This window comes from Dromiciops gliroides, chromosome 4 (assembly GCF_019393635.1).
Source record: "Dromiciops gliroides isolate mDroGli1 chromosome 4, mDroGli1.pri, whole genome shotgun sequence".
In the NCBI taxonomy this organism is placed as follows: Eukaryota; Metazoa; Chordata; class Mammalia; order Microbiotheria; family Microbiotheriidae; genus Dromiciops; species Dromiciops gliroides.
The window spans coordinates 331,654,391-331,798,569 of NC_057864.1; the positions used below are offsets into that span (position 1 = coordinate 331,654,391).

The 144,179-nt window shown below is 34.4% G+C and overlaps 2 pseudogenes; both read right to left on the minus strand.

The window, feature by feature from the left end:
- Positions 1-13,364: 13,364 nt before the first annotated feature.
- On the minus strand, positions 13,365-75,564 carry LOC122755098 (annotated as a pseudogene).
- A 66,242-nt stretch (positions 75,565-141,806) lies between these two features.
- LOC122755348 overlaps positions 141,807-144,179 on the minus strand; it is a 3,502-nt pseudogene continuing 1,129 nt past the window's right edge.

Genomic DNA, 144,179 nt, shown 5'->3' on the forward strand with positions numbered 1-144,179 from the left:
TGTCTTCCAGGTTCAAGAGAAAAGGAAGTTGGCTATCCCAACCTCCTTTAGAGTTCCTGAAAGGGGAGAAAAGCTGTGAGAATCAGCCAACATAAGAGAAGCTGACAGTTTTTATCATGTTCTTAGTTATCCCTAGCTTGCTGTACTAGAAACTTCAGAAATTTCCCACTTGGTGAAATTTGGCACTGTCTCTTCTTTTAATGGAGTTATCTTACTTTGAAATAGAGAGGTCATTCAGTCTATATTCTCTAGCATATGTTCATGTTTTCTTTGATTTCTGTTTTTCTATCAAATTGGATAAATGTGTTTCTTTGCTATTTTCTCTGCAGATTTATTGTGAAATTAGCATTTGGTAGGAAAGAGTCAAACCTTGGATATAAAGTTTGGGGTCCTTCTTTCCCATTAAGAAAGAGGGCTTAAGAGTTGTAATTTGATACATAATGGAACTCAGCAATATATTTAATAATCCCCCAAACACATTACCTAGGAGAGACCTCCGTATTCGGTAAAAAATGTTGGGGAAGTTGAAAAACATTGTGGCAAAAATAAAGCAAAAGTCTTATACTGTATTTCATAAATTCAAAACGTATCAATGAGCTAAATATTTAACATCATAGAAGGAAGAGCAGTCAGTACATGTTTCATAGCAATGACCCAGAGTTTGATTCTTTTTTACGTTTGTTTGTTTTTGTGGGGTTTTTTGTGTGTTTGTATGTTTGTTTTTTGTTTTGTTTTTTTGTGGGGCAATGGGGGTTAAGTGACTTGCCCGGGTCACACAGCTAGTAAGTGTCAAGTGTCTGAGTCCAGATTTGAACTCAGGTACTCCTGAATCCAGGGCCAATGCTCTAACTACTGTGCCACCTAGCTGCCCCCCAGAGTTTGATTCTTAACTAAATAAGGAATAAATATAAGTATTTACATTGACTGATTTTGTTTATATGAGTTTCCAAAAAGCTTTTGCACAAATAAAATTATCTGTAGGACAAGAGAGGAAAATAGCTGAGGTGAAATCTTTGTATCAATTGTCCCTTGATAAGTGTTTGATATTCAAAACATAAACAATTATCAAACATAAAGTAAAATCAATGTCCCCAATGGTTGTCAAAGGATATAAACAGGTATTTTTTTCGGGGGGAGATAATATTAGCAGCCATAGGAAAGAATATCCTAAATCAGTAATAAAGGAAATATAAGTTTTTAAAAAAAAAAGTTGCCGTTTGAGCCTAAAATTCACATCCTCTATACTAATAATATTTAAGGGAGAAGAAAGATATCATTTCAGACCAGTGCCTCTCTTTTCCTGAGGACTCTAGTGGTGCCTGCCTCCAACCCCAAGCTCCTGTTTCTTTACCTGGCAGGAATCAATTTCCCTTGTAAAAGGACAGTGGAGGATATACTGTAGATATGTATTTTTGCCTTTCTGCATGTCATTTCTCAGAAAGATAGGCATTACAAATGTTTGGTTTTGTTAAGATTACATTGAATCAGGATTGGTAAGAAAGTTGTCCTGAAGCTAAGGAGATGGAATTCAATGAGGCTTTGGTAGCATTTTACACTTAAGTTCAAAAAAGCAGCTATACAATCATACGTTGTAGTTGACCAGACTTAACAGCTGTTCATTAGACAGAGGTGTAGGTCTTACTTGACTGCAAATTCAATGAGCCAACAGTATTATATGACTATGAAAAAGGTTAATAAAAACTTAATAGGTATTTTATAGGAAACATTCCCTTGATTGAGCAATGTGTATTCTTACTTTTACTTTGCATTTCTCAGACAATAATTTCAGGACTATATGAAGTTTTAGGATTCTCCATTTTAAGAACACTGTCAAATGAAAATAGGTAAATGAGAAAGGTAAGGATCTGAAACTGTTGTTATGAAGAAATGAGTGAATAATGAAAAATGAGTTATTAAATATTTACTATGGACTAAGGACTGTGCTCAATACTGAGGATATTAATAGCAAATATATTACCTGCCTTCAAGAAGAATATATTCTAATAGGGATAGATAAATCATATCACATCTAGTCCAAAACATTTCATTTTTCAGATGAGGTTATTGATACCTGGAGAGGATAAAAATTTTGCCAAGGTCACACAGGTAGTAAATTGGAGAGTCAGTATTTCAATGCTGGGTACTTTGCTCCAATTTCTGAGAAAGATGTGACCCTTTTCCTTACCAGTGATAACATCTATACTTTTGTTTTTGATCAATTTTGTTTTTGATCAATTTTGATCCTGGACTTACCTCATAGATTATCCCCTGTCTGTCTTACCATCACCTAATTTATATCAACTGAGGGGTAGATTAAATTATCTGTGTCATATAAATACATAAATGATATAATAATATTTATTATTGTTATCAGCATCATTACTTTTACTATCCACCAGTTTTCCATGTGAATGTACCAGGTGCTACTTTGTCCATACATAACAATACATACACATATATGTGTATATATGTATATGCAAATATGTATGTATATATGTATGTATATCTGCCTTTTAATGTTAATTTTTTAAAAATTGTTTTTTACTAGATTCCTCTGTTTTCTCACTACTTCTTTTTTCATAACTTTGCTCCTATCACTACTACTTTACACAAAATAATATCCAAAATTTTACTTATGACATAATAACTCCAATATTCAAAGATTTTTCCCATTTTTTTCATATTCTGTGAATTTACTACATTTTTACACAAATAACCAGCTACTCATTTTCAAAATGATCTTTTCATTCTTTTGTCGTGAGTGAAACCTGCATGAAATAAGGAAACAAAAGTTCAAGATTATGAGCATATTGATTTATTAATAAGCCATGCAGGGGGCAGCTAGGTAGTGCAGGGGGCAGCTAGGTAGTGCAGTGGATAGAGCACCGGACCTGGATTCAGGAGGACCTGAGTTCAAATCCGGCCTCAGACACTTTACATACTTACTAGCTGTGTGACCCTGGACAAGTCACTTAACCCCAATTGCCTCACCAAAAAATAAAAAATAAAAAAATAAGCCATGCAGTTGCATGCCCCCTCAGAAATTAACCCTAAGGAAAGGGGGAGACAGATTTTTATGAATCAAAAGAAAACGATGAACAAGAAATATACCAGGGTATAAGATAAAACGATCTGATTTCTAATTGGAGGATATATTAGCAACTTTCCAAGTTGAGATGGGAATGAACAAGTTTTGGGAATTAGGATCAGGGAAAAGAAGCAGGTGGATTTTTCCAGATACAAAACAGGGTGTTGCTCAATTTCCATGAGTAACAAGCAGGTGGAATTTACAGGAAAATGAAACAAGCATCAAAATTTAGTCAGTTTCATAAGATTAAGTTTATTTGGTTCATGGCATTTTCATGGTCCTCTCACTTCGCCACCACAATCCTGAATTTTCCTATTTCTCTTCCTTCTTTTGTGACCACATCTGTTAATTTTTTTCTATTATGGTATCATTATCCAAATCCAAATCCAAAAGCATAAGCGTGAATGAACCTCTCCAGAATGTATTATTTTGTGTTTTTTCTATTCTGAATGCACATGTGTGCACATCTGTGTGCATGTGTCCATATAAGTATATATACAGTTAAATACACATATATGTAGATAATCTGTGGTTTCAATTATCAAGTTAAACAGGTTAATAACAGAACTAGTCATCCCCCCAAGCACTCCTCTACTTCCAAACATCCCTATTTTATTGAGGCGGTGTTTTCCTTGGTTTCTGCTTTTCCTAACTCAAACATTACATCCCACCCTACATAGTAAGTTTCTTAAATGAACTATTTGTTTTTATCTTTATATCACATTATATAAACATAGTCCTTCGCAAATAATAGATGCAATCAATGCTTACTGAATTGCAGTACTTATAGGATTGACTCTTGCCTTGAGAAATTTAGCTAGAGAAATGCAATATATGCAGCAGTCTAGGAAAGTTGGAAAAAAATATTTGAGAGTCTAAAGCCACAAATGGCACATCATAAATTTCATCCATATATTGAGACAGGGAAATATCCTGTGAAGGCAGACATCACCTACTTTTAAGGTACAATAGTCCTAGATACATCATCTAACAATGAGTTATCATAAAGAAGTTAAAGTGATACTTTAAGACTAACAATAATCTATGATTTACCAGCCACGGGTAACTAAAATGCATTAAGACCATTTTGAAGTTGCAATTGCAGGAAAAAAAAGTTATCAGTTAATAAACATTTTAGTAATTAAAATCTCCAAAGGTAGACAACAATTTCACTAAATGTGGCTTGACATACACTTGATGTCTTCCAAATGTGTTACAAACTAACAGAATTTGTAATTATCTTGAAAAATCTGGTGTTAGACTAAATGCATATGATGCTAAGACAGGCATTTTAGGGTGTGTATGTGTGTGTGTGTGTGTGTGTGTGTGTGTGTGTGTGTGTGTGTGTGTGTGAGAGAGAGAGAGAGAGAGAGAGAGAGAGAGAGAGATGCAGCATTCAAGTATTTTAGTATTGTAGTTCTCTTTCACAGAAAACATGGCATTAGTCAAAGCAGCAGCTAGATGGTGTATTGGATAAAATGCCAGGTTTAAAATCTGGAAGACCTGAATCCAAATCTGGCCTCAGCAGACAGTAGCTGTGTAACACTGGGCAAGACACTTAACCCTGTTTGACTCAGCGTCCTCATCTGTTAAATGAGCTCAAGCGAGAAAGGGCAAATCACTCCAATATCTTTGCCATGAAAACCTCAAATGAGATCACAAATAGTTGGACATTACTGAAAACAAAAACAAAACAAAACAAAACCAAGGCCTCAAGTAATAGTTGCACTGTAGTTATTGTTAGTTTCTGATTAAAAAAAAAAGTCATAGACTTTTATACTAAGATAGGATTTTAGACATTACTGTGTCTACATCTATCAATAGATAGATAGGTGATAGATAGATAGATAGATAGATAGATAGATAGATAGATAGATAGATAGATAGATAGATAGAGATAGAGATAGATAGATAGATAGATAGATAGATAGAGATAGAGATAGATAGATAGATAGATAGATAGAGATAGAGATAGAGATAGAGATGATAGAGATAGAGATGATAGAGATAGAGATGATAGAGATAGAGATGATAGAGATAGAGATGATAGAGATAGAGATAGAGATAGAGATAGAGATAGAGATAGAGATAGAGATAGAGATGATAGAGATAGAGATAGAGATAGAGATAGAGATAGAGATAGAGATGATAGAGATAGAGATAGAGATAGAGATAGAGATAGAGATAGAGATAGAGATAGAGATAGAGATAGAGATAGAGATAGATATAGATATAGATAGAAAGCTATTAGGAAAGTAAGATGCAAAGAAATTATGGACTGTTTTTATGATTTCATTAGCATAGGATAATTTTCCCCAGAATCTAGATCAAGGCTTGCTGTTTAACTTATAGAGACTTGAAAAACATAATATCATCAGTACACAACAGAGACAGAACTGGAATCAAGATTTTCATGACTCTCTTTATTGTCTACCCACCATATCATAATGTCTCTCAGGAGAGTGATAGAACACTGACAAATTGGATGAGCTTAGGCGATATCTAGCTATCCTGTCATTTTAATATTTTTTTAACTTGTGTTCAACTAATTGTCATCATCATCATCATCATCATAGCCAGCAGCAGCATTATCATTGTCATTATCACTGTTATTTAGATATTATTTTAAGGTTAGCAACATTCTATATACATTTTCATTTATTTACCAATTTATATTTATTCACCTACCTATTTACTAATGTATTCATTCATCCACATATTAATTAATTTATTTATTCATTCATTTATTTATTTAGTCATTGATTGATTGATTGCCTGAAAAGTCATTTAGCTTCCTCTTCTGAAGCCTTTTTCTTATCTAAGTACTACTTCTTATCTAAATACTAGGATTAATAGGCAGAAATTGCAGAGGCAGGTTTTTTTTTTGTACATTTCAAGGAAAGAAACATTTTCTGTCAATTATAGACACCAAAAGGAATGGACTGCCTTAGAATATAGAAGATTTCTGCACATTGGAGGCCAGCAAATGAAGGTCTCATGAAAAAATATATATATATATATATATATTGTACAGGTAATCCTGAAATAGATTCAGTTTGTTCTGTCATATAACATCCCTTGATGTTGTTTTTTTTTTGTAGTGATATTCTTACCACAGACTTACTGTATAACTATTCATATTACATGAATCCTATGTTAATTTGCAAAATGACAGTGCATAGTGTCAGAGAATCTATAGTTGCAGATAAATTTTTAAATGAAAAACAAATTGCTATCTTGTATTTTCACTGCCTATTTTACACTGTAATCTACCCCCAACCCCTACACAAGGATAGGGCCCATAAAACAAAATATAAAAATTTTAAAGAAGGAAGAAATTTATCAGTTAAATTCCTTATTATGTTGAAAAATCCTCAGGGTTAACTCTCAAAGCCTTTCCCATATATGGGTATAGCTGCAAGGCAGTGGAGATTTAAAATCAGGGTTTCCTTCCCCTAGGCGGGTTGCCTGCCAAGGCTAACGCCCCACCTGCCCAAAGCAACTGGTATTAAGGCACCAGTTACTCACCTTCGCCCCTTCTCCTGTTAGTGGAAACAATTGTGCCACGAGAAGGACAGGAGTTGGGCTTCAGTTGTCAGAGGCTATTTGAGATGCTCGCTATTGGAGCATTTTATAGAGAGTGGGAGCTTATCCCCACTCCCACCCTGGCATCACAAACCTTTGGAACCAAACAATATGGAATGCTTCAGGAATTTGCCTGTCATCCTTGTGCAGGAGTCTGAGTCCCTTAGGCAGTTGGATGTTGGACATCACATCCCTCTGGCAACTCCTGAGGCAGCACTGGTGCCAAACTGTATTGGCTCTGCCTCTCCTTTGGATCCACCCATGTCGCAGAGAGGGAAAACCTGCTGCATGGGAAACAACTTGTTTTCCAATTGATCCGCCCAGGCCAGCGCCCTGGAGAGGACACTCCAGCTACTCCTCATGGGGTAGATACAACACGGGATGCAGCAGTTACTGGTTATAAGTCACTCAGTAGCTGCAGCTCCCATATCGAACTGCACAGCCACACTGTGGCCTGTGGCTCTTCATAGTGCTGATCCATAGTCGTCTGCGACTGATGGAGGCCTACACTATTTTGAAAAATATGAAAATATATGGCATTTTCCACACCAGTAGACTTCCCATTTCTGCAAAGGAACGTATGTGTTTTTGAGTGGGAGATGTCTTTAATATGTCCTCTTTGGATCATAATAGTAATTTACTTTTTTTTAAAAGTTTTGGTGAGGCAATTCGGGTTAAGTGACTTGCCCATAGTCACACAGCTAGTAAGTGTTAAGTGTCTGAGGCTGGATTTGAACTCAGGTCCTCCTGAATCCAGGGCCGGTGCTCTATCCACAATAATAGTAATTTAATAAGCTATCCTTTTTATTGTTTTGTCAATGTAATGTTAAAATTGTAAAGTAATTTTGGAAATATTCTTATTTTTATTGTGTTTCAGCCAATACAACTTCTTAAGTTGCTATGCAGTAAATTCTCTTCTAAGCAAGCATAAATCAATTTGTAACTCTTTTAAGTAGAACAGAATATCAAAGTAAATAAGAAAGATTTTCTGCCACTTCCCCATTACTGGATCCACATCTGCATTCAAACCCAGAACTTCTTCAGAGGAAATGTCATCTTCTAACAGATCGTCTTTCCATTATGCCTAAGTCTCATCAACAACATATTAGACCTCTTTCATAGGACCACACCCAAGAAAAATATACAAATAAAATAGCCCCTCATGTTAAGATGGAATTTTTTTTTCACTCTCTACATAGTATTCTCCCCACCCCACTCCCACCCACCCTGTCCATAGGAGAAGTTTACTTGAAAAGTAGGCCAACATCAATAAATTGCAGTTATATGGCTAGTTCCAGGTCAATGCACATTATATTCAACCTTTGAAAAGCCTAAAATACAAACTTAGAAGACTTGAGGACTGGGATTAGGCTTCATTTTTACTGAAATGTCAAGGTCTCTTTTTCTTTTAAATTGATATATGCATATGCATATTTACTTTCAAAAATTAAATGTTTTATTCTGCCTGTCTCCTATAAAAACATAATAACCCATCAGAAAAAATAAAAACAGATCACTGGCATGTCTCCTACAGAACAAAACCATATCAGAGAATATAATGTCTGCTACAGAACAAAACAGATTAGAGACAGATAGGAAAACATAATACCAATTTATTTTGTCCCAATAAGGAATATAACATGATCATGTTGGAGGTTGCTTTCCAAAGGACCTCAAAGAGTCCCTCTTTCTAAAGGTTTTTTAAGGTTTCTTTGTTCACAGTTTACAGAATAACTTCATTATCATGATACAAATTAATCCAAAGCAAATACTACAAATGTAAATCAGTTAAACAATATAAGTCTTTTTTGTAGGGCAATAAGAGTTAAGTGACTTGCCCAAGGTCAAACAGCTACTAAGTGTCAAATGTCTGAGGCCAAATTTGAACTCAGGTCCTCCTGAATCCAGGGCTGATGCTTTATCCACTACACCACCTAGCTGCCCCCAATATAATTCATTTTAACAACAACTAAAAGCAGATGCTATGGTTAGATTATGTGGGAAAAGGAAGGGTATTATCAAAAACAAGGAGGTCTAGATAATTGATCAGGAGAACAATAAAATATATTTACTTTCTTGGGAAAGAAGATAAAGAAGAATTTCAAAGAGGCATTTTAGTTTGTTTATTCTCTTGGGGAAAGTAAATAGGGACTGTCTGACTTCAGTTTGATGTCTTTGAGCAAAAGGCATTTTGCTCCTATTAACCTAGGTTTTCATAAAACAGTACTTTTGGGTAATAAGGCACCTCCATCAAATCCAGGTGATCCATACATTCATATTAACTATAGATGATAGATAGAGATGGAGATAAAAATTTAGATTTAGATACAGATTATATAGATATACTTATAGTTGTTATAGTTATAATTTTATATACATATAATTATCATATATATAATTTTATATATACATATAATTATATATATATATATATATATATGATAGGTAGTCAATGTCCATGGATGAAGGTAGAGATAAATAATATTTTAAAATATTTTATCAACCATTAGGTTGATATAAAAGCTCAAGTAATAAAGTGTAGCAGTAGTGGCAGCAGCAGTACCTTTAGTAGTAGTAGCAGTAGCAGCAGCAATAGTAGAAATAGTAACAGCAGAAGCATTAATATTAGTAGTAGGAGCAATAAAAACAGTAGTAGTAGCAATAGCAGCAGAAGCATTAGTAGTAGTAGTGTCAACAGCAGCATTAGTAGTAGAAGCAGCAACAGGAGCATTAGTAGAAGTAGCAACAGAAGAATTAGTAGTAGTCGTAGCAGTAAGAGGAACATTAGTAGAAGTAACAATAGAAGCATTAGTACTACTAGTAGTAGCAGCAGCAACATTAGTAATACTAGCAAAGATGGTAGTGATTTGGCTTTTCTCCCATTTCTAAAGTATAATCTTTCTGAAGGCAGGAATTCTTCCCAATCTAAACTTTGATTCCTCCTCACCACTTGTTGCCCTTTCTACACACAATTTATGCTAAATTCACATTTATTCAAATTGATTAGACTCAGAACAATATCTTCTCTAACCTAGTATAGGAGTCCTCCTCCCTAAAACTGGATCAGAGTAGTAACTAGCAAAGTCACCAAAAGCAGCCCATGCCTAAATACCAGTGATTTCTCATAGAGAGTTAAAACATTTTTTTCTAGAATTCTGAGTTTTTTTTTTTTGTAGCTTTCAGTTTTCCCAGGAAAGTTTTCAGACAAAATTTTCATATTCCTAGTTTCCTTTCTGAGTATTTTTCTTCCCTGCCTCCCCTCTCTATACTTCATTCATTTCCTGGTTGTGTGATTGTTCCCTGTTTCTAGGTTCAAAAATCATCATTGCTATGATCAGTTATTGAGTACCCAATAAATATTGTCCAGATCACAGTAGTAAGTATGAACTGTTTCTTTTCCAGCAAAGTTGACTTCACATATGAATGCACCTTTCTCTTCTAGAGTGATACTCCACTGGGTATTGCCTAGCAATAGTCCACTGTGGAAGATCTGGCATTCTTTTAAATCTTTTTTTCATTGTGTTGGGGTAAGGGATTAAATTATTTTTAATTCAAGATTTAATAGGCAGATTATAAAATTCAAAGTTGGTGGATAGGATTCTCAAGTATTTATAAAAATAAAAAAAAGCTAAAAGAACCCCAAATGAATCTATCTCTGCAACAACAGAGGCAAAATAGATTATAATACCTATTCTTTGGATATCTGTCAGTGAATAATATAATAAGTATTCAGGTCAAACTCTTTTTAATGGGATGCCAGTTACTTTAGGAACTAATTGGACTTACTGTCTCCCTCTAGATCTTATTTATTCTTCATCTTAATTCCTATCAAACCTCCAATAGATAAATAACTATTGGTGTGGCACTATTCATTACAATAAATACACACCCACACCCACATATATATATATATATATATATATATATATATATATATATATATATATATATATATATATAAAATAAAAATATTCATTTATTTATTTATCTTGTATAAATACCAGGGATTAATGCATAATGGTTCCATTTATTAGTAATATGGAGAGGTTAATAATTTATAATACCTAAGCTTTAGCTTCTTCTTCTAGAAAATAAAAATAATAAATACAAAACAGAGGATAATTAAAGAATTATTTGAAAGTAGGTTATAAAATTCAAAAGGCTTTCTAAATATGAGCTGCTTTTATTATCATTCATGTTGTTACAATTTCTCCAAAATTTGGCCTTCCTCCTGATTTCTTTATTTTTGTTCATAATACCATCATAATCATAGTCATCTATATTTACTCATATGTAGGTATATTTTATTCCTAACATTCAGCCCATGAATAAATGTAATTTGTTCTTTGTTTTATATCACAATACTCTGTCCTTTGTTATCCACTTTTATTAATATAGTACCTTATGACAACTTCATCTATAGACTTTTCAGAAGATTTCTGACTGTACTTCAAGGTTCCAGACAATTTTCATTTACATTCATTTTGTTCATCTTGTTCAATGGATGCATTATCTTTTTTGGCATCGGGAATTCTAGAAATAGTTCAGATCATAGCTAATCTAAACATCATCTTCCTATTCAATAATGTTATATGTCTCTTTCAGAATTTCTCCAACAAATACTCTGGATGCTACATTCTAGCTCTTTTAACATTATGTGAGTATTAGGACAACACTCTGACTGCCTATCTACTGATGCTCTCTCTTGCTCTAAGAAACCATTTATCAGATGACACATTTAGTCTTACTTTTTGCTCTGAAGTTATCATAGGTTATTTACTATGGTCTATCCATCATACTTCCCTGACTTGACTATGAGGTTATTTGGTTATGGAGAAATAAAGATGTTCCATAATTTGTAGTCATGTAGCAGCACCAAAAATGTTGGAGTTGAGAATGACTAAATATTCTCTTTAAGGATACCTTTAATATGTGCTTAGACCATTTCCATAAAGACTTTATATGACATGAGAATTACGACATATGGGTTTGTAGTTATAGTATCTTCTCAATGGACATTTAAACAATTATAATGTGTCTATGTTTTTTTTTATTATTCTATATCTTTCTCTCTTTTCAAATATTCTTGTAATCAATCCTTCAATACCCTCTAAACTATTTTCTCTCTGATATAAATTCCTGCATGTATACTGGTCCAGATGTTCTTGATATGCTTATTTTCTTCAATGCCAGATACATTTGGCCATACAATTGATCAGGGATTGAATTTAAATAGTATCATTCTAAAATTAAGGAAGAAAGTAATTTAATATAGAAATGTTGACAAGTGGGAGGCAATATAATAGAGTAGAAATATACGGAATTTTGAGTTAGAAAACAGGTTGAAATCTTGATTATACTATCAACTCTTTAGGTTCAATTAAACAATTCAATTTGCCTTTCTGGCCATCAGTTTTTTCATCAGTAAATAGTGGTAGTCAGATTAGATGAGACGTAAAGGTTCCTGTAAGCTAAAAATATTTGCTTTTCATCCGCTATTTATCTTGAACGTCACTTCTAGTTATATTTTTCTAATCCTTCCTTTTTATTTTGTCACTCCAATTCAGAAACTTTCCTGATTTCATCCAAAGTAACCTTCAAAATCCTTAGACCTGAAATAGCTCATGCAACTTTTCTCTATAATGTTAATGTCTTACTTTTCCATTATATATCCTTTGCTACAACCTGAGAAGTTTACTCTCAAGCCTCTGGGTCAGAGTGACCTTTTTAATAAATAAATCAAACAACAAATCAATAAACAAGTATCAGGTCACAACTATATTTCAGACACTATACCAGAGTATGGAAACACAAACCCAGAACTTAGTCTATACCCTTGAGAAGTTTAAATTATTAGGTGATACAACATGTATATACATATATACTAAATGCAAAGTGTCTTCAGGGAAGGGGGGAGTCAATAATTGAGGGAATCAAGAAATCTATCACAAAATATAGAAAGAAAATACAGATTTCAAAAAGAAGGTGAGGAAGGGATCGTATTCCTGACATTAGGAGCATCCTAGAGATGGGAGACAGAATGACATGCAAAGTAAACTGTATGTTAGCCTGGAGATGGAACAAAGAATACCAGTGGGAAAGTTAACATGTAATTGCTGAAATATGTTAGAAGCAGATTGTATAGAACTTTAAATTTCTTTCTCCTTATTTTTTTTAGTTGTATAGTCCTTTATTAGAAAATGAAATAGAAAGTGTCTGTTGTAGAACATGAGTAGTAGTTGACTATACATGAGATTTATTCTGTTCTAATACAGATCATTCATAAATGCAATTTTCATTGTTAAAAGATTGCACCCTTTTTGTTTGTTTATAAATTTCAAAACTATTCTACAAGCTGAATATATGTGCAGAGGTTACACAAAACCCAACTTTATAATATGTTAAACAACTTACAGGTTGTATTCAAAGTACTGTCACCTTGACCATCATCATTTTTTAATATCATAAAATGGTTTGATGCCAATTTGCCTTCCCTTTATTGTCTTAAACAAGAAAGAATTTCATAATGAGTTGAAATTAAGAAAGGGCTACACCTATAAGAAAAGAAGAAAGTTTTATTTATTTTGAGGTTTTAGTATCCCCAAAGACCAGGAACTGTATTTGTAAAGGCTAGGCTAGGATTTCATGTAGAGTATGAGTAAATACAGGTGGTATCCCTGCATTCAGAGCTTCAGGAGATTGTAAGTGTCCCAGCTTCATCACTCAATGAATTGTCTTAGTAGTTTCCACACTGCCTTGAATAAGCATAATTAAAAAACAAAAAGCTCTTATTCATGCCATTCTTCTAGAGCTCTGTGACAATATGTAGTAGCATGCCAATGGGTGTCTCCCATAAATTGTGTTATGTTATTTCTTCAAGTAATTGCTAAAAGATATCAGGGTCTAGTTATATACTACTCAGGCCCATTTTGTCTTGATGTTCAATAAATCTATAAATCTCTCATGGGGATCATCATAATAACTATAACTGAAATGTATCTTTTTAGGAGGAACAGTGGGAAAATAGATTCTTTGAGACCATTTCAACTCTTAATACCAGCTTTCTAGCTTTAAGAGCCATTAACACTGCCCCCTAGAGGCAGTAAGAGCTTTGGAACTCCCCTAGGGAATATGTCAATAGTTTCTTCAGGTGCCTTCTCTCAGTTCTTTTAAAATTCAAAAGATAAAAGTAAAAATAACCCAAGGGGGAAAAATTGTAAAGCAGAAATCTTACTCTTTGATGGAAGGAAGATACCTCATTTGTGAATCCATTGCAGAACACACTTTACCAAAGGCAGAAATCAGAAGAAATGACAAAGAGATTATTAAGATACACTAGCTACTTGCTGAACTTTTCAGAATTCCTGTTCTTTTGACTTACTCAGAGCTCCAACAATAAGAGAATAATAGTAAACTCATCCTTATGGCTTTCTATGGCTTTAGCAGTAAGGGAAATGCATTTCAATACTCTGTTCATCTTTATCTGTCTGCAGAGATGTGCACTCAAACATTCCTGTCTTCTATAGCACTCCAAAAATCTTTTGATCATTACAAAGGTTATACAAAGGTTATCCATCCATCTATCTATCTATCTATAGCATCTATCTATCTAAATATCTATATCTATATATTGTTAACCTGGAAATTAAAGAAATGATCAATAAGGCCTTTAATCAGGGCAGAGGAAATATAGCTCCTGGTATTGCAAAGCTCTAAAGCTAGGAATATCCAAAGATGAGAAGAAAGGACAGGGTTTTTTATGGGGTAACAGAACAAAAAGGGAACCAAAAGATTTCTCCAAGAGTCAGGTACAACTACTTAATGCAAATGAACCTTTAACAAGAGAAATAATAGAACTGCTCCTAAATTAAGTAAAGATGCTACTAACTGTAAATAGAAACTACTTAGAGTAGATGAACTCTTTTACATAATAATCATAAAGTCTAGGGAGTAAGGTGGGGAAACTTTGGGAGGGGATAAGTTGCTTGGGGGAAGGTAGGGGAGGTCCATAAGTCCATCAAGAGTCTGGAATTGACAAAGATTGGTTAGCTCCAGGCAATTCATTTGTCTGGGAAGGGGGGACTGGATAGGGAATCAGTTCTCAGTAAATTTTGTAGTTATCAATATGTATCTATATATCGATATCTATATGTATGCCTACTGATATAGTGATATAGCAATATCAATCTATAGCTATATTTTATATCTATCAATATATCAATCCATATAGATATAGTACTCATTAATTGATTCCAGAAGGCACAAAACATGGTGAAAATGATGAGTACCAAACAATGTTTTCCCATTAGCAATGTAAGTTGGAATAATCTATTTATGAACACCAAAAAATTCACATTTTACTTGGCAATTTAAAAAATGGGTTGGGGTTGTTTTTGGTACATAAACTTAAAATTGGACAGATATAACCCCCCCAATAATTAGATACAATAAAATTTAAATTCACTTTACCAGTCTCATCACAATGTTGGGCAATAAAACCCTGAGCCTTTATATAGTCCCTATACTCACTAGCAGAGGTTTTAGCAGCTTCTTTGTTGGCAATATCTGCCTCTCCGTGCCTTACCACACTATGAATATCAGTTCTCTTTTTAAACTTATTAAAGCATCCATGACTGGCTTTAAACACTTTACTACTCTGACAACTTGTTCCTGGCTTATCTTTTAACAGATAGGCATGTAATTATTTTGCTTTCTCACAAATTATTGTCTTGGAAATAATATCACTTGCCAATTCTTTTTCATTATTCCAAATGTACAAAGATTTCTCCACTCCTTCCAACATCTGTGAACTTTGCTTGGTCACAGTCTTTTACACTTCTGGAAACACTGGCTCCTTTAATAGCTTCCTTTTTTATACTCTTGTAGAGATCACTTTTCTAGGCATTTTGTACTCACCAGTGAGATCAGACATATGGCTACCATTCTTATACTCTTTCTTTTTGTTCTGTACTATCATGATTCTCACTAATTTTCTTTTCTGCTGAGTGTTATCACAGATTTTCTTGTAACTCATGATGACTTGTAAGAACAAAAAAGTAAGCTTTATTTTTTTTAAAAAGTGCAAGAAATGATGCAGCTAAATATGTGGGGTTCTGCATTGAGATTGATCTAATGTGTTGGTCTTTGTTTCCTCTGGAGACAGAATCAGAGTAGCTTCTTGACTCATACTAGTTTAGCAAGTGTTACAAGTGCCAAGCAAGCCTCAGGTGCTTAAGTTTTTTTTTCCCCAAAATGCATTAAATAACAAATTTGGTGAGTTTTGAAGTTGACAAGTACCAAGGTATGACTACGTAAGTATCTATATTAATACATTGATAGATCTAGATAAATCTCTACATCAGAAAGCATACATGATGATGGAACACATGATAAGAAGGTCTAAGAATGACTATTCTTTTGAATTCTGAAGATGAATCTATTTATTTTTAAGCATGAGTAGTATACTACCCACAGTAAGTCTTGAGGTAAATTGCATTGGGATAAATAATGGCTCTAGCAGGTCTTAGTGTAGACTGCACTTGAGAAAGCCAACCTTCCTTCAGTTGAATACCTGAGACTGTTTACCAACTCCTGTCATGACTTGTTTCTCTTTACAGCACTAAAGAGGAGGAGAAGGAGGAGGAGCAGGAGGAACAGGACAAGGAGGGGGAGGGAGAAGGGGAGGGGCAGAGAAAGAAGAAGAGGGAGAGGGAAGCAGGGGAGAAGTAGCACAAAAACTATAAGACCAACAAAGAAAATCAGAAACACACGCAAACATATTCACTATTTTTTCTTCTGACCAGCACTAAAAGTCCTCTCTACTGGTAACAATGTTATTTGCTCATAATTCCTAGGACAAAAATTCTTTTCACCTTCAAAGGAACCAGATACACCATTTGAGAGAGAAATTCCACTCCTAATTGCATTTCCAAAAGGTTCTAGGTTCTTCCTATTTAATTTCCTTCTTTTTTATGCTCTATGTTCAAACATTCTGAGACAGGTTAGGATTCCCTTCTTTTTCTTTATATTACAGTTTTATTTTTGTCTTTTTCTGTATTAAAGATTTTGTCCCTCCTGCAACCTTCATTGTCCCTGAGTACTTTGAAAGTAGATACCTCTTCCTCAAGCCTTTTTGTATCCTCTCCTTGTAGGAAGGCCAACTTGTTTGTACTCATGTATCTGACACTTGGTTCAAATTTAAATACACATAGGCTGTTCCCTATAAATCATTAAAAAATTCCCCTTTTCATGTCTGCTACTAAGATTGCTAGTACTCTATTGTACTGGTGGCTAGCTTGAATGATTGATTCCATTACTTCCCTGACAGTTTGTTGTATATCTGCCTATTTATTGAATTGGGCTCATGATTTCCAGAGATTCTTTTTTTTTTTTTTTTAGTAAGGCAATTGGGGTTAAGTGACTTGCCCAGGGTCACACAGCTAGTGTTAAATGTCTGAGGCCGGATTTGAACTCAGGTACTCGTGACTCCAGGGCCAGTGCTCTATCCACTGCGCCATCTAGCTGACCCGAGATTCTTTATATATCTTTCTTTTTATACCTGGCTTTTCTGATTTTTTTCTTTTTTATTCTTTCTTTTGGGGACTTTGCTATATTTTCTCAAGATTCAAGGTATGCATTGCTTTGTTTAGATACCATATAACTGAATCAGTGCCTCTAAGTCAATCCATTCATGCAACTTAAGTAATCATTACATACTATTTGAGAGCTTCTCTACAGACTTTAAAATCCCATACATTTTTAGGTCTTCCTCTGTCTGTCTTTTTCCTATCAACTCTCCACTTTTGCTTTTCCTCTTCAACAGGTGAATATCATATGTAATAATACCTTTTGTGAAGTGCCCTTCACAGAGATCTTTCCTGTTTTGCTCAATATTAAGAATGACAGAAATTGGAACTGTGATCTCATTGGTACAGAGAATCCTCTCTCCTTAAGCAGACCAGCAGTTTCTTTGAAACTTCTAGTCTTAGTGAGTTCCCTAGGGCACTAAGAGAATGTTTAATGTATTATGATTCATGAAAACAGGATGTGGCAAAAGACTAGCACCCATTAATTCATGTGCCATCCCACTGTTAATTATTTAAATTTTATTCTGTTTCTTTTTTTTTTGTACAGTTATTTGTTTGTTGTTTCTTCCATTAGATGGTGAACTCCCTGAAAGAAGGCAATATCTCTTACCATCTTTTTTTTTGGTATCCGCAGTACATAGTACAGTTTGGTTTATAGAAGGCACTTAATAAATATTTACTTACTTACTAATTGATTACTTGATTACACAGTAGCTCTATTATATCACATTGACACTCTTCCACTTATCACTATCACCACCACTACTACCGCCATCATTGTTGTTGTTGTAATTATCATTATTATAACATATTTGCAAACTGCAATATTTTAAGGTTTTGGCATTCTAACACCAACTAATTGAAGAAGCCCAAGTAGGATCCCTGTTTTACAGATGAGGCAATTGATGCTCTCAGAATTTAGATGACATATTTGATCACATAGCTAGTAGAAGTCTCAGAAATGTTAATCAAATTCAGATGTCTTTCCTTCAACTGTAGCCTTCTATTATGCTATACTTTTTTTCTTTGTTTTTTTATAAATGACTTTGATAAGTAGATAATTGATAAGTAGGCATTTGTTCTATTTGTAGAAGATACAATGCCAAAGGGTATAGTTAAAACATTGGATGATGATGTCAGGATTCACAATGTTCTTGAAAAACTAGGATGACTGGCTGAAAATAATAAGATAAAAAGCTAATGCAAATTTCTATGTAAGAGTTAAACCTTAGAGGTTTAACAGGTATAATGGGTGTGAGGAAAAGTTTTAGTAAACTCTAAATCAATACTATTACTTGGTAGTTTGTAGACCACTAAAGTTTTCTGACTACATTCATAATTGAAGAAAATACTGAACTATAGTTTATTTTTAATGTAAAGAATTAATTGTTATTTGAGGGTTTTATGCCTCAGCGCACACTGGCTCCGCAAACCGCATGGTGCTCCACCCACTGGTTGTAGCCGTAGTCAGGGCTCTGGCATCTCATGTAATCACCACTGGCCTAAGCCTACATGGGCCTGGCAAAATTATAATGATTGGAAACCTAATGAGGGCAGTCATGGGACTGTCAGAGCGGCCATCCCATTGGCTGGGGCTGTGTGGGGTGTTTCTAGGTTTGGGGGAGGAGAATTGGGCATTCTAGGTGGAAGCTGGAAAGTGACAGGTGTTCTGCTGCGTATTTTCAGCTGATTCCTGAGAGGTGGTATTTTTTCAGGTATTGTAATTTCCCTTTCCCCATTTTATTTCCTTTCTCTTGATCCTACTGATCCTGTTTGTTTTTTTTTTTTTTTTTAAGTTCGTTCTTGTTAAAATAAATCTTGTTCTATTTTGAGGGAGGCTGCCGGTCTCCTTCCTTGCCCCAATATTGCGGCAAGCCGCTTAGCTAGCACTCCCCAATTAAAAATTGGTCCCCACATTAATTAATAAAATTATATATATTTCCCTGCAAACAAGTTTATTGAGCCCCTGAAAGTTATTCAATGACCTTTTGATAGTCTTTTGAAGGACTGTTGTAAGGAACCCTGCTTTGGTCTCTGGTCAAGGCTTTCTGCCCCCTCCCTCCAAAAAAGGGGGAATCACTAAAAGCTATGGAATGAATAAACATAGATAAAGGAATGAAATTGGATAGATTCCTTTTACATAGAAAAGAGAAACAAGCAGTAAAGGATCAGAAAATGATGAGAAAATAATCCAGTAACTTCTTAATACTAGTAAAATCAATTGGCAGGCTAATATTCAGACCTTTTGGAGCATAAAAGAGTTATAAATAAACTAATTAGTCAATTTATATATCACTTTCACTGAAAGTCTTTTCAAACAACAAATATTTTCTTTCTGATAGCCTTTCCTTGTCAAATGCCAAATATTCGCTTGGTGGCAGCCCATTGCTTGGACCTTCCCCCTTCCCCATCTGTGGATACCTCCCATAATCTTTGTCTTCAATCACTGAAACTCTAAGGAACAATACTGTCACAACCTTGGCAGTAAGACAAGCTGCTATTGTGATAGCAGAATTCCCTATCTCCCCAAGTTATTTATAGGTTCTGTGCCAAAGGAAAGACAAAAGTGGGGAGCTATCTCAAGTACAAAGTTTATCTAGTCTCAAGGAAATATATTCCTACTCAACTTTCAATTTAGAGATTCATCCTCAGACTTAAAAGTTAGAACGAAGAGGAATCCTGAGAGGTGGGTTCTGTCTCAGCACCGAATTCCAGGGATTCAACCCAACAATAAGTCATATATCGACATGTTTCTCTCCTGCTTTCCCTGCTGTTCAATTTCCATGGGCAGACAAAAGGTATAGGTCTATGTTCCAAAAGGGATGGCAAGAGGAAAGGACTACTTGGCCTTAAAAGAGATGACCTAGGAACAACAGGTAGAATTTGAAAACAGGCAAATTTAGACTCAATGTAGTCCAATATCTCCAAAGAAATTCAATTATCCTGAAGTAGAATAGGACTAATTAATGTTTAATAATCACTAATCTCTCTAATTCATCTGTAGGGCCATAAATGCCTCCATTTAAGGAGAACTGACAAGTCAGATATCTTAAACATCTCATTTCCCACCCAGCTACTCTCATTTTGGACTTCTTTGCTTTCTCCAGCTGAACTCATTTTGAACTTCTCTAGCTTTTCCAACATTCTCTGAGTAAACTCATCATTTGAAAATCTCATTATCTTACAAAATCCATGAGCCTGGTTTCTTACATATTACCAGTAACCTATTTCCCTCTATTAGAGAGTAAAGCCATGAAATCCTCTAAGGAGAGTAGACAGGATAGTCATCCCCTTCTTTCTTACCTGGCTGTACTCATTTTGAACTGCTTTGACTACTCAGGCAGCATCATGGACTCCTCCATAACTACCCCTTCCTCTTTGCTTTACAACCTTCTTTTGTATGTTGTCTTCCTCCATTTGATTGTAAGCTCCTTGAGTTCAGTGATTATTTTTTTTTCTTTCAGTATTGTAGCCCCAGAGCTTAATAAGTGTCTAGAACAGGCCTTCTCAAACTTTTTCCACTTGACACACCTTTTGCCAAAGAAATTTTATGTGACACTAGTCATATAGGTATATAAAATAGGTATACATAATCTTTTACTGTAGCCATTTATTGCAACTCCCACATTCAGTAATGCAATCCCATACGGCGTTGTGACCTGCAGTTTTAGAAGTTAGGGTCTAGAACATGGTAGGTACTTAATAAGTATTTATTAAATATTAACTGCTGAAGGGCTCATTACACAGACAAAATTGATTAAAGGAACTATTTTCTCAGGCTGAAGAAAAGAAGACTTGATAGTTTCTTTGGATTGTTTTATAAACTAAAATAGAAGTATTAAAATTGTTCTAATTGGCCCTAAAAGGTATGACATAGGAGAAATAGATGGAAATTGCAATAGGCCAAATTCATATTTATTTTAATATGCTTAATTGACTTTTTGAGTCTATATTTTGGTTTGATTTTTGAATTTAAAATCATACCGAGAAAGTATCTATAGGTCACCACACTGCCAAAGGGGTCCATGACACCACAAAGGTTAAGAACCCTTTCTTTAATACAACTGACAATCACTGTAAAAAGAAGGGACAAGAGGTCCAGAAAAGGAAAATTACTTTTTCGAAAAGTAAATCTGGATGCCAGTTCTTATGACTCCCATTCTACTACACTTTCAGTACCCAGTACTATTCACTGACCTGATAATTTCTGAAATGGTATTTTTGTATGGTAAGAAGTATTGAAGGTATGATTAGTTTTATTTCTGTTAGATATTTTAACTTTGCTCATTTAGAGAATCATATCTAGAGGCAGCATAAATAAGTGGCTAAAGAGCTGCCCTCAAAACCAAAAATAATGAAGGCAGTTTAATTACTGGCTGCCAAATACTGCCTGTGTGACCCTGGGTAGGTCACAGAAAACCTCACTGCACTAAAGATATCCTAAGTCACTAAACACAAAAGCAAGTACAGATTTGCACTGGTAGAAAGATTTCCTCACCAGGACTTTCTGGTATAAAGCAAAACAAAACACCCTGTAGGTGACATAGCCAAGCAATATCAACAAAATGCTCTGAAGTAAATGAGAAAATGCTTGAACCCTTTTAGCTTGTGGCATTATTTATCCTTTTTGTTGTCAAAGCTTCACTTTTAGTGGATACACTAGAAAATTTGCTATTCAGAATCTAGGTTAAAAGCCCAGAAATCCATAAACTTGCAAATGAGGACAATGCCAGCATGTGAATTAATGGAGAAAAAAATGAACAGACTATTTCTAATTATCACCTCTGTAGTCTAATCTTCTTTTACTGATTCATTTTAATCACTAGCTATATATAATACCCCCCTTTGATCAAATAGGCAATGTTTGTGCCCTCTGATTATTTTCTTTTTTCTTCTTTATTTGCATGTAACCTGACCATTTCAAAACCTAATCCTACTGCTTTTTATTCATGTATTTCCTCTAGTCTTTTTTCCCTTTGTTAAGGGTTAAAATTCTAGCTAAACTGTCTAAACTATTTAATGAGTGGTCGCCAATAAATTATAAGCTTTAGCAAGAGTTAGGCTTTTAAGCATTTATTAAGGAGAATAAGAATTTGGTAAAGAGAAAGAAAGAGGCCTAGATTCCTATCTATTAAAGGGAGAGCACATTTCTAGCTCCGCTCTCCACCAGAGTCCAAAAGGAAGAGCCTGAGACTGAGCGCCAGTCTCTTCCTTCCTCCTCCCACTAGTCCGCGTCACTTCCTGACTCCTGAAGAAAAGACTCCTGGTCTTGCCCTCAAAGACCTTCCCTTCATGGGCAGAACTCTTCTACAGTAAGTATCCAGCAGGTGGCGTTATTCCAATCGTTACAGTCCCCCCTGTTGTTCCTCAAGAAACAAAATGTTTCCTTGACGGAACAGTAAAAAGAATATAATAACTATTGCTAACTAATAATATGTGAACAACAATATAGAAAAGGAAGAGAGGAAAGTTTTGTTCAGAGGGGCGATTTTTTTTTTTTTTGTCCTCATGAACCGACGCTTTGACATTAGTCTTGCAAAGGGAGGGCCTCTGCAGAGAATACATGTTACAGATGGTGTATATTATAACAGAAAGAGAAAAACAACAACAAAAACAACAAATCAAAACTGTTCATTTAAAGTCTCTGAAAGTCTTTTCTCAGATGTCCTCTAGGTGTAGTCGTGGAATGGAAGTCTTTTCAGGGGTTGAGGTATGGATGCTGGTAATCAGCCAGGAAAATTTCCTACAAAATTGAGCTTAACACAACTTTAAAATAGCTTTATCAATAATCAAATCAAACAATGAAAGTTCTCAAAAACATGTCTAAGGGAATTCAGAATCTTAGTTGTTACACATGAAACATATAATAAAACAAAAATTGAACCATTCTTTAAAATTATAATATTACTATAGTCCCCCCCTTATGGAGGGTAATTGAGAAGACAATTGCTGCGATATTAATTATTAAAAATAATTTTTTATCTTTGTTTCATCACTTTTTGCATCATCTGCCTAATTATCCTCATGCCATTATGAGAAATTAAAAAATCTAATATAATTGGTAACAGGTGTCAAGGCCAAATTCAACACTGTATTTATCATGACACCTGAGATAATTATGGGGGTTACCATAAAAGAACAGAGAAATGATGGGATATGAGCATTCCCACACTTGAGCAATATGTACTGCCCATACAGTATGCCAGGCTTAAAATAGGTGGATGGAATATACGTCCATGCCACTGAACATATTGGAGGAAACTGAGTCAGACTTAATCAGATCCATGGGATTAAGATGTCCATGGCATCAGGCATATAGGAGGGAGCATAGAAGCCAGGTGTAGAAGTGAGATGGGTGGGATGAATACTTCCAGCCATCTGTACAATATTGTGGGGAAAAATAAAATAAATATTAAACCAAGAGAATCCAACCTCAACATTTGTCAAAAGCCGTTCCCTCGGCCATACCTTAACTTCGTGCATGTCTCCCCTCATGTAACAGTTCAATGTCTGCTCTTTGCATGTATTCCTCTTGTGATTGGATGGCATCTTGGCCAACTGGCATCTGATAACTCAGAATAAAGGCAATTAATGTCTTAAATGATAAGTTCCCATAATCCAAGTCTCATATGGATTTAAAAATTGAGGATAATAAATGATTGCAAAAAAATGTGAATACATCTTGACTCAGAACACAATATATAATTATGCAACAATTTCAAATAATACCCCTTTTTTTTTTACTTAGTATACAATTACTTTTGTGAAAAATCAGAACATACTTAAATACAAGTTAAAGCACAACAGAATCTCAAAGAACTTTTTTTTTTTGAAAATAGAAAACTTTTACAAATGTTCCCCCTTTTTTTTTTTGAATATGCTTATCAAAAATAATACTTCTAGAATCAATTTACACTTGCCATGGCAACCAATTTGCCAGGGAAATGCTTTGAAGAGTTTGATCAAATAATCAGTTGAGAAAAAATAACAAAAACAAACAACTCAGAACATGGGAGCACAATACTCCTAGAATTAACATTGTATTACGAAATCAAAACCATCTTGCAATTTTTTAAAATTAGATAAATGTATAGAAGAAAATACACATGGAACAATAAAAGACAGTGAAATTCAAACTAAGGAAATCTAAATGAGCATGAACTTAATATTAATGAGTATTATGAAATATAAACTTGATCACATGACTATAAAAAACTTTTACAAATATTCTCCTTGTTTTAGAAACTAAGTATAAGACACAATCTCAAAAGCATGAAAATCTCTATGAAAATAAACCCATACCATTAATTTCAAAATGTATATATAATAGCACAGAAATCCTATGTAACCTCTGAACTGATACTATTACTCTGAGTGAATTCAGAACACTTTTGATTCCGATATCTAAAATCCCCAATACTCATATCAATACCTTGCTGCTTACTTCTACATTTCTGTAAAATATATACCCTTCCATGGCAAAAGAAGCAGAGTCTTGAACTATGTTGATTGTCATTCTTATTCAGCTTAAGTTTTTCTTCTTTAACCCCTCTATATTGTCTGTCGGGCTTTTCACCATACAAATGCTTTATAAGATTACTAATTAAAGACAAAAGCAGGTTAGCAAAATTATGAACAAAACGAGCATATCTGGAATTTAAAGAGTTTTCTAAGATTGTCTCAAAAGCACAGCCAGGCCTGGGAAGGGCTGAGCCTGAAGCTGCAAATGCAGGTAGAAAAAGTTGAGCATGCGCATCAGATCTCTGGACTTCCCAGGCAGGGGAAGCTATGGGCTTGGCCATGGGAGGAGTAGAGGGTGGAGTCTGGAGAGGAGGGGAGGGACCAGAGCAATTTGAATCAGACTTGATTTTGAACTCAGGCCTGGATTCCTCTTCCCCCACTTTGCCTCCAGGAGCTAGGGGATTAAAAGCTTCTAGAGGGTGGGTCATTGCCTCCAGGCATGCAAAATTAAAGCAACAATTACTGTTAGAACTGGGAAAAGCTGCGGGAATCTCTTCAGGTTTCTCTGAAAAAGCATGGTTGGGAGAGGGAGAGATATTTCCTTGTGTGAGTAAGTTGCTGGCTCTTTTAACAAAAATAAAAAGAAAAATAGAAAATCCACAAAAACAAAGCATTAACATGATCTTATCTCCCATTTGTCTGGTTAAACAGACTAAAATCAAAAATAGGGTAATTAGGGAGTTTAAAAGGTCCATTCGAAAAAATTTAAAGGGAAAACACAGCCAGTACGCCAGTACTTGGCAGTTAAAGGGAGAGGGTAGAGAAAATGCCTTACCCAACCAGAAGATCAGAAGACAGGTTTAGCTTTCCTCTTCGTGGTCAGCCATCTGTTAAGGGTTAAAATTCTAGCTAAACTGTCTAAACTATTTAATGAGTGGTCGCCAATAAATTATAAGCTTTAGCAAGAGTTAGGCTTTTAAGCATTTATTAAGGAGAATAAGAATTTGGTAAAGAGAAAGAAAGAGGCCTAGATTCCTATCTATTAAAGGGAGAGCACATTTCTAGCTCTGCTCTCCACCAGAGTCCAAAAGGAAGAGCCTGAGACTGAGCGCCAGTCTCTTCCTTCCTCCTCCCACTAGTCCGCGTCACTTCCTGACTCCTGAAGAAAAGACTCCTGGTCTTGCCCTCAAAGACCTTCCCTTCATGGGCAGAACTCTTCTACAGTAAGTATCCAGCAGGTGGCGTTATTCCAATCGTTACACCTTTCATCTTTATCTGTGTTGGCTTTCAATGACTCATCTATACTGCTAACCTTCTTATAATTCTCCTGTCGCCCAAGGCAAGCCTCATAGTCAAAATGTCAACTCTAATCAGGGTTTCCATCACTGGCTTTTATTTGATAAGCTTTCTAACTTTTATTTTGTAGTCTGCATACTTATGCAGCACAAGTTTTGTTTTGGTTTACATTTCAATAACTTTCAATTTGAGTATAGCTGGGTTTTGTTAACACTATGAAGGGTTGTGAACAATCTCATAATGATATTAAATACATTTGAATTTTCCTCTAGTTAAAATGAACTCTGCATGATGTTTAAATGTTTCATCTACTCACAAAATATCATGGCCTTTTGTAGAAAATCAAGATCATCCACAAATTTAGTGCAGGTAGGAACTTAGAGTTCAAATAGTCCAAATCCATTATTTTATAGAGGGGGAAGCTGAGGCTGAGAGAGGTTAAGTATTTGAGAAGTGACTGAGGCAGCATTAGAGTATTTGGATATAAGCTCATTTTTGTAGACTTACTGAAAGTATTCTCTGTAGATTTCCTGTAGGGAGTAAGATTCTGAGAATGGTAAGTACCTTTTCCTTCCCCCAGGAATTGTGGATCTTAGATTAGAATCTAGATCAAAGATTTAAAGTTGGAAGGGACTCCGAGTGTCATCTAATCTAACCTCATTTTGTAGATGAAAAAACTGACATCCAGAGAGGCTCAGTGCTTTGCTCAAAGTGTCACAGGTAGTAAATGCAAGAAATTTATATATATATATATATATATACACACACCCCTATATATGTATCTATACACATATACATACATATACATATATACATATATACATACACACATATATGTGTATGTGTATGTGTATGTGTATGTGTATGTGTATGTGTATGTGTATGTGTAGCATGATACCATCAGTTCCTACAGGCCCAAGTCCCTGCCTGCATAAATGAAATATATTTCTCTATAGTTCATATTGTTTTGCTAGCTTCTGAATTTCTTTCTGTAAGAGATGAAATCTCGTTTTGTGATCATTTCCACTGATTTCTTTTCAAAAGGAAATCTTTGCTAACCTTGTTAAGTAATACCATTTTAATGAATGTTTATTGTGAGAAATCCTATTTAAAAATTTCTGGGACTCAGGGTTAGAGGAGTATCCAAGGTCTTTATTTATATTCTCAAGAGAAAGGGCCATTCCCTAATGGAATGGCAGTGAAACATGGAACGCTGAGCCCTTTTATCCTTTAATGTGGCTGGCCCCGCCCTTCTTCTCTAGTTACAATCTGTGAACCAAGACAATGGTGCCACAAACTAGCCAATCAGAATGCAGTGTAGCTAATGGGGGGAGGAAACACAGAGACCAGCCCTCCAAACTCCTCCCCTATGTGACCAGCCTTGGTTCTCCCTCATCACGTGATTCCATTCAATGGAGAGGGGGAAGGGAGGCAACCCTTTCTTAGACTGGGAGGAGTCAGCCCCCCCCCCCCTTTGTAGACATTAGCATTTTCAACTTTTGAGGATTGGCGGTGCATTTTCCCACATTTATGAAATGCCAAGGACAAAGAAATGACTAAATGCCACTTTGAGTAAGCAATAAGGCAGAGAAGATATGGAGGCAGCCTCCAGATTCATACTTCGGTGGTCTTTAGATTTCATAAGTGTGAGTTCTCCCTCTAGAGACAAAAACAAACAAATCAAAAAGTAAATGAATGAAGTAAAAAATAAAAACAAAGTCCCCTCTCACACAGTAGATGTTGTTTAAAAGTTGGTGAAGCTACCACATAGTGTAGGTAAGCTAATGATGAACTTGTGTTCATTTAGCAATCCTGGTTGTCAGAAAATTAACAGATTCACCACCATTAATTCTCAAAATATTCTAGTTTATGAGGACTGACCAGAGTTTGTATTGCAGTAAATTAGCAGCTCAAATATATTCCTGGAGTGGATAATTTAATATGTATAAAGAACTAAGTTTTAACTAAAAATTATCCTTATCAGTGATTTGTGTAAATTATTCTTTAAAAAAATTCTTTCATTTGTTTTGTTGATTCTTTATTCATTTACCTAAACTAACCCCAGGTTCCTTTATCTTTAACTAGAGGAAGCTAGATAAGATAACTACAAATTATCTCCCAATTCTTAATTCTATCACTGGATTCCATCTTTGGATTTCATTTCATATTCAAAAGGAAAGCCTGGTAAGGAATTTTTCTTTATTCATTCCTTACTTTCCCTTTAAGTGTCTTTCCTTATATGAAGTCCTGGAATTGGAGTCAAGGAGACCTGGGTTAAAATTTTCCTTCAAATGTTCACTATCTGTTTTAACACACCTTTTCAGCCTCTTTTTTCCTCATCTGTAAAATGGAGACAATAATAATCTTTGCCTCACATTTTTTTTATATCAAATAGAATAGTATATTTAAAATGTTTTGCACATCTATTGCAGTACTATTGCAAACCTAGCTATTGTTATGAAAAATCAGGCTAATAGCATCTACCTCACAAGATTGTTGTGGGGATTAAGTGATCTCAGGTATATAATACACTTTGTAAATCTTAAAGCACTTTCTATAGAATTTTTTTTATTACTTCTACTAACTTTCAGATAAAATAATCATGGGCGGTGTGATAAGGGATAGTTTTGTATAGGTGGGCATGGGGTATTGGACTTAGCTTCAAGAAGACTTAATTTCAAATATCATCTTTCATATATGACTCATTATTCTAGGAAAAATGACCAGATCACTATCCCTCATCACTTCAGTTTCTTTACTAGTAAATTAGGGATAATAATACCTGTAGACACTACCTTATAGGGGCTTTGTGAAAATCAAATGAAATAAAGTATGTTGCCCATATTTCATGATTTACATAATGTTTGGAAAATTTTGAAGTATAATAAAATGCTTTAGTATCTTGTGAGTAAAATCTAAACTTCCTGAATCGACCTTTTTAAAGACCTTTCAAGATTTGGTGCCAAACTCAATTATCCAAAATTATTTTCCAGGACTATTCTTTATATATCTTATCCTCTGGTCAAACTGTATTATTTTATCCTATAAATATCTCTGCTTCATGATTCTATATCTTTTCTAAAGCTATTCCTTTGTCCAGGAAAACTCACTCACCTGCTTGTACCCACTACATTCTTAGGGCTGGGTGTAAAATTACTGGTCATGATTTTAGGCCTTGATAACTATTGTACCTTTGAAGTTTTCTTTCTTCATTTTAGCTTCATGTAACCTACAACCACCAACTCTCCACCTCTCTCTCTTACCTTGGAACAACTGAAGTAATGTGTTCCTATGTTTATTGAAATTTGAGATTTAGACATGACAGTTTTAGAGCTAGAAGGTACCTTAAATATCATGAACATTTTAAATGACTTATGATCCTATGACAATAATGTAAAGGAATAGCAGAAGACATGTAGCCCAGACCTTTCAAATATGCCACCTCAGGAAATAAATTTGGTGGGGTGAATGCTTTTGTGGCTTTAATTTTTAGTTCACTGTGCCCAGGGACCAATGTGTAAAAGGAAGAATACTCATAGTTCTGTACTTTGTTTCATGCTACATCTTTTCAGTAAGTATCCTCACATAAAAGCAAATTAATGCTAATTGTTTATCAATGTTATTGGGATCTATAATACCAAGCATGATTAAATTGATGGTCATACAATAATCACTCTTATTAATGTTGCTGAGATAGTAACTGGCACTAATGTTGATTTTGGGGTAATACAAGGAAAAAGGTAAAAGTTGAGATCACTAGAAAGATGTTTCAACCTGTCAGTGATAGCCTTAGAACCCCAAGAAAACCTGTAGCTCTTCTCTGAGAAACTGACCATCCAAAGTAAGAAGAAATTTGGGTACTGGTCCCCAATAGAGTCTATTAAAGCTACAAAGATAAGGAAACTGTGGACCAAAATGTTCATATTCCTTATCTAAGGTCACTAGTGGTAGAACTAGGATCACTAAACCTGTATCTGGATCCAAATCAAATATTCTTTATAACATGCCAGTCATTTGTATATGTACACACACACACACACACACACACACACACACACAAAATCTTTACTTTATTATTACAAAACAAAACAAAAACCCTCTCATTTTTCTGTGTATTTCCCACAAAAGCTGAAAATCATTGATTGAATGAGGTGTCAGGTCTTGGCTTTAGCCTCAGCTTACAACAAGTTTATTTTCCAATCCTCATACCCACCACTTGATTGGAGGAAGATGTCATAAAAATTGGACGTCTAAAGTACTTCCTATCTTCTTACCAGCAGCCCAGCAGAATTTCTTGATCAAATGACAGCAGCTCTAGAAAGATCCCAGCATAAAAAAAACAAACAAACAAACAAAAAAAAAAACAAAACTACACCATACCTAAAGGGAATATCTTGAGGACTCCAGTTAAAATATACTCAAGAGAAGTAAGGTACTGTTACTTTCCTATATGCATTATGTAAGCATGAGCTTACTTTTTCATGTAGCCTATTTGTGGAAGATTTTGCTATATAAGTTTGGGAAATGTTTTGTACCAACTAATCTCATTAAACTAATTTCAAAAATATTCCTTTCTAGAAACTAAATTAAGTCTGTTAACCTGGTAACTCTAGATTATCATGATAGGAAACACACATAAACAGATATTCCCATAATCGCAATGCTAATCCTACTAGCCATGTTCTGGGAATTGAGATTGCCCCAAGAATAGCTTAAGAGACTATGTACTTATGATGATGCATATCATGTGTTTTTTTCTTTAATATGTATGCACAAATATTCATTTTATAATCAGTCTTTGAAATTCAGTAGTCAAATAGCTTTTGCTAAGTGTATAGGAATGACCACATTATTCCCCTACTCAACAAACTTTAGTGATTATCATCTCTAAAATCATATACAAATGTTTTCTTTAACATTTTTAAATCTCTTAATAACCTGACCCCAACCTACATGTCTAGCCTATCACATTTTACATATTACTCTTGTTTTTATAATCTATCATTCATCCAAATTAATCTCCTTATTATTACTTTTTTTTTTTAAGTGAGGCAATTGGGGTTAAGTGACTTGCCCAGGGTCACACAGCTAGTAAATTAGTAAGTGTTAAGTGTCTGAGGCCGGATTTGAACTCAGGTCCTCCTGAATCCAGGGCTGATGCTCTATCCACTGCACCACCTAGTTGCCCCTCCTTATTATTCCTAACATAGAACTCTCAGTCTCTTGTTTCAATGCTTTTGTACTGGCTTTTTGCTGTGATTGTAATGGAAGCCTTCCTTACCTCTGCTTCTTGGATTCCTCTATGGTTCTTCAAGACATAGTTCAAATGCTATCATCTACATGAAGCCTTTTCTTTTCTTTTCTTTTTTTTTTTTTTAGGCAATGGGGGTTAAGTGACTTGCCCACGGTCACATAGCTAGTAAGTGCCAAGTGTCTGAAGCCGGATTTGAACTCGGGTATTCCTGAATCCAGGGCCGGTGCTTTAACCACTGCGCCATCTAGCTGCCCCCTACATGAAGCCTTTTCTGATCACACAGTTACAGCTGCTATTACTATCTCCCCCAATCATGTTGTATGTATTTTGTATATACATATCTTCTCATGCCCTCTTTCTTTCCAGTATGCAAATGTCTTGGTGGTGGGATTGATTTTTACTTCCATCTTAGTATCCTCAGGGACCAGAACATACTATTTGCTTCAAATCAGATAGTTAGGTTGTGAGGTAGATAGAGTGCCAGGCCTGGGATCAGGAAGATCTGAGTTCAAATCTAGCCTCAGACACTTCCTAACTATAATCCTGGGCAAGTCACTTAACCCTGTATCCCTCCATTTCCTCATCTGTAAAATAATCTGGAGAAGTAAATGGCAAACCACTATCATATCTTTGCCACAAAAACCTCAAATGGGGTCACAGGAGTCAGACATGATTGGGAAAAATGACTGAATGTGTACTTTAAATATCCTTATTGATTGATTAATGATAGATTGGAAATTAGGTTGTTATAGAATGGATGTGATCCTTGAGATTTCAAAGGGTATTCCAATTTTGGTAGCAGCCAATCCTAACAAAACTTACAAGCTCAGGGATGATTTGGATGTAGCTGTTTGTGTGTTACCCTCACTCAATTTAAGAGAGCACAAAATTATTTTGCTACTATGTGACAGCAAATTATGAAATATATACTAAAATATAATGTCAGTAACTATGTCAGTTGTATGAATAAGATCACCCCACTCAAAGAAAAACCAATAAACATTTTGAAGTAATTAGTTCATTAATCTGGAAGTCTAGCACCACTGTGTAATATGAGTATATATTGAGAGAGGTATCAAGGTAAAACTACTTCCTAAGCACAACTAAGCAGTACAGGACCACTGTGATATTGTGATATTCATTTATGATTCCAATGACCACAAGACATTAAAAAGAAAATGATAGAAAATGGCATAGGAAAGGCAGTGAGCTCCCAAACTCATGACACAATCACTCCAAAAACCATCCAATTAAGGTCATAGGAAAATGCCCGGAGCAGCAATACTCACAGAAGAATGTGCTGAAATCATCTTCTAAACAAGAAAGGCTTGGAAGGTCAGAAGGATGGAGCTGCTGTGCTGATAGAGGAGTTGGGCCCAACCCCACAGTCACCCTGACTCAGATCCAGTTTCAGGAAGTACTCACCAGAGAAGGAGGCCCCCAGAGCCTCTGAAGCAGCTGAAGCACCAGTGTCGTCTAGAACTTAGCTCACGGTCTGGTGAGTGGGCTGAGCCCTAGGCAGGGGAGAGACTACAGGGGTCTATGCTGGTGCTAAGGCAGAACTTTGATTTTATACCCCTACTGAGAACCAGGTGGTAGGGAGAAGTGGCCCAGGTTGGGGAGGGGCACAGGCTTCTCAAAGCTAACAACCACAACACACAAAGCTGGTTGATTAGCAGTTGGTCTGGGGTCATCTAGGACCAGGAAACAGGCCAGGTGAGGGAAGAACTTGATTCTCCTTAAATCATACCACCTGGGACTTATTTACCTTCAGATACTGCAGCCTGGAAACAGTGCCCCACTTTAAGGAGCTAAAAGTCTAGATAAAAGAAAGGCAAAATGAGCCAACAGAGAAAGGTGAGGACCATAGAAAGTTTCTTCAGTAACAAAGAAGAAGAAGGGGCACCCTCAGAGGAAGATGTCAACATCAGGGCCCCTATATCTAAAGCTTCCAAGAAAAATATGAATTGGTCTCAGGCCATAGAGGTGCTCAGAAAGGAATTTGAAGATAAAATTAGAGAGGTAGAGGAAAAAATGGAAAGAGAAATGAGGGTGATGCAGGAAAGACATGAGAAAAAAGTCAACAGCTCGAAAAGTCAAATGGAAAAAGAGGTACAAAAGCTCTCTGATGAAAATAATTGCCTAAGAATTAGGATTAAACAAATGGAAGCCAGTGACTTTATGAGAAATCAAGACACAGTAAAGGAAATCCAAATGAATAAAAAAATAGAGGGCAATGTGAAATATCTTCTGGGAAAAACTGCCAACCTGGAAAATAGGAGAGATAATTTGAAAATTATTGGTCTACCTGAAGACCATGATCAAGGAAAGAGCTTACTCACCATCTTCCAAGATATTCTCAGGGAAAATTGCCCTGAAATTCTAGAAGAAGAAGCTAAAATAGAAATTGAAAGAATCCACCGATCACCCCCAGAAAGAGATCCCAAAAAGAAAACTCTTAGGAATATTATAGCCAAATTCCAGAGCTCTCAGGTCAAGGAGAAAATACTGCAAGCTGCCAAAAAGAAAGAATTCAAGTACTGTGGAGCCCCAGTCAGGATAGCACAAGATCTAGCAGCTTCTAAATTAGAGGACTAGAGAGCATGAAATATGATATTCCAAAGTGCAAAGGAAATGGGATTACAACCAAGAATCACCTACCCAGAAAAACTCTGCATTATCTTTCAGAGGAAAAAAATGGGACTTTAATGAAAAAGAAGACTTTCAGATATTTGTGATGAAAAGACCTGAACTGAATGGCAAATTTGACTTTCAAATACAAGACCCTAGGGAACCATAAAAAAAAAAAAAATTGGAGCTGGGAGACAAACCTGGGGTCGTACAGTGGGTGACTGTCTTGTGTCTGAGGCCAGGTTTTGGCTGGGATTCCCCTGGGTCCAGGGGTTATCATTTGTCCACTGAGTCACTTAGCTAGGTGATAACATCTTTAGGGTTAAATTGAGGGGTGACAGGAATTCATTGGGGGAGGGGGAAGGGCAGAAGTGAAATCCTACATGAAAGTAACAGGAAAGGCTTATGGAGTGGGGGAAGAGAGGAGCAGGGCAGTAAATAAATTTTACACTCATCAGAAAAGGCTCAAAGATCTTAAACTCATCAGAGCTGCCTCAAGGAGGGATTAATAGAGACACCCAACTGGGTGGAGTAATCTATTTAATCTGGACAGTAAATTAGCCTAACACTCATCAAAATTGGCTCAAAGACCTCAATCTCATTAGAATTGGCTCAAGGAGGGAATAATGTACACACTCAATTGGGTGGAGTAATCTCTATAACCCTGCAGGAAAATAGAAGGGGAAAGGGATAAAGAGAGAGGGGCAAAAGAAGGAAGGGCAGAGTGGGGGAGGGGACAGACAGAAGCAAATCCCTTTTGAAGAGTGATAGGATGAAAGAAGATGGATAATAGAATAAATATCATGGGTAAGGGAATAGGATGGAAGGGAAACAGTTGACAATAGTAATCACGAAAAAGAGAAAAGGGGAGAAATTGTACAAAAAATATTTATAGCAACTCTTGGTGGAGGCTAAGAATTGAGAATCAAGGGAATGTCCATCAATTGAGGAATGATGGAAAAAGCTGTGCTATATGATTGTAGTGGAATGGACTTGTGCTACAGGAAATGACAAACAGGATGATCCCTGAAAAACCTGGAAAGATTAACGAACATCGATGTATAGTGAAATGAGCAGAGCTGAGAGGACATTGTGCATAGTGACAGCAATATTATTCAATGAGCAATTGTGAATGACTTACTCTCAGCAGTTCAATGATCCAAGATAATCCCAAGGAACTAATGAGGAAGCTTACTATGGACCCCTATAGAAAGAACTGATAGAAAGAACACTTGTGGATTATACATATATAACCTGATTGTGATCTTGTGGAGGGGGAAGGAAAGGGAGGGAGGGAGGGAGAAAAATTTAGAACTCTAAATCTTATGAAAATGAATGTTGAAAACTACCCTTACATGTAAGTGGAAAATAAAGTAAATGTTTGTTAAAGCTAAAAAAAAAGAAAAAGAAAAGGATATTCATGAATGTGGAACCATTAGCTACAATATCATGGAGAAAAATGCTTCATACTATATTGTTTCACTCCAAACAAAGGACCACAGAATGTCATATAGGTATCCTTTCAGTATAACTTTTTTCTTTATGAAGAAAAAGCAAAAATGTCACATGAAATGGAAAATTAATACTGATACAAGAGGTAGATTTGAAGATAGGGGAATCTTTCTAATGCTATGTGATATGAGTTTTTAATAAATAGGTTCAATGTCAAATCCATAATCTAACACAATACTATGAACATGTAGTATGATGGAGAAATAATTCTTGGCCTAGTAGGAGCAAAAAAAGTACAGGTCTTACATAAAGTTACCTTATAATCAAGAGACAGAAAAATCCACTCATTTGTGTGTCTGATGAAAATTTGTAAATTGTTTTCTTTGAAGTCCTCTCTCTATTAGAGACTTTCAACCTTAATAGGTTGAAAGTATAACATAATCATAAAAGTATAACTTGATAACTGCAAAAACACATCTTGGAGACTAGTTTTTGTTTTTGTTTTTTCTGAGATCTAATAGATGCATTTATAAAAAACAAAATTCTGTTTCATCTCAAAACATGTTGTGTTTGCCTGGTCCTTATCTTGGCTTTACCTTAGACCTTTTCTGGACTTGTCTTAGAAAGCTCAAAGATTCATTTGAACAATTATAACTACGATTTATATGGCACTTATGTTTTGAAAACTAATTTAAAAACACTCTCTCATTTTGTACTAACAATACATTGGGATGCAAGTGCTATTATTATCCACATTTTACAGATGAGGAAACTGAGATTGATATTAGTTAGTTGACTTGCAAAGATTCACATAGTATGAATCTGAAGACAGATTCAAAAACAATTCTTCCCTCTTCCAGGCTCAGACCTCTATCTACTATACCAACTATCCGTGAAACTATACAAGAAAACTAAATGCTTTCTTATCTTTAGTAGAGTTATTAGCCAATAAGATTTATAACACTCAGGGCAGCTAGGTGGCACAATGGATAAAAGCACTGGCCCTGGATTTAAGAGGACCTAAGTTCAAATCTGGCCTCAGACACTTGACAATTACTAGCTGCGTGACCTTGGGAAAGTCACTTAACCCTCATTGCCCTGCAAAAAAAGCAAAACAAAAGAAAACAAACAAAACAAAAACAAGATTTATAGCACTCATAGGCTTGAGCCCTGAGTGACACCTAGGAAACAATGGTCCAAGTTGACAATGAAAATGGCATCCTCTATTACCGGTGAAATCAGATCATGAGCATATATGCCAGTACAGAAGACTTTCATGGAGATATGAAAGAGAAATGTGTAATTGAAAAAATATGTGTAATACTGTATAAATATTAAATGAATGGAAGCAATGAGCATAGTCTTCCCTGATACTGTTAGAAGGAGAGACAATATTTGAATAGACTGTAAGATCCTTGATGTCATGGACATTTTGGTTTGTCTGTTATTTTTTTTTCTAGAACTTGGTACAATGCTATAAATATGTATTTGCAATCTATTCCCTAGCATTGTTTCTGGCTTAGAATAGATATTTAATCAGTTTTTTGTTCATTATTCATTCATTCATTCAGAGTAAGAAGAATGGGAAATTTCAATTGTTATGTTAGATTATTTTTTTTTCATTTTTCCTCCCCTAAAATAACAAATAAACAACAATGAAAAAGAATACTCATGAACAAAAAGAAAAATTGATCTATAAAACCCTTTGGTACTATTACTCAAACAGTTGCACTTGAATATTAAGTTACTTGCCTTTAAAAAGCAATTATATTACTGTGCTATATTCAATGATATTTTAAGTGCAAATCTTCTAAAATTTAACAGTCTGCTTCAAAGGATTTATGAAATTGGGTTCAATCAAAAGAAATTGTCGATCAAGATATATTCCTGTTGCTTTGCTTGTTTTTGAAAAGTATTTTGCTATTGCTGTTGCTGTTGGAAGAAGACTAATGTTTTAATCATGAAGAAATACTCCATCTATAATGCATTTTTTTCTGAGCATTGTTATTTTGCTATATTTTCATCAAGCATAGAGATAATGATAGGCCAAATTGTTAAAAATAATAATAAATTAAATGTAGATGAATAAAGGGAATTCTCACAAGTTCACCTTTTTTTTTTTCTAATTTGACATATCATACATTCATATTAGGTTTGGACAGAATATAATGTGGCAAGTTTTTTCTTTTCTGTGTTCAGGAAGAAATCATTGATTCAGATGAGATCTGATTAATTTGAAGTATTTTCTTAAAAGCAATTTGGGGGAAAAAAGCTTACTTATACCTCTTTCCCACTACTCTTCGGCAGAAACTAGAAATTGACATCCTTTCTAGATTCTGATTAAAGTGCTTTCCTTATTCTTTGTCCCTTCCCTTCATTAACCTTGATGGATTTAACAAAAATGCCTGAGTAATACCTTTGGTTCATTTGGTGTGAAATAGAAGGAATAATGCTAGAAAATTCTGCAAATTCAACAAATCAAATTATATATTAACTTATGTGTAGTCATATGCCAGGGTGAGGTATAGAAACTGTTTAACAGTCTATGGCGGTCAAAAACAGCACTCGAGGAAAGAACAAACAAACCAAAGACACAGAGGAATGGATTTAGCTCCTATTTGTTGAATATTATGGACAAAGAGCTAATCCTTGCAAGGGTGAAGAGAGGGGAATTTATGATTTATTTGTAAAAGAAAAAAACAATTCCAAAGCATGTTCTCATAGCAGAGAGAGGCACTAGTAACCCCACCCCCACCCCCATAGCATTAAAGTTTAAACAAAAAGAACAGGCAAAAAAGGATTCTGAGCAAAAATTTCCTATATATGTCTCTTGTGACATTTTAAGCCATTTAGTGAGGAGAAAAATTTCATTTATGTCGAAACGTAGAAAAACAATGTTGGAAGAAAACCAAATTTACTTAGAGGAGAAATTGTATCTTAAATAATTGAGTCATACCTTAGTATTTGTACCTAGATTATTCTATTTTGGTTCCAAGTATCACAGAATTTCAGATTTAAAAAACACCTAAGGAATTATTTAATCGATTCCATGTTAGTCAAAAAGGAACTGTCACTGCAAAAAACCCTACAAGTGGTCATCTATTTTTTTTTCTTGAAGATTTCCAGTGAAAGGGATTCTCTCTCAAGGCAATCCTTTATAGTCTCAGGTCATTCTTGCTGTTACAAATATGTTGTTTTTGTTTTATTTTCTTATATATAAAATTTAAATCTGCCTCTATGCAATTTCTACCCCTTGCTCATCATTCTTCATTCTGAGAACAAACAACATGAAAATCTCCAGGACAAGTATCAAAAACTACTGATGCTGCCACTGGGGTGAAAATCCAGTTACAGAAAAGATCACTCAAAAGAAACTGAATGACTCTCAGGGCCAGTCTGCAAGTTATGGTCTAGACTGAGATAGTTTCAAGTAAGCTGGGGATGAAAAAGTAAATTCTAAATTTTACACAGATTACAAAAATATAGCCCCCAAACTAATCCATGTCCTGTAAAAGTAGATCTTATCATTGGTTGACTACACTGATCTAATCCTAAAATAGAGTCATGGAGTTGGACTGGAATGTTGCTACATTCGGGGGAAAGACAGTAGGTCACTTTCAGACTCAGTTTTTAATATTATTTATGATGTACACTATTTTAGCCCTTTAGAACAACTGTTCTGAATGAACAGAATCTCCCCATTGCTAATTTGGGAGCATTTAGTTTTGCTAAGCTCTATTACAGCCTTGGAAATTAGTAGTTGTTTGGGTTTTTTTTTCATAAAGATTTTTTTAATGGAAACATTTATTTTTAAACAAAAAGTATTAAATGAATATTTGAGATAAAAAGTTGTATGTTGGGCAGCTAGTTGGCACAGAGTATTGAGCCTGGTATCAGGGAGATTCATCTTCCTGAGTTTAAATCTGGCCTCTGAGACTAGCTATGTGATACTGGGCAAGTCACAAATCCCAATTTGCCTTAGTTTTCTCATCTTTAGTGTCAGGCAGGGCTGAAAATACCCAAACAACAAGAACATAGATGATATGAAATTCTTAAATTTATCTCCTATAAACTAAATAATATGTCTATGGATGTGTATGTATATGAATACACACTTATATACATAAACATACAGAATTATAAAATCAACCAATAACATAAGTAAATAGATTAGTTTTCTTAAGTATATATGCTTGTATATTTGGATAGATATATGTAATATACATATACTTTTGTACATATATAAATTTTATGTGCTCATTACATACATACATTTATGTGTATGTGTGAATGCATATGTTTTTTCTTTAGCAGAAATTTCTGATTCAGGTTCTCCAGAAGAACAGCTTTTGCATAATAGCCTGTAATTCTATCTCTTTGCCATTTTATAGCTAAAACATTTAGCTTTAGCTCAGCATTTTTGGTAACATTATGATTATGAAGTATTTTGATAAGCAAGTACTTTTTCTCCTTATGTATGTTTCAGTAACTCCAATGAAACATATTTGCTTTAATCAAGAGTTGTTTTAAGGAAATCCTTTCTAGTAAATTGACTTTTCCAGTCACTAATAAAATTAGCAATCGTGATCTTCTTTCTGTTGTTTTTTTTTTTTTGCATGTGTGTGTGTGTGTGAACTTTTAATTTGTATCATTTGTGGTTTAAAATTAGAAAAATAGTCATTTATATAGGTTTAGATCGAGATTAAAGATTATTTAAATATAATATATAATAATAAATAAGTAAAATTTATTTCTTGTTGCCCTTTATGTATAAGAAAGGAAATTATTATCTCACATATAACTTTTGCAATATAACAAAGGGTGAAAATTTTTGAAATGTATGCTTATGATATATGATTATCAGTGGTATAATAATTTATCCTATGAAACAATTCATCTATATTAAAGCACTGCACTATGCAAAAAAAAAATAGGAACTGAAAATGATGACAAATAAAGAAGAAGTTTTTAAAATATGTCCAAGAAAATTTTAAATGATATTTAAGGTTGGAGTCAAGATGGTGGTGTAAACAAAGTAATTTGTCTGAGCTCTTCCAAATTTCTTTCCAAAATTTTTTTAAATCATGCCTCAAAATGAATTGAAGAGTGGAAGAATTTATAAAAGGATGGAGTGAAAAAAATTTTCAGCACAACACATCTTAAAAGGTCAGAAGAGAAGAACACAGTCCAATGAAGGTCATTATCTGGTAGCCCAGAAGTAGACTTCAGGGGTGATTAGATCTGTAGTGGCAGCTTCTGAAGCTCTGAGTCCATAGACTTATGGTAAGGGAATCTGATAACTAATCAGATGGAGATTACAGCGGACCCTTTACTACCACTGTTCAGGATTTTTTGCATTGCCCATGCTTAGCTTTGTGTCACAGTTCCATGGGAAGAAGGAACACTACCACACTAGAGTATGAGGTTGTAGGGGAACCAGGAGCCTGATCACAATTTCTGAATGGTAAACAGTGTTTTCAATCATTCACAGACATGAACACAAGACAGGGCAGGAGACCAATGACCACACCTCTCCTTGGATCACACCAACTTAAAAGAACTGAAAAATTACAGACCCTCAGAAATAACCCAGGAAACAGCAGCATGAAAAGCTTGAAGGTTGGGAAACTTCCCTGTACACTCAAGGAGCACAGTCCAACTTTAACATAAAGTCACAAGTCAAAAAATAGACTATACAATGAGCAAACCACAGCCCCTGCCACCCCAAACAAGAAAAAATCTGACTATAGAAAGGTTCTATGGTGACAGGGAAGATCAAAACACAAACTCAGGAGAAAACAGCAAAGTTTTATTAGGTGCATCTAAAGTTTCAAAAGAAAAACAATATCATTGTCGGGAAAATTTTTAAGTCCGATGGAAGAACCAAAACAACAAAGTTTCCAGGCTGAAGCAAATAGGTTTATTGAGAGAGGATTAGTCCCCCAACAAAGCCAATAGGTTTATTGAGAGGGTTTTAGCCTCCCAATAAATCTGGTCATCCAGGCATTGGGCCTGAAAGACCCAGAATTACACAATCCATGGGTTTATATACCCTTCCAAAGTTACACTTGTACAGTATTATATCATTAGTTGTACTTCTAAAATTAAAACATATTCTTAGGAAATATGAGGAACTACCTAAATGACCATAAATGCCAGCATTATGATGACAATAGGGTGTGTCATTGTCAGGCCACTGGTCAGTAGCATGAACTCTTTATAGAAAAGTATGTCACTCGTGATTATTAAAATATAGCATTGTTGACTGCTTAGATCTTGTGATATTACCTAATGCTTGACATTGGAAAATTAGGAAATATGAATTTTGACCTTATGTAATCTATATTAAATAGAATAAATCACAATTTTTGGTTAATATATTATTATCTTAATCCAATCCCTTATAACTATGGTAAATCTCTTATTATTATTATTATTTTTTTTTGCAGGGCAATGAGGGTTAAGTGACTTGCCCAAGGTCACACAGCTAGCAAGTGTCAAGTGTCTGAGGCCGGACCTGAACTCAGGTACTCCTGAATCCAGGGCCGGTGCTTTACCACTGCGCCATCTAGCTGCCCCCTGGTGAATCTCTTATAACTAAGGGATGGGGAAAATCTCACTCACATCATGAATTGTTCTCAAAGCTGCCAAAAATTTTCTGGAAGAGCTCAAGAAGTATTTTAAAAATCAAACAGGAGAAATAAAGGGAAAGTCAGAAAATAGGAGTAATTCAAGAAAATCACAGGAAAAAAATGTCAAAAACTTCATAGAGAAGGAGAAGCTAGGTGGCATAAAGGATAAAGCACCGGCCCTGGATTCAGGTGGACCTGAGTTCAAATCCAGCCTCAGAAACTTGACACTTACTAGCTATGTGACCCTGGGCAAATCATTTAAACCTAATTGCTCCACAAAAAACAAAAACAAAAACAAAAACAAAAACTTGGTAGAGAAGGCACAAAAATACTGAAGAATATAACACCTTAAAAACAGAATAGGTTAAATGGTAAAAGAGGCACAGATATCTACTAAAGGGAAGTCCTTAAAAGGCAGAAGTGGTCAAATGGAAAAACGAGTACAAAATTTCACTGAAAAGAACTCTTTAAAAAGTAAAATTAGCCAAATGGAAAAGAAGGCACAAAAGCTCACTGAAAAAAATCATTAAAAATTAGAGTTGTGCAAGTGGAAGCTTATGACTCTATGAGACACTGAGAAACAATAAAATAAGATCAAAACAAAAAAAGATAGAAAAAAGTGAAATATCTCATTTAAAAAACTGATCTTGAAAATAAATCAAGGAGAGATAATTTTAAAAGTATTTGAGTGCCTGAAACCCATGAATGAAAAAAAAAGCCTAGATATAATATTTCAAGAATATATGAAGGAAAACTTCCCTGATATCTTAGATGCAGAGGCTAAAATAGAAATGGAAAGAATCGACTTGTTACCTCCTGAAAGAGATACTAAAATGAAAACTCTCAGGACCAAATTACAGAGCTCCTATATAAAGTACAAAATATTATAAGCAGCCAGAAAGAAACGATTCAAATATTGTGGAGCCACAGTAAGGATAACACAAGATATAGCAGCTTCTGCATTAAATGATTATAGGGCTTAGAATATAATATTCTAAAAGGCAAAAGAGCTAGAATTACAATCAAGAATCAAATACGTAGCAAAACTGAGTATAATTCTTCAGGGTAAAGTGTATATTAAATGAAATAGAGGAATTTCAAGCATTTCTGAACTTTATAGAAAATTTGATTGTCAAATACAAGATAAAGCATTGAAAGGTCCTGCAGGAGACAAAAACCAACATCTGGATGGCTTTGTTTTTCAGATTTTCTGGCATATTATTTGGGAGAAAGTCTGATGACTTTTATTTTTTAGGGTTTTGTTGTTGTTGTTGTTGTGTGTGTGTGTGTGTGAATTCATCTTGTTCTTTATTATCCTGATGATTTAATTTCTATCATTTTGATTAGATGTTAATAATTTATATCTTTTACTATTTTAATGAGTCAGTTATATTATTTATTTTACCACCTCAATATTACCTTAAACAAAACACTTAATCTCTCTGAATGTTATTTTCCAAATGTGTAAATCGAGGATGATAAAATTAAATAGCATAATCTATAGAGTTAAAGAAATGTAAGGGATAATTACATTCATATTGTTATTTGGCACAGTGGAGATATCTCTGGGTCTGTAGTCAGAAAGACCTAAGTTCAAATTTGCCCTAAGATACTTACTGCTTTTATGACCTCTAGTAAGTCACTTAAACACTTTGCCTCAATTTCCTCATCTATAAAATGAGCTAGAGAAAGCAATGGCAAAGCACTTCACCATCTTTGCAAGAAAATCCCAAAGTCACAAAGATTTGGATATAACTGAAAATGACTCAACAACAAATAATAATTACACACAACATTTATTCATATGTACAATTAAAGGTGATTTCTAAAGTGAATTCTTTTCTAAGTACTATGATTTATGTATTTTGTTAGCTCAACTTCCCCCAAAAGGTTTTCTAAATGATAAAATAGTAAAATGTTAATATAGAATTAAAGTGACACAGTATCATTATAATGATTGTTCAACAATGACACAATATGATTAAAGTGTCTGTTCACTGAGAACAAATAGAATACAAACTCAGAAGCATGGTACTTTTCTGGCTCAAAGTGTTATTGTCATTGTCATAATGGAAGGAAGAAAATTTCAGTGTCATAATAGATTTAAAGTTGAAAGGAACTTTTAAGATGATTACATCTAACCCCATCCTTTTATAAATGAACAATTTGTCCTGATCACACATAGTAAGCGGACCTAGGATTTGAATCAAGGTCCTGAGAAATTCCATTTAGTCCTCTTTTGACTTTACAACAATATTGCTTGTAGCCTTGTTTTTGTGACTATCTGATCTAGAAGTTGATTGGAAATATACTCATCCTCTGGAAAAATATTGATAATGAACTTTACATTTTCAATAGCTTGCATTTACTGATTCAATGATGAGTGACAAGTATTCTTTGTACTGCTCAAACAGAAGAAGGCTTTACATTCTATAGCATGTGAAGAAATGATCTGTTTTAAATACACTTACATTTTCAAGAAATAATGGAACATAGGAAATGGTTAAATATGTTTCAGTCTAGGTCAGGGGTTATTATCCTGGGATTTCTTAATTGTTGTGCTTTAGTTATATTTTGATAACTATTTCCACATAATTGATATCTTTGGAATATGATATAACTCATTTTATACATTTAGTAATACTATTCTAAAAAAAATCTAGAGGTTTTGCCAGCCTGCAAAAGGGGACTACCACATACAAAGTACCTAAAATAATAATTAATAAAATAATAATATCTGATCTAAGCAGAATGTCACTTTCTAGATATCTGGGAAAATTTTAACAACAATAATCTCAGATTTCTCTCAAATATATCCCAATAGTTCTGGCTTTTGGCATGCATTTGGCTCTCCCTCTTTGGAGAGCATAAATCTGGTAGTTCTGAATTCTCTTGGGTCTCCTTGAGGCCATGTGATGTCTCTCTGGGAGACATCATGGGTCTTTTGTAGCTTTTCTCCTGCTCTCATTATCCACCATGCTGAAGTTCTCTCCCTGCTTTCTCTACCAAGTAGTCAATACTTTACTTTTGCTTTTGCTTTTTATTTTTTACAAATAAATAATAATATGTTTGTGGCCAAAAACTGGTAACAATAGCAACTAATTTAAACAATACAGTTTTAGCCTCATTATTTTTAAAAAATGCCAAGATAAGGTCAAAATTATTACATGACCTGGATATAGAGATATTAAAAGAAAATTTGAAGAATATGGATCATACTACCTATTAGACTTATGGATAGTCAATTTATGGATAAACAAGAGATAGAGATCAGTGTGAGGTATAAAATGAATAATTTCAATTACATTATTTTTTTTTAATTATACAAATAAAGGAAAGGTAGCCAAGATAAGAAAGAAAGCAGAAAATTGGGGAATTTTTTTTATAGATTTCTCAGATAAAGGCCTCATATCTCAAATACATAAAGAGCTTTATCAATTCTATAAGAATATGTGCCATTCTCCAATTGATAGTCAAATGATATTAATAGGCACTTTTCCAATGAAGAAATAAAAAAAAAATAAGTCACATAAAAATGTGCTAAAGCATTATTGATTAGAAAAATACAAATTAAAATGAAATTGAGATATTATTTTATACCTATTAGATTGGCTTAAATGATTGAAGGGGAAACAACAAATGTTGGAAAGAATGTGGAAAAAATTTTGACACTAATTCAATGTTGGTGGAATTGTGAACTTATCAAACCATTTTGGATGCCCCTCAACAGGACTTCTTAACCTGAGGTACCCATAATCTTAAGGTTCCCATGGATAGATATCAGGGAGTACATATACTTGATTGGGGAATAGATAGATAGATAGAGATATAAATATAGATATAGATATATTTCAATATAAATGATTTCCCTTGAAATCCAATTCTTATTAGATATGTTTTATTTACTTATTTGTTTGTTTGTTCATTCAATTATTTATTTAGTTAGTTTGGAGAAGGAGGCCCTTTAGTTTTCACTGCATTAACGAACTGGGTCCATGGCAAAAACGTACTTTTGCCTAATGCTCTAATTAGTCATATTGTCAGTGAGATTGTAACTCTTGCGCCTGTAAAGGTCTCAAAGAATAATCCAAAGGAAGAAAATAATTAGGAGAAACTGGAAAAGGAAGTTCAGGTTCCTAATCAGACTAAGAAGCCATGTCTGAAGGAAATTTCAAATCTGTCCCTTTCTAGTAAAGAGGGGAACCTGTAGAGACCCCTCTTCTTTAGACTGTTATGGTCTATGATGCATTTTATTATTTTATTTTATTTTATTATTTATTTACTTTTTTTAGGCAATGGGGGTTAAGTGACTTGCCCATGGTCACACAGCTAGTAAGTGTCAAGTGTCTGAGGCCGGATTTGAACTCAGGTACTCCTGAATCCAGGGCTGGTGCTTTAACCACTGTACCATATAGCTTCCCCTATGATGCATTTTAATCTTCTTATCCTAACAAGTTTGTAGAGTTCAAATAAGATAATCTTTCTAACATTATCATTTTTTCCCTCACATTTGTCCCACAATTTTCTGGATTTTATGTCCTTAGACAGATACTGCTCTCAAGTAGAATGATTCCTATTCCATATCTTGGATCCCAATCTGGTAATCCACAAGATATAATATTATATGTTCTAAAATTCCTGGGCCATGATGGTGCATGCATGATATTTATGTACATTTCTCTCTATGATCTCTCTTTCTACTCCTTTTTCTGTCAGTGATAATTTATGCAATTTGCATTGCCAGTTCTGCAAGTGGGATGAGACACAAAATAAATGGATGTCTACTACAAGGATGTCAGAATGAAGCAATCTCTCTCTCTCTCTCTCTCTCTCTCTCTCTCTCTCTCTCTCTCTCTCTCTCTCTCTCTCTCTCTCTCTTTCTCTCTCTTTCTCTCCCTTAAAAGACATCTTAACCATTTACCTTTTGTAGAAGTTTATCCTTGATCTGATTACAAGGTAGCAACAGTGATCTCAGATTTCAGTAAATGAAGGGAGAGAATAAAAAAAAAATCAATGACTAAGCTTTAAGAATGACTGCAATACCCCTTGGGCCTAAATAAAATTGATCCTTTCCTACATATCTGATCCAAGGTCTTTATTGGAACAATCTAATTCACTATTAGTGATGAGACTGATCGATTTCTTGACCAACATCTGCAAACTCTGTCAGAATAAAGTTGTTAAATGGCAATCAAGACAGATGTTCTATGTCTATAAATCATGTGATGTAGTACTGTGAAGCAATTAATTGTATACTTCTTTTTGAGTCTGTGGTTTCCTAATAGAATTGATGTTTTATACAGAGAAGGAAGAAGAAAGAAAGTGAAGATTATCTGAATGCTTATTTAGAGTGTTATTTAAAATAGTATAGAAGGGTGAGGGCCTCCTTTGAGCTCCTCTGTATACCAGCATGCCACCTGCAGTCAAGGCTTAATCAGTCATTCTCTCATTAACATAGTGACTGCAAGTCAATCACTCCTGCCACAAATCTCTTAAATCCATGCAGTTACCATCTAAAAATAGTTTGATTCACATTTCTGGAATAAAGGGCAATGAAAGAGAGTATTCTCATTGATGGACACAAATTATTATAAGAGTTTGGAAAAGACAAGTTTAATAAGTCATAAATGTTTTCCCCCCTTAGGCAATAGTTTATTTTATGTGGCAGAGAGTGAGAAAAGGAAATCAAAAAATTTCTGATTTTACATATGTACTTTGAAATTTTACACATGCTGCTAGCCTCCTTGTTATAATAAGGAGGAAACTTTGAAAAGAAAGCATTTGGATAAGTATTCAAGCCTAGCTTTCACCCTTTTAACAGTAACACACACATACCTAAACAAAGAAATTCAAGTGAAATAATTATATTAACCCTCAGAGCATTTTCAGTCAGAGATAATCTTTAATCTTTAGATTTTATTAGATTAAAAAACCTTTCCATCATTTAGCATTAATTCTAAAAGTTCTTATTTTCAAATTTCTTTCTGTTACACTAATTCACAGTCAGTAAGTATGAAATTAGTTTGAGAAATATACCATTAAACATTTAAGTTTCCATAGGTTTATATCTAATATCAAGTTGATGTTGTAAAAATTCTTAATTATAAGAAATGTGATAATTATATTGCCTTCCAAAATTTAGAAGTTTCAGATCATACTTATAAGAAAAAGTATACCTGGCTAAAGAAAAGAAGAATATAGTTTGGATAAAGGAATCATGGGATTGAAATGATTGCCAAAATGTAACTTTATTTTTCCAGGTGAACAGACTAAAATGAAACAGTTGATGTCTGCCCAGCCAAACGTTTGTGAAAGATTATGTGGCACACTAGGTTTTTCAGAAGTGTGTTAGAGATTTGTTATAATGAGCAAGTAGACTAAGGCTTCAGTTATTTTTGAGATACTAGTTTATATATATATATATATATATATATATATATATATATATATATATATATATATATGTGTGTGTGTGTGTGTGTGTGTGTGTGTTGTTTGAATTAATCACTTCTGAATCTTGCTCTGTACCCTGCCCCCTGTATTTGATGTCCAATTCCCATTATCATCTTTGCACTAAAGTGGTATTGTTTTTAGTGGAATCAAGAAATACACCTTAATACAAACATCATAAATATTTATATACCATAGTTAGAAATTATTAGTTTTTTGTATTGTGCCTCATATAAGGAAATACATGTTAAAACAAAAATGATTTAATTGTAATTTATATAAATTATATCTTTTTTAGCCCAGATAAATAATAACAATTGGAATGATGGTGATGGTGGTAGTGCTAGTGGTGGTACTGCTATGACTGCTGCTATTTTTGACAATGAAAAGGAGAGGGATGATTATGATGATGATGACAAAGACCAACTCATAAACTGTGCAGTGAAGAGGTGGGGACTGCCAAAAGCAAAACAAAGACATGCCAACCAGAGTGACATAGAATGGAAGTTTTGATTCCCTTGAGGATGTTAGCATACCTGAAAAGACCTATCTATGATTATCCCATAAGCAATGGTGTATTGGGCTTAATATTTCATAATTACTTAAAAAGCAGCAAGTTTTATGAAAATGATTTTGAGTCAAAGAAATAGATTCAGTGTCAACATTAGAGGTTGATTCTACAGAAAGCTGTCAAAATGATAATTATGAATCAGACATCAGATCAAGTGATCTTTTTAAATTAATAAACATCTTGATTTATAATTTGTGGATGCAGGGATCAGAGCCATGATAGAAGACAAAAGGCATTTAATGCTCAGACCTCCTGACACAATTATTCAAAAAAACTCCAAACACAGTGATAAGACAACTCCTGGAGCAGAAGAACCCACAAAAAGAAAGGCGAGATTATTTTCCTTCTAAGGACAGCTTAATAGTTCAGCAGGAGGGACAGCTAGGTGGTGCAGTGGATAAAGCACTGGTCTTGGATTCAGGAGGACCTGAGTTCAAATCCGGATTCAGACACTTGACACTTACTAGCTGTGTGACTTTGGGCAAGTCACTTGACCCTCATTGTCCCCCCGCCCCCCCCAAAAAAAAGTTCTACAGGAAGGGGCACCTGTACTAGTCTGGGAGTAGAGTCCAACACACAGTTGTGCTGACACAGATTCAGCCCCAGGCAGGCAGAGAAATTTACCCCTGAGCTTCTGAATCAGCTTCAGTGCTGTTGTCTTCTGGAACTAAGCTCACAGTCTGGTGAGAGGGCCAAACAGCTGGCCAGGGTGGGGAAATACAGGGTTGTTTGGGAACTGAGGAAGAATTCAGCTATCCTAACCCAGTGGGGAACCAGGAAGAAATCTTGAGCTGTGGAGGCCCAGGTCGGGGAGGGTGCAGGCTTGCCAGAGCTAACAACCACAGCAAATACAATTGTGTTGCCTGGTTAATTAGCAAGTTGGCCTGAGGTTATTTATGGAACAGAGCATAGGACAGGCAAGTGAAGAATATGCTCTTCCTCAAACTGAAACACCTGGGACCCTCTGAAGCTTGGGGCAGTATAGACAGGAAGCAGGGCCCCACATTGTGAAAGAGTCGGGAGGCAAGTAAAAGATGGGCAAGATGAGGAAGCAGAGAAAGTTGTGAACCATAGAAAGTTTCTTTGGCAACAGGGAGGATGGAGGTGCATGTTCATGGTAGGATGGCAACATCCAGGCTCCTACGTCCAAGGCTTCCAAGAAAAATATGAATTAATCTCAGGCCATAGAGGTGCTCAAAAAGAACTTTGAGTACAAAGTAAGAGAGGTAGAAGGAAAAATGAAAAGAGAAATAAGAATGATGCAGGAAAGTCATGAGAAAAAAGTCAACAGCTTGAAAAGCCAAATGGAAAAGGAGATACAAAAGCTCTCTGAAGAAAATAATTGCTTAAGAATTAGGATTGAACAAATGGAAGCTAGTGACTTTATGAGAAACCAAGAGACAACAAAGCAAATCCAAATGAAGAAAAAAATAAAGGGCAATGCAAAATATCTTCTTGGAAATACTGCTGATCTGGGAAAATAGATCAAGGAGAGATAATTTGAAAATTATTGGACTACCTGAAAACCATAATCAAAATAACAGCTTGGACATAATCTTCCAAGAAATTTTCAGGGAAAATTGCCCTGATATTCTAGAAACAGAAGATAAAATAGAAATTGAAAGAATCCACCAATCACCTCCTAAAAGAGATCCCCAAAAGAAAACTCCTAGCAATATTTTAGCCTTGTGATGAAAAGACCTGAACTGAATAGACAATTTGACTTTCAAATGCAAGACATGTGAGTGAGATTTTCCCCATCCTTTAGTTATAAGATTTTTACCATAGTTATAAGTGATTTAATTAAGATAATAATCAATATATTAACTGAAAAAATGTCCTTTATTATATTTAGATACTATTTTGTTATAATGATATAAGGTCAAGCATTAAGTAATATCACAAGATACAGTAGTCAGCAATACTATATTTTGGAGACCACAAGTGACATGCTTGACCCAAGGAATTCACACAACTCACCAGTGGCATGCTTGAATAATAGGAGGGCGTCATGCAACATCACGATGACCCATCCTGTTGTCATCATAATACTGATAACAGTATTGGAAATTGCTGACATTTATGGTCACATGTGCAGTTTCCCATATTTCCTAAGAATAAGATTAATATTATGTTATATAAGTGTAACTTTTGGAAGGGTATATAAACCAATGTATTTTGTAATTCTGGGTCTTTCAGGGACACCCACTGGATGACCAGCTTTATTGGGGGACTAAACCTCTTTCAATAAACCTGTTGGCTTTATTGTGGGACTAAAATTCTCTCAATAAACCTATTTGCTTTAGCCTGGTAACTTTGTTGTTTCTGTTCCTCCACTGGACTTAGAAATTTCCCCAACAGAACTTAGAAATTGGGTGGAGTAATCTATCCAACCCTGTAGGAATGTAGGAGGTGAAAGAGATAAGGAGGGAAGGGTGAAAGAAGGGAGGGCAGAGAGGGCGCAGGGGCAGTCAGAAGCATAATCCTTTTGAGGAGGGATAGGGTAAAAGAAGATAGAAAACAGAGTGTATACCATGAGAAGGGTATATGATGAATGAAAACATTTAACAATAGTAATTGTGAAAAAAATTTTGAAGCACAGGCAAGAGTAATGTAAGTTGATGATTGATGGCCATGATGATGATGATGGATTGATTGATGGATGGATTGATGATTACTGGAGGAAGATGAGCATTGATTGATGATGAGGACTGATAGATGAGGAGGATTGAATGAAGAAGATGAGGATTGATTGACACTGATGAGGATTGACTGCTGATGATGAGGAATGATGATTGATGATTGATTATGATAATGGCAAAACATATTGTACTTACTTTGCTGGGTTACTGTGAAGAAAATTCTTAAGTTTAAGGTACTTTATAAAAGTTATCTATTACTGTTGCAATAATCAACCTCATGAGTTCATTGTAAGGAAATCTCTCTTTAAAGTACTATATAAATGTTGTTTTCTATGAAACAAAATGATGAGCAGGACTGTATCAGAAAGACCTGGAGGGATGTGCGTGAGCTGATGTAAAGTGAAATTTACTGTATACAAAATAATTTATATTGTGAGATGATCTGCTGTGAATAACTCAGTTATTTTCAGCAATGCAATGATGCATAACAACTCCAAAGGTCTTATGAAAAATGCAATCCATCTACAGGGAGTGAACTGATGGTATTTGAATACAGATTGAAACATAATATTTTTGATAGTTACTTTATAGAAAACAAAACAAAACAAAAAAATGGTAATCAGGATGCTATCAAAAAAGCTTGGGAAGACCCACATAAACTGGTGCAGAGTAGAATGTATTGTATACAAAAGAACAGCAATAGTATAAGATGATCTGCTGTGAATGACGGTTATTTTTAGCGATGCAATGATCTAAGATAACTCTCAAAGACTTAGGAAAATTGCAATCCATCTACAGAGAAATAACTGATGGTATCTGAAAACAATTTGAAGCATAATTTTGTGATAGTTCCTTAATCTGAAGGGCTTTTTTGTCTTTTTTTTCACAACTGGCTAATGTGGAGATGTTTTACATGACTACTCATGAATAACTTATATTGAATTACTTGTGTTATTGGTGGGTTGGGGAGGGAGTTAGAGAAGTTGGAACACAAATTTTTAAAAAATTATGTCAACATTTGTTTTTGCATGCAATTTCAAAAATATAATTCTAAATAAACAAAAAATATAAATTAATAAATATAATTTGTGGATCCTATTTCTATCTCTCCTTGCTTCCCTTCCCGCCACCCTCCCCAAATCAGCAAGCAATCAGATATGCATTATACATGTGAGATTATGCAAAACAAAATTTTATTAGTAATTTTGTACAAAAAATTGAATAAAAGGAAAAAATGAAAGAAACTGTAAAATATCATACTTCAATCTGTGTTCAATCAATATCAGTTCTTTCTTTGGAGGTGGGTTCTGTTTCATCACTAGTCTTTTGGAATTGTCAGTTCATTATATTGCTGAGATTAGTTAAGTCATTCACAGTTCTTCATCAAGCAATATTTCTATCACTGTTCACAATGTTCTTCTCTTGATTCTAATCACTTCACTATACATCAGCTCATAAAAGTCTTTCCATGCTTTTCTGAAATCATCCTGCCTGTCATTTCTTATAGCCCAATAATATTCCATCATCATCATATACCACAGTCTGTTTAGCCATTCCCCAATTGATGGGCATTCCTTTGATTTCCAATTTTTAGCCACTGCAAAAAGAACTGCTATATATATTTTTGTACAAATAGGTCTTTTTCTCTTTTTTGAGAATGACTTTGGGATATAAACCTAGCAGTGGTATTGCTGGATCAAAGTGTATGCACAGTTCTATAGCGCTTTGGGGATAGTTCCAAATTTATCTCTAGAATGGCTGGATATTTTCACAACTCTACCAACAGTGGATTAGCATCTCAGCTTTCCAACATTCTGCACAACATCTGATATTATCTGTTTTTGTTATATTTGCTATTCTCATAGATGTGAGGTGACATCTTAGAATTATTTAATTTGCATTTATCTGGTAAATAGTAATATAGATATTTTTTTCATATGATTATAGATAGCTTTGATTTCTTTGTCTGAGAACTCCCTGTTCATATCTTTTGACCATTCATCAATTGGGGAATAACTTGTATTTTTATAAATTTGACTTATTTCTCTATATATTGGAGAAATGAGGCCTTTATCAGTGATATTTGTTTCAAAAATCTTTCTCAGTTTTCTCCTTCCCTTGTAATCTTGGTTAAATTAGTTTTGTTTGTGCCAAAACTTTTTAATTTTATAAAATCAAAATGACCTATTTCACATTTTGTTTTATTCTCTATATCTTCTTTGGTCCTAACTTACTCCTCTGCCCATAAATATGACTAATAAATGATTAAAAACTCTCTTAATTTACTTATGGTATCATCCTTTATTTGTAAATCATGTATCTATTTTGATCTTATTTTAGTATACAGTGTGAAATATTGGTCTATACATAGTTTCTGCCATACTGCTTTCCAGTTTTCCCAGGTGTTTTTGCCAAATAATGAGTTTTTGTTCCAAAAGCTTTTATCTTTGGCTTTATCAAATAATAGATTACTTATAGTCATTTACTGTAGTGTAATTTATACCTATTCAATTCCACTGATCCTCTTCTCTATTTCTTAGTACCAGATTTTTTGATGATTTCCACTTTGTAATACAGTTTGAGTTCTGGTACTGCTAGACCACTGTCCTTTGTGTTTTCTTTTGTTTGTTTGTTTGTTTGTTTGTTTGTTTTTGCAGGGCAATGGGGGTTAAGTGACTTGCCCAGGGTCACACAGCCAGTAAGTGTCAAGTGTCTGAGGCTGGATTTGAACTCAGGAACTCCTGAATCCAGGGCCGGTGCTTTATCCACTGCGCCACCTAGCTGGCCCCTTGTGTTTTCTTTTTAACTGAATCCAATGATATCCTTGAAATTTTGTTTTTCTAGATGAACTTTGTTATTATTTTTTCTAGATCTATAAAATATATTTTGACAGCATGATTGATATAGCACTAAATAAATTAAGTAACTTAGGTAGAATTATCATTTTTATTCTATTGGCTCATCTTGTACATAAGCAATTAATATTTTCCCAATTATTTAGATCCATATTTAATTGTGTGAAAAGTGTTTTGAAGTTCTGGTCATGGACTTCTTGTGTTTGTCTAGGCAGGTAAACTCTCAGGGATTTTATATAGGTCATAGTTATTATTATTATTTATTTTATTTTAAATGGAATTTCTTATTCTATGTGTTGTTGCTGGACTTGGTTGTTAATATATGGAAAAGCTGATGATTTATGTGGGTTTATTTTGTATCCTGCAAATTTGCTAAACTCGTTAATAATTACAAGTAGCTTTTTAGTTGATTCCGTAAGATTTTCTAAGTATACTATCATATCATCTGCAGAGTAATAGTTTTGTTTTCTTATTAGCTATTCTAATTCCTTTCATTTCTTTTTCTTCCCTTATTTCTATAGCTAACATTTCTAGTACAATATTAAATAATAGAGGTTATAAAGGAAATCATGGATTTACCTGTGATTGTACTGGAAAGGCTTCTAGCTTTTCCCCATTACAAATAATGCTGCTTATGGTAAATAGTACTTATAAATTTATGGTAAGCTACGTTAATTCCTAGGCTCTCTGGTGTTGTTTTTTTTTCTTTTCTTTTTTATTATATTTTTATTTTCTTAAATATTTACTAATTACTTATTTATTTAGTTGGTTTATTCCTTTGTTTGTCTATTCACTCATCTATTTAATTATTTATCTTTGCATCCACTTATGTATTTACTTATTTTTTTTGTTTATGTATGTTTATTAGAATTTTCCCCAAGTTTCATGTAAAATAAACTTTCATATCTACTTTTAAAAATTTATGTTGCGAATTTTCTTTCCCTCTCCCTCTCAACCACCCCTTAAGAACACAAGCAATTCTATATAAGTTATACATGTGCATACATGCAAAACATTTTGACATTAGTATGATTGTGAAAGAAAACAGATATTAAAAACATTAGAAAGAGGAACTAAAAAAAATACTACAATTTGTATTCAGATACCAACAGTTGTTTTGCTGTTGCTGGATTATATTTTTCATAAGTTGTTCTGATAGCATCCTGCTCATAATTTCTTATAGCACAATAGTGTTTCATCCCAATACCATCACACAATTTGTTCAGACATCCCCCAATTTATGGGCATCACTCCAATTTCCAATTCAATTTTTTAAAAATCTCTTTTATGATACCAACCTAGTAGTGGTATTTCTAGGTCAAAGAGTATGCATTGTTTTATAGCCCTTTGGCCATAATTACAAATTGCTCAACAAAATGTTTGAATCAGTTTACAACTTTACCAAGAGTATATTACCATATAATTTTCTGCATGTCCCTCACAACATTTGTCATTTTCTTCTGCTGTCCTATTATGCAATCCAATAGGTATTAGGTTGTATCCAAAATTGTTTTGAACTGAATCTCTCCAATAAATAGTGAGCTACAGCATTGTTTTTTCAGGTGGCTTTGATTATTTCATCTGAAAACTTCATGTCTTTTGATCTTCTATCAACTGAGGAATGTCTCTCATTTTAACAAATTTGAATCAGTTCTCTGTGTTTGAGAATTGAAGCCTATCAGACAAACTTGGTTCAAATTTTTCTCACAGTTACTAAAGGTAACTATTTTACCTTCCATCCTATTCCCTCCCTTTGGTGTTTTTTCTATTTTCTATCTTCTTTCACTGTATTGTTCCTCAAGAGTGTTTTGCTTCTGACTGCCCCCTCCCCCAATCTGCCCTCCCTTCCTTCACCCTTCCACATTATCACTTAGCCCTCCCACTTTCCCATAGGGCAAGATATATTACTATGCCTGATTGAATGTGTATGTTATTCTTTCTTTGAGCTAATTCTTGTGAGAGAAAGGCTCACTCACTCCCTCATATCTCCACCATATTCCCCTCTACTTCATAAGCATTTTTTTTGCTTCTTTGATGTAATAAACTTTACCCCATTCTCCCAGTTCATTCCTCACTTGTTATTTTTATTTTTTAAAAGATATTATCATGGGGCAGCTAGTTGGTTCAGTGGACAAAGCACCGGCCCTGGATTCAGAAGGACCCAAGCCCAAATCTGACCTCAGACACTTGACACTCACCAGCTGCATGACCTTGGGCAAACCACCCAATCCTGACTATGCCCCAATACACACACACACACACACACACACACACACACACACAAACACACACACACACACAAACACACACACACAAATAATAACAAATAAATGCTTTAAAGTTATCATCCCTTCATATTCAACTCACACCTGGCCGCCCCTCTTTCTAAATATACTCCATTTACCTGCCATAATGATGAGAAAGTTCTATGAATTACCAGTATCATCCTGTTTAGGAATGTAAACAGTTTAACCTTTTAATATTGTTCAGGATTAATTTTTTCTGTTTACCTTTTTGTGTTTCTCTAGGTTCTTATATTTGAAAGTCAAATTTTCTATTCAGTTCAGGCCTTTTCATCATGAATGCCTGAAAGTCTTCTCTTTCATTGAATTCCCATTTTTTCCCCTGAAAGAATATAATCAGTTTTGCTGGATAGGTTGTAATCCTAGTTCCTTTGCTCTCCAGAATATCATATTTCATGCCTTCCAATACTTTAATGTAGAAGGTCCTAGATCTTGTGTTATCCTCACTGTGGCTGCACAGTACTTGAATTGTTTCTTTCTGGCTGCTTGCAATATTTTCTCCTTGACCTGGGAATTCAGGAATTTGGCTATAATATTCCTGGGAATTTTCATTTTGGAATCTCTTTCAGTAGATTATCAATGGATTCTTTCAATTTCTATGTTACATTCTTCTTCTAGAGTATCAGCAAAATTATCCCTGACTATTTCTTGGAGGATGATGTCTAAGCAATTTTTTTGATCTTGGTTTTCAGGTAGTCCAATAATTTTTAAATGATCTCTCCTGGATGTACTTTCCAGGCCAGATATTTTTTCAAGGAGCTATTTCACATTGCCTTTTTTTGATTTTTTATTTGGTTTTGCTTTATTGTGTCTTTATTTCTCATAAAATCATTAGCTTCCATTTGTTTAATCATAATTTTTAGGCAATTAATTTTTTTTCTTTTTCTTAAAAGTTTACTTATAATTTCCCCTAAGTTATATGTATAAAGAAATTTTCACATTTATTTTAAAACTTGGTGTTCCAAATTCTCTTCTTCCCTCCCTCCCCACCACCCCTAAAGAACTCAAGCAATTCAATATAAGATATACATGTGCATTCATGCAAAAACAAGTAGTGAAAGAAAAAAAAAACTTTATAAAGAACTAACAAAAAAATATACTTCAATCTATATTCAGTTACCATAAGTTATTTCTCTGTAAATGGATTGCTTTTTTCATAAGTTGTTCTGATAACATTTGGCTCATCATTTCTTACATCACCATAGTGTTCCATCCTAATCTCATCCCCCAATTTGTTTAGCCTTTCCCCAAGTGATGGGCATCACCCCTATTTCCAATTCAACTTTTTAAAATCTTTTTTAGGATACCAACCTAGATGTGGTATTGCTAGGTGAAAGAGTATGGATGGTTTTATAGCCCTTTGGCCATAGTTGCAAATTACTCTACATAACATTTGAATCAGTTTACAACTTTACCAAGAGTGTATTAATGTCTCATTTTCTGCATATCCTCCACAACATATGTCATTTTCCTCTGCTGTCCTATTATCCAATCCAATAGGTATGTGGTAGTACCCTGAATTGTTTTGACCTGAATCTCTCTAATCAGTGAGTTAGAGCATTTTTTTTTCATATGGCTATAGGTGGCTTTGATTATCTCATCTGAAAATGTCATGTATCAATCAATTGGGGAATGGCTCTCATTTTAACAAATATGGGTTTGAGAACTGAGGCCTATGAGACAAACCTGAAAGTCTTCTCTTTATTTTAATAGCCATTTGTCTCCCTGAGAAATATACACATTTTTGCTGGTAGGTGATTCTTGGTTGTAATCTCAGTTCCTTTGCCTTCTAGAATATCATATTCTGAGACTTCCAATACTTTAATGTAGAAGGTGCTAGACCTTGGATTATCCTGACTGTGTTTCCACAGTTCTTGAATTATTTCTTTGTGGATGTTGGCAATATTTTCTCCTTGACCTGAGAGCTCTGGAATTTGGCTTTAATATTCCTGGGAGTTTTCATTTTGAGATCTCTTTCAGTAGGTGATCAGTGAATACTTTCAATTTTTTTTTTACCTTCTGCTGCTAGAGTATCAGGGCAATTCCCCCAAACAATGTCTTGTAAGATGATATCTAGGATCTTTTTTTGATCATGTTTTTAAGGTAGTCCAATAATTTTCAGATTATCTCTCCTGGATCTATTTTCCAAGTTATTTGTTTTTCCAGTTTTTCTCATTGCCTTATATTTTTCCATTCTTTTTGTTTTTTTTAATTGTTTCTTGATTTCTCATAAAGTCATTAGCTTCCATTTGCTTATTCCTAACTTTAAAAAAGTTATTTTCTAAATGAAAAGCAAACACAGGCATTCTACACAGATTTTCCATCAGGCCCAGATGGCTGAGATGTATTAATGGATTGGCTCACAGCATATACATATTGCCATTATATTCAGAATAAGCATATGGACCTGTTGTATTAACATCAAATGTCTGAATTTTTTGAAACGAACAGAAACACAACCTCTTCTGCTAAAGATTCTCTTGGCTGATCATGTGAATTCCTACATTAGTAAAAGTTAATTTTCTCTATAGTAAAAAAATTTCTTCAGAGAGTTTTAATACCTCATTTTCCATTTGGACAATTTGACTTTTTAAATTATTCTTTTCTTCATTGGCTTTTTGGTCTTCTTTTACCATTTGGTGTAGTCTTTTTTTTTTTTTAAAGAAGTTATTTTCTTCAGTATTTTTTGTGTCACTTTTACCAAGCTGTTCAATTTTATTTTCATGATTTTCTTGCATCACTTTCCTTTTGTTTTTCATTTTTCTCTTTACCTCTCTTATTTTATTTTCAAGGTCCTTTTTTTAGCACTTTTATGGCCTGAGACCAATTCATATTTTTCTTGTAAGCTTTGGATATAGGAGCTTTTACCTTGTTATCTTCTTCTGCATGTATATTTGATCTTCTTTGTCAACATAGAAACTTTCTAGAGTCCAGCATTTTTTTTTCTGTATGTTCATTTTCCCAACCTATTTCTTGAATTTTCACTCTTTGTTACATTGGAGGACTTATTCCAGGGTGGAGGGTGCACCATTCCATGATTCAGGGGTTTTGTGCAACTGTTTTCAGAAATGCTTCTAGGAATTTGTAAGTTTTTAGTTCTTCCAAAGTTGTATGATTTAGGTAGAGGTGTGTTTACTAATCTCCTGGACTGTGCTCTGGTCTGCAACCAACAATAAGCCTGCTTTTCTGCCCTGGAAGTATGAACAGAGTTCTGCTCTATTGTGGCTACAAGCTCTGGTGTATTGCAAGATATGCAGGAAATTTATTGGAGAATGGAGAAACTTAAGGCAGGTAAACCAATCAGGATGTCATAATAGTCCAAGCAAAAGATAATAAGTGTATCTATTGATTTTTCTTTGATTCCTTATTAACTTATCCATATCAGCTGTCCCAAACCTTTTCCTCTATCCTCACTGATTTAATGCTGCCTCATTTTTATCTTTAAAACATATGCCTAACACTCCAGAGAAGAATAAACAACTGAACATGCTTATGGTTAGTTGGGAAGCCTGTGCCTAATGAACATTTCTTTGCTCTCAATTTAAATGTTATTATCTTTACCCCATATAAGCTCTGATTTTATTTCTTTTATCTTAGCTCTTTTTGTCTCTGTTGGTAATTTCTCCTCCATATTTTGTTTTCTGTCTTTGCTTTCTACTTCCTCTTTCCCTGACAATTACAAGCATGCTTGGGTCTTCCATATCCTAATGAAAACTTCCATTAAGCCAACAATATTTCAAACTAGTTTCCTTTATCTCTCTTCTGTTCACTGCTAAACATATGTGTGTGTGTGTGTGTGTGTGTGTGTATATGTAACATATTTTAAAAACATAAACCTTCACCACCTTGCTTCTATCTTTACCATTCCCCTGAAACTTCTCATTCTTTACAGCTACTAGTGATGCCTTAATTGAAAAATCAATTGGTCTTTTCTCAATTTTCACACTACTTGATATGTCTGTATCATTTAGCCAAAGTATTATTCAAATTACTTCAGCTATCATTAAATATGGTACATTTACTCTTTCTTTGAACCATCCTGTGTAATCATTTAAAATGATGTGATACTCTCTTGACCCCACAGAGTCATAGAAGTCAAGGGGTTCAAATATCCAGGTTCACCTCAAGAATAATACAAAACAGCCCAAACTATCAAGGACATGCATATTCTAAATGCTACCTAATATTTGAAAGATGTCACATTGAACAAACAATGTGTTTCCTTCCATCAATATGATATTCAAGTTGGGAGGTGTGCCTAGACTAAGCAATGGGGTTGGTCACAGGGTCGTGGGCCAAAAAGAGTACTGAGTTCTTGCTCCTTATGCTCAAAATGTCTTAAGTAATGCTGAACTGAAGGGTTTGGATGTGGATTCTCTTGTCATTGAGGATATCAAGGTTAACAAAACCCCCAAAATATGACAGCATACTTAAAGGCCTCATGGTCAAATCAACCCATACATGAGTTTCCTCTGCCATATTGAGATGATACTGACTGAAAAGGAACAAATTATTCCTAAACTAGAAGAGGAGGCAGCTCAAAAGAAAAAGATACCACAAAAGAAACCCGAAAATACAGTAGCTTAAGGCATGGGAGTAAATATGACATTAGCATGCATATAAAAGTGAAATGAAAACAATAAAAACAGTGATACATTTAACTTGGAGATCAACCATAAAACTATAAGTGATTGCATATCTATACATATGCATGTATAGAAAAACATACACATATGTATATATACAAAAACATGTTACATATATCTGCATATATATGTATATGAAATTGTCATAATGATAGAATAGCTACTATTACAATTCAGACTATTTTCTGAGCAGTCATGGAGAGTTTGTCATCTGAATCAGTGTAGTATTTGCATCCATGAAATAATAAATCCCTCAAATGTTGTATTATAATAGTCGTAAAGCCTAAAATTCTAGCTGTTATTTTATTTTTCTCTTTTTAGTGAGACAATTGGGGTTAAGTGACTTGCCCAGGGTCACACAGCTAGTAAGTGTTAAGTGTCTGAGGCCGGATTTGAACTCAGGTACTCCTGATTCCAGGGCCAGTGCTGTATCCACTGCGCCATCTACCTGCCCCTAGCTGTTATATTTAAAATCTAATGTGTGGTTGCCTGACCTGACCCCAGTATGGGGGAGAAATTAACTAAGATTTACTGATCAATTCAGAAAGAGTTTAGGCTTTTAAGTATTTAGTAAAGTGTATTAGAAGTTAGTTAAGAGAGAGAGATAGAGAATAGATTCCTTATAGCATGGGAAATCCTAGCTTAGCTCTGTTTTCTGTAGCCAGAGAGAAAAACGTTCCTTTCCTAGCAGCCCATATGAAGTCCTGCCATCATGCCAAAGTCCGGATGAAAAGACCATGATCTTCCACTGCTTCTCCCAGAAGTCCTCTGTGAAACAGGAAGCAGGGCCATCTACACACACACAGCTCCAAGCTAATTGGCTGGTAGCTTTGATTGACATGACCCACAGGCAGCAGGCACAACTTCCAATCTCCAATTCAACCTTCAAAACCCCAGAAAGGTCATCTCATGCTTTCTCCTCAGGGCAGAGCTTCTCTGCAATGTCTTTTTCAGCAGGTCAGTGACGCTCCAATTCTCACGTAGGGGATATGCATACATCATTTAAGGTACTTTTTTATTACAACTGCTCTGTGAAGTAGGTAGCCTATATATTATTATTCACATTCTAAATAGGAAGAAAAAAGAATCAAGTAGGTTAAGCGAGTTGGTGAGGTCCCATGTATAGTTAGTTATATCAGTTAGGACTCCCATTCAGGTCAACTGATACTTTCTACCACACTATACCACCTTAATTTATAATTAATGATAGGTTGATAGACATGCAAATAGTCACCTTAGAAATATAGTTACTTATTACTTTGAAATACTTAAATAATATTTCATAAGAATATCTTATTATCACCACCATCCAATGTTTTTGAACACCCACTGTGTTTATAGCAGGGTATAGTAAAGAACCCATGTTTATATAATACTGAATTAATTAATATGTCAGTTTTAGAAAATTAAAATAACTATTCATAGGACTGAATTGATGATTATAAGTATTTCATATAATTTTGTTGAGTTTTAATGTGTTCGTTAGTTATAAATAAAATGTGGAGGGGGTTAACAATGGTACATTTCTCTCCAGATAGATGGTATTTTTTTATATAAATAGTCAATTTCTATATTATTTCAGGCAATCTATTCTGAATAAACTATGACACTGTTGTAGGCCACCATATAAAGATTTAATTGAATTTTATTTTATCTTTTAGTAGTTTTTTTGAAATTTTATTATTTGCACTGGATTATACTAACTTGTCAAGCTAAAGAGACACTGAGAAATTGGATAGTGAGAAGTATGTGATGAATTATCTTGGTGCCTGGTACAATAATCTTGGTAAGGGGGTCAGTAGCTAAGCTTGTTCACATATAGGTATGTATGTAGATAGCAAGAAAAGGCAATTCATGCCTCTGATATTGAATTGCTCAGATATGATTTTTCTGTTGAACTTGGTCTCCATGTCTATACCAAATTCTGCTGCTCTTAATCCAAGCCCATAATTTCCACTGGAGTTGTCTTATGCTCTTCCACTATATTCTGATCTAACATATTTTGCTTTACTGCTTGACTGTAGTCACCACCACCTCCAGTTTCTGTTCTGCCAACCTCCTTGTCTGTAATGAACTTAAGAACGATCTGCAGCCCACACTCTAAGACTGTCAGGATTATCAGGTCTAAGACCTTCCATCTCCTGAATCAGATGCTAATTCTAAGTGTCAGACTCTTAACTCTTCACTGACTCTACATAACTATAAACTATGCTCTGTTCCACTGAATGCTATCTTTTGTTTATGTTGAAATGTAGCTCTGTATTCTCTAATTCATACCAGGGACAAAGTGAAGAGAAATTAAAGAGTTAGATTCTTCCTTCAAAGCTTGATTTTTACTCGCATTTTTCAGCAAAATATCAATATCTATTTACACACTAATACTTGGGAAGGTATGAGACAGAATCTGAAGCTTCTAGTGAATTTTATTCTCCATGGACCACATCTTTAGTCAGATGATTAATTGAAGACAGCAAAGAAAACCAGATCCCTCTGTGTGTATTATTTGTTAATTAATGGGAAATAGAGATTAAAATATTTTCCTGTATAATTTGCTGGGTTGGTTTGAGTAGAAAACATGATAGATGTGAAAGTACACTGAACAGTTAAAAGCACTGTTCAAATTTTAGTGTAGCAATAGTTTTTTATCTTCATCATTTTGTTATTTTTCTTACAATTAATCTTCTTGCTACTGCTGCTACTTCAGTCCTGTGGCATGAAATATTAATAATAATAACTAATATGTATCTCCTGCTATGTGCCTGGCATTTTGCTAAGTGCTTTATAATTATCATCTCATTTAATCCTCACAACAACCCTGAGAGGTTGATGCTTGTCTGTGTAGAAGTCTGGATTTGAACTCAGGTCTTTCTAATTTCTGGTCTAGCACTCCAACTGCTGAGTCACTTATCTGCCAAAACATAAAGCCATCAGAGCAATGAAACCACACAGAAAACAGAAATAGACCAATTATAGTAAGAATTAATAAACCTCCAGTTCATCAGAGAAGGCAATACATGAATATTTATTACAGCTGCATAGCAACATTTAACCAAATGGTGGATAAAGTTAGGTGATCAAGACAAACAATGGTGAAACACATGGTCTATACTGGCTACTTTATTTTAGTAAATAAAGATTCATGTATAATAATATGTTTTTATCCTAATAGAATTCTAACTATATTATATTTAATTAACATTTTAGGAAATATAAGGCAAAGCCCATGCAACAGCCCTGTCTGGTAGATAGTCTAGTATTACTGTTCTCATTCACAGATATTGATCCCAGAATTCAGAATGGTAAATAAGAAGCTCATGGTCACAAAGTAAATAATTTCTGAAACTAGGATTAGAACCTGGATAATCTTATGCTATCAGAAATGCTAGATCAAGTAATCCCTTGGTCTGGGAGAGGCAAAGTTGAATTCTGATGCAAAATGACCATGATAACTCAGGGGTACAGAACAATGAGCAAAGCCAGATTTCATTTAAGTAGATAATTTTCTATCTTTGTTGTATAGAATTGTAACTGATCCCTTTATTCCCTCAAATGCTGCTGATCTACTAGCTGAGAAAAAGGCTACTGTTCTTTCTTAAGTTACTATGATTCGTTTCCACATAAGTCCATTTTGTTTGCTAATAGATAAAAATTATTGTGCATTTCTCAGCATTTAAATCATCTGTTCACAATTTTTGTGACTATACTGAAATATTTACTTTGATTTTTGAAATAAGTTAAAATGTAATTTCATAAACCTCTATTCCAATTAATGAGCTTAAAGGTGAGACAAAGAGAAATGTTGTTATATACTGGGTTGTCCCATGAAAGCCCCCTTTTTTCATTTTATGTGGCTTTATATCTTGGGGAGAGTTTGTACCTCTTAGTATTGTTATTCTAAAATTGTATGTTTCTTGGGTCTCAGAAAAAAAATATATATATGAGTGTGTGTGTATGTGTATGTTTACGTATATGTAAATTATATTATACAATTTAGCTATTATATATGTATGCATGCATATATACATAAAAATACAAAATTTTGCTTTTGTATGTGTATATGTATAGATGTACTATATATGTATAAATATATAATAGCTAAATTTCATAATGTACTTTAAAATGTACAAAGCATATATTAATATATTCACATATATTATCCAATTTTATCCTCTGAGAAAACCTTGCAGAGTAGGTCTTATTACTATATCCATTTTACAGACAATTGAGGATGATATAGGTTAAGTAATTTGCCTAGGGTCAAAGCTAGTATGAATTTGAGGTTGACAAACTCAGTTCTTTGTGCAACACTTCATTCACTAAGCAACTAGGTGGTGCAGTGAGTAGAGCACTGGCCCTGGAATCAGGAGGACCTGAGTTCAAATCTTGCCTCATTTACTTACTATCTATGTAACATTGCACAAGTCACTTAAAACCAATTGCCTTAAAACATCCTGGAGCAATACTACTGCTAGGTTTATATCCCAAAGACATCCCCCAAAAGAGAAAAAGACCTATTTGTATAAAAAATATTTATAGCAGCTCTTTTTATGATTGCTAAGAATAGTAAATCAAAGGCATGCTCATCAATTTGGTAATGGCTAAAAAAACTGTGGTATATATTGGTGATGGAATATTATTGTGCTATAAGTAACAACAAGCAGTTTGACTTCAGAAAGGCCTGTAAAGACATGTATGAACTAATGTATAGTGAAGTGAACACAACCAAGAAAACATTGTACACAGAGATAGCAATATAGTTTGATGAAGAACTGTGAAAGATGACTATTCTCAACAATACAATGATCCAAGACAATCCCAAAGGACTACTGATGAAACATACAATCCACCCCAAAGAAAGAACTGACATTGATGGAACAGACTGAATTACTCACTTTCTTTCATTTTTTTTTTTAATCAAGTTTTCTTATAGAAAATGACAAATATGATAATGTTTTACATAATCATACATATATACCCAATATCTGATTGTTTGCCACCTCAGGTAGGAGAGAGGAGAGGAAGGGAAAGAGGGATTGAAAAATTAGAACTCCAAATTATAAATTAAAAATGTAAAAATGTTTATTATTTTAAAAAATCATCCATGGCCATTTCCAATCATCCTGATGTATATCTTGCCACTGGACCTAGATGGATCTGGAGGAAGGAGTGAAGTTTTTTGACCTTGCACAGCCCTCCCTCACTTAAATCCAATTCAGTGCAAGTTATGCCTTCATTCTGATGTCATGGGAATCTTTGAGAATGAAGGACAGATAACAACATTCACCATGCTGCTTTCTTGCCCTAACTAGGGCCAGACAATCTCCACTTCCTGTCAGGGTACTAACATTCATGAGAGTAATTTTCTGCCCTCAAATGTCTAGAGACAAGAGTCATAGGCACTAAATTTTAATAAGTTTATGGGCCTAGAATTTTGAGATCAACACACATTCTCACCAATTGACTCAATCCTGGATCAATGAAAGAAGCAAACTTGGAAAGAGAAATTGAAGAGTTATCCTTTTACCAGTGGAGAAACAGCCTAGCTCACTTTGTTTGCAACGCAAATGGGAAGCTCTGAGAATATGGAACATTTCCATTTCAGCCTCTCCTTAAAACTGGGAAGTATTCTTTAAACAAAAATAGTAAGTTATAGTATCTAGTAATTAATCTTTCCTTCCTAGTAAAAATTGAGAGGAAGATGATAGAAAGAAGAATGGAATTAATCACTTGATCTAACCATCACTTCAAGATAATGGCACAAAGAAAAATATATGAAGAATGTTGTGCTCACCTACAATATCAAATATAATAATTACTGTAAGTTATGCAGTCAATGAAACTATAGAGACAGATTGGCCAACCTTGGCAACTATGAGGTACATGGAAGTCAAATTTGTATAAAAATATGGAAAGAAACCAAATTATAGATTATTCTAAGGTGAATAGGCAGGAATTAGAGAGGAATATGTTTGACCACAATCAGGAAATGAAATAACACAGTAATTCTAGAGGTTTTTGTTGTGGTTGTTTTTGTTTTGGGTTTTTTGTTTGTTTGTTTGTTTGTTTTTTTTTATATTGCCATGTTTGTCTTCCACTATATTACATGTCATCTCGGGATAGGGTCTTATATGGTGACTTTTACAACAAGCTCTCAGAGGTCTAAAGCTATAGCATACAGCAAAAGAGCTTGAATGGTATATGGTGTAATGAGAATATCACAAGGGAAGTGGCATGTGATAGACTCTAACAATGGTGGCACTGTTAAGATAGAAACAGAAGTTAGATAGAAAAGTAAGTTCCATTCAATTTCTTACTCTCTTCTTAAACTCTGTCCTCTTTTAAAAGTAGTGCTTCATGCTTTTAAATATATGCAGTCACTGAAACTAGGCTAATAAATTGTTGCCACATAGAGGTCCTATAGTGCCTGCTTTCATGAATATATAAAATGGTTTTAATTAACACATCATTATACGTAAATGCATAAATGTCTTGAGAGACATTTGTTCTAAGTAGGTTAAGCATATTTCTTGCATCTTGTTTACAATGTTAATTTGCTTAACAAGCATTTCCTCCCCTCCACAAGTAGAATAGAGTTAAGATTTAGTATAGCCCTGATTTAAAATATGACCAATTCCAATGGAATGGATCTTGAATTAATAAGATTTTACTAGACCTGGGGATTCTTCTTGAAATATGTGGTAGAGTTCATGTCTTCTGAGGTTCTCTACTTGTACTTCTGTGAGTCTCTGAGGCTTTCCTCCTGGTAACATCAGGAAAGTACCACAAGTGATTACAAAAACAAAACCAAAAAACTCACAGAGGCATAGAAGAGATAGTTTTCTTATTTTGTATAGGTTTTAAAAGACAAGATCATTCATATCCTTACAGGTATAGTTCCCTGTTTTCCATTTTGCATGGTTTCCATGGGCACCATGCATTCAGTGGAGTTCTAGAACTTGGTGATATTTATAGAACATCCCAATTCCTTTAGGGTTCCTAGTAATAAATTCAGGGTCTACTTTATCATTTCAAAGCTAGAGGTCAGCAACACAATGTCATTGTGATGAAAGAGATGAACCCTTCTTATGCTCAGTGGTCCAATTCTCATAATCCTAAAATAAAACAAGAAAGGTAGGAAATTAGGCTTGACTATCAAGTTGAATACCAAAGAAACTACTGGCCCAATTAGTGATCACATATCAGTTTTCATGCACCAGTGTGTTTTGCTTAAGCATCATTACCCCATGCATCATCTGATTTGACTCATATGGTATAAAAAAGGTCTATTTAAGTTCTCTGATTCTCAATATCATCATCTCATAAATGGGAGTAATTATAATTGTAGCTTTACCTGACAGAGTTATTATGAATATCAAAGGAGATTTTATACACGCAAATACATAAAAAACAAAATATATTATAATGATAATAATACATTAAGAAATATATAACTTGTAAGATATATAACATATTATTTATTTATTGAACTTACTGATATTAGTATTGAATTTATTAAAACATTTACAAATATCTTTATTGTTCTTTATAAACATTAAAGTAATGAGCACAGGCTATGTGACAGGCAATGTACTAAGTTCTGGGGAGTCAAAGAAAAGTAAAATATTGTCCTTGCTTTTAAGGAGCTCATAGGCTAAGAGGAGAGATAACATGAAAACAAACTTGTACAGATAAGTTACGTACAGGATAAATTGAAGAAAATTAGTAGAAGGAAGGGATGAGGACTCAGGGAGATTAGGAAAGGCTTTTCATAGAAAATGGATTTTAGCAGCTAAGTGGTGCAGTTGCTAGAGGGCTAGGTCAGGAATCAGAAAGATATGAGTTCTACTATGGCCTCAAACACTTATTTTTTTGTGCAAATCATTTAATATCAGCTTGCTTTAGTTTTCCCAACTATAAAATGGGGATAAACATAGTATCTACCTTGCTAGGTTGTTGTGGGGACCGCAAGTGAGATAATATTTTCATGGCACTTAGTCCATTGCCTGATACAGGGTAAGCATTTCATAAATGTTAGTTATTATTATTGCTGTTGTTATTGCTATTGTTATTATTTCAAGGAAACCAGGGAAACTAGTAATCATATATAAGGAGTGAAAGCATTCCATGCTTGGGGATATCAGTGAAAATGTGAAGATAGAGTGTCTTATTTGAAGAACAACAATGAGGCCAATGTCACTGGCCCACAGTGTATATGGGGGGAAGTTAGGAGCCTGAACCCTGGAAAGGTAGGAGGCAGTTAGGTTTGTGAAGTACTTCATATGGCAAGGTATTTTATATTTACTGATAGATGTGAAAAGGAGGCACTGAACTTTATTTATCTGTGCTTTAAGAAGATTCATTTGACAGGTAACTGGAGGATGGATTGAAGTGGAAAAAAACTTGAGTCAGGGAAACCAGACAACAGGATATTGCAATGTTCCAGGTTTCTATGCTCACATTTATTAGACTTAAAAAAAACATGGGGTGGGGGCAGCTAGGTGGCGCAGAGGATAAAGCACAGGCCCTAGATTCAGGAAAACCTGAGTTCAAATGCAGCCTCATACACTTGACACTTGCTAGTTGTGTGACCTTGGGCAAGTCACTTAACCCTCATTGACCTGCCCCACCCCCACCCCCCACCCCCCGCAAAAAAAAAAAAAAAAAACATGAGGAAAGTGACATAACCTCTCTGAGACTCATTTTCTTTGTTTGCACAATACCTTTTCTTCTACCTAATAGGGCTGTTCTGAATGAAGATCAGTGATATAATGCATACAAAATTATATCTAAACCTGAAAGAACTAAATGGATGCCTGTCAGTGTTATTATAATTAAATTATTATTGACACCAACACCATTCTTCTCATGGCTCATCCTTTTGTAGAAATTATGATATTGTCTTGGGCAAGCCATTATTCTGAATAATTCTTTTATATTTAATGTTTTTGGGGGAGGGCAGGGCAATTGGGGTTAAAAGACTTGCCCAGGGTCACACAGCTAGTAAGTGTTAAGTGTCTGAGGCTGGATTTGAACTCAGGTACTCCTGAATCCAGGGCCGGTGTTCTATCCACTGCACCACCTAGCTGTCCCTATATTTAATGTTTTAAGAAATATTGTACAGGTGAATAAAATATTGCTCTTTATAATCAAATAAAACTTTTGGGATATAAATTTATCTTATGTAGTCTAAATGGTATTATCTTTAGGACAACCAGAATAGCATAAAGGGTAGGGAGCCTGACATATACTTCACTTTATTCAATCATGGTTATGACTTTTTCTGCTACATGTTTTATGCTGAGAGAGCACTGGACTCAAAGCCAGGAAAAGGTATACATTCAAGGCTTACACATTTGCTATGTTATCATGAGTAAATTATTTTACTTCTCAGTCTTCTAGGAAACTATCTAAATGTATGAATTGCATAGAAGGCATCAAATTGCATGGCTAATGAGAGTTTCTTTAACTGAAAGTTCTTTATTCAAGTGAAATCACAGGTCTAATATCTTTTCCTTCATCTTATTGGAAAATTGGAAATTATGTATATTTAATAAGATCACATCTATTAAAGTATTAAGCTTTTATGAATCAATGTTATGGTTGGCTTGTTATATGCAATTTTTCAGTTTGTGAAAATATATTGGCTCCAGTAAGATTTATCCTCTCAATTATCAATGATTTTTGAGTTCTTTATTTATCAAAAAGGTAATGTGACTTAGTGGATAAAGAGTTGGCCTCAGAACCAGGACAATTTGTGTTCAAGTATTGCTTATGGAACATAATAGCTGTGTGACCCTGACCAATTCATTTTTTAGTTTTATTTTAAATAAAACATTTTTTTTCTGACCAATTAAATTCAACCCCTAGTGCCCTAGATGACTCTCTCTTTTTTTTTTTTTTTAGTGAGGCAATTGGGGCTAAGTGACTTGCCCAGGGTCACACAGCCAGTAAGTGTCAAGTGTCTGAGGCCAGATCTGAACTCAGGTCCCCCTGACTCCAGGGCCAGTGCTTTATCCACTCCCCCACCCAGCTGCCCCCCTAGATGACTCTTTAAACCATTGCTATGCTAGGTAATAGTTTTATTTCCATAATCTTTACCATCAAAATCATCATTGTCATATGAATAATCATCATTATCCTCATCATTTTCATCACCATCATTTTCTAGGTGCCATATACTCTCTATACTGAGAATAGACAGCCACTATTGTCCTGTCCCCAATATCACTGGAAAATTTCTAATGGTTCTGTGATTTTCTGGATATCATTTAGTAGTACCATTTTATCCAAACTAAGGAGTTCAGATGGTGGCCGTTATCCAAAACCCAATGTGATTGATGAAATCTATTGGGACAGAGTTAGAGACAAGATGGTGTAGAGAAGCCAGGAAGTTGTCTGAGCTCTCCTCTGTCTCCCTAACAAATGATGTTAAATCAAGACAATAAAAGAATTATGGAGTAACAGAATCCACAAAAAGATGTAACTGTGAAGGACTGTAGGAAAAGTCTATCTCACTTGAAAAAAATGGGGCAGATTATAACACAGGTGGTATCAGAGCAAGTCAGTGAGAGAATCTTAGTCACAACATAGATCAGCAACTGAAGCTCTATGGTCTTGGTTCAGCAGGCCAGTGGCACAGCAGGTCAGCTATGAGGGCTCCAACCCCAGTTCAAAAGGCAAACTCCCATCCCAGGAACCCAGGGTGAAATAAGCATGACTAGACAAAGCCAGCCTAGTGCAGTGGCCAAGCCACTAGCTCTAGAAGCCTCATCACAAAAAGCCAGTGGTAAAAAACCTGTCCCCCAGTGCAAGGAGCTTGGGACAGTGTCTCTTCCACCCCAGGAACAGAGCTCAACTTAAAAAATGAGCAAAAAAGAGCCCTTACCATAAAAAGCTATCATGGTAACAGGGAAGCTCAAACACAAATTCAGAAGAGGACACCAATAGCAGAACGCTTACATGCAAAGTCTCAAAGAGGCATGAATTGGTCTCAGCCCCAAAAGTCTTCTTGAAAGAGCTCAAAGAAGATTTTTAAAATCAGGTATGAGAGGCAAAAGAAAAATTGGTAAAAATAAATGAGAGTGATGCAAGAATAATGAAAAAAAAGGTCAACAGCTTGGGAAAGGAAGCACAAAAATCGACAGAAAAAAACAACTTCCTAAAAGTAGACTTGGTCAAAAAAGAAATAAAGAGTAGAGAGAATTCTGGAACCCATAAACCATGAAAAACAGAAAATAATACCAATGGTACTTAGCCTATAGAAGGGCTAGGTGCTGCAGTGGACAGAGAGCTGGGCCTGGAGTTAGGGAGATTCATCTTCTTGAATTCAAATCTGGCATTAGACATTTATCTGTTATGTTACTTAACCCTGTTTGCCTCGGTTTCCTCACAACTGTAAAATCAACTGGAGGAGGAAATGGCAAATCCCTCCAATATCTCTGCCTAGAAAACTCAAATGTGGTCATGTAGCCAGAAAAACAACTGAAAAGTCTAAATAAAACAATTAGAATTCATAGGATATTTCTTTCAATGACCTGAAGTGTTTCCATGTAGATGGAAGGAAGATGATCTATTCTGTGTTGTATATGGTCCATGTTTCAAAGTTCAAAAACTTTTTTTTTAATGTAAGGAGACATAATATCTATATGCATGTATGTATGTGCACATGTGTGTATATATATGCATATATGTGAATACATATCTATATATGTGTATAATTTTTGCCTGTTCAATGATAAAATAAGAAGTGTAAGCTTTTTGTCATTGCAGATATTTAAACAGAATCTGGATAATTATATGCTAGGGTTAAAGAATCAATTCCTTCATTGAACTGGAAATTGGATTTGCTGACATTTGAATACCGTAGGATATTAAAAAGAATGTTTAATTTAATGTTCAATGCAATTATTGCATGCTTCTATTTAGTCAGTTAAAATTTTGCTAAAAATATAAAAATAGTCTAAATATAATTTGTCTAGAGATAAACAAAAAGTTGTATTCAAAATTGGGAGACGCCCATCAATTGGGGAATGGCTGAACAAATTGTGGGATCAGCTTGGGATGGCACAATATTGTGCTGTGGGAAATGATGAGCAGGATGCTATCAGAAATGCCTAGAGGGAAATACATGAGCTGATGCAAATTGAAATGAACTGTATACAAAATAACAGCAATATTGTAAGATGTTCTTCTGTGAATGACATGGTTATTTTCAGCAATGCCATGATCTAAGACAACTCTGAAGGACTTAGGAAAAATGCAACCCCTCTTTAGAGAAAGAATTGATGGTATCATTTTTGTTTGTTTTCTTTCAAAAACTGACTAATGTGGAAATGTTTTGCATGACTGCACATGTACAACTTATATTGAATTGCTTAAGTTCTTAAGGGGTTGTGGAGAGGAAGGGAGGGAGGGAAGAGAATTTGGAACACAAAGTTTTAAAAATCATTAAAAATTTTATATGTAATTGGGGAAAAGAATTCTAAATAAATAAAAACATTAAAAACAAATGAATGAATGAGTAAATAGATAAACAAACCGATAAATGAATAAATGAATGAATGAATGAATGAATGAATGAATAAATAAATAAATAAACAAATAAATAAATAAATAAATGAATGAATGAATGAATGAATGAATGAATGAATAAATAAATAAATAAATAAATAAATAAATAAATAAATAAATAAATAAATAAATAAATAAATAAATAAACAATGAACAAACTGGGAAAAGACCACAGGACAATAACTGTTTGGAAAAACTTTAACTTTCAATGACTTAATGGGAGAAAGTTATTCTTTACTGAAAAATATCAAATAACTTAGTACTTACTGGAAATTTATTTTAAGCTTTCCTATTTGACGTTATTATGTGGGAAGTGAAATGAATGCTAAGAGGTTACCATAATATCCTTTTACAAATTTATCTGAGGAATGGAACGATATCCTCCTCACTAATAGCTGCCCCTTTAAAAAAAAACAAAACAAAAACGATAACCTGATTTAGAAAAAAGATTGTGAAGCTAACAAAGAATTTTTATAGAGCTAGAAAAATAATAAAATTCACCTGGAAGAACAAAAGATCAAGAATAGCAAGGGAATCAATGAAAAATGTGAAGCAAGGTGGCATAGATGGATCATATTTAAAGCTATCTTATAAAGGGGAAATTATGAAAATAACATGCTACTGGCTAAGAACTAAAGTTGTGGATCAGTGGGATAGATTTGGGTATACAACATTTTTCTAGTATTTGATAAAACCAAAGACACAATCTTTAGGGGCAAGAATGTAGCATTTCACAAGAATTTCTGGGGAGGGAAAGTGCAAAGCCATATATATGCCAGAAACCAGTTATTTGCCAGAAACTAGGCTTTGACCAACATCTCACATCTTATACCAAAATAAGGTCACATTGGATAAATTATATAGATAAAAAATGTGTAAAATATTTTAAACTAACTTGGGGGGACTAATCTGACTCTAGTACCTAATCTGTGGGCTTTCTGACTGGCTGGCTATCTGACTGCTATTAATTTCCTATGCCAATCTGTTAGGGCCTTTTAAAAATTTTCTCCACACTGCTCTGCTCCCAAATTCATAAGCAAACGATTAAGCCTCTTAATTAAATAATCAAAGCAGGGTTTATTTAGGTGAATAAATTTAGAGTTAAATGTAGAAACAAGGATAACAAAAGTAAAATACAACCTATCAGCCTTTAAACTTTCTTCCAACGAACTCGTTTGCCATGCCTGCAACTTTTTTACCTCCTCTGCTTTCTGTACCAACAGACCTTCTTCTAGTGTTGTTCCCCTCACTGAAAAACCCCCTGCTCTATACTCTTGCCAACCCACCTGAAAAGCCTCTTACTGTTGTGAACCCCTGTCTGTCAGCCTTCTCTCTCTTTCTCCATCGCTGTCTTCTCCAACCTCTTTTACTGCCTAACTCCCTGGTATATATCTTCCTTCTTTCACCTCAAACCTCAGGCTGCCTACACCCCCACACATGCCAAGTCAATCCATTGGCTGCACTAGGGCTGTAGCCGGGGGACTCGACCACACCCAGGCTTGAGGGGCCTGTGCCTCCTGCTGCATGCCTGGGGCCTGCCATGGGCTATGTCAGAGGCTAGCTTGCACAAGCCCTGGATCTCTGGGGTAGATCCCCTCAGGGTGGAGGGAGCTGGGGCTTTTTCCCCAGCCATCATACCTGGCATCCTGTAAGGTCCATGGGGCTTTTCTGCTTGGCTGAAGTGGAGGGGGAGGTGCCCCAGCCCTTCTTACACACACACACACACACAAAACCCAAGGGCCTAAGGCATTTTAATCTAAAGGTAGGGTCCCCAAATCACAATAAATCTCCACAAATGTAATATAAGTAAATTAGGATGGCATGGAAAATTTTACCTTTCAGATCTTTGAATAAAGGAAGAATTTTGCCCAAAGAAGAGATTGATTATCACAGAAATTAAAATGGATAATATTGCTTACATTAAATTAAAACTATTTTGTACAAAGATAACCAATGCAGCCAAGATTAGAAAGAAAGCAGGAAAATGGGGAAATTTTTATAGCAAATTTCTCTCATGATGCCCTTATATCTTAAATATATAGAGAGAACTGAGTCAAATGTGTAAAAAATGTCAATTGATAAATTACCAAAATACATAGACAGTTTTCATAAGAAGAAATCGTAGTCATAAGAAATAAAATCCTTTAAATCATTATTGATTAGAGAGATGCAAATTAAAAAATAAAAATAAAAACTCTTGAGATACTACCTCACACCTATTAGATTGAACCACTTGACAGAAAAGAAAAAAAATGAGAAATGATGAAGGGCATGTGGAAAAATAGGGACAGTAATGCACTGCTGGGCAAGTTGTGAACAGGTGTAACAATTCTGGAGAATAATATGGTCAAAGGGCTATAAAAACTGTGCTAGCAAAGAGATCCCTATAATAGTCTTCTGGCCAACTGTTTGACCCCCTTACCATTTGTGGGTTGAGAGTTCAAGAAGCTGTTGCTGATGCTGCTTATTCAGAGGCTCTTGAGGCCTGTTCCTGGTTTGCTGGTGCTGGGGCCTGTGCTGGACTGCTCTGCACTCTCACCTGCGTGTGACAGACCTTTCCTGCCAACCTTCCAAGTTGTCCTTGACTGGAAAATTATTTCACCCTGTCCTTTTGTGGGTTCTAATGCTCCAGGTGTTGTCTTATGGCATTATTTGAAGGTATTTGGAGGGGTCTTGTGGGGAGTTCAGGAAAGTCACTACTTTCCCTACAGCATCTTGGCTCCTCCTATCTTGATAGCTATATATAGCTGACAAGAATGACTTTTGAAACACACACGGAGTAAAATTAACGATCTGAAGCAGAATAATTTATGCAGTAAAATATTATTTAATAACAACAACAATAATAATAAAACTGTGGTAGCATTTATGATCTGAAAAAGAAAAGTAGAAATGGATGTCATTGAAGAGATAAGCAGGAAAACTACATTTTGCTTAAAGTTACCATAGAAAATGAAGCAATAACAATGTTAAACATATATTCACTCAATGCTATAGCATCCAGATTATAAAAGAAAAATTGAATGAGTTAGAAGAGGAATTAGTAAAACAACACAAACAGGGAAACTCAAATATCCACTCTCAGAAGTAGATAAATCTAATAAAAAATAAAACAAAACAAAACCAAAAAAAGAAAAGAAAGAAGGTAAGTGGATGAATAGAATTTTAGAAAAGTTAGATATGATAGACCTCTAGAGAAAATTGAATAGAAATAGAAAGGAAAATAACTTTTTCTCAGGTATACATGGCACCTTCAAAAGAAATTCACAAATGATTAGAAAATAAAACCTCACAAACAGATGTAGAAAAGCCGAAATATTAATGCAACACTTTCAGATTATAATGCAATAAAATTTATCTTTAATAAAGGGCCATGAGGCATAGATTAAAACTAATTGAAAACTAAAATAATTTAATCCTAAGGAATGTTTTGTCAAAGAATAAATCATAGTTTCATTGCATTAAAATGTTAAGAATGAGAAAATCGGGGGCAGCTAGGTAGTACAGTGGATAGAGCACTAGCCCTGGAGTCAGGATTACCTGGGTTCAAATCTGGCCTCAGACACTTAACCCTTACTAGCTGTGTGACCCTGGGCAAGTCACTTAACCCCAATTGCCTCACTAAAAAAAAAAAAGAATGAGAAAATACCCCAAAATATATATGATGCAATCAACATAGTACTACTTAGGGGAAAATTTGTAACTCTAAATACTTACATAAATAAAATAGTGAAAAGACAGATCTATAAATTCAGCATTTAATTAAAAAACACTTTAAAAAGAACAAATTAAAAATCACTCAATCATTAATTTAGAACCCCTGAACCTCAAAATGCAAAATTAAAAAAAAAATGGAAATTAGGGAAACCATTGCTCTAATAAAAATATCTGAGCATTCTTTCTTTTTCTTTTTTTTAATAGATAAAACATTGGTTAATCTGAGTTTAAAAGGAGAGAGAAGAAAACCAGATTAACAGAAACAAGAATGAAGACAGTAAATGCCTCACTAATGAAGAAATAATTAAAGCACGTATTAGGACTTATTTTGCCTAATTATGTGACAAGAAATCTAATAATCTAAGCAAAATAATGAAGATTTACAATAAATATAATTTTTCCAGATTACAGAACTTGGAAATAGAATGTTTAAATAGTTTTAATTTAAAAGAAGAAATAAAACAGGCAATAAATGAGGTCCCTAAGAAAATATCCCCAGTACCAGATGGATTCAAAAGTTAATTTTTAATTAAATTTAATTCAAAAGTTAATATTTAAATGACAATTGATTCCAGTACTATATAAACTATTTGAAAAAATAAGTGAAGAAGGAACCCTACAAAATTCCATTTATAACACAAATATGGTGCTGATACCTTAACTAGAATTAGTCAAAACAGAGTGAGAAAATTATAGATCAATTTCCCTAATGAATGATGAAACATTTTAAAATAAAATATAAAAAGGCCTTTTAACAAAATATAAAACTCATTTATATTTAAAAAAGACTAGAGAGCACATGAATAAATGAATCTTTCCTTAAAATGATAAGGAGTATGTATCTGAAACTATCAGACATCATTGTCTATAGTGCAGGTAAGCTAGCAGCCTTCTAAACATGATCAGGGGTGAAGCAAAAGCACGAATCATCAGCATTAATATTCAATATTATAATAAAAATAATACCTTTGAAGAAAGTAGAAGAAGCAACAAAGAAACAAAATTATCACTCTGCAGAAGATGTGATGGTATGCTTATAGAATCCCAGAGAAGCAATTAAAAAAAACTAGTTGAAATTATTAACAATTTTATCAAAGCAACAGGAAATGCAATGAATACACTTAAACCATTACTATCTATATATATTACCAACAAGATCTGGAAGGAAGTGATAGAAAGAGAAATTCTATAAAGTAATTGCAGAAAATATAAAATACATGTTATATACCTGCAAAGACATAGTCAGGAACTATATGAACAAAATTGCAAAATACTTTCCACACAAAGTCAGATCTAAACAATTGGAGAAATTTTTTAAGAGATATATGAGCCAATATTATAAAATTAAAATTCTACCTAAGTTAACTTATATATCCAGTGTCATACCAAAGTACCAAAAAATATTAAAGAGCAAGAAAAAAATAGAATCAAAATGTATCTGGATGAAATAAAGATAAAAAATATGAAGGAGGACTTCAGGTGTCAAGATGGCAGAGTGAGGAAGTAACCCCCTTGAGTTCTCCCACATTTTCCCTCCACAGAACTAAAAAACTGCCTTTGCATCATTCCAGGTACAAGGAAGCAGCCTATCAACACAGCAGGAAAGGTCTATCTTACCTCAGTGGGAAGAAAGTGAGGTCCAAGAGCAGCAGAAGCTTCTGGGCTCACAGCAGGGAGCCAGAAGCAGGGCTCTGAGGCTGGGGCAATGCACCAGTAAGGTACCACCTACCTGCAAACCAGCAGCCCCCTAAGCAAGTGAGTATTATGAGCAGCATAGCAGGGAATCTCAACAGCTACCCTACTCCCAGGGCGGAAAACCAGGGAGGCCTTAAACCCACTGCTGACCAGTACTAAAGCCCTATTCAAGGCTGAGTAACAGAAAGTTCCTGACTCGGGCCTACAAGCAGAGAGATTTTTTTCCATAGAAAACCAGGAGATGGGGTCTTCAAGTCTCCTGCAGATCTGCAACAAAATGTCTCATGCAGGGCCTACTAGAACAGCGATTCCATTACCATAGAAACCCAGCAGCAGGGCCCCCACACAGTGGGCAGATATGCAACCAAATTGTCCCTCCAGGACCTGTTAAAAGAGAGACCCTGTTAATAGAGTAAAACAGTAGCAGGGCACCACCCCTAGCTCAGTGCAGCAATAAGATCCCTCTTCAGGACCAGTCACCAGAAAGATTCTGTTAACTTTAGCAATCCAACAGTAGGATGCCACCCCTAGAGAAGGCCAGCTTATACCCAGGACAGGCAAAAAGGGAGGACTAACCTCCTCCAATTAACAGACAGAAAGGAAACTTATTCTAGAGAGAAAGCAAGGGGCTAAGGCCTGAAAACCAGTAAAGCCACCAATAAGAACCAGAGCCCCAGCACAAAAACTTAGGACAGTAGAGGAACGGAGCCCAACTCTCTCATAAAAACACCAAGTCACAAAAAGGCACAAAAATGAGCAAAAGAAACAAACAAAAAAAGTTGATGATTAAAAACTCTATAATGACAGGGAAGATGAAAGCATATACTTAGAGGAGGATAATAGTCATGAAATGATTACAGATAAAGCTTCAAAGAAAAAAATGTAAATTGTTCTCAGGCCAAGAAAGAATTCCTGAAAGAGCTTAAAAGGACTTTAAAAAGCAAATTGGAGAAGTAAAAGAAAAATTGGGGAAAGAAATGAGTGTAATGCAAGAGAATTATAAAAAAAGAGTCAATAGCATGGGAAAAGATATACAAAAATTCACTGAGGAAAATAAGTAAATAAAAAATAGATTTAGCCAAATTGAAAAGGAAGTACCAAAGATCACTGAAGAAAATAATTCTTTAAAAGTTCAGATTGAAGTAATGGAAACTAATGACTCCATGAGACATCAAAAAAAAAAAAAACACAAACAAACAAAAAACAACTTACCTATAAAATAAGTCAAGGAGAGATAACATAAGATTTATTGGATTACCTAAAATCCATGATCATAAAAAAAGTCTGGACAGTATTTTTCAAGAAATTTTCAAAAACAGCCTAAAAATATCCAATGAGACATACATTTTTGGACATAGATAATGAGGGAATTTGCTTGGTTTAACCATGTATATTTGTTATGAAGATTTTTTTTCTTTTTCTTTTTGCTGTTCAATATGTGAGTGGGGGAGGTGAGAAAGAGAAAATAAATACTTAATTTGAAAAGTAAAAAAGTTAAATAAAAAGAAAACAAAAATAAAAAAAGAAAAGAAATTATCAATGAAAATTGATATATTTGAACCAAAGGGCAAAATAGAAATTGAAAGAATTTACCAGTTGCCCACTGAAAGAGATCCCAAAATGAAAACTCCCAGGAAAATCTCAGCTAAATTTTAAAGCTCACAGATCAAGGAAAAAGTATTCAAGCAGCCAAAAAATAAATAATTTAAATACCATGCATCTATAGTCAGAATTATGCAGGATTTGGCAGCTTCCACGTTATAGAATTAAAGGGCTTCGAATATAATGTAATGGAAGGCAAAGGAGTTAGGTTTACAATGAAGAATTACCTACCAGGCAAAATTGAATATAATCTTTCAGGGGACAGGGGTATGGACATTTAATGAACTGGAGTACTTTTAAGCATTTCTGATTAAAAGGCCAGAGCTAAATAAAAAATTTGACCTTCAAACACAAGACTTAAGGGAAACATAAAAAAGAAATAAGAAAGGAAGCATGTATGAAATTCAAGAAGACTAAACTGTTAATATTTCTGTATGGGGAGATAATATTTTTAAGTCTTAAGAACTTTATTATAAGATTAATTGGAAGGAATATATGGAGACAGATCATATATGGTTATATGGTAACTTTGATGGGGTGATAATATTTTTAAGTCTCAATAACTTTATTATAATCATAAGGAGTATATGTAGACAGACAGTGTGGTTATTAGGTGACATAAAAAGCTAAGAAAGAAACTGTATGGAAGGAGAGGGGAAATTGCATGGAGTAAATTGTCACATAAAAAAACCAGGAGGTATGAAAGGAATAATATAATGGAGGGGAAGATAGGTGGTGGTGGGGAACAGGCAAAAAATGATTAAATTATTAAATTTATTATTATAAAAAGATTATAAAAATTATTAAATTATTAAAAGATTATTAAATCTTATACTCATTAAGTTGGTGAAATGAGGGCATAATATACACACTCTGATATAGAAATCTATCTTACCATATAAAGAAGTAAAAAAAAAAGACAAGGATAATAAAGTGGGAGGAGGGATTGATAGAAGAGAGGGGATATTAGGGAAGGTGATGATCAGAAGTAAAACACTTGTGAGGAGAGAAAGGTTGAGGGGTAAGAATGAGAGGGATAGGAGCAGCTAGGTAGTGCAGTGGATAGAGCACTGGCCTTGGATTTAGGAGGACCTGAGTTCAAATCCAGCCTCAGACACTTGACACTTACTAGCTGTGTGACCCTGGGTAAGTCACTTAACCCCAATTGCCTCACCAAAAAAAAAAAAAAAAGAATGAGGGGGATAAATAAGTAAAAATAGCATGGAGGGTAATAAGCAATTATAAATATAAATGTGAGTGAGATGAATTCATCCATTAAATGGAAGTGAACAGTAGAATAGAATAAAAACCAAAATCCAACCATATGTTATTTACAAGAAACACATTTGACACAGAGATACACATAGGGTAAAGGTAAGAAGCTGGAACAGAATTTAGTATGCTTCTACTGAAGCAAAGAAAGCAGGGGTAACAATCATGATTTCAGGTAAAGAAAAAGCAAAAATAGATCTAATTAAAAGAGGTAAAGAAGGAAACTATATCTTCTTCTTCTTATTATGTTTTTTGAGGGGCAATGGGGGTTAAGTGACTTGCCCAGGGTCACACAGCTAGTAAGTGTCAAGTGTCTGAGGCTGAATTTGAACTCAGGTACTCCTGAATACAGGGCCAGTGCTTTATCCACTGTGCCACCTAGCCAAGTTGAATGAGTTACAGGAGGAAACAGAAAATAAGACTATATTACTGGGGGACCTTAACCTTCCTCTGACACAACTGGATAAATCCAACCAAAAAATAAACCAGAAAGAAGTTAAGGAAATTAATTAAATTCTGGAAAAAAAAGATAGATATGGAAGATATCTGGAGAAAATTGAATGGGGATAGAAAGGAATATACATTCTTCTCAGTAGTACATGTGACCAGCAAAAAATTGACTATGTATTAGGGCATAAAAGACTCAAAACCAGATGCAAAAAAGAAGAAATAATAAACACATTATTTTCACATATAATGCAATAAAATTATATTCAATAATGGACTATTGAAAGAGAGTGTAAAAATCAATTGGAAGTTAAATAAACTGATCCTAAAACACAAGAGGGTCAAAGAACAAAACATAGGAAGAAATAAATGATTTCATTAACGAAAATGACAATGATAAGACAACAAATAAAATTTATGAGAAGCAGCCATATTGGTACTTAGGTGAACATGCATATACCTTACCACTTACATCAATAAAATAGAGAAAAAGCAGATCAATGAATTTGGCATGCAACTAAAAAATTATAGAAAGAGAACAAATTAAAAATATGCAACTAAACACAAAATTGGAAATTTTGAAAATCAAAGGAAAGATGAATAAATTAAAAATAAGAAAACTATTGAATAAATAAATAAAACAAGAAGCTGGTTTTATGAAAAAAGCATTAGCTTATTTGATCAATAAAAGGAAAGAAAAATACTAAAATCAAAAATGAAAGGGGTGAACTTACCGCCAATGAAGAGAAAAATTAAGATAATTATCTGGAACTATTTTGCCTAATTAGATGCCAATAGATGTGGTTAGTTAAATGAAATGGATGAATATCTACAAAAATAAAAATTACCTAAATTAAGATAAGAATTAAAATACTTAACTAACCCAACTTCAGAAAATAGACTGAACAAGCCATCAATGAAATTCCTAAGAAAAACTCCTCAGGACTAAATGTATTCATGAGTCAAATAGATCAAACATTTGAAGAACAATTAATCCCAATACTACGTAAATTATTTCAGAAAATAAGTGGAATCCTACCAAATTCCTTTTATAAGACAAAGGTGATTCTGATACTCAAACCAGGAACAGCCAAAACAGAGAAAGAAAATTATAGACCAATATGCTTAATGCATATTGAAGCAACAATTTAGATAATACTTGCAAAAAGCTTATAGTAAATTCATCACTATGTAAACACTATAACTAGGTGGGATTGGGTTATTTGAAATTATATGGGGTTGTGGGGGGGGTGGATCCAAGATGGTGTAGAGCAGCCAGGAAGTTGCTTGAGCACTCCCAAATTTCCTTCAAAAACAACATTAAATCAAGCCTCTGAATGGATTCAGAAACTACAGAAGCTAGAAAAAGACAGAGAGACATAATCTTCCAACTTGAGATAATTTAGAAGACTTGAGAAAAAGTCAATCTCACTCAGGCAAAAGGGGAGCACAGCACAGTTAAGAGACCACATCACAGCATGGAGGGGGTCCAGGCACATCAGCCGGAGGCTCTTGGACACAGCAAAGCAACTGAGGCACCTTGACCCTGGCTCAGCATGCTGGTGGCATAGTGGGCCAGTTGTGAGATTCACCAGCACCAGCCAAGAGGGCAAGCTGCCAGCTGGAGAGTCCCCCACAGGACAGGCTTTGGATATAGGAACTTTGTCTTTTTTCTCTTCTTCTAAGTGTGAGTTTTGATCTTCCTTGTAACCATAGAAATTTTCTAAGGTCAGCATTTTTTTCTTTTTGCTCATTTTCCCAGCCTATTTCTTGACTTTAAGCTCTTTGCTAAACTGGGACCCTCCTTTCAGGTGGAGGGCGCACTGTGCCAGGCTTTAGGGGCTTGTGCAGCTGTTTTCAGAGATACTTCTAGGAATTTGTAAGTTTTAATTCTTCCAGTGTTGGATGATTGAAGGTGTGGTATGTTTACTATTCTCCTGACCTGTGTTCTGGCCTTTAAGCACCCATAAGCCTGCTTTTCTGCCCTGGAACTATGAACAGACTCATGTGCCACTGTGGCTGCAAGCTCTTGTTTGCTTATGCTCCTCTCCCACTTGGGACTGTGACCCAAGACTGTCAAATGGATCTGAGTATGGACAAAAAGACAGAGTCCTGCCTCAGTGCTAGCAAAGAGATCCCTGTAATCTCCTTCTGGCCAATTGTTTGACCTTTTTACTATCTGTAGGCTGAGTTCGAGAAGCAGTTACTGCTGCACCTGACTCAGAGGCTCTTGAAGCCTGCCCCTGATTTGCAGGCAACCTTATAAGTTGTCTTTGGCTAGAAAATGATTTCACCCTGTCTTTTTGTGGGATCTGTTCCTCCAGCAATTTTCTTATGGAATTATTTGAAGGTGTTTGGAGTGGTCTTGGGTAGAGTTATGCAAGTCCCTGGCTTTCCTCAACAATCTTTGGTAATGTTTTACATAACTGCACATGTATGACCTATATTTGATTGCTTATTGCTTCAAGGAAGGGACAGGGGAGAGAAGGAAGGAGGGACAAAAATTTGGAACTCAAAACTTTGAAAAAAGTTGTATTTAGTGGGGGAAAATAAAAGGGAAAAAGGATATCAAGGGAGTCATTAAAAATAATTGAAGGAATTTGGCCTAGAAGTTTTAGATTTCATATTATATTATAGAGTGGTAATCATTAAAAACAAAACAAAACAAAAACAAAAACACCTGGTACTAGATAAGAAATAAACTGGTGGATAAAGGAACTAGATTAGGTATACAATACCCTGTAGTAGATGACCATGATAAATCCCAAGTTTCAAGATTTGAGGTCCCCTTTCCAGTGGGGGAGACAGTTAAGCTACAGGAAAAAGTCAGTCAGTTCTGGGTTGGTGTTAGAGGGGTGAGAAGAAAAAGTGAGTTAGGGAGGATTCTGAGATAAACTGGGAAGAAAGGCAGACATTTTAGAGGAGCTGCAGGTGTTTGACCTTCAGACCAAAATAGAAGAGACTAGAGATACAGATTTTGGGTGTGGTCAGTGAGTTTTTGGTTTTTAGGCAGAGCTAGTTTGTTTGAGTGTGTGGTAGGGTTTTTTGTTTTTTTTTGTTTTTGTTTTGTTGAGCTAGCTGGGCTGCAGGCAGGTTTGGGTGCCTGGGTTCCCCCCCTCCCAGAGATTTATACATTGTTTCTAGTTCTGTTAATCTCACTTGTGTGATTCAGATAGTGTTCCCATTAATAAACTTTTATTTTTGAAAGAGGCTGTTTATTTTCTTACTTCAATATTAAGGCAAGTTACCCAATTAACTCTTATTATTACTAAATTTGCCCCTTACACTAGGAATACACCAGTATCTCACACAATATGCCAAAAGAAGTTAAAAATAGATAATTGATTTAGACATAAAGGGTTATATCACCAGCATGGTGCATGGAAAAATGTACTTGTTAATTCTGTGGATAATGCAAAGTTTGTGACCAAACAAGAGAAAGTGATGACTGTTGTTGTTGCTGCTGTATCATTACAATCATGGTTTACTCTTCATGACCCCATGTGGCTCTTCTTTGGCAAAAATACTGGAGTGCTTTGCTATTTCCTTCTCTAGCTCATTTTATAGAAAAGGAAACTAGCACAGACAGTATAAGTTACTCACACAGAGTAATACAGCTTTAAATGTGTGAAGCCAGATTTGAATTTAGGTCTTCTGCTTCCTGACTTGGTGTTCTATTCACTGTACCACATAGGTGCCCTATAGTGGATATTATGGGAAGGAAAACAAAAAAAAAGCAAGGGGGGAGGGCAATTTTGATTACATTAATTAAAGAGCTTTTGAACAAACCAGAATAATGCAAATCAAAATAAGAAGGAAAACAGGAAATGGGGAAAGTATTTACAAGTTTATCTGATAAAGGTCTCATTTCTCAAATATATAGGAAATAGACATATATATATATATATATATATATATATATATATATAGTGCCATTCCTCAGTTGATACATGGTCAACAAATATGAACAAATCATTTTCAAAAGAAAAAACCTAAGGTCTACATAGTTATAAGAAAAAGTGGTCTAAATCACTACTAATGAGAGAAATGTAAATCAAAACAACTCTGAGATAGCAATTGAAGCCTGTCAGATTAACTAACATTACAAAAAAATGTAAATGACAAATGCTAAAGGGGATGTGTAAAAACTGAGACAATAATGCAATGTTGCTGAACTTCTGAAGTATAGCAACCATTTTGGAGAACAATATGGAAGTAAGCCCCAAATATATAAAACATTGCTTTCTCTTTTGCTGACAAGACTACTAATGGGTCTGTATCCCAAAGAGGTCAAGGAAAATGGAAATAATGGCAAAGAATTGGGAATAGAGGTGATAACTATGAATTGGGGGTGACTGAATATGTTGTGATATGTAATTTTGTTGGAATACTATTGTGCTATACAAAATGATAAACAGCATGGTTCTGTGAGATTTAAAATTGGATACAAGAGCATTAAACTCCCCTTTAACCTTTCCCTTATATATCTCCCAGACCAGTAAGTGAAAGAAGCCTCTGAGCTTTCGTTAGAGCTTTTGTTGTTTGGAAATTAATTAGCCAACAAAACAAGGTGATGTTGATTAGAGGGATAGGAAAGTAGAAATACAAATAAATAGTCTTAGATCTAAGCTTAGTCTATATTCTATATAGAACTTACCAAAAACCCAAGGCCACCTCTGAGGCTGAGAACCGCATCAAGCAGGTTCTATTATGAAGGACCAGGCTGATCACCAAGGACCTGAGTCAGCATCTGTGTGCCGAGCAAGACAGTCGAGCGAGTGAGCGAAAAAGAGACCAACTTCTGTTCTCTCCTTACCTTTAAGCTCGTACCCCAGAAGTGGAGTGCTTAGCAGATGCACGGGCATTTCATCACAGTCTCCTCCCAGAAAGGGTGGTCCTTCAAAAACTGGTGTCTTTCAGTTATCCTAACCAACTGCTAAAAGCTTTCACTTTTTACCACAGTTGGGGGGGGGGAACCTTAAGATTAAATGACCTCAAACAAAGTGAAGTAAGCAGAACCAGGAGAATATTGTAAACAGTAAGAGTCACTATGTAATAATTAACTGTGGAAGACTTAGTTTATCTGATCAGTATAATGATCTAAGACAATTCTAAATGGCCAATAATGAAAAATTCTATCCCATAGTAGATCTGAAGTACTGAACTCTGAATACAGATTGAAGCATAGGTTTTTTTGTATTATTTTGTTTGTGTCCTTTTGGAATATGGCTAATGTGGAAATATATTTTGTATTATTTTACATATTTAACTGATATCCAATTGCTCACCGTCTCAAAGAGAATAAAAGGGAAAAGGTATAAAGAGAAGTTAGAACTCAATTTTTTCAATGATAAAATCTTATTTACATTTAATAGGGAAATACTTAATGAAAAAATGATTTAAGGTAATATTAAAAGGAGAATAGCAGTGGTCCTTTTTGCCATCATACCCATGTAGTTCATTACAGACTGCCTAAATTGTCCAGCAGTACAATAGGGAAGATAAGAAGAACTGAAATAAAGTTCAGTCTAATATTAGATTTAATGGAAAGAGTACCATGCTTCAAGGAAGAAAATGAATCTCAAAGAGAAAAATAACTACAGAAATAAGATTCTAGAAGTGTCCAAACAAAACCCTATTTTTTCATAGGAAATTTATTCAACAACATGATTTCCGAGGAGGTTATTATTCCCAAATCAATAGCCATTGATGAAAATCTATCTCAAAATGTAATTACTGACACACTTTTAAACATCCTGGATTGTTGTTCACTTGTATATATTACTATTTGAAATATATTCAGGACTTGGATTTTCTTATTTTTTAATGTGAACTCACTTGTGAAAATGCAAATTGATAACAGTTTACCCAAAACAATGGTTTTTGACACATTTTGCATTGTCAAAATGTATGTTCTGTTTAGCTTCTCCAGAAAAGAACTTGCTTCAACAGACTTTAGCAACATTGAGATTTTTTTGTTCTTTAATCATTCCTTAGATGTTTATCTCATCCAGAGTCATTAAAGTCCAGTGGCAAGACAAAGGTCAATATGACTGGTGATATCCAGGAATGTGATGGATAGTCTTGAGGTCTTCCATTTCTGACCAAGCTCTAAGTACTCCCCACTGCCTGTGTCAGCCACCTTCATGGCTGCTGGAACAAACTGTTCACATCTTTTCATTTGACTTGGGAAAGGGTTCGCATGTTTGGGATAACACAGAATTGAGGCCTATCAGTTAATCTCAATGTGTTTTATCCATGTCTGATAAGTCAGTTTTATCAGGGTGTGGCCAATAAGAATTGTTTATTTTCTGGGAACTACAGGTGAATACTAAGGTTGGATAAAGAGCCCTGAAAAGGGCTTAGTAAGGCCTCACATAAAGGGAGCTATTCCTCTCTGAACATCCCCATATACCCCAAGGTAGAGAGAGAATTTATTGTAACTTTTTGTTTGAAGATGATTGTACACTCAGTGCAGCCTCTGAGGCAAAGATCTAACAGAGTAGGGATGAATTATCTGCTTCTTGAAATGTTCTTGGCCTAAGAATCAAAATCAAGAAAACAGAAGCCCTCCACCATTACACCATCCATACATGAAACCATTGGTCATAGTAAATGGAAAACTTTAAATGCTCTGGATAAGTTTATTTACCTTGTTAATATGCTTTCCAGTGATGTCCACATGGATAATTAAGTTGAGATCTAGTTCTGCATTTGGGAACCTTTGAATGAAAGTGTAAGGGAAAAGAGTTATTAGGCTGTATGCCAGACTGTAAGTCTATAGAGCCATATGCTGACTTTAATGTTGTATGCCTATGAAACCTGAACAGTCTATCAGTGCCATGCTAAAATATTGAAGTACTTGCATTTGAATTGTCTTCGGAAGGTTCTGAGGATTACCTGGCAAGATAAGGTACTGGAGCAGAGTCAAGATGGTGGAGAAAAGACAGGAATGTATCTGAGTTCTCACGAGTTTTCCTTAAGCCTCTAAATGGATTCTGGAGCTACAGAACCTACAAAAAGTCAGAGAGACACAATCTTCAAATTTGAGAAAATTTAGAAGATTTCAGGAAAGTTCGGTCTCACTTGGGTGAAAGGAGAAACAGCCCAGGTCATCCCCAGATGAAGTGTATCTTGGCAAGTCAGCAGGAGGCTCCAGGCCACAACAAAAATCAGCAGCTGAGACCCCTTGTTCCTGGCTTGGTAGTCTGGTATCTGGTACCACAGCAGGGCAGGTGTGAGACCTGCTAGCACTGGATAAAAGGACAAACTACCTGCTAGAGAACCACCCACAGGCAGGCAATACTAGGACAAACCATCCCAGTACATGGAGCAAGTCTGGGGTAGTAAGGAATCCACTAGCCACAGAGGCCTCAGAGAAGAAAGCCAGTGAGCATGCCCCTATCCCCCAGCATAAGAAGCTACTCCTCCAGGAGCAGACCTCAAATTGAAAAGTAAAAAAAAAATAAGCTACAATATGAGTAAGAAACAGAAACAGGCCCTTACCATTGAGAGCTTCTTTGGTGACAGGGAAGACCAAAACACAAACTCAGAAGAGGACAATACTGTCAAAATGCCTACTTGTAAAGCATCAATGGTGAAGATGAATCGGTCTCAAGACCAAAGTCTTCCTGATACAGCTACAAAAGGTTTTAGAAATCAAATGAGATAGGTAGAAGAAAAAAATGGTAAAATAAATGAGAGACATGAGAATTATGTAAGAAAACTATGAAAAAAGAATCAATAGATTGGAAAAGGAAGGTAAAATATTGACTTGGCCAAATGGAGGGAAAATAGACAAATGGAAAATGAGGTACAAAAACTTAATGAAGAAAATAATGCCTTAAAAATTAGAATTGGGCAAATGGAAACAAATGACTCCATTATATACCAAGAATCTGTCAAACAGAATCAAAAGAATAAAAAAGCAACAGAAGAAAATGTGAAACACTTCATCAGAAAAACAACTGACCTGGAAAATAGCTCCAGGAGAGATAATGTGAGAATTATTAGATGATATGAAAGTCATCATAAAAAAAGAGAATGAGAGAGAGAGAGAGAGAGAGACAGAAACAGAGACAGAGACAGAGAGAGAGTCTAGACACCATATTCCAGGAAATTATCAAGGAGAAATGTCCAGATATTGTTGAATCACAGGATAAAATAGTCATTGAAAAAAATCCACTGACCCTCTCCTGAAAGAGATACCGAAAGGAAAACTCCAAGGGATATTGTAGCTAAATTCCAGAATTATCAGATGAAGGGGAAAATACTACAAGCAGCCAAAAAGAAACAATTTAAATATCATGGAACCACAGTTAGGATTACATGGGACCTGGCAACTTCAACATTAGAGGACTGAAAGGCTTGGAATATGATATTCTGGAAGGCAAGGGAGCTTGGAGTATAACCAAGACTCAAGTAACCAGCAAAATTGATCATTATCTTTCAGGGGAAAAGAAGGACATTCAATGAAATAGGGGACTTTCAAGGTTTCCTGAAGAAAAGACCAGAACTGAACAGAAAATTTGATCTTCAAATACAAGACTCAAGAGAAGTATAAAAAAGGTTAACATGGAAAAAAAGTCATTCAATAAGATTAAACTGTTCACCTCCTTATGCAGGAAGATAATACTTATGACTCTTGAAATCTGTATCTCTATTTGGGCAGATAGGAGTATACATAGAAGGTAGAGTCATTAAATTATCGTTGATGTGATGATATAAAGAAACTTCAGGGGCAGAAAAAAAAAGAATATTGTGAGGAGAGGAAAGAGGAGGTGTAATGGGGTTAATTACATCATATGAAGAAGCACAAAATCCTATTACAATAGAGGGAAAGAAGGGAGGGGAAAGTATTGTTTCAACCTCATTTTCATCAGATTTCCTTCAAAGAGGAAACAACATATATGCTCATTTGGAAAACAAAATTAGCTTACCCTTCAGGGAAGTAAAAGGGTAACAGGAAGGGTGGTTACATATAGAAGGGAGGGCAGAAGCAGGGGATGAAAGGGGAAAGAAAAGGGAGAGGGCTGATTAAAGGTACATCAGAGTGAGGGGAGGCAGGAGTCAGAAACAAAATGCTGGGAGGATGAATAATCGAAAAAAAAGTACAAATAAAGGAGAAAATAGAATTGAGGGAAATATAATTATTAATTGTAACTATGAATGTGATTGGGGTAAACTCTTCCATAAAATAGAAGTGAATAGCAGAATGGATTAAACACCAGAATCCTACAATATGTTATTTACAAGAAACACATTTGAAGCAGAGACACACACACAGAGTAAAGGTAAAAGGTTGGAGCAGAATATGTTATGCTTTAGCTGAAGTCAAAAAAGCATGTAACTGGAAAATAAAGGGCCAGGTAGATTTACAAATGAATTCTACAAAACATTTAAAGAACAATTATCTTCCAATACTGTATATTTATTTGATTAAATTGGTGATGAATTCCAAATTCCTTTTATAACACAAATATGTTGTTGACACCAAAACCAGCCAAAGTCAAAAGATAGAGAAAAATTATAGAACAATTTTTCTAATGAATATTTATGCAAAAATCTTAAATAAGATATTAGCAAGGGGTTTACAGCAATTTATCATCAGGTTAATGCACTACGACCAGGTTGGATTTATACCAGTATTTCAGGACTGTTTCAACATTAGTTAAACTATGCATATAATTGGCCACATCAATAACAAAACTAATCAAAATCATATTGTCTATGATTCTATGATAAATAGTACCTGCATGAGTTGCTTTTTTTCTATAATTGAGTCTTAATATAAACTGATTCCCTATAGTTACAACATAGAAGCTTTTAAGTATTTGCTATGTTCCACACGTTGTTAAGAGATGGAGAATGCAAATTAAAAAAAAAAGCAAATCCTTATCCTCAAAGAACTTAAGTGCTAGTTGGAGAAAACCACATAAAAAGTGGTTTTTGAAAGAAAGGTGGGGGGAGGATATCTCTATGGGTGTATGTTAAAGAGACTGCAAGAAGTGACATCAAGGATTTGTTCTTCCCATGTTAAATTCAAAGGACTCTTCTATAAGAACTGGGTAAAGACATAGGTAGGTCCATTCTAATGGACTAATGATAGTCAGGGTGGGGCCTGTGAAAAGAGCTCATGGATACTGGCAGCAATATAAAGACTTGGCACTTGAACTTGCCTATAAGACCAAGATAGGGTCAGAAAACAAGGAGCAATGGTAGAATCCAATTTTCTGGTGTTGTTTATGTTGAAGCAGAATGGGGCCATTGTAAGGACTGAGTGCTGTTCAAATAGCCTCTTTCTAGCTCCCCAATTTGTAACAAACTTTACATCTTTTTGTGACCCCATTTTCTCCCAAAATTTCCACAACTTGGATGTTAGTTACACTGGGTGGAGGTTTCTGAGTCTCATTTTGTAAATACAATTTGGAGTTTTAATGAATACATTTTTGATGTTCAAAGAATTTCTAATTTTTATTTTACTAAGAATGAATACATAGATTATGAAATTCATATTATTAATTCCTTTCTTAGTAAGATGTTGAAATAAAAAAGGAATGTATCAAAGAGAAAATTAGTAAAAAAAGTTTTGTACTTTTTTCAATTTAGCTCCTTTTATTTTTGACTTTGGGAAAAATAATATTTTTATTGTTTTATATGTAAATGCATGGTATGTATTTATCTAGTTTTCCCAACTCTTCACTGTGGGTGTATATCAGAATGATAATAGAAAATGATTGAAAAAAATGCGTACAAGAAAAATCTATTCCCATTCAGAATAGTATTCTGTCATTTTTCTATAGTTTAGATATATGGGACTTGTGGATTTCATATCTATAAATACCTGAGGCTACACAAGTAGCAGAGGAATGTTGTTTCATCCTTTTATTCTTGCTGTCATAATAAAAAAAATTTTCTCAGCAGATACCACACGCTTAGGTATTTTATATTTCACACAGACCAGCTTTTCATTTTTAAAGCATATTTTTTCATTTAATATTTCACTTTCTTTATTTCCAGTGAAGGTAGAGAATTACTATTTGAGTGTTTAAATGCATATCCTTTATGTATTCAAATACTTAAGATACCTATTTTCATTTAAGTTTAGGTGAATAAATAAGTAAGCATGGATTTGGAGAAATATATCATCTGTCAAACTGGAATACTCATAGAAATTTTCCTATCATTTTTTATTTGATGCATAAATTGAAAAGTTATAAAAGAATATGATGAGGAATCACACATTCTTCAAGTGATTTAGAGTACACATAATCAAAAAAAGCTCTTTCTGAAACTTAAGTAGGATACATAATATTATCCTAATTGGTAAGCTTATTATATTTTTGTCATGAAAATCATCCTTGCTAAACTCAGAAAACAGAATATAGACCTCATCATTGTTATTTTTCTCTATATGCTCCTTTCTTATGACCTACTCCTCCACATCACTACAGCTATACAAAGAGGTACTGAAACCCTTGATCTTGCCCCAAGTGTTCTGCTTCCATGAACTCTGAAATTCTTTTATGTGATCTGTCCTAAAACTCCATATTCTGTTTTTTTCTTTTTCCTCACAGTGACCAAAAGTGTTTCCATTCCTCAGTTCTTTCTCAGGTCATCACACTGGCAAAGGCTATACTTTCTTTTCTTCCATATCTTGACTTCCCAGTAAGTCAGTTCAATCCTACACTCTTCTCTACTTTCCAGTCCTAAGCATGCTAATCTTATTAAAGAACATGAACTTCTAAATTCCGGCCCTGTACTGCTTCCACCATCTGCTGCCTTCACTCCTACTCACATTCTAGAGGAAATCATAAAACTCTCCTGACTGTGTACACTACAAATTTATTTAACAAAATAACAACTAGATCCATGCTGAGACAAGGCAATCCTTGTTTACCTCATCCCTCTCAGTGATTCACTATTCCATTCACCAAAATAGCTTTTGAAAATGCTTTCATCCCTCCTAAAATCTTCCACACATGAAAATTCTCTACATCCTCTCATTTCAGAAAGTTATCTTGTACCTCACTGAAAATATGAGGTAATAACACCTAACTTTTTCATTCTCTGTATCTCATAGGTGTCTTCTGACACTCTTCTTTCACCCCTTTTTAAAAGAAGAGGTGGCCTTTTCTCATTGCCAAGGCAAAATCCTGCACCCATACAATTATACTCAATCCATCCCATCTTTCCCAGCAGATTGACAACTCTATCAAACCTACTCACTAATCTTCATTCAAGCTTTGAATACTGGCTGCCTCCCAACTGCCTACAAACATTCTTATGTCTCTACCATCCTCAAAAACCCTCAGTTAATCTGCTTATTACCAAGAGTTATCATCCTAGTTCTCCCTCCTTTGGATATAAAACTCCTTGATAAATCCTTTTAAAATTGTTGTCTCCATTTCCCTTCTCAATATATTTTTTTAAAATTTACAATCTGGCTTCCAACCTCATTTTTCAACTAAACATAACTCTCTTTAAAGTTACTAAGGGTATCTTAAGTTGCATATCTATGACCTTTTCTCAATGATTATCCTTCTTGACCTGTAGGCAGACTGCTCTCCCTCTTCTCATTAATATTTTCTTCTCTCTAATTTATTATTTCTTCATTGTCACCCACTTATGTGACAAATATGTAGTTAACATAGGAAACCAAAAAAATTTGGTTGATTGAAACAACTTTTTTCAAATTTGATTGCACCAAAAATATCAAAATATTACTTTAGAGGGTATCTTGAATATCAAGAATAACAAGAATCTGCTTAAAAATAGGTGGAGACAAGATAGTGGAGAAAAATCAGGAGGTTGCCTGAATTCTCTTCAATTCTCCTCTAAACAACTTAAAATCATACATCAGAACAGCTTCTGGAGAAAAATAAATCACAAAATGATGAGGTGAAACAATTTTATATCCCAAGCTAATTTAGAAGGACTGTAGGAAAGAGGTCTGTCTCACTTGGGTAAAAAGGGAACTTATACCATGGCAGGTAGTGTGCATGAAATCCAGAAAGAGGCCACCATCTGTGTCACAGATCAACTACCATAGGCCTAATTTACCAGGCCAGTAGCACAGAAGGACAGCTGTAAAACCTCCATTCCCCCTGTGCTGTATTCAAAGTGCTGGATCTGAATGCTTCAGTGTATCAGGTCAATGACCAGGCACCTGGTCCCCAGTATAAGAAGCTTGGGACAGTATCTTCTGTAACCCAGGATTAGAGATCAACTTTAAAAGTCATGAAGCAATCTGGAAAATGAGCAAAAACAAAAACAACCAAAAAACAGAAACAAAAACAAAAATGGATCTGACAATAGAAAGCTACTATGGCAACAAGGAAGATAAAAAACACTAATATAGCAAAGGATCAAACATGTAAAAGAAAAACTACATGAAAATGTCTCAAAGAGAAATAAATATTGGCCTCAGTCCCAAAAAATTCCTCTGGAAGAGACCCAAAATAAATTTTAAAATCAAATAATAGAGGGGCAGCTAGATGGCGCAGTGGATAGAGCACCGGCCCTGGAATCAGGAGTACCTGAGTTCAAATCCGGCCTCAGACACTTAACACTTAACTAGCTGTGTGACCCTGGGCAAGTCACTTAACCCCAATTGCCTCACAAAAAAAATTTAATAAATAAATCAAATAATAGAGATAGAAGAAAAATTATGAAAAAAAAACAGTTATGCAAAAGAATAATGAGAAAAGAGTGCACAGCTTAGGAAAGAAAGCACAAAAAGAGGAGAGGGCAGCTAGGTGGCACAGTGGATAAAGCACCGGCCCTGGATTCAGGAGGACCTGAGTTCAAATATGGCCTCAGACTCTTGACACTTAGTAGCTGTGTTACCCTGGGCAAGACATTTAATCTTCATTGCCCTGAAAAAAAAAAAAACAAACAAAAAAGAGGGGAAAAGATACACTCAAATTTACTGAAGAAAACTCCTTAAAAAGAGAACTGACCAAACCAAAAAGGAGGTACAAAAACTTATTGAAGAAAATAAATCCTTAAAAATTAGAATTGGGAAAGTGGAAGCTAACGAAACTATTAGATATACAGAATCAATTTAATAAAATCAAAAGACTGAAAATATAGAAGAAAAAAATACCACATCGGGGGAATAAATACTGAACTGGAAAGTAAATCCAGGTAAGATAGTTAGAAAATCATAATGAAATGATAATGATGATGATGATGATGATGATGATGGTTATATTCTGGAAAATTCAGAGCCTGGACAGCATCTGTTAAGAAATTATTGGGAAAACTTGCCAGACATCCTAAAATGAGAGATTATTATAATATTTGAAATAATACACCACTCACCTCCTGAAAGAGATCTCAAAATGAAAATTCCTATGAATATTCTGGCCAAATTCCAGAATTCTCAGGTCAATGAAAAAGTACTGCAAACAACCAGAAAGATATAATTCAGATACTGAGATGTCATAGTCAGGATTACACAGGATTTAACAGTTTGTACATTGAAGGATTGGAGGACTTGATTGATGATGATGATGATATGTTACTTTGCTGAGCTATTGTGAAAAAAATTCTTTGTGAGGTATAAGGTACTATATGAATATTATCTCTTACTGTTGTTGCAATAGTGAACCTCATGGGTTTATTTCAAGGAAATCTCTCTTTAAAATACTATATAAATATAGTTTATTATAAAGAAACATGATGAGCAGGATGCTATCACTAAAACCTGGAAAGACCTACATGAGCTGAGGAAGAATGAAATGTACTGTATACATATAATAGTAATATTGTAAGAAGACCTGTTGTGAATGCTTTGCTTATTTTCAGCAATAAAATGATCCAAGAAAGCTTTGAAAGACAGGAAAAATGCAATCCATCTACAGAGAAAGAACTGATCATATCTGAATACTGATTGAAGCATAATTTTTTGTTAGTTCCTTTATCTGAAGTTTTGTTTTTGTCTATTTTTTTCACAACCAGGCTAATGTGGAAACATATTGCATGACTACTCATGTATAATATATTGAATTGCTTGAGTTCTTAAAGGTAGGTGAGGAAGGAGGGTGGATTAGAATTTGCAACATAAAGTTTTAAAAAGAATTGATGTCAAATATTGTGTTTGCATGTAATTTGGGAAAATAAAAATAAAAAAGGAATTATTAGACTACTTGAAAGCCATGATCTAAAGGAAAATAAACGGACTGAAAAATATATTTCAGGAAATTATCCAAGAAAACTGCCTTGATATATTAGAACCAGAAGACAAAATAGAAATGGAAAGAATCTTCCAATCACTACTTGAAAGAGATCCCAAAATGAAAACTCACAGGAATATCATAGCCAAATTTAGAAGCTCACAGATCAAGGAGAAAGTATTGCAAGCAGCCAAAATGAAACAATGCAAGTAGTATGAGCTACAATTAGAGATTGTAAAAACTGAGGTTTATAAAGAATATGGCAGCTTTCACATATAGAACCCAGAGTGCTTGGAATGTGACTTATTAAATTATACAACTATAATAGTGGAGAACCTTAATCTTCTCCTCTCAGAACTGGAAAAATCTAACCAAAAAGAAAAATAAAAAAAAAAGAAAGAAGAGAAAGAAATGAATAAAATTCTGGAAAAGGTATCCATGATAGATCTCTGTAGAAAATTGAATGTGAATAGAATAGAATAGAAATATTCTCCCCCTCTTTTTCAAGCAGTACAGGACACCTACACAAAAATTGACCTTGTGTTAGTATATAAAAAACTCACAACCAAACAGAGGAAAGAATAAATAATAGACATATCCTTTTCAGATGATAATGGAATAAAAATTATATTCAATATTATACAATGGAAAGAGAAATTTAAAATTAATTGGAAATTAAATTATCTAATCCTAAAAAACAAGTCTGGAAAAGAACAAATCATAGAAACAATTTATAATTTCATTAAAGACTTAGGAAATGGCAAAAATGAAAAAAACATATCAAACATTATGGGATACCTCAAAAGCGGTTCTTAGGGGAAAATTTATATATCTAATGGTTAATATCAATAAAATAGAGAAAAAGTAGACCAATGAAATGAGGATGCAACTAAAAAAAAAGAAACTAGAAAATGAACACATTAAAACCCCAAATTAAACACCAAATTATAATTCCTGAAAACCAAAGTGATTAATAGAATGGAAAGTAAGAAAACCACCGAAGTAATAAATAAAACTAAAATTTGGTTTTATGAAAAAGAAATAATGAAATAGGTGAACTATTGGTTAATTTAATTTCACAAAAAGATAAAAAAAATAAAAGTACAAGGATCAAAAATGAAAGGGCTGAATTCTCCACCAATGAAAAAGAAATTAAAACAATTTTAATGAGGTATGTTGCCAAATTATATGCCCCCAAATTTGATAATCTAAATGGAATGCATATATATCTACAAAAATATGAATCACTCAGATTAACCGAAGAAATAAAATTCTTAAAGTTTTGAGATATTAGACAAAGCAAATGAAAAAGTCATCAATGAACTTCTTAAGAAAAAAGCTCTAGTACCAGTTGAATTCAAATGTGAATTCTACCAAATATTTAAAGAACAATTAATCCCAATACTATATAAAATATTTGGGAAAAAAGATAAAGAGTCTTACCAAATTCCTTTCATGAGACAAGTATGGTGCTGAAACCAAACATGGAAGAGCTAAAACAGGGAAATTAAATTATAGACCAAATTCCCTACTGAATCTTGAAGCAAACATTTTAAATAAAATACTACCAAAGAGATTACAGCAATATACCACAAGAATCATATACTATGGCCTGGTGGGACTTATATAAGTAATTCAAAGATGGTTTAACATTAGGAAAACTATCAACATAATTGACCATATCAATAATAAAATGAACAGAAACCAAATGATTATATCAAGAGATACAGAAAATGCCTTTGACAAAATGCAGCACCCATTCCTATGAAAAGTAAACATTAGAGAACATAGAAATAAATGGAGCTTATATTAAAATGATAAATGCTATTTATCTAAAAACATCATCAAACATTCTATATAACAGGGATAGGCCAGAAGTCTACCCAATAAAATCAGGGTTGAAGTGAGGATATCCATGATCACCTCTATTATTTAATATTATACTAGATAATGTTAATTATAACAGTAAGAGAAGAAAAAGTGAATAAAGGGATTAAAATAAGTAATGAGGAAACAAAACTGTAACTCTTTACAGACAACATGATATTATACTTAGAAAATCCTAGAGAATCAAATAAAAATACTACTTGAAATTATTATCAGTTTTATGAAATTGGCAGCATAGAAAATAAACCCATGTCAATCATCAGCATTTTTATATATAACCAACAAAGTCCAGCAGCAACAGATAGAAAGAGAAATTCAATTTAAAAATAAGTGTAGACAATGTAAAATACTTGGGATTCTACTTGCCAAGAAAAACCCAGCAACTATATGAAAACAACCAGAAAACACATTTTCACAGAAAGAAAGTCAGATATAAACAGTTGGAAAAATATTGATAGCTCATGGATAGGCTGAGCCAATATAATAAAAATGACAACCCTACCTAAACCAATGTCTTTATCTAGTGTCATACCAATCAAAGTATTAAAATATTTTATAAATTTAGAAAAAATTTAACAACTCATACCATATTCCAAAATAAGAATAAAATGGGTTCATGATTTAAACATAAAGGGTAATACCATAAGCAAATTAAGAGAGCATAGAAGTTTATAACTCTGATTTATAGACAGGGGAATAATTTGGAACCAAAGAAGGTAGAGGGAATATTACAAAATGTAAAAGAGATAAGTATGATTATATAAAATTAAAAAGCTTTTGCACAAAACAAAATAAATGCAACCATGATTATAAGGAAAGAAGAACACTGGGAAAGAGTTTTGCAACAAGTATCTCTGATAAAGTCCACATTTCTCAAATTTATAGATAACTGAGTCAAATTTATAAGAATACAAGTCATTCCCTAATTGATAAATGGTCAAACAATATAAAAAGTTTCCAGACAAAGAAATCAAATCTATTTATAGTCATAAAAATGCTCTAAATCATTATTGATGGGACAAATGCAAATTAAAACAACTCTGAGGAAACAAAGCATATTTATCAGAATGAACCTTATGACAAAAAAAAGAAAGAAAATATTGGCTGTTGGAGGAGATGTGGGTAACTGGGATCTTATTCTACTGTCAATGTAGTTGTAACCTGATCCAACCATTCTGGAGGGAAATTTGGAGTGATGCAGAAAGGGCTATAAAACTATGCATACCCTTTGATCCAGCAATACCATTGCTAGGTTTATATCCCAAAGATATCCAAAAAAAGAAAAAAAGGACATATATGTAATATATATATATATATATATATATATATATATATATAAATACTAACTCTTTTTCTGCTATCTAAGAATTGGAAACCAAAGGAATGCCCCTCAATTGGTGAATGGGTAAACAATCTGTGGCATATGATTTTAACTGAATATTGTGCTATAAGAAATGATAATCAGGATAGTTTCAGAAAAACCTGGAAAGACTTACATGATGTGATGTATAGTGAAGTGAGCAGAACCAAGAGAACATTGTACACTGTAACAGCAATATTGTTTGTTAGAGAATTGTGAGTGACATCTATTCTCAGGAGTGATTGAAGACAATCTCAAAGGACTAATAATGAAGCATAATTGCCCCCAGAGAAAGAATTGATATTTATTGAACACAGAATGAAGTATGTTATTTGTTTATACTTTATTTAATTTTTTTGGTTATTTGTCTTCCTATACAAAATTACTAATATGTTTTTTTCATAATTGTAAATGTATAACCTATATTAGCTTGTTTACCACCTCAGGGAGCTTAGGGAAGGGAGGGAAGGAAGGAGGGATATAATTTGAAACTCAAAACTTTAAATACAAATGTGAATAAGAGGAAGAAAAACAAAATATCAGTTGGCTTTCAGTGCTTTTATATTGCCCAACTTCTTATTTCTCCCAAACTAATAAGAAAGGAGATTAGCAGCCACTTTTTCACAAACAAATCAGGTTTTATTAATGGGAACAACATTTACAACACAAGTGGAGTTAATAAAGCCAGGGACAATGAGAAAAAGGATAGAGAAAGGGAAAAATATGACCTACTTCATAGATAGAATCTAAATCTCTAGGGTAAAAAGGGCCCCAGTTACCTCAAATAAGCTCTACTTCCTTAGCTACTCAGAGCAGTTTGGGTCTGGCAAAAACTAACTCAAACTCTAAACTTGTTTCCAGCCTCACTTACATAACATAAACTCACCACCACCTGGGATCTGTAGTTCTAAGGAAAATCAGCATTACAGTGTCTCCTGGTTAGGTCGGAAGATCAAAACACCACCAGCTCCTCTCTCTTCTTCCCTTCCCTTTCCCCTCCCTCACAGTAAATGTGGTTCTATAGCTTGGCTTAGTCTCCAATTGGTTTAACATACCACCTGGCCTGTCCCCTTGTAATTTGGCTAGGCCATGTAGGTGTGGGGAAACTCCTAGGTGGCAGTTAGGTACTTTAGTTTGACACTTTGATTCAATAAATTTTCTTTGAGTTGTTTGTTCTATAATCTCTTAAAGTATACACCCATCTTCTCTTAGGCTTTTAAAGCTTCCATCTTTTCAATTTGACCATGATGAAGCAAAGATGGGTATATAAAAACACCAAGTCACAATTAATTCCTTACACCATGTGTATAAAGACTCTTAGTGTGTCTGTTCTATTGCATTAAAGGAGTCATTATTTTTCCTTCATACTGAATAGAGCATAGCACTAAAAATATGTGAGTTTTAAAGTACATTCTATAATATTGTCATTTTATTAATATTTGGTATATTCAGAAATTAGCTATGACTTTATCATTGAAGTTCAAAAAGTAAAACTTTCTAATGTGGGAAAAAATATTGACTTTTAGCTACAAGTCTAATGTCTTCCCCAGGACCTCAAAATAAACACATATCAGAACAAAAGATAAACCTCCTTTTTAATTGTGTATCATCATAAAGAAACATGCTTCATTGTAAAAACTATAGATTTTTCATTATAGATCTCTGCCTTCCTTGTTCTTTTCCTTAGTAAATTATCACATATACAGATGGCAGAATGATTTTTTAAAACAAAATATCACCTGAACTAGCATAATAAATGGATTGTTTTTCCCTGACTGAATTAAAATGGATCAACAAAACCAATGTGTAAGCAACTTCCAAAGACAAAGTGTACTTTGGCAACTTCTAATATCAGAGACATGCTTGAATTATTCTACTCCATATTTTAGCCACTCTCATGTAATAACTGTGGTGTTTTGTTTTGTTATTTTTTTTTTTGCAAAGCTTGTTTAAATTGTGAATACTGGTCAATTGGTCAGTTATAGGTCTACACAAAACCACTGAGTTTGAGTCCTGTGTTCTCTTATTTTCCATTCAATTGGTTGAAATGACCAAAGCCTTTGGTGTCATGAAGACACAGCTGGGAACTCATAGTTTTGTTTCATCTAGCTCCCAGGGAGTAAGTATTCACCATGTATGCCATGATCTTCACCAGAAGAGTTAACCAAGGAAAATGAATTAAGAGAATCCATAAACACTACTTCAAGCAATGCTTTCAGAAGTAATTTGATACAATCTAGAGCTATAAAGTAATATGAGGATTCATACCCAAGCTGTCCAAGGGGATTTTATTTTCCAAGACAAAACCATCCAAGATAATTACCTAACTTGCTTTCAAAAACATATTAAATATCATAGGTTCTATAATTTCATAGCCTTGGCCCAAATTAAAATGTCAATATCTAGGATACAGAAAGGAAAAACAAAATACAACAAACAAAAAAGAATCCACAACTAGAAATATTTAACAATTACATAATGCTTAGCAGTTTGAAGTTAATAATGCATATTTCCATAGATAGAGCAGACTATTCCATCAAGATTCATAATAGTTCATATTTATACGACATTTTGTGTTTTAAAAGTGCTTTTTTCTGACAAGTTTGTGATATATTGCTGCCGTAGCTATCTGCTTATCCTGATGTATAGGTACTAAATAAAAGTTTAGAGTGAATATCATCCTGTTTATTGGTTCTTCATAACACATTTTATAGTTTGGTGGCTGGCTCAGGAGATTAAGTTAATTCAGAAATTCAGGCCATTAAGAATTTTTTTTGGAGTTTTGCATTTTGTTTAGTTTTAAGGGCATGTAGGACCCAGCTGAATGTCCTTCCTTTCTTTTCCCATTCCAATATCCTTGTCAATAAATCATAACATTAGCAGATACCAACACATATTTTAGAGTAAAGGAATTAGCTTACACCTTATCTTCCCAACAATCATTATAGTCATTATAATCCCAGGGAAATAAGGAAAATTCTAGAATCATTAAAAAAGACACCAGAGATGGTATCTGTAGACAATGGGGAAGCTGGTAAGGCATTTTGGTGCCACTGTTTTTCAAAAATTCATGTGTGGTGATGATCATGCATAGCAAAAACAATTAGTCTGGGATTATATATATAATCCCTAGGCACAATATGTTCCTTTTCAATGTGCATAAAAAAGCCACAGAGTGGTATTTTTAGCCTTGGAAGGGCTTTCATTATAAGAAACTTCAGATAGATAAAGATATGTTATTAAATAATAGATATAATATAGCCTTACCTATTTTTTCTTGTGGTACCATTAAATTATTGTAGAAACATCTAGAGATTTTTTCCTAAATCGGTGAAAAAAAGAGGGCAGGGGGTTTGATCATGTCTTCTGGCCCACCAAAAGCTCTTGTGAATTCAAGTAAATCATACAGACCATATATAAGTTTAATGTATTAAAACTATGACATAAGCCAGGTAAAATTAAATTTTCAGCTGAGTAAACTGGAGTCCATAGAGAATAAATAACTTTCACAGCATCATGCACTTAGTTAAGTGGCCCTTACCATCATTAAGTTTTATTTCACATTTCATTATGACTTTAAATATCCAAGGAATATCCCTAAAAGACATAAGAAATGCATATATTTTTGTATATTTTGTTTTTAATGGTTAAATTTTAGTTTCCTGACTGATTATTTTATTCAAATTGAGTGTGTTTGTTTGTGTGTGTGTGCGTGCACACGTGCATATGAGAAAGAGACAGAGAGACAGAAACAGAGGCAAAGATAAAGAGAAACATAGAAGAAAGAGTCAGAGATTCAGATAGATATCGACAGAGGTAGAGAAAGGGACAAGAAAAGACAGAGAGACAAGAAACAGAGAGAAAAATACAGAGAGGGGCTGGGGGCAGAGTGAGTGAGGCAGAGAGACAGCCAAAGAAACAAACAGAGGTACAAAAGATAAAGACACAGACAGAAACAGTTAGACAGAAACTCTAGCCACAGTGGATAAATATGAATTTCTATTTAACATCTTTTATCCTAAGGATTTTTAATATTTAAATGTTCTCAGGGTCCTCATCAAAGTTTCTTTTTCTGCTAGTGGAACCATAGTCCAACCCATTGAAGCCCTATCTTTTCATCCTGTTAAATTCATAACCATAATTCTCCTAAAAAAACAAATAAACAAATCTACCCTGCACATTTTTAAAGTCTCATTATTTTGTGGTTATCATTGCATCAATTAGACTATCAATTATGCTTTACTCTTGCTATTTGAAGGAAGATCTCCTTTTGATCCCATATTACATGGATCATAATTGTTATGATTTTTTTCTTTCCTGAATTCAGGCTACTAATATTAACATATTGTACCTTGGCTATGTGTACATTCTATTGGAATAGGTGATAAAAATCCTGTCACCTGTTCTTTTGTTATCTTTTATCTTCTTCTAACAAGAATCTCCCATTTATTCTTAGTTCTGTGACACTGGTCCCAAATATTCTTCTTTTGCTCCCTTTTTTTGAAAGAAGCATCCCACTAAAGCAGGTTCTATCCAATTTACCTTTAACTATTTTATCTGAATCTATATTTAAATAAAATCAAGAAGCATTTATTATGTATGTGTTATAAGTAAGGCACTATGATACTATGCTATGCATGGTGTTACAAAGATTTAAAAAGAGATCCCAGTCTTGAAATAGTTTACATTACACTTTGGTGGGAAAAGGGAAGAACAAGTACACAGATAAGTAAATAAAAAATGTTTGAAAACATGATACACATTATTTTGATTGGTAGAAACAATTAAGGAAATCAAAATAAAAGTGAATAAGGGAAGAAAAAAGCAATTGTGTAGTGTCAGCACTGTGCTAATAATTTTTTTTCAAATGAAATAGTTTGTAATTTTACCTTCTCAACAATCTTGCAAGGTAATCCTGTTATTTTCTGCCCATTATAGTTAAGGAATTTGAAGTAAAATGAGATTAAGTAACTTTTTCCTACATAGTAAACCATGACAGCTAATAATTATCTGTGGCATTATTTGAACTCAGGTCTTCCTGACTCCAGAGTGAGCACTCTATGCACTGCACCATCATCTGCCTCTATTACTGACTCGTGAAAAAGGTCTCACTTCATTGGAACACTGAATTTCATTCAAATCTAGAACCCTGATAAATTCAACTAAGGCTAAGGATACTCCCTATTCAAGAAGGCATTATCTTCCTCTATCACACACACACACACACACACACACACACACACACAACTTCCATATCATATAGCATTTCAATTTTATATTTCAAGATAATACATTTCAATTTTTCTTGCTGTATCAATATCCTTTCTATTCTAACATGTTTGCAGATACTCCATTACAAAATACATTCTTCAATTTATTTTTGCTTTTTTTTGTTGTTTTTTTTTAGTGAGGCAATTGGGGTTAAGTGACTTGCCTAGGGTCACACAGCTAGTAAGTGTTAAGTGTCTGAGGCCGAATTTGAATTCAGGTACTCCTGAATCCAGGGCCTGTGCTTTATCCACTGCGCCACCTAGCCTCCCCCCTTCAATTTTTTTTTTTTTTTTTTTTTTTTTTTTTTAGGCAATGGGGGTTAAGTGGCTTGCCCAGAGTCACACAGCCAGTAAGTGTCAAGTGTCTGAGGCCGGATTTGAACTCAGGTCCTCCTGAATCCAGGGCCGGTGCTTTAACCACTGCTCCATCTAGCTGCCCCCTTCAATTTATTTTTAATCAATAATGCAATAGTTCAGTAATTTTTTCAATGGAAATGCAAAGTACAGGTAGAAAATATGGAAAGTACAAAGTTGAATTTTTAAGCCAAAATTAATGTTGGTGTGTTGGGTGTTCCCTTTTCATTGTCTCAGCACTAGAACTTATAGCTGGTAGAAATAAGTAACTACAGTCTTTTTGAAGTCTTTATTTTGCAAGGTATTCTTTATTTATTTTTCTCACCAAATTCCACATACCAGAAGTTTATGTGAAAAGCTAATTTGTTTTTAATTATGAAAATTCCTTATTATATACTGTAGTTTTGATAAGTACAGAAAATACTAGTGTGCATGTTTTTTGTTTGTTTGTTTTTAATTGAACAGATGTTTGGATTACAATGCTTGTCAAAATCAGGAACAAATTCAGGAGAAAAGGATGATGTGAGTATATTACATAATAAAGGTTGTTGAAAGTCTGAAAGTAAATCATCTGAGGACTAAAATGTCTAAGACTATAAGATGTTGTAAATGACGGCTTTAGGCAATGTCTGATTGAAATCTAGATGTTCTTGGTAATTTCACATACCTGAATTAAATGCTGCAAGAGTTTGGGAATGTTGAAAAGCTTTAGGAAAGTAAGGAAAATATGGAAGGTAAGGAAGTGTCTTCTCTTGCCATGGGATTGTTTCTTTATAAACCTACACATATACATACATGCACACATACATAAATATTACAACATATGAATATAATATATACATATGTAAGAATAGATGTATATCAAATATATACACATATATAGACATATGCATATATATCACCCATATATACATGTGTATATCATGTGCACATATTTATATGTATATACATGTGTGTTTGTATGGGATATAGGTATACATATGTATGCACACACACTATATATATGTATGTGCAAGTATACATACATATACACACACATAACACATACAAGTACACATACATTTATGGAATAATAATGCACTACTGAAATGAAGTATATGTAATGTATATAATTCTAAAGATTGAGTGGATAAAAAAACAAATCATAGAAACTCCCAATGACTTCATTTAATGAGAATGACAAATATGAGACCACATACCAAAATTTGTGTGATGCAGTCAAATAAAAAACTTTGAAGAAAATTTATATCTGTAAACACATACATCAATAAAAAGGATCGATACATTGGGCTTGCAACTCTTAATAAAACCTCAGAAAAGTATAAATATCCCAAATTTAGCACCAAAATGTAATTCCTAAAAATTAAGGGAGAGATTAAGATTATTGAATATAAAAAATGCAATATTTAATTATTATGACAAGTCACTGATAAAATGTTAATAATACAAATCAAAATTTAAAGTGTGTTATATTGTTTTTTTTTAATTCAGAGAGCCAGAAACAGCATCCCATTCTTGAAAGTAATATGACAAAAAAGATGAAATTCATAAGTGTAAAGAAGAAGATAATAAAAGATATTATAGGAAGTCTGAAGATGGAGAAATTGATTTCATTGGAAAATTTAGGGAAGTTTCATATAGGAAGCTGGAACTGCATAGAAGGCAAGGAAGAATTTCAACAAATGGAAAGGCATTTGTGATATGAGTTCATTTGGTACATTTTCTATCCAGACAAGAGAGGGAAGCACAAGAGTAGATGAAGATTAGGTAGTCTAGCCTGGTTAAGACATAGAGTGCATTAATAGAGCAATAAAGTGTATAAAAGGAACAATAGGAAGCAACTGAAGGTTTTTGAGTAGGAAAGTGTCATAATCAGACCACAGTAACTGGAAGATTAGTCAGGTAGCCTAGTAGAGATAGGTTAGCCTAGAGAAGAGATTTCCTGTGGTTAGCAAGACCATTTAGGTGTATATTAAATAATATAGGTAAAATATGAGAAAGGGACTACATAAGACTGGTGAAAGTATATTTAGCAGTGAAATGTAATTTGCAAATAGCCGGAGATCATATTTCCATTCTCCTTTTTTTCTTTTATCAGCAGCCACTATGAAATATTGTATCTCAGAATGTTTTTAAAAATGCATTTCACAGCTTTGATGAGATATAAACCATTTTACCAGTCCTCAGAATTCCTTTATTTATCACTTCAATCCTCTGACTCTTGTCTTATCCAATGAAGAGAGTCACATATAATTTACAATGGAAAACATCAGCATTTTTTGTATGTTTTTATCAGTTTGTTCATTCGTATCAGCACAGTGCTTGGCATACAGAAAGCACTTAAATAGATGCCTTTTTATTCTCTGAAGATAAAAAGGGAACAAATTTACACAACAAGGAAGTAGGAGTGAAAGGAGATGATGCCATGGATGTCTCAATCCCATGCATCTGATTCAGTCTGACTCAGTTTACCCTCAACATACTACATTGGCTGTCTGCAAAACCAGAAAGTGTGGAAATGCTCATTTCTCTTACTTCTCTGTTCTTTTACAGTAACCCCATAATTATTTCAGTTGTCATGATGGACATAATGTTGGATTTGGCCTTGACATCTGTTACCAGTTATATTAGATTCTTTAATTTCTCATAATGGTGTGAGGATAATTAGACAGATGATGCAAAAATTGATGAGACCAGGATATAAATCATTTTCTTAATTAATATCACAATTGTCTTAGCCCTGTATTAAGGAAGGGTATCCCAGCATAACTTATGGGCTCTCTTGTAAGTAACTTAAGGAGACATCCACTTTTGTTAGAAATTATTATAATTGAAATTAATCTGACAACTCTTATACTATATCTTCTCAATTTATTCTCCAAAGGGGTGTTTACAGTAAGTTTTTTTTAAAAGTTTCAATTTTTGTATTTATTATATCTGTTTCATACGTAACAACTGGACAATATGTAATTGTTAAATCTCTAAAAGATTCTGAATTTCCTTAGACATATGTTTTGAGAATTCATTGTTTGATTTGGTTATTGGCAAAGCTATTTAAGGTTGTGTTAAGATCAATTTTGGAGGAACATTTCCAGCTGAGACTTTTTAGCTGATCATCAGCATCTAAACACCTGAGAGACTTCTCTATAACCACACCCGAGATCATGGCCAGAATCCAGAGCTACACCCAGATGACATCCCAAGAATCATCTGAGAAAAGACTTCCAAAGACATAATGGACATTTTCCTGTTTTCCTTTTCCTATTGCAAACACTATTTGTTAATATCCACCTCCTAAAGGGGACTTCCCCATTTAGTTGATTTTTGTTTTTTGTTTTTGTTTTTATTTGCAATATCCACTGCCTAAAGGGGACTGCCCCTATTTAGCTTCTTTGTTTTTCTTTGTTTTGTTTTTGTCAATGTGTCACTCAAATTCTCTTCTCTCTTTTATTCCCCCTTACACTGTTAGTCATCATAGAACCCTTTACAAGTATTTGTAATATTATTTCTTCATTTAAGGAAACGATGTTTCTTAATGAAACACAGCAGGATTTGTGAGAAAATAATGGATTTGGGGATGCCCAGAGGCCCCACTCAAAGAGATATTATTAAGATTGATTGTACTGGGGAATGGCTGAACAAGTTGTGGTATATGAATGTAATGGAATTCTACTGTGCTGTAAGAAAAGATGAACAGGCAGATTTCAGAGAAACCTGGAAGGACTTGCATGAACTGATGATGAATGAGATGAGCCAAACGAGGAGAACATTGTACACAGTATCATCAACATTATATGTTGATCAACTGTTATAGACTTGCTTCTTCTCAGCAATACAACAGTACAAGATAGTTCCAAAGGACTCATGATTGAAAAGGTTCTCCAAATCCAGAAAAAAAAGAACTGTGGAATATGGATACAGAATGAACCATACTGTTTCTTTTGTTTTTGGTGCTGTTATTTTGCTTTTTTGAATTTTTTTTTCCTTTTTGCTCTGATTCTTCCTTTACAGCAAGACTAATGCAGAAATATGTTTAATGTAATTGCACATATATAACCTACATCAGATTACTTGCTGTCTTGGGCACGGGGGGAGTGGGGGGGGAGAAAGCAGAGGGAGGGAAAAAATTGAAACTAGAAATCTTGTTAAAACAAATGTTGAAAACTATCTCTAAATGTAAGTAGAAAATAATAAAATACTTTTATAATTAAAAAAAAGATTGATTGAATTGACTTTACTGATTAACTCACTTAAAGTTGACTTGATTGAAACCACATCTACCTGAGAGAGTGTTTTCTGTGAACTCTGACATCAGCACATTCTGCTCATGGACCACCCTCAACTCCAGTACACCAAAAGATTTGAAGGATGCTAGCCAATTAGCTTTGAGCGGTGTGGAAGGGTTGCCTCTCCTCAGGAATCAGAGATAGCTTCCACACTCAGACACACTCTCAGACATGTTCTCAGACATGCTCGTGGTAGCTAGATAGGTTTCTTAACTTTTTGAGCCAAGTGCTCTCTCTTAACTAATATTTGATATGCCTTAATAAATGCTTAATGTCCCAAAACTGTCACTAAAGCTTCTAATTCATGAGTAGCAATATATTAGAAACCACAGCTAATTTTCCCCAAACTGGGGACAGAAATAAGGCAACCACATATAATTTTACTCTACACAGAGATAAGAGAAAGATGGGGTGATAAAACCAAGGGCACATAAAAGACTTTATTCTATTTTGTATCAATGGGAAACTGTGTAACTATTCTAATAGAATTTCCAAGTTTTTAAAATTAGACACTGGGATTTTTGGAAATGGTGTCCTGAATTTTCAAGAGATGCCTAGTATTAATTACTCTTTATTTATAATTTTAATTTGGAAAAAAATATTGTACATATAACAGTTTTGGGCAAAATTATAGTTGTAAATCCCCAAAGTTATAGTTTTAAACAATCTTAGAAGTCACTTTATTGGGGGGGGGGGGAGTTGTAAGATGGCAGAGCAAAGACATTAAATGCACAGAGTTCCTGACAAAATTACTCCCCAAACAGCAATAAAACAGGCCCTGAAGCAACAAAAACCCACAAAAAGATGGGCTGAGATTATTTTCCAGATAAAAGGGGGTTGCACTAGGCTGCTAGCTGAGTCCAACCATGTGATCATGCCAACACAGACCCCAGACACACTGCACAAGAGGAATTTACCCTGAGCCTCCAAATCAGCTGCAGCACCAGCAATTTCTGGAACTAAGCTTATGGTCCGGTGAGAGGGCTGAATGGCAGATGGGGGTGGGGGGGAAGTGCAGGGGTGTCTGTGGGACCTAAGGAGGAATTAGGCTATCCCTACCCATCAGGGAAACAGGAAGAAATCCTGAGTTGTGGGAGGCCCAAGTGGGGGAGGGGTGCAGGCTCGTTGAAGCAAAGAACTGCCACAGCACTCTGCTGGATGGTTAACTAGCAAGCAGGCTTGAGGTTATTTTCAGACCAGAGAACAGGCCAGGTGAGAAAAAAACCTGCTCTCCTTCAAACTAAAATACCTGGGACCCTCTGAAAATTGGGACAGTATAGCTTGGAAGCAAGGCCCCACTGTAAGAAGGAGTTAAAAGTCAAGTAAAAAATAGCAAAATGAGCAAACAAAGAAAGTTGATAGTAATAGAAAGTTTCTTTACTGACAAGGAAGATCAAGGTGCACCCTCAGAAGACAATAACAACCTCAGCCTTATTATCATCAGGATAGGCTCAAAGAAGGAATTACATACATACTCAAGTGGGTATAGTAATATATTTTTGCCCTAAAGGAAAGTGGGTGGTGAGGGATATGGTGGGGGGAGAAGAGGGAAAGGAAGGAAGGGCAGATTGGAGGAGAGAGGATGTTCTGCATAACTACACAAGTACGACATATTGAATTGCTTGATTTCATAGGGAGGGTTGAGGAGGGAAGGAGGAAGAAAAATTTAGAATACAGAATTAGCTCAAAGACCTTAATCTTGTCATAGTGGGCTTATGGAGGGAATAACATTCACACCCAATTGGGAAGAGTAATCTATTTACCCCTAGTTAGGAGGAGAATAGGATAAGGAGGGAAGGGTGAAAGAAGGGAGGGCAGAAAGAAGGGGAGAGGTGACAGTCAGAAGTAAAACAGTTTTGAGAAGGAATACAGTAAAAGAAGAAAGAAAATAGAGTAAATATCATGGGAAGGGAATAGGATGAAGGGAAATATTTATGATGATTAACTCTAATGTCATGATGTATGGTGCCTACTTTGCTGGGCTATTGAAGAAAATTTTTTGTCAAATTTAAGTTACTATATAAAAGTTATGATGAACAGGATGCTATCAGAAAAGCCTGGAAAGACCTACATGAACGGAAGCAGAGTGAAGTGTCCTGTATACAAAATATCAGCAATAGTGTAAGATGAAAATAAAAATGTCACTTGATCTAACTATGACCTAAAGCTTTATGAGGAATTGTATATTAATGAATGTATAAAAAAATCCAATCCAATAAACATTTATTAAATGCCTACTATGTGAATGTCACTTCTCTAAGCACTAAGAGTACAATTAATAAAAAGAAAGTGAATCCATGCTTTGAAGGAGTTTACAATTGAATGGAGGGAGACATGACAGGAAAACACGGGTAGGGGCACCAGGTTGTACCTGGCATCAATTCCATGGAGTTGAACCTAGTCAGAGTAGCAGGTATACGGTGGAGACAGAGGAAAGTACCATTTCTTTTCTCTATAAAGCAAGGCTTTGGAATGTGTTTGGTACTCCAACCCAAACCCTGCAATCATAGGATAGAGGAGGCTAATCAAGGTTTGAGTAAGCAGCATAGTAGTGAGTTTTGTAGTGATGAGTTTATTCTCAGAATGGCATATTATTCCATGGAGTTAAAACCAGGGACAACAGCATAAACAAAGTGAAAATTCTTTTCAAAATGGAAATTAGATCTCCCTTATGTTGAGACAAAAATTTAGGTCACTAGAATTTCTACCCCATTGGTACAATGTGATGTTATGGAAAAATATAATCTATTAATTTCACCCAAAATAATAATATTTTTTTCTGTGTTTGATAATTATCATCTTTGAGGAACAGAATGTAACCTAGTGGTATGTGTGTGTGTGTGTGTGTGTGTGTGTGTGTGTGTGTGTATTGTAGGGTTTAAAAACCAGGAATGAGTCAGGTTGTGAATTTTAAATAGCAAACAAAGGAATTGATATTTTATCCTAGAGTTAATAGGTAGCAACTGAAATTAGTTTATTAGGGAGATAGCTTTGATTTAGAAAAACTGTGTTGGAACCTGAACAAAGAATTAATTAAATAGGGAGATACCTGAAGCTGGGAGATCAATTACAGGATTCTTACATTATTTTTTTGGAAAAAAAAGTGATGAGTGTTTGAATGTAGAATAAGGGATCTATACAATAAATGTCCTAGAAAGAGGACACGATTTGATGATTTGAAAAGGATTTAGGCATGTGAAGTAAATTAGAATTAGAATTGAGGAAGACATTAAGATTTTGAAGCTGTGTGACTAGACAGTTAGTGGTGGCCTCAACCATTCTTCAAATCAAGAGTCATTCTTAAGCAAGGTGAATTGGGGAGCAAAATCAATGAGTTCTCCTTTGGAAATGCTGAATTTGATAGGCCTATGGAATATCTACATTGAAACATTCAATAAGTAGATATTTTTTTAGGATTAGCACTAGAGAGATAATAAAGCAAGGTGTATAGCTTGAGTCTTTTGCTAAGAGAAGATTCATTATAAATAATCATATGAGAAAGGAGAGAAAACTCAGCAATAAAGATTGTAACCACATCATTTCAATAGGGAAACTCTACTGAAGGAGAAATGGAGAGCTTTACTAGTAAAAGAGAAAAGCATTTGTGACTGTGTGGGAAGTCTGCTGGAGTAGATAGGAAATAAAGGTTAAAAGGATAAATGTAGAATAGTTGACCTTGAAAAGAAGGGCCACCTCTTTTATAAAAGACTAATGATGGAGGAGATGGTTGGTGATGCTGTCAGGGTGGTCTCAGATGAAGAGAAGGGAAGAAGTATAAACTTGTAGTGAATCACCTTGATTTATTTTCTATTAAATGTCCTTTGTTCTTTAATATAACTAAATGTATTTGATTTTTGAACTTAAACAGAAGACATTTATTTATTAAATATGAATCACCTTAACCACTGCCTATCAAGACCTTTTTGCATCCTCATTCTGTCATCTGAAGACTTAGTTACCACTAACCTTTCATCTCCTTGACATGTGAAGACTTGACAAGTAATTGATAAAAATGTGAAATAGGAAAAGGGCAAGGGAAGAAAAAAGTGATAGATCAATTTAGATAACTTTTGATGGGTAACATTGGAATCACACTATCCATTCAACAAGTTTAATATCAACCTAACTCTACTATCTTGTAGTACACATAAGTCTACCTCATGCTGAGGATATAAAGATAATATTCCTCAGGAAAAATAATTTTCTACCCTGAAAAAAAATGTCTTGCTATTATTTTATGCTTTGTAAAATTCAATTTTAGGGTTTTTACATTTATAGACTATCAGTGGTTTAACATTAGAAGATGTGACTATATGTATATGATTTTCATTATATTTCAGGCTTTTCATAGGATATTTGGTGTCACTTTGGTCTTATGGAGAATTATGACATTTCAAAAGTGTTATCCTTGATTTTTTACATATTTTTTTATAAAAACAGCAGAAAAATAGAAAGGGACATCAGGAAAAAACTGCTTACATTAGTATAGAAATACTTTCATCCTTTTATGCTTATTTTTTGATGGATGCCTGACATCTTCTTTTATTTGTTGTCTAGTTATATAGTACAGTGGGAACAAAATTGGACTTGGTCTGAGGGACCTATGGTTCTACTATGTACAAGCTGTAAGGCAAGGGCAGGGTCACTTAACTCCTTCATCTAAATTTGTATTTCTTCATTTTGTATTTATACTGTATTTGGTTGCACATATAGGTGCTGACTCCTTCATTGGAATGTGAATCCCTAATAAGTAGATATGTTTTCATCCTTGCAGTTCTATCACTTTCTTAGCATAATCATCATCACATCATATATGTTTAAAAAATACTGCATGATTTATTGACTTAACCTTTCTGGGATTGTTTTTTTTTTGTTTTTGTTTTTTTTTCTCTATAAAATGAAGGAGTTAGAGTAGATGATTACTGAGATGCCTTGCAATTGTAAACATTTGAGCTTAAAAGAGTGAATAGACTGAATGAAGCCAAAAATTAAGACTTTCAAATTGATCCCAAGAATGAGGTGTTTAAAATTAAACTGGCTATTATACTACATCAATATAAAGAAGGAAGATGATGGCTTCAGGAATTTTTCAAAACCTTCTTAACAGAATAAATTGAAAGGAGCAAAATGCCAGGGAGGGAGAGAACTTTGACAGAGGAAGAAAACATTTTTCTTCCAAATTTCTAATGTTTAATGTGTACTAGCCTTACCTCATTCTATTTTATTTCGTAGTTATAAAAGATCCCACTGGAAAGAAGCAGGAATATTATACCTAATCAAGAATTAAATTCATTTAAATTGCCTTATTTAAATCCCACCTTTTAAAATGAAAACCTTTTCACAATAACATTGTCTTACATATAGCAGCTTCCTTTTTTAACCCTTTGATGTTTTCTGCTTGAGAGCTACAGGATTATATAAGAAGGATTTTTTTTTTTTGCCTACTTAATAACAAAGAAAGAGAATTTTGAGAAAGAGAGAGAGAGAGAGAGAGAGACAGAGAGAGAGAGAGAGGTTCTTCATACATAAAGGACATTTGAAAGTTACAAGTGAAAATATATCTCTACACTAAGAGATAAATTTACTGTGTCAGTGCTCATTTTTCAAGAGCACTTGCTTGGACTGGATAGACTTTCTTTGGTATACTTAAAGCAAGCACAACAGGTTTGTTGAATGACTTTATTCCCACTCTCTCCTAGATACATGCTTCCTGTCAAAAGAAGGCACTCAACTCCGTGTCTTACAGTTGGTTAGGTACTATGTCCCTGAACTTAAAACTAACAAAAAAACTCTGGCTTCTTCACAAAACTTTCTGATCTTGTCAGAGTCGGCACTGCACTTGAATGTTGCTGACAGATCATTAAAGAAAAGATATAGTATGTGCAGCCAAAGGGAGAAAGTGTTTTCAAGGCCCTGGAATGTCATTTCTGATTCATCCTGAAGAACCCATACACAGCTGTCACCTGGGGAGCAGCAGAGTTCTATTGCATTAATCACCAATATTTCCTGTACCCTGCAGAACTTGTAGACTGTGCCACCTAATTTAGCACATTGCCTTTGTACTGTTTTCTACCTTCAGCCTGTCTTATCTTCCCAAGCAGATTATAAACTCTTCGAAGACATGTCTTGTGGTTCATTCGCATTTCCCACAGTGACCACTATAATTTTAGACACATGGGATGAACTTAATAAGCAGTTGTTGACCAAAAAAAAGTTGCAGATTATCAAAATTTTCCTCTACTATATATATGTTTCTTTTTTCTCTCCTACATAGTCTTTCTAATAGAACTTTTTTTCCTATACAATCCTTTAAATTTCATTTTTCATTTATATAGGAAATAGTAATACCCTTGCTAATAAAGTTAATTAATGAAGGGTTAAATAATTTTCCAGCCACAGAAAATATGCTTCTCCCTTCTCTGCCCTATATTTCATTTTTTTTAAACTTCAATTCAGTCCATAGTGTTTTTTTATTAACTACTTCAAGGACATATGATTTTGTTGGTATATATATTTCCTCTTATAATGTAAATTTAAATCTAAGTAAACAGTCCTCAAGAATTTCTATGGCTCCAAAGGAAAAAAGAAAAAAAAGAAAAAGCCAAAGACATTATCTACATTATCTGAGTCATCGTCAGTGTTAATGTAACAGAAAAAAAGCACTACATTTAGAATCAGAATATTTTAGCCAAAATCCAGATTTCATTTCTACTACTTGTTTAACCATGGGTGAATTACTCAACCACTGTGAGCTACTTGTTTTCTTGATCTGAAAAATGAGTTGAACTTTATGACTTTGTAATTCTCTTCTTTTTTGTTTTTTCGTTTGTTTGTTTTTTGTGTGGCAATGGGGATTAAGTGACTTGCCCAGGGTCACTCAGCTAGCAAGTGTCAAGTGTCTGAGGCCGGATTTGAACTCAGGTACTCCTGAATCCAGGGCCAGTGCTTTATCCACTGTGCCATCTAGCTGCCCCTGTAATTTTCTTCTAATTTTAACTATAATCTACCTGAAAAGATAGCAAATATATAGGCTCAAAAATCATTTTCTTTCGAAGTAGACAAATGAGCTAACCACGTAGAAAATTGTTTGATAAACTTGCTTATCCACTTCCTCCCTTACATTGAATTTTTAAATTCCAAATTGAGCATAATCCACCTCTTATTCGCCCAGTTTTTTAGTCTATAGCATTCCACAGAATGTGATCTAGACAAAACTAGAAGAGACTCCCTACCTAATCTCCTGCTATTACACTTTTTTTATTGCCTACCTTTATTTACATGGGGAAGAATGAAGCTCTTTTATTTTTTGTAAGGTAATCAGAGTGAAGTGACTTGCCTAAGAAAACACAGCTAGGTAGTAAGTGTCAAGTGTCTGAGACCAGATGTGAACTCATTTTCCTTGGATTCCTTTCTTTTGACCAAAAAAAAAAATCTCTACTTCATTTATTTATTTATTCAACAAATTATTTCTTTATTCATTTATTTATCTATTTATTTATTTGTTCATTCATTCATTTATTTGCTTTCTTATTTCTTTGTTCATCCACTCATTTATTTATTTATTTGTTTGTTTTTAATGAATGGAAACTTCCTCACTGCCTTTATTCCCCCCCCCCCACCCCTTGGGGCAATGAGGGTTAAGTGACTTGCCCAGGGTCACATAGCTTGTAAGTGTCAAGTCTCTGAGGACAGATTTGAACTCAGGTCTTCCTGAATCCAGGGCTGGTGCTTTGTCCACTGGGCCACCTAGCTTCCCTTCTCACTGCCTTTAGCCTCCACTATCTATATGCTTAAACATGGCCTTGCTTGATCTAAACGAATGTGCAATTTGTGACTACATTTTTAATAAAGCCTTTTCTTTTACCCCTTGTTAGAAATAATCTCATCCTCACTTTTTTCCATAATACTTTATTTATATTCTTTTATACATATACCACATTTAATTTTTTTACGTTATCAACCTTATTGTTCATATTTGTAAGATCTATTTTTAAAGCTACTATGACTTGTTTCATTAGAATTTTATTTCCCTAATTGCATGAAAATACAAATTTTAACATCTATTTTTAAAACTTCATGTTCTAAATTCTCTTCCTTCCTTCCTCCCCAACCCTTCCCCACTTTAAGAAGGTAAAACAATTTGGGGCAGCTAGGTGGCACAGTGGATAGAGCACGGGCCCTGGAGTCAGAAGGACCTGAGTTCAAATTTGGCCTCAGACACTTGACACGAACTAGCTGTGTGACCCTGGGCAAGTCACTTAACCCCCAAATGCCTCACAAAAAAAAAAAAAAGAAGGCAAGCAATTTAATATAAGTTATACATGTGTTAGTCAGGGCAAAACATATCCATATTACTCAGGTTATAAAAGAAAATAGATTAAAAAAAACCCTGAAGGAAAATAAAGTTAAAAAAAATTATTCAATCTGTGTTCAGACACCATCAGTACTTACTTTATATGGGGATGGATAACATTTTATAAGTCCTTCGGGAGTTTTCTTGGATCATTGTATTGCTGAAATAGCGCAGTAATTCACAAGTAATCATCTTACAATATCGCTGTACTTTTTAACATAGTATATTTTCTGTTTGTATCAACTCATGTAATTTCTTCCACATTTTTCTGAGAGTAGCATGCTCATCATTTCTTATTACACAATAATATTCCATCATAATCTCATACCACAATTTGTTGACGTCATTTCCCTATTGATGTATCTCCCCTCAAATTTGAATTCTTTGCCACCAGAAAAAAAAAAGCTGCTAAAAATATATGTTGCATATATCAAGCCCTGTTCCTTTTTATAAATTAATTACTTTTTGGTTATGGACTTAGTAGTGGTTTTCCTAGGTCAAAGAGTATGCATGGTTGGTATAGAACTTTGTCAATAGTTCCAAATTGTTTAACAGAATGGTTGAATCAGTTTATAACTCCAACAGTGCATTAATTTTAATTTTCACCATTTCCCTACAACATTTGTCATTTTCATCTGCTATCTTATTATCTATCAAATAGGTTATGAGGTAGTACCCCAGAATTGTTTTGACTTACATCTTTTCTAATCAATAGTGAATTAGAACATTTTTTGTTCATATGGCTATAGATACCTTTGATTATTTCAACTGAAAACTATTCATATCCTTTGATCATTTATCAATTGGGGAATGGCTCTTATTTTAATAAATTTAATCGTTCCTTATATGTTTTGAAAATGAGGCTTTTATCAGACCAACTTGCTTCCAAAATGTTTTCACAGTGCTATCGCTAACTGTATTTTTCTTCATGCTATTCTCTCCCCAAGACATTTATTCTATTCTCTATCTCCTTAGGTACCCTGTCCCTCCTCAAAAAGTGTTTTGCTTTTGACTGCCACCTCCCCAATCTGCTCCCTTCTATAACCTCCCATCCCCTTCCCCCTTTCTTCCCTGCAGATTAAGATAGATTTCTATACTCAATTGAGTGTGTATGTTGTTTCCACTTGAGCCAATTATGATGAGAGTAAGGTTCACTCACTCCCCAATACCTCCCCCATCTTTCCCCTCCAATGTATAAGCTTTTTCTTGCTTCTTTTCTGTAAGACACTTTACCCCCATTCCACCTCTCCCTTTCCCTTGCTTCTAGTGCATTCCTCTCATGCTTTAGTTTTATTTTTTAAAGAAATCATCCTTTTCATATTCAACTCACAGCTGTTCCCACTGTCTAAATATACTCCATCAAGATTTCCTAATAATAAGAACATTCTTATAGTTATAAGTATCATCTTCCCACTTAGTAATGTAAGCAGTTTAAACTTTTAATATACCTTATGGTTTCTTTTTCTGGTTACCTTTTTATGCTTCACTTGAGACTTTGTATTTGTGAGACCTCATTTTCTATTCTGCTCATGTCTTTTCATCAAGAATACCTGAAAGCCCGCTTTTCATTGAATTCCTATTTTTCTCCCAAAGGATTATACTCAGTTTTGCTGGTGTAGCCTAATGCTGGACTGTGCTTCACTTTCACCCTTGTGGGATGGACTTTTCTGGCCAAGCCTCTAAGTTGTCTTTAGCTGGAAAATTATTTTTCCCTGTCCTTTTGTGGTTTCTGCTGCTACAAGGAGTTTGTCTTAGTGGCATTATTTGAAGGTATTTGGAGGGAGAATGAAGAGAGTTCAGGAAAGTCACTGCCGTTCCTCTGCCATCTTGGCTCTAACACACTCTCCACTTTCCAGTTTTTTAAGGTCAGTGATGTCTTATTCCAACTTTGTATTATGCCCAGATAATAGACTTAATAAATGTGTACCTAATTTAATTAAATGTTCTGACCAAACTATGTGATTATATATGAAAACAAACTATCTAACACATAGATGTACTAGTGTTAGGGATCTATTAAAGGCAAGTTAGATATTAGTTTCATTTTTAAATTCTTTTTTTATCTGACTAAATTAATATTTAACATTTTTTCTTTAACACATTGCATATAATGGTATGACACAAAGACATTTTTTAAAATAGCATTTCTGAAAGCTAGGAAATATTTGGTAAGGAATTTAGGCCATATTATTATTTAAGATTTAATGAATTATTTTGGAAGTGATCTTGACAAGAAATATATGCATTATGATGAACTTGAGATTAGAAAGTTGTAATAATTTTTAGCAAAACTTATATGATTCAACCAGATTCTTAATAAATATTTCATGAGTTGAAAATACAAGAATTATTTGATGAACTCACTTTATGTGAATATAGAATATTTTAAACTCTAAGGAGAAATGAGGTGGAAGAATTCTGTTGGCAATTCTGTGACTATGCTTTATTACTCATGTAGAAACATATCTTTCATTACTAAATTACTATATGGATAAGGTAACTTAATGATAGTATTGTGGTAATTAAAAATAACATATTTGCCTTACTATTGTTACTGAGGCAAGCACATGGGTCCTTAGGATTACTCTGTAAAGAATTACATTCTCACGCACATCCTAGTTAGGAATAAAAGAACAGTTTTATTTGATACAGAGAAACTGGCCAGAAGGAAAGTTTTAAAACTCTTTCCTCCCTAACTAGACTGGAGAGCACCCTCTTATAGGGCCAAGATGGCATGACTTCCCAAGTGAGGGTGAAATGTCCCTTATTGGGTGGTGGGTTGTGAGTAGTCTCCTGGTTGCAATTGTTCTGTCCCCTCTTGGTGCAGAGCCATGCTTAACAGGATTACCTCATTGAGGGGGTGAGGGAGACTAGAATGAAGGGTGATGGTCCTGATGTGTCTCAGTACAGGGTCCAGTGCTGCTTATCTCTCTAGGCGTGTGTCTGTCTTTGGTTTAGTTTCAAGGATAAGGTTCCTTGATTTCCCCAGAGCAACTTCTGGGGGAACCAGGGCCAACAATATTCCCATAACCTTATGAGTATTCTTATACTTGTTAGAACATTGGTGTTTGTCCCTAATAATTAAGCTGATATTTATTACCACTTGATATGGGATGAGAAAGGAATTAAAGCCTTCAAATAAAAGCATCATTTGGAAAATGAGTGTGATTGATTTAAGTCCAAACAATGTCTTTGCACAGATAGTAATTTTCTATAACATTTTCTTTCTTTTAAATTAGATCTATATAATATAGTAATAGACATTATTATTTAGTAATATATTATAAAATTGAATATTAAAACAATAAATTTAACTTAATTTTACAATATTTACATTTAAATATATGATATTTAACTTAGTTGAAAATTGTTTTGAAATATACTTTGAAACATTCAATTTTAGATGCCACAACTTCCTAATTATTTTACCTAGCCCATCTTCCCCATCTCCAATTCATATTCTGTACATTGAACAAATTAATAACCTAAAACCAGAAGTCTGACCAGGTCACTCTGCTATAAAAGAAGATTTAGTGTCTACCTATTACCTGTATAGCAAAATACTAAGTTTTCTCTCTGGTAACTAAATATTTTATAATCTGGGTAAACCATGTTTTTCTGGATTGGTTTCAAATTTTTCTACTCTATATATTCTATGTTCTAACTAAACAATACCTCTCTCTAGCATTCCCACTAATCCTAATCTCATCTCTAAGGGTATATACAGATTACATCCATGACTATCCCTCCTCACCTTCATGTCTTTTAATCCACAGTTCCATTCAATTCTTTCATATGAAAGCTTAATATAGCCTTTCCTGAATAATAAACACTCACTCCTTTTTCTTTCCATCATAGACTACTGTATGAGATGAACTAGGCAAGATGGAAAATGTTTGTGTAAAAACCTCTTAATACTTACATTTATAAGAATGCAATATTTATAAGCTATATAAGTTTTTGTTCAATTGCTAGAACAAAATATTATACATTTAAATGCATTTGGATATACTAGTAGTGCAGTAGAGAGGTAGGAAAAATATTTCTTTTTGGAAGTGGCATAGCCTAAGTTTATGAAGAAACTAGGCATTTTAAATGTGAAATTTATGAAAGAATTCCACTTAGGAATGGGGTATAGTAAACAAAGATGGGGTGGTAAGTGATGGAATTTTGAGTTTAGGAAAAAATCAGTTTGGTTTGACTAGAATGGGATGTTGAAGAAAATTAATTTGCAACAATCCCAGAAATGCAGGCTAAGGTAGATTGTGAATGTTTTAAATGAATGACTGATGAATTTGTGTTTTACCCTAGAGGCAATAGCCTCTGAAACATCTTAAGCAGAGGAGTCACATTATCAGAAAAGTGCTTTGGGATATAGAAAGGCAATTAGAAGGGGCAGCTAGATGGCGCAGTGGATAGAGCACCAGCCTTGGAGTCAGGAGGACCTGAGTTCGGGTCTGGCCTCAGACACTTAAACACTTACTAGCTGTGTGACCCTGGGCAAGTCCACTTAACCCCAATTGCCTCACTAAAAAAAAAAAAAAAGAAAAAAGAAAAAGAAAGGCAATTAGAGAGGCAGGTTAGTAAAGTGGATATTAGTTAACATATATATATATATATTGTTTCAATCTGTTATTTGAAAGAATGAGGACAAAGAGGAAAAGATGAATGTATATAAGTATACTATACTCCTTTGAATCTACTAAACATTTGTTAAATTTCAGAACTTAGGTCTATGGATGGTATTACAAAGTTGGCCAGCAGAGATTCATTGTTATGGCTGGGATTTCTGGGGAGTTGAAGGTACTATATTTATGGAATTGTTTTTATTCCCTAAAGTCAAATTTGCACTGAATCTGGACAAAGGAAACTCAGGCCAGAATTTTATTTTAGAACTATGAAATTTCATAAGTTTTGCTGAATTGAGTTTTCTATTATTTATTTCCTCATTCTTGTGATATTCCTTCTATTCTATTATGTCTATACATGGTAGAGGAATCTATAAAGATGTCTAAGAGGGGCAATTAGGTGGCACAGTGGATAAATCACTGGCCCTGGATTCAGGAGGACCTGTGTTCAAATCCAGCCTCAGACACTTGACACTTACTAGCTGTGTGACCCTAGGCAAGTCACTTAACCTTCATTGCCCTGCCAAAAAAAAACAAAACAAAAAAAAACCCAACAACACACAAACAAAATATATCGAAGAAGCACCTTTGTTTCTCACAAAATTAGGGTTTGAACTTGTGATTTCATGGGTACAGGGAATTCACTCTGCTAATGTAGGTTGTCTCCTTCTCCAAGTTGCCTAAAACAATGATATGGGGAAGGGAAGTTATAGGCAGGGAAACAGTCCAGTAAAATGCCAAGAATTGGGAGATGTAGTGTCTTGTTTGAAGAACATTCCAGAGTCCAGGTCACTGAATCACAGAGTATTTTGAGGCTGAGGAGGGTGTAAGATGTAAGGTTTACTGGAAAGATGTGGGGAATAGATTTTGAAAGGTTTTCAATATGAAGCATAGGTTTTCCATTGATCCTAGAGGTGATAGAAAGCCACGTGATTTATTGAGAAGGAAGGGTGATATGATCAGACCTGAACTTTAGGAAAGGTCACTTCGATAGCTGAGTGCCACATGTGCAGTTAGAGAAACTAGTGGCAGGGAGATGAAATAATAGACTACGTGCAGTAGTTGATTTAATGAGGTGTGAAGAGCCTGAATCAGGGTGGTGCTACTGTCAGAGAAGTGGCATATTGAATATATATTACAAAGGTAAAATCGATAAACCTTCACAAAAGACTGGAAATATAGTAAGGAAGAGGGTTGTAAGCCTGAGTGACTAGGAAGTTGGTAGTACACCTCAAAGTAAAAGGCAACTTTCTAAAGTCTTAGATAAAATTCAGTAAGTTAGTTTGAAAATTTGAACTTAGGATGTTTGGAGTCCTCCAGTTTGAGTTCTCCGACAGGCTACTAGGAATGAGAGATTGGAAGTGAGCAGAGAGTTTGGAGACTGATAAATAGATCTGAGAATCATCAGCATAGATGTTAATAGAATCCAAGGAAGCTAAACACAAAAAGAAACCACATAAAGGAAGAAGAGAAAAGGGTTCAGGACTGATCCTTGAGGGATATTCATAGTTGGAGGGGGCATGACTTAGATGAAGATCTGTTAAAGGAAACTGAGAATGACCAGTCAGGTAAGAGAAGAACCAGGTTGGCTTTCTTATTATTCAGTCATTTTCAGTCATGTCTGACTCTTCATGACCCCATTTGGAATTTCTTTTTTTTGTTGTTAACTTTTTAATGATTTAAAATGTTCAAATCCTCATGGTTAGAGGGCTTTTTTAATCATAAAAGTATTTTATCATTTCCAATTATATATAAAGATAGTTTTCAACATTTGTTTTTATAATATATTTAGTTCTAAATTTTTCTCCCTCCCTTCCTTCCCTCCCCCCTCCTCAAGAGAGAAGGAAATCCCATATAGGTAGGTTATATGTGTACAATAACATCAAACATATTTCTGCATTAGTCATGTTGTGAAAGAAGAATCAGAACAAAAGGGAAAAAACCTCAAAAAATAAAAATAAAAAAACAACAACAACAATTTCTTGAGAAAGATATTGAAGTGGTTTACTATTTCCTTCTCCAGCTCATTTTACAGATGACAAAACTGAGGCAAACAGGGTTAAGTGACCTGATCAAGGTCACATAGCTAGTAAGTATCTAAAGCCAGATTTGAATGCAGGAATATGAGTCTTCTTGACTCCATGCCCAGCACTCTTCACTGTACCACCTACCTGCTTTCAAGAGAGCTCAGTGTCGTGAAAACTCAGAGGAAAGAGAGCATCAAGAAGTAAAGGGTGGGGGGAGCTAGATGGCACAGTGGATAGAGCACAGGCCCTGGAGTCAGGAGGACCTGAGTTCAAATTTGGCCTCAGACACTTAACACTTACTGGCTGTGTGATCCTGGGCAAGTCACTTAAACTCAATTGCCTCACAAAAAAAAAAAAAAGAAAAAGAAAAAAACATTAAAAAAAAAGAAGTAAAAGTTGGTTTACAGTGTCAAAGGCCTAGGAGAGTATAAGAAGTTTCAAGATATAAAATAACATCTTTCCATATTAGGTATTGAATGTTTATGAAATCCACTTGATACTTTAATAATAATAAGCTTTAAATGTATCACTAAGATTACCAAATACTGTATCACTGTATTAGCAATTCTTTAACTGAATAAATAGTTTTTTAATTAAATACTTGAGAGAAAGTTTTGCCATGGCCTAAAAATGTTTCCCCTCTATTTCCTGAGTTGTTTATTTACTTAGATTCTCTGAAGTAAGGCTGTTTCAAATAATAGTAAAAGAAATGCAATTCATCATCATGGCTCAGGTCTGACAGTTTCATAGACAGGTCAGTTGTAGTCTGACTGCAAGGAGAGTCACAGGAGAGAGGTAAAAACATATACAACCAGAGCACCAATGAAAAAAGTAGATACCCATAACAGTAGCTATAACTAGAATGGATCTATATTTTTAGACAGATATCAAGAAGATACTTGAATAAATGGATATCCTAGAACTGATTAAAGGCTTTGGAAATAGAGATATCAGCCCTGACACTTTGAATAATTGTGCTCAGTATCTTCCTTTAAGTTCTGCTGAGACAACACTGTGGGGGGATGACCAGACTACATATAATCATCTATCTAAATGCACTGAAATGTTTTGATATAACCAAGCCTAATTTTGAATATTGAAAATATTCTATTACTATTATACTTTTTGGTTATGTATGGAAAAACAACAATTATCATATATTTCACTAATTTTTTTTAAAAGAGGTTTAAAGAAACTTCTTAACACATCTCATTACAAGGTCAAATCATCCTGCCTCTACTCATCTTTCTCAGACATAAAAACCTGACTTTGAAACTGGACTCAGACAAGCTATTTGAACTCTGAATGTTTAACTATCTAGGCCTCAGTTTAATGATCTGTCAAATGAAGAAGTTAGACTTGATGACCTCTTAGTTTTTAAATATATGACATTTATATGTTTAGGAATATTGACCGCACATACATACAGACATGCATGTGTACGTATGTATATATATGTGTGTGTGTGTGTGTGTGTGTGTATACACACATATAATTGGCTTATGATTCTCCATTTATGATGTTGCTACTATGTGGATCTTTCTTTAAGAATGTTCCCTCTCATTCCTCATTGCCCCCCCTGCCCATTTTATTTATATTCTTAATCTACTTGCTTCATTTTCCTTTTCTCAAATATATCCACTTTTTACTGGCACCCAGATCTTCTTGCTAAAAGCATTTCTTGGGGCAGCTAGGTGGTGCAGTGGATAGAGCACCTCCCCTGGAGTCAGGAGTACCTGAGTTCAAATCCGGCCTCAGACACTTAACACTTACTAGCTGTGTGACCCTGGGCAAGTCACTTAAGCCCAATTGCCTCACTAAAAAAAAAAAAGGCATTTCTTTAGGACCATGTGCTATCTATAAAGTCAATTTTCTGTCCCAAATTTCAAACTTGCATCCCTACATTGATCTACCTTACTTGCAAATCATTTTTCTAACACAACTTGATTTCAAAACCCTCTGTAACTCCTACATAATACACAACTTGGGAAAATGAAATATTATTTTCTGAAATATTTAAAGTAGAAAATTATCATTTTTAATATCCATATTTATTTTCAATTCAATTTCATTAAGTAAATATGTTTCTCAGTTGAAGACTATACACCAGTTACTTTTAGAAAGCAGAGTAGAATGATAGATTCAGTATTTATCATTTAACTGACAATTCTTTTGTCAAAATGATGTAAAATTTATTTTGACAGAAGTGGGTTTCCGTCCTTATTAATAAAATTAATTTACCACATGAATAAATTAAAGTACCTTTAATTGTATATAGCTTGCATTTCACAACAGAAACCCAGGTTCAGTGAATACTTCCATGGGTTTTCTTTAAAAACATCAATAATTAACTTCCGCAAAGCACAGTTTATTTAAAGAATTTCCATTATTTTTGGTTGTTGTTATACCAAGAGAAGTTGTTTAAAATTTAGCTGTTATATATACATCTATTTTCATATATTAAATTGAATGAGATGGCATTATGATTCATTGTTTAGACAGAATGATATAATAAGTTTGCAATCATAAATTCTGGAATTTTGTAGATTTATTTGTTCACAAGATAGGAATGCATAAATGAATTAAGCATACAACTTTTAGTTAAATTGTTTTATTTTAAATTTTTATTTAATTAGAACACCCTACCACATGCACTACCTCCGTCAAGTAGCCATGTGTTCTCTGCTTGAATGTCTCCAATAAAGAGACCTCACTTTCTGGGAGACAGCCTGATATGCACTCTGAGAGCTCTGATTGGGGGAATAATGAAACAAAACATATGTTCCTCTAACTTCTCCCCATTGCCCCTTATTCTGCCTTCTGGGGATAAGCAAGATAAGTTTTGTTCTCTTCTATAAGACAGTCCTTTAAATATTCAAATAATGCAATGAAGATGATGATGGTGGTGGTGGTGGCTATGATGGTGATGATGAATTTTCCATTCTAATACTATATTCCAGACACTGTGCTGAGAGCCTAGGACAAACGTATCTTTAGGTAAAATACTGATCTGCCTTGTACAGAAAATTTGCTGGAGATTGATAAGCTGTACAAGATTTTGACTGAATGTACACTAAGCTGTAATATAACTTTGACATTTCTTTTAGTCTTTTAAAGTTAATCCCTCATAAAAGAATGTGATATTGGTATTTATTCCCCGCTCCCCTAAAGTATCAAACAATTTCAAAGTTGGAAGACAACTTATGGATCATATCTTCATTTTATGAATGAGGAAATTGAGGACCATAGAAATAAAGAAACATGCTCAAGGTTATACAATCAGTGATTGTGTGGGTGGAAATTTACATAGCCCACTATATCTAGCTGACCCCAGACCCCTAACCAAACAATATTGCAGCTTCACATTTCTATAAAGCAGCTTAGCTTAGATAGTTTTACCAATTGCTTAAATTTCGTGTGTTACCACCAACACTTTCCACCCTGGCCCTGGACAGAATTTTAAAATCATGAGTAGCCTTGTTTTTTGTTTGCTTGTTTTTGTTTGTTTTGTTTTAAAGGATTGCCTATCAATCCTTGTACCTTCCTTACCCAAAGCTCCCATCTTTGCCCAACATTCTCCTGTCTTCTATATCCCTCATTTTTTTAATGCTGGTTATTTTTGTTGTTTGTTTGTTAATTTTAGTTTTAACCACACCTGTGAATTTCATCACGGAAGGGAACTTACACCAGCAATGCAGGTCAGCACCTTCTCTCCATTTAAAGTGTCAGAGATTTACACTGAGGTTTAGATAACTTGCTCATAGTCACAGAATTAATATATTAAAAAATGAGGTAGGACTTAAATCCATATCTTTCTTAATATACACGAGAAATTAGGTCAAATTTGCTATTGCTAGTGTATTTGCACATGTACTCACAAACATATACATACATACTCATATATGCATGCCCCCATATATATATATATAATATATATATATATATATATTATTATATATATATATATGTAGATAGATAGATATAGATTATATACATGCATGCATGTTTAGATATGTATCATCTTAGTGTTAAAGCTTAAATTTGACTTAGGCTTTGTAATACCCTGGATATTTGAGTGATACTTAGCCAAAAGAAGATAAAACTTTTGGTGAGATGCAGAAAACATCATATCCATCCACAAATATTTGTTGAAATGAACATAATTTGCTTTTCTTGAATCCAAAAGGTCATCACTAAGATCAATGAGTGTAAGTTTCAAAGAGGTGGATTTAGGGTCTATATAAGGCGACTTTTCCAAGAATGAGAGGTTTTTCAAAGTGGAATTGATTTATGGTGTACTGAGTTCCCCTTTACTGGAGGTCTTAAGATGGAAAACAGATTACTCATTACATAAATATTGTAGAAGAAGCTTTAGATTACGCATGGTCTAGAATAAATAGATGACTGCTGAATTGCCTTCTGCTTCTAAGTTCCTGATTTTTTAAAAGAAATATGTTTGTGTTTGGATCATAAGACTATATTACAGAAAAAGTTGCGTGTGTTAGAAAAGTAACAGTACTCTACTGTAGATAATACCTAGTGTTCCTCAGGTGTATATATAATCAAGTACAAATTGCTCTGGGTTTAGGAAGCAAATCCTTTTGAGCACAGACAGGTTGATAAATACCATAATAAAATTTAAGTCAACACTTTTAGTTTAAAATTGAACATGCTCCATAAAGTTGTAGTATATGAACAACAGAGCTATAATCAGCTATATTCCAGATTTCTGGCCCAGTAAAATTACATGACTATCTTGTGGGTGGGAAAAATAGCACACTCAATCCTCAGATCTCACTGAATTCAACTCACAGAAATAACATCATTTATTAAAATGCTGGGAAGACGATAATGATGATGATGATAAGCAAAATGGATAACACTGTCTAGGATTTTATAAGCCTTCCACCCATACTTGCTGTATGTGTAAAAAGAAAGGCAAGCATCTGGCATCCCAGATGGTTTATATTTGTGACACTCAAGGAAAAAAAAAACGGGGATAGTAGGAGAAAAAATGCATGGCGTTAGTAATAGCAATGGTTTAGTATTCGAATGGTGCTGCTATTGTTTTGTCTCTACTGTAGATTAATGTTAGTATTCATCAATAAGGAATAAAAAAAAGCAACTCCCTAGGATTCAAAGAAGAGAAGCGAACTAAATCTTAATCCTTTTATCATCAAAGCATAGGTCCAGCACTCTAATGTCTCATATAAACTCTAACAATTCAAATAGTCAGTTGTATTTAGCAAAGAATGAAAATGATTGCATTCCATAAAAATCCTATAGAATTGAGTAATTAAGTACAGTTCCTTGGGGAAAATTATGACAATTTCAAGCCGAGCAAAATAGAAATTAGGTAGAAAACGAAAAGAAGCTTTTTATATTTGAAATATACACAAAATTGGGAGTGGGAATGTTGGGAACTATGACTACCAAGAATGAGAAGGAAGAGGGTGTAATGGAAGGCTGTGGGAGCAATGGAAATGGAGACAATATAGAAAGGATAGAAAACTGCAAAACATGACCAAGAATAGCAGTGAAGAAGAGATAAAGAAAAATTACTCATTATTATTATGCATAATTATTTATAGATATATGATAGATAACAATGAAATAGATAAATATTTGCAGAAAAATATCCTTAATAAGAGCATAAGAGATAATTTTAAATGATCAAATCAAATAAAAATAGCTTTAACAACTCATAAATAAACTCTCAGTTTAGGGGAGGAAAAAGGGAGTACTTATTGGGACTAAGCATAAATTTTGTCCAATTTCCAAAGAAAAAATTATACAAATATTAAATAAACTATTTTGAAAATAATAAGATATGGGATATATTCCAAATTATTTATATGATATAGATATTGTCTTGATACCTAAATCAAGAAAGACAAAGCAGAAAAATAGACTATAGACCAATAATGCTAGTGAATATTTATGCAAAAAAAAATATTAGGAAAGGGGCATATGACCTGGTTAGATTTATACCAGTAATGCTGATTAAGTATTAGGAACATTATATGCATTATAATTATATTAATGTTAGAACCATAAAAATCTCATGTTTATGTCATCAGGAATGGAAAGACCTCTTGGAAAATATATGAGGCATTTATATAGAAAACACTACAAAATAGGAGAATAAAATAGAACTTTTTTAAAATATTGGAGTTGAGGGGTTTTTTAACTAAGAGGTATCACTCTATGTCATGTAGATAAACTAGAGGCTTTTAAAATAAGGTTGATATACACAGATGAATAGAAAGATACATCAGTTAATCAATAAATATTTATTAAGCACTTATTGATGGTTAGGCACTGTGCTAAACATGGGGATTTCAGAAAAAGGGCAAAATCTAGTCCCTATTCTCAAGGATTTCATTGTCTAATGGGGAGAGAAAACACATCAAGTACTATTGATCAATTCTTTCAGTTTTGTCCAGCTCTTCATGACCCAATTTGGGATTTTCTTGGCAAAAATACTGGAAAGGTTTGCTGTTTCCATCTCCAGATTTTATAAATGAGGAAACAGAGACAAAACAGCATTAAGTGACTTTCCCATGGCCACGTAATTAGTTAGTGTTTAAGTTCAGATTTGAAATCATGAAGATGAGTCTTCATGATTCCAGTCCTAGTGCTATAACCATTGTGCCACCTAGCTATGCAAAAAATATATAGAAGACTAAATTACACATAATCAACAGAGGAAAAGGCTTCCATTGAGGGTATAAAAGGTTGTAGGTAAAGGAATAAGCCTTGGAAAAAAAATAAATTGAACAACTGGGGAATTTGAGTATTTGTGAGAGCAGATATAGATAAAGATTACTTAGATAGAAATAGAACATTTATTAAGAATTTGTTTTTTGTGGGGGCAGCTAGGTGGCACAGTGGATAAAGCACCGGCCATGGATTCAGGAGGAACTAAGTTCAAATCTGGCCGCAGACACTTTGGCACTTACTAGCTGTGGGACCCTGGGCAAGTTACCTACCCTCAGTGCCCAGCAAATAAATAAATAAATGAATAAATGATAAATGAATAAATGAATGAATGAATGGATAAATAAATAAATGAATGATGAATGAATGAATGGATAAATAAATAAATAAGTAAATAATAAACAAACAACAACAAATAAATAATAATAAATAAGTAAATAAATAAGTAAATAAGTAAGTAAATAAATAAGTAAATAATAAGTAATAAGTAAGTAAATAAATAAGTAAATAAATAAGTAAGTAAATAAGTAAGTAAGTAAATAAATAAATATGAATGAATGAAGATGAATGAATGAATGAATGAATTGAATGAATGGAATAAATAAATAAATAAATAAATAAATAAATAAATAATAAATAAATAAATAAATAAATAAATATATTTTTTAAAATTGTTCTTTGCCAGGCACTGCCCCATGAAGTTTATACTCTATAGGAAATAACAGATAAAAGAAAACTTGAAAGTAATGTGAGAATATAACTTCTTGGTTTAAAGAAGACCAGGAATTGAGGGAAAAGGCTTGGATCTTGTCAAGATAAGGGAAAGCTCAGCTATCAGAATCAAATGTATTTTTAGAAGTCAAATCCCAAATTCCTGGTGAGGAAGGTGCAGAGATACTAGGGGAAAAAAAAACAAAAACAAAAACAACAGATAGGGCAAAGAAGTGAATTTGGGGCCTGCATTGGGCCATGAAAAGGCAAAAAAACCTTAGCTATTAGGATTTAGGTTATTTTCAGGGGGTATGAATAATAAGGTTTCACCACCATCTGATGTAAATTCTAGATTTACCAGTTGTAACAATAAGATAAGAAGTCAAATAAAAAAAATAAACACAAGTAAAAAGAAGGGTAAAGGCAGACTTTGGCTAATTATTTTTTTTTTTTTAAGAAGGAAAACTTGAGAACTCAGATGAATGTTATGACTAAACCATAGTTACTAGGATTCAAAATGAAACAAGCTGCTCACTTCCTGAAAGGTAACAAACTCACTATGCTTTTTTGTTACTTCTAGAGGAAGGAAATGAGTTGTTTCTTTCTTGTGGGTATTAAGTGTTTTATTATTCTAAGATCTCAGATACAGGCTCAGGACCTGCAAGCTTTCAGTGTTCCCAAAGTGGTCTGATCCAGTACAAGGTCATTTTGCTGCCACCTTGGCCTGAACTCTGCTGATTTCTGAGAGGAGTTTCTGTCTGAGAAAGAATAAATAATCACATATTTATTTAATAAATATATTTTATATATTATATATTTTATATATTAAAATATTTTAATAAAATGCTCCTATTAGGCAAAAGGAAAGCTCTGCTGTCCTTAAATTGTTTGAATTCAGATTGTAGGCTTTCATTTGGCTTGGGCTAGTCATTGTGAGTGAAGCCCTGCAGAGCATGAGTTTTAAGTCACATCATTGCTACTAACACAGGTCCTCTGAACCTCCTTCTTCCTTATAGATGTCCATGGCCTCCTAAACCAGAATGCAAATGTTTTGCAAGGTCCCTTTTTAACTTTGCTCAGGAAGTGCAAGGAAACACTGGGTAATACTTACAAAATACTGCTGTGCTATAAGAAATCATGAGCTCAATGATCTTAGAAAAACATGAGAAAACTTGCAAGAAACAACTAAGTTTGAAATCCAAAAAATAATTGATCATTATATATATAACAGTAATATTGTTTTAAGAATGACTTTGAGTAATAAATTATTTTGACTATTATTAATATCCAAGTTAACTAAAAAGGACATATGAGAAAAATATTACCTACATCTAGAGAAAGAACTGATAAATAGAAGTATGTATAAAATAAGTTTACACGTACATAAATATATGTATATATAATATTTACATACATGTATATATACACATATACCTATTATGTCTAATGGCAATAATCTGTAGAGTCAGGAGGGAAGAAAAAAGGAAAAAAAGAAATTTACATGAAAATTTTGTGGTATTTTGAAAGGAATAGCTAGTCATACATGGATTTTCAGTTTTAAATACAATTTTATTTTATTGTATAATGAAATATTTTATTACATAAATTAAAAAACAAAAGAAATTAAAAAGAAATTAATGGGATGCCCATCATCAGGGAAAGGCTGAATAAATTGTGGTGTGTGATTTTGATGGGGTATTACTGTACAGTAAGGAAATAATTAGAAGGATGGTTTCAGAAAAAACAAAACAAACCTGGAGAAGACATATATGAACTGAGGCAGTGAGTAGAACCAAACAATTGTACACAGTAACAGCAATATTATAATGATAATTAATTGTGAAAGACTTAGCTATTCTGAACAATAAAACCAAGAAAATTTCCAAAGGAGTCATGGTTTAAAATACCATCCACCTCCAAAGAGAGAACTTAAGAAATCTGAGTGCACAATTTAAATATATTTTTCTTTATTTTTCTTGCTTTTAAAAATACAGATATTATGAAAATATGTTTTACATTATTTCACATATATAGTTGATAGATTACTAGCCTCATCAGAGGTTTGCAGTGGGGTAGGAGGAAGGGAAAGAATTTGGAACTCAAATATATATTTAAAAAAATTAAAAATAAATCAATAATGCAAATTATAACAAAACAACACAAAATAATAATCAAAGAGGCACTGAGGAGTTGGGTATAAAGACCTCCTACCACAGTAGAGATATTTCATCAATAGACATGGGCTACAACTTCTTTCTAGTCCCCCTTCTTTGCCTTAAATAATGAGTCGAAAGAAGCAATCTTTCAAAAAATGCTACATTTTCTTAACTTTGAAAATAATTCCCATGTGCATCCCCTTTATTTTTATACCACTTGACAAGGCTGCAATAACACCTATTTACAGGTACAAAATATCCACTTAGATTGTTTCCTGAAAGTTTTCAGTAATGTATTTTAGGACTTTGACTCAAAAAGAGAGGTTTTAAAGTATGCATTCTCCACTTTCATGGCAACAAACTAGTTTAAGACTTCATTACTTCCTTCCTGGATTATTGTAATAATTTACTACTTGGAGATATCTATGGCTAAACGGCAAGTAGAAGTTAAACCTTAAGGATAATTTCAATAGCAAAATTGACCATATTCAAACTTATTTCTATAGAGCTTTGGTTGGGAAATCAAAATTGAAGGTGATCATGGTATTTCTAAGTCATACTAATTAGATTTTTTTGAAAGGAATCAAGGAGGCAGAGACAAGGTGGTGGAGAGAAGCCAGGAAGTTGCCTGAGCTTTCCCAAGTTTCCCTCAAAAACAACATTAAGTGAAGCCTCTAAACAGATTCTGAAACTACAGAAACTACAACAAGACATTGATCCACAATCTTCCATCCAGAGTTAATTTAGAAGACTTCAGGAAATGTCAGTCTCACTCGGGCAAAAGGGCTGGTTGAACTTAAGGAAAACTATCAACATAATGTGGAATATTTTGAATGACTAGTTTAATTTTGAGGGCTAATCTGACTGGAGAACTAATCTGGGGACTGTTGACTAACTGGCTATCTGACTGCTATTAATTTAATATGGGCCATTTATAAGTTCCACCACACTGCTCCACTCCCAAATTAATATGCAAAATATTAAGAAGCCTCTTAACCAATAATCAAAGCAGAGTTTATTTATGAGATACTATTAAAATTAAGAATACAGGGAAATAAAATATACAACCTGACTGCATTGCAAGTGCCTCTCTTTCCACTGTGTCTCTTTCCACCTGCTGGGCTTGAACCTTCTTGAATACAATAAGGACCTTAGCTGCAGCTTGCCTTAGGGCACTCAGGTACTTTATTCTAACTCCAAGCCCCTTTCACTTTGTAAATCCCCCTGCTTCTAAGTTTCCTCTCCTTACTGCCACCGCTGAACCCCTGTGTTTCTCTCTCACCAACCTTCTGTCTGTCTGCTCTGTCAGTCTGCCCTTTGGCCTCTCTTTCCCTGCTCCTAGTCCTTCTCGTCTTCTCCTGTGTCCCTTGTAGCCCCGTCTCTAGTCTGCCTTGCTCTGACCTTTCTAATCTCATCAGCCGTCCCCTTGATCTCTTCTCAGCCCATCCTCTTCCGTCAGAACCCCTTCTCAGCCTCTCTCATCCCTCATCATGCCCCTTTCTAATCTAACTCCCAGGTCTATATATACCTTTTCTTCCCTCCACTCAAATCTCAGGGCTTCTTGTGCCCCCATAGACCAAGCTAATCTGCCAGCCAGGGCTGTGGCTGGGGGGGGGGTGCTTCAGCCTCACATGCCTCAGCACAGGCTATCTGGGATCTTTCGGATAGCTCCGCTCAGGTTGGAGGGAGCTAGGGGCTTTTTTTTCCCCCAGCTATCTGACCTGGTGTCTTGTACAGCCCATGGGTCTTTTTTGCTCAGCTGAAGCAGAGGGGGAGGGGCACCAGCACCTCCCACACAGAAGAGACCCTGAGGGCCTAAAGCTTTCTAATCTCAGCCCAAAGGTAGGGTCCCCAAATCAAAATAAATTTCCACAATAATCAACCACATCAATAAGAAAATTAACCAAAATAATTTGATTATCTCAATAGATGCAGAGAAAGCTTTTGACAAAATACAACACCCATTCCTAATAAAAAGACTAGACAGCACAGGAATTGGTGGAGCTTTCCTTAAAATAGTAAGGAGTATCTACGTAAAAGCATTAGAAAACATTATATGTAATAGGGATAAGTTAGAGGAATTCCCAGTGGGATCAAGGGTGAAAAAGGGATGTCCATTATCACCTCTATTATATAATATTGTACTAGAAATGTTAGCTATAGGAATAAGATAAGAAAAATGAATTAAGGGAATCAGAATAGGCAAGGAGGAAATAAAACTTCACTCTTTGCAGATCATATGATGGTATACAATAGAGAATTCTAAAAAATCAACTAAAAACTGCTTGAAACAATTAACAATTTTAGCCAAAGTTGCAGGGAATAAAATAAACCTATACAAATCAACAGCATTTCTCTACATGACCAATAAAGCTCAGCAGCAAGAGATAGAAAGATAAATTCCATTTAAAGTAACGGTAGACAATCTAAAATACTCGGGAGTCTACTTACCAAGACAAACTCAGGAACTCCATGACCACAGTTAAAAACACTTTTCACACAAATAAAATCATATCTAAATAATTGGAAAAATATAAATTACTCATGGATAAGCTGAGCTAATATAATAAAAATACAATTCTCCCTAAATTAATTTACCTATTCAGTGCCATACCAATCAGACTACCTAAAAATTATTTTATAGCATTAGAAAAAATAATAATCAGGTTCATCTGGAAAACCAAAAGGTCAATATATCAAGGGAACTAATCAAAAAATATACAGAGGAAGGTGGGATAGCTGTACCAAATCTGAAGCTTTATTATAAAGCGGCAGGCATCAAAACTATTTAGTACTGGCTAAGAAATAGAGTGGTGGATCAAAGGAATAGGGTAAGCACAGGAGACACAGTAGTAAATGACTTTAGTAATGTACTACTTGATAAGCCAAAGACTCCAGGTTCTGGGATAGGAACTCAGTATTTGAAAAAAAAAACTGCTAGTAAAACAGGAAGATAGTATGGCAGAAACTAAGCATAGACCAACATCTTATATCTTATACTAACATAAGGTCAAAACAGGTACATGATTTAGACAGAGGTAATCCATAGGTAAATTAGGAGAAAAAGGAATAGTCCCACCTTTCAGATCTTTGGAAGGAGAACAGTTTATGACCAAAACAAGAGATAGAGATTATGAAAGGCAAAATGGATGATTTTGATTATATTAAATTAAAATATTGTGTACAAATTGAAGCAATGCATCCAAAATTAGAAGGGAGGGAAGAAGCTGGGAAAACAATTTTTATGGCCAATACTTCTGATAAAGGCTTCAATTCTAAAATATATAGGGAACTAAATCAAATTTCTAAGAATCCAAGTCATTCCCCAATTGAGAAATGGTCAAAGGATATGAACAGGCAGTTTTCTGATGAAGAAATTAAATCTATCTATTCCCATACAAAAAAATGCTCTAAATCACTATTGATTAGAGAGATGCAAATTAAAACAACTCTGAGGTACTACCTGACACCTATCAGATTGCCTAGAATGACAAAAAAGGAAAATAATAAATGTTGGAGAAGCTGTGGAAAAATTGGAACACTAATGCATTGTTGGTAGAGCTGTGAACTGATCCAACCATTCTGGAGAGCAATCTGGAGCTATGCCCAAAAGCCTATAAAGCTGTGCATACCCCTTGACCCAACCATACCACTTTTGCATCTTTTTCCCAAAGGGATCATAAAAAAGGGAAAAGGACCCACATGTACACAAATATTTATAGCTGCTCTTTTTGTGGTAGCAAGGAATTGGAATTTGAGGGGCTGCCCATGAATTGGGGAATGGCTGAACAAGTTGTGGTATATGATTTTAATGGATTTCTATTGTTCTGTAAGAAAAGATGAACAGGAGGAGTTCAGAGAAAACTGGAAGGACTTGCATGAACTGATGATGAGTGAGATCAGCAGCTCCAGAAGAACATTGTACACATTATCATCGACATTGTGTGTTGATCAACTATGATGGACTCGATTCTTCTCACTAATCCAATGGTACAAGAAAGTTCCAAAGGACTCATGATGGAAAAGGCTCTCCAAATCCAGAAAAAAACAACTGTGGAATATGGATGCTAATTGAACTATACTGTTTCTTTTGCTTTTGGTGCTGTTGTTTCTCTTTTTTGAGGTTTTCCCTTTTTCCTCTGATTCTTCTCTTATAACATGACTAATGCAGACATATTTTTAATGTTATTGTACATATATATCCTATATCAGATTACCTGCTGTCATGAGGCGGGGGAAGGGAGGGGAGTGGGGGAGAAAAATTTGTAATTAGAAATCTTATAAAAAACGTATGTTGAAAAATATCTCTACGTGTAACTGGAAAATAATAACATACTTTTATTAAAAAATAGTATTAGCAAAATGATCCATTTGACATTTAATAATATTCCCTATATATTTTTGGTCATAAATTCATCCCCTCTCCATAGATCTTAGAAGTAAACTATTCTTTCCTCTTCTAATTGACCTATGGTATCTCCCTTTATGTCTAAACTTTGAACCCATTTTGACCTTATTTTGGTATAAGGTATAAGACACTGTTCTGTGCCTAGTTTCTACCATAGTATCTTCCAGTTTTCCCAGCAGTTTTTGTCAAATAATTAGTTCTTATCCCAGAAGCTGGGGTGTTTGGGTTACTACTGTGTCTACTGTACTTAACCTATTCCATTGATCCACTCCACTATTTCTTGATCACTGCGAAATAGTTTTGATGAATTCTGCTTTATAATGTAATGTGAGATTTGATCCAGTTGGGCTACCTTCCTTTGCATTTTTTTCATTATTTCCCTTGATATTGTTGACCTTTTGTTCTTCTAGATGAATTTTGCTATTATTTTTTCTAGCTCTAAAAATAATTTTCCAGTAGTCTGATTGATATGACACTGAATAAGTAAATTAATTTAGGCAGACTTCTCATTTTTATTATATTAGCTCAGCCTATCCAGGAGTAATTGATATTTTTCTAATTATTTACATCTGATTTTAATTGTGTGAAAAGTGTTTTATAATTGCATTTATAGTGTTACTGGGTTTGCCTTGGCAGATTGATTACCAAATATTTTATATTGTCTACTATTACTTTAAGTGAAATTTCTTTCTATCTCTTGCTGCTGAGCTTTGTTGGTCATGTATAGAAATGCTGATGATTTATGTGGATTCATTTTATATGCTGCAACTTTGCTAAAGTTAATGGTTTCAAGGAGTTTTTTAGTTGATTCTCTAAGATTCTCTACACATACCATCATCTCATCTGCAAAGAGTGATAGTTTTCTTTCCTCCTTGCCTATTCTGATTCCTTTAGTTCCTTCTTCTTCTCTTTTTGCTATAGCTAAAGTTTCTAGTATAATATTTTATAATAGAGGTGATAATGGACATCCCTTTTTCACCCCTGATCTTATTGTGAATGTCTCTAACTCATCCCCATCACATATGATGTTTGCTAATGGTTTTAGGTATATGCTGCTTATCATTTTAAGGAAAGTTCCATTTATTCATGAGGAAATTTGGTTTATATTTTTCTTTCTGTTTTAGTTCTGCCTCATTTAGGTACCAATACCACATTTGTGTCATAAAAGGAATTTGGTAGAAATTCTTCACATATTTTTCTAAATAATTGATATAGTATTGAAGTAAATTTTTCTTTAAAAGTTTGGAAGAATTCATTTTTAATTTCATCTGGCCCTGAATACATTTCTTAGGGAGTTCATTGATGGCTTGTTCAATTTCAGGTCTTTTATTTTTCCTTTCTGATAATATGTGCAATTTATATTTTTCTAAATATTCATCCATTTCCTTTAGATTGTCACATTTATTGACATAAAGTTCTGCAAAATACTTCCTAATTATTGCTTTAATTTCCACTTCATTGTTCGTGAATTTACCCTTCAATTTAAAATAGATTTTATTCTCCAGTACAAGAATTGCATTACCACTTGTTTACAATACTGATAAAGTGCAATATTATTCATGTCTCTCCCTCTACAGGCATTCAAGCATTCAGAATGCCCAGATTTTTGCAGCAGCTTAAATGTTAACTTTGAAACTGCTACTACCTTGGCTACAAATTTGAGTCCTTCAATTTTTGGAAAGCTGTGTGGAATGCTCTTTCTTCTGGTGAGATTAGTCAACCTCCTCAATGGTGGGTCCAAAAGAGGCACCTCCAGATGGGGTTGCTCCACCCCCTGAGAATCCACCAGGCATACCTCCTGGCATGCCACCTGCACTCTGGTACAGCTTAGTAATGATGGGGTTGCAGACCTTCTCCAATTCTTTCTGCTGATGCTCAAATTCTTCCTTCTCAGAAGTCTGTTTCTTATCCATCCAGTTGATTATTTCATTACATTTGTCAAGGATCTTCTCTTTGTCTTCATCACCAATCTTACCATGCAGTTTCTCATCTTCTATGGTAGCCTTCATGTTGAAAGCATAAGATTTGAGATAATTCTTGGAAGAAACCTTGTCTCTCTGCTTCTTATCCTCAGCCTTGTACTTCTCAGCCTCCTGGATCATCCATTCAATGTCTTCCTTGCTCAGACGACCTTTGTCATTGGTGATGGTGATCTTGTTCTCCTTGCCTGTGCCCTTATCCACAGCAGAAACATTGAGGATGCCATTTGCATCAATGTCAAATGTTACTTCAATCTGAGGGACACCTCTGGGTGCTGGGGGGATTCCTGTGAGCTCAAACTTGCCAAGCAGGTTATTATCCTTTGTCATTGCTCTCTCACCTTCATAAACCTGAATAAGCACCCCAGGCTTGTTGTCAGAATAGGTAGTAAAGGTCTGTGTCTGCTTGGTGGGGATGGTGGTTATTACATTTGATCAGAACTGTCATAACTCTAATTCCAAGGGAAAGAGGAGTAACATCCAACAGCAGCAAGTCCTGCACATTCTCAGATTTATCTCCAGACAAAATGGCATCCTGGACAGCTGCACCAGAGGCAACAGCCACATCAGGGTTGATACTCTTGTTCAGTCCCTTGCCATTGAAGAAGTCTTGCAGAAGCTTCTGGATTTGGTGGATTCGAGTGGAACCACCCATGAGGACGATGTCATGAATCTGTGATTTATCTAATTTAGCTTCTCTTAGGGCCTTTTCCACAGGATCCAGTGTGCCTCCTAAGAGATCAGTGTTCAGCTCTTTGAAACAGGCTCAGGTGATTAAGGTATAGAAGTCGATACCTTCATAGAGGGAATCAATCTCATTAGTGGCCTGGGTACTAGAAGAGAAGGTATGCTTTGCACGTTCACAAGCAGTGCACAGACGTGGAACAGCTCTCTTATTCTCACTGATGTCCTTCTTGTGCTTGCGCTTGAACTCGATGATGAAATGGTTGACCATGTGGTTATCAAAGTCCTCCCCACCCAAGTGGGTGTCCCCAGCTGTGGACTTGACCTCAAAGATGCCATCTTCAATGGTAAGAAAGGAGACATCAAAAGTACCACCTCCAAGATCAAAGATCAACACATTTCTCTCTGCACCAACTTTTTTGTCCAAGCCATAAGCAATAGCAGCAGCAGTTGGCTGATTGATGATTCTGAGCACATTTAGACCAGCGATGGTTCCAGCATCTTTGGTGGCCTGACATGGGAATCATTGAAATAGGCTGGCACTGTGACCTCAGCATTTTTTTTTACTTTGAATAGAATTTTATTTTCCAAAATATATGTAAAAACAAATTTGAATATCTTTAAAAAAAAAAACTCCAGTATTAGCTAGTTGTGAGGAAAAACAGTCAAAAAAACCCCAAAATTTCAGATTAAGGAATTGTCAAAGAGGAAAAGAAAAAAAAATTAAATATGTTTCCATCTGTTTTCATATACTATCAGTTCTTTCTCTGCAGATGGTCTGCAATCTTCATAAGTCTTTCAGGGTTATATTTGATCATTGTCTTACTGAAAATAACCACATGCTTCCCAGCAGATCATCCCCCACTATTGGTGTTATTTTGTATACAGTACATTTCACTCTGATTCTGTTCATGTAGGTCTTTCCAGGTTTTTCTGATAGTATCCTATTCATCAGAACCTGTATATAGTACCTTAAGCTTGACAGAGAATTTTCTTCATAAAAGCCCAGGAAAATAGGTACCATATGTTTTGCCATTATAATCAATCATCATAATTGTTTCCCTCCATCCCACTCCCTTCCCATGACATTTACTCTATCTTCTTCTTCTTCTTTTTTTTTTAAGTTAGGCAATTGGGGCTAAGTGACTTGCCCAGGGTCACACAGCTAGTAAGTGTTAAGTGTCTGAGGCCAGATTTGAACTCAGGTACTCCTGACTCCAGGGCTGGTGCTCTATCAACTGTGCAACCCAGCTGCCCCCTGTTCTTTTTACCTATTCCTCCCCAAAGGTGTTTTACTTCTGAATATCCTCTCCCCTGCTCTGTACTCCCTTTTTTCACCCTTCCTTTCATATCCTCCTCCCCTCCTACTTTTCTGCAGGGTAAAATAGATTACTCCTCCCAATTGGGTATGGATGCTATTCC